The sequence below is a fragment of the Patiria miniata genome, unplaced genomic scaffold (assembly GCF_015706575.1).
Source record: "Patiria miniata isolate m_02_andy unplaced genomic scaffold, ASM1570657v1 HiC_scaffold_28, whole genome shotgun sequence".
NCBI lineage: Eukaryota > Metazoa > Echinodermata > Asteroidea > Valvatida > Asterinidae > Patiria > Patiria miniata.
Window position 1 is genome coordinate 2713980 of NW_024037067.1, and position 144179 is coordinate 2858158.

Consider the following 144179-nt stretch of genomic DNA (forward strand, 5'->3'; position numbering starts at 1 on the left):
AGCTGAACAGTGGTTTCACCACTGAATATTCACCAGGAAACCATGAATATTCATAAGGAGAAATATATAATGAGTATGAAAAAACTGATGATATAGCTGAACAGTGGTTTCACCACTGAATATTCATAAGGAGAAATATATAATGAGTATGAAAAAACTGATGATATAGCTGAACAGTGGTTTCACCACTGAATATTCATAAGGAGAAATATATAATGAGTATGAAAAAAATGATGATATAGCTGAACAGTGGTTTCACCACTGAATATTCATAAGGAGAAATATATAATGAGTATGAAAAAACTGATGATATAGCTGAACAGTGGTTTCACCACTGAATATTCACCAGGAAACCATGAATATTCATAAGGAGAAATATATAATGAGTATGAAAAAACTGATGATATAGCTGAACAGTGGTTTCACCACTGAATATTCATAAGGAGAAATATATAATGAGTATGAAAAAACTGATGATATAGCTGAACAGTGGTTTCACCACTGAATATTCATAAGGAGAAATATATAATGAGTATGAAAAAACTGATGATATAGCTGAACAGTGGTTTCACCACTGAATATTCATAAGGAGAAATATATAATGAGTATGAAAAAACTGATGATATAGCTGAACAGTGGTTTCACCACTGAATATTCATAAGGAGAAATATATAATGAGTATGAAAAAAATGATGATATAGCTGAACAGTGGTTTCACCACTGAATATTCATAAGGAGAAATATATAATGAGTATGAAAAAAATGATGATATAGCTGAACAGTGGTTTCACCACTGAATATTCATAAGGAGAAATATATAATGAGTATGAAAAAAATGATGATATAGCTGAACAGTGGTTTCACCACTGAATATTCACCAGGAAACCATGAATATTCATAAGGAGAAATATATAATGAGTATGAAAAAACTGATGATATAGCTGAACAGTGGTTTCACCACTGAATATTCATAAGGAGAAATATATAATGAGTATGAAAAAACTGATGATATAGCTGAACAGTGGTTTCACCACTGAATATTCATAAGGAGAAATATATAATGAGTATGAAAAAAATGATGATATAGCTGAACAGTGGTTTCACCACTGAATATTCACCAGGAAACCATGAATATTCATAAGGAGAAATATATAATGAGTATGAAAAAAATGATGATATAGCTGAACAGTGGTTTCACCACTGAATATTCATAAGGAGAAATATATAATGAGTATGAAAAAACTGATGATATAGCTGAACAGTGGTTTCACCACTGAATATTCATAAGGAGAAATATATAATGAGTATGAAAAAACTGATGATATAGCTGAACAGTGGTTTCACCACTGAATATTCATAAGGAGAAATATATAATGAGTATGAAAAAACTGATGATATAGCTGAACAGTGGTTTCACCACTGAATATTCATAAGGAGAAATATATAATGAGTATGAAAAAAATGATGATATAGCTGAACAGTGGTTTCACCACTGAATATTCACCAGGAAACCATGAATATTCATAAGGAGAAATATATAATGAGTATGAAAAAAATGATGATATAGCTGAACAGTGGTTTCACCACTGAATATTCACCAGGAAACCATGAATATTCATAAGGAGAAATATATAATGAGTATGAAAAAACTGATGATATAGCTGAACAGTGGTTTCACCACTGAATATTCATAAGGAGAAATATATAATGAGTATGAAAAAACTGATGATATAGCTGAACAGTGGTTTCACCACTGAATATTCATAAGGAGAAATATATAATGAGTATGAAAAAAATGATGATATAGCTGAACAGTGGTTTCACCACTGAATATTCATAAGGAGAAATATATAATGAGTATGAAAAAAATGATGATATAGCTGAACAGTGGTTTCACCACTGAATATTCACCAGGAAACCATGAATATTCATAAGGAGAAATATATAATGAGTATGAAAACTGATGATATAGCTGAACAGTGGTTTCACCACTGAATATTCATAAGGAGAAATATATAATGAGTATGAAAAAAAATGATGATATAGCTGAACAGTGGTTTCACCACTGAATATTCATAAGGAGAAATATATAATGAGTATGGAAAAAATGATGATATAGCTGAACAGTGGTTTCACCACTGAATATTCATAAGGAGAAATATATAATGAGTATGAAAAAAATGATGATATAGCTGAACAGTGGTTTCACCACTGAATATTCACCAGGAAACCATGAATATTCATAAGGAGAAATATATAATGAGTATGAAAAAACTGATGATATAGCTGAACAGTGGTTTCACCACTGAATATTCATAAGGAGAAATATATAATGAGTATGAAAAAAATGATGATATAGCTGAACAGTGGTTTCACCACTGAATATTCATAAGGAGAAATATATAATGAGTATGAAAAAAATGATGATATAGCTGAACAGTGGTTTCACCACTGAATATTCATAAGGAGAAATATATAATGAGTATGAAAAAAATGATGATATAGCTGAACAGTGGTTTCACCACTGAATATTCATCAGGAGAAATGTATAATGAGTATGAAAAAAATGATGATATAGCTGAACAGTGGTTTCACCACTGAATATTCACCAGGAAACCATGAATATTCATAAGGAGAAATATGTAATGAGTATGAAAAAACTGATGATATAGCTGAACAGTGGTTTCACCACTGAATATTCATAAGGAGAAATATATAATGAGTATGAAAAAACTGATGATATAGCTGAACAGTGGTTTCACCACTGAATATTCATAAGGAGAAATATATAATGAGTATGAAAAAAATGATGATATAGCTGAACAGTGGTTTCACCACTGAATATTCACCAGGAAACCATGAATATTCATAAGGAGAAATATATAATGAGTATGAAAAAAATGATGATATAGCTGAACAGTGGTTTCACCACTGAATATTCACCAGGAAACCATGAATATTCATAAGGAGAAATATATAATGAGTATGAAAAAACTGATGATATAGCTGAACAGTGGTTTCACCACTGAATATTCATAAGGAGAAATATATAATGAGTATGAAAAAACTGATGATATAGCTGAACAGTGGTTTCACCACTGAATATTCATAAGGAGAAATATATAATGAGTATGAAAAAAATGATGATATAGCTGAACAGTGGTTTCACCACTGAATATTCATAAGGAGAAATATATAATGAGTATGAAAAAACTGATGATATAGCTGAACAGTGGTTTCACCACTGAATATTCACCAGGAAACCATGAATATTCATAAGGAGAAATATATAATGAGTATGAAAAAACTGATGATATAGCTGAACAGTGGTTTCACCACTGAATATTCATAAGGAGAAATATATAATGAGTATGAAAAAACTGATGATATAGCTGAACAGTGGTTTCACCACTGAATATTCATAAGGAGAAATATATAATGAGTATGAAAAAACTGATGATATAGCTGAACAGTGGTTTCACCACTGAATATTCATAAGGAGAAATATATAATGAGTATGAAAAAACTGATGATATAGCTGAACAGTGGTTTCACCACTGAATATTCATAAGGAGAAATATATAATGAGTATGAAAAAAATGATGATATAGCTGAACAGTGGTTTCACCACTGAATATTCACCAGGAAACCATGAATATTCATAAGGAGAAATATATAATGAGTATGAAAAAAATGATGATATAGCTGAACAGTGGTTTCACCACTGAATATTCACCAGGAAACCATGAATATTCATAAGGAGAAATATATAATGAGTATGAAAAAACTGATGATATAGCTGAACAGTGGTTTCACCACTGAATATTCATAAGGAGAAATATATAATGAGTATGAAAAAACTGATGATATAGCTGAACAGTGGTTTCACCACTGAATATTCATAAGGAGAAATATATAATGAGTATGAAAAAAATGATGATATAGCTGAACAGTGGTTTCACCACTGAATATTCATAAGGAGAAATATATAATGAGTATGAAAAAAATGATGATATAGCTGAACAGTGGTTTCACCACTGAATATTCACCAGGAAACCATGAATATTCATAAGGAGAAATATATAATGAGTATGAAAACTGATGATATAGCTGAACAGTGGTTTCACCACTGAATATTCATAAGGAGAAATATATAATGAGTATGAAAAAAATGATGATATAGCTGAACAGTGGTTTCACCACAGAATATTCACCAGGAAACCCATGAATATTCATAAGTGAGTAAGAAAAAAATGATGATATAGCTGAACAGTGGTTTCACCACTGAATATTCACCAGGAAACCATGAATATTCATAAGGAGAAATATATAATGAGTATGAAAAAAAATGATAATATAGCTGAACAGTGGTTTCACCACTGAATATTCACCAAAAAACCGTGAATATTCATAAGGAGAAATATATAATGAGTAGGAAAAAAATGATGATATAGTTGAACAGTGGTTTCACCACTGAATATTCATCAGGAAATTCATGAATATTCATAAGGAGAAATATATAATGAGTAGGAAAAATTGATGATATAGTTGAAACCACTATATCATCATTTTTTTCCTACTCATTATATATTTCTCCTTATGAATATTCATGATTTTCCTGATGAATATTCAGTGGTGAAACCACTGTTCAGCTATATCATCATTTTTTTCCTACTCATTATATATTTCTCCCTATTTGAAGCAATTTAATTTTTTTTGCCCAAATTGACCCTAAAAACCACAAGGGGTTAACCTTACTTTTTTTTAATGAATATGGCCCCCCCCCCCCAACAAATTGCTTTTCTGTCAAATATCTCTTTTCTGTCAAATACCACAGGGGGCGACCATTATTGTCGCCCCTAGCGGTAAAACGCTTGTACCGCTGGGGGCGCCCTTTGTCGCCTCTAGCGGTATATATTAACGCGCGTACGGCTGGGGGCGACCGTTATTGTCGCCCCAAGCGGTATACCGCTGGGGGCGACCATTATTGTTGCCCCTAGCGGTATATATTAACGCTTGTACCGCTGGGGGCGACCATAACGCTTGTACCGCTGGTGGCGCCCTTTGTCGCCTCTAGCGGTATATATATTAACGCTCGTACCGCTGTGGGCGACCGTTGTTGTCGCCCCTAGCGGTATATATTAACGCGCGTACCGCTGGGGGCGACCATTATTGTCGCCCCTAGTGGTATATATTAACGTTCCTATCGCTGAAGGCATTATTATTGTCGCCCCTAGCGGTATAACGCTTGTACCGCTGGAGGCGACTTACCGCTAGAGGCGACGTCGCCCCTATCTGTACACGGTACCGCTAGGGGCGACGTACCGCTAGAGGCGACGTCGCCCCTAGCGGTATACGGTACCGCTAGGGGCGACGTACCGCTATGGGCGACGTCGCCGATAGCGGTACGTCGCCCCTAGCGGTACCGTATACAGCTAGGGGCGACGTCGCCTCTAGTGGTACGTCGCCTCTAACTGTACCGTGTACCGCTAGGGGCGACGTCGCCCCTAGCGGTACACGGTACCGCTAGGGGCGACGTACCGCTATGGGCGACGTCGCCCATAGCGGTACGTCGCCTCTAGCGGTACCGTGTACCGCTAGGGGCGACGTCGCCTCTAGTGGTACGTCGCCTCTAGCGGTACCGTGTACCGCTAGGGGCGACGTCGCCTCTAGCGGTAAGTCGCCTCCAGCGGTACAAGCGTTATACCGCTAGGGGCGACAATAATAGCGCCTTCAGCGATAGGAACGTTAATATATACCACTAGGGGCGACAATAATGGTCGCCCCCAGCGGTACGCGCGTTAATATATACCGCTAGAGGCGACAAAGGGCGCCCCCAGCGGTACAAATGTTATACCGCTAGGGGCGACAATAATGGTCGCCCCCAGCGGTACGCGCGTTAATATATACCGCTAGGGGCGACAACAACGGTCGCCCACAGCGGTACGAGCGTTAATATATATACCGCTAGAGGCGACAAAGGGCGCCACCAGCGGTACAAGCGCTATGCTCGCCCCCAGCGGTACAAGCGTTAATATATACTGCTAGGGGCAACAATAATGGTCGCCCCCAGCGGTATACCGCTTGGGGCGACAATAACGGTCGCCCCCAGCCGTACGCGCGTTAATATATACCGCTAGAGGCGACAAAGGGCGCCCCCAGCGGTACAAGCGTTTTACCGCTAGGGGCGACAATAATGGTCGCCCCCAGTGGTATTTGACAGAAAAGAGATATTTGACAGAAAAGCAATTTGTTGGGGGGGGGGCCATATTCATTAAAAAAAAAAAGTAAGGTTAACCCCTTGTGGTTTTTAGGGTCAATTTGGGCAAAAAAAATTAAATTGCTTCAAATAGGCAAATATGCGTATGACTTCATCAGTCTTGCAGAGGCACAACTTAACGTGACCTCACTGAGGTCAAATCTCGCATATACCTGTACGTTTACTGTGGGAAAACAGCTTTGAAAACCCTCTATTGTCCAAATCATTTGTTTTTAACTTCTTTATTTCTAAAAGCCAAAACAATTCTTTCTGAATTATATTTTGTAATATGTTGGTTGATTAAATGGCAAAGAAAACAATGAACTGTGAGCTAATGAACTACATTGCTTTGGCAATGAAATAAGTAAAAAATAAGGAAATCTCACACAAACTGAGACTAACCACAAATATTTCTGTTAACATTCAGTAACTTTTTAATGCAAACTGTCTCTCCATGATATAGATATTAACGCTTGAACTGTATTATAAACTTACAAAAAGAAAAACAGCAAGGAATTACGTAACAATAAGCAACCCAATTAAAAAGTGTTAACTTTCAATTACAATGTTTGTTTTCGCCTTTTACAATCCTCAAAACAAATTAAAGCAATTAAAAGCAACTGTTTTTACCAAGCTATTGATAAAGATGTGATTCATTTGCTCAACAAGCTAAATCCTTCTGTTATAGTCACCAAACACTGCATAAAAAATAAAGTCACCAACAATGTTACACATGTTTTCTTTCGATATTTAAAAACCCTTCTTTTTAGGTGATGAAACTGAGGATTTTCACTTTAGTGCATCCATTTTTTTAAATGCACACCTTTCATATAAATTCCAAGTTGATTTCGTTATCAGGATCTTGGAAAATTAACTCTATTGTCGCGTAAAACGTTTCAGTCCACTTTGTGTTAAATGAAAGGTCTCTTAAACAAATACAAGGTTCATTGTAAGAGCTTTGGTCCTAATCCTTACTCAGTTAATAACTAGATAATGCATTGCTTTGTCAAATCCAACTCAACTCAACAAATCTTGAGCATTCTATGCAAAGAACCAGGGAGTAATTCACATCTTACACCCTTCAATCAAACTTTTGTTTCACAGACTTTTAACCAGTTCGCGCTTGAGGACGTATATACACGCAAATGTTTTCAGAAATTCACATCGGCCGGAAAAATCAGGGTGTGCTACCCGCAGATCATGGCCTGGGCCCGTCTGGCATTGAAGTTCGTTAAAATAATACCGCGCCTTGGTCAGATCACTGTCAAAATAAATCCGGCTCGAACTGGTTAAGGAAAAGAAAAAAACTTAAGGCATTTTCTGAAGAGAAGTTCCTACAGAACTTATATCAAGAAACTACCCAACATACCAAATTTGCTATGAAAATCTATACATGTATGTAAAGTAAATCTGCCAAGGACCTATATCACATGTAAAATCACAGTTTGGCTGGTATCCCACTCTTTAGCTCTGTTCACTGGTAACCAAATTCATAGAGAATGTAGATACACAAAGTGGCTTGTTCTACAAGTAAGTCTATGTACAGAATGTAACTCTACATTGTTCTTCGCAAGTACAAATCACTTTCTAATCAAACAAAACACATACCTCACCAACCACACTCATTGTTTACAACAACCGATAATAAACTTTGCATTGTCTATGAACAACTTCTTGCATGAACACAAATCAAAGATAGTATTTATGCACATCAACAAATAATTTCCAAATTGTATACAATAAGGAACAAACTGGAAAAAAGTCTGCTTTCAACAAAAAAACATTCTCCAAGAAAATCTGGAAAGAGACAAAAACAAACTACATATGTGTCTCTACATCTGTCAACCATTCCTCCAATTAAAACTCCATAAATCACGCCCCACAAAACCTCTTCACTGTGAGAAACTTTGAACAGAAAAACCTTGATCATCAACAGCAAACCAGCAAAATAAAAGCAAAAATAAACAAACAAAAATCTGTAACCAACAGGAGGCATACCTGTATCTTGGCAAAACAAATAATGCCTTCCTTTAAAGCATGACAAAGTGATTTTTCCTGAGTGGGAAAATGTCATTTCAGAGGAGTTTACTCTGAGCTCTTGTTGACATCTTAGAAGTTTGAGTGTAATCGTAAGGATGGAGAGGTTTTCCTGCAAAGGTTATTTTATGGCAGACAGCCAGCATTATTGAACTGTTAAACAGAAAGTTTTGCTGAGCTATTCTGTGTTAAGCCAAGAATAATCTGACAATCAGCAACAAAGAACCATTAGATGCAATGTGAAGCAAATTGCATTGGACTGATAATCTGTCTCAACTAAGCAGCAAAATGACTACAGCTCTAGAGAACAGAAAACAACCTGCACTGTGGTATATTATTCATCACTGTTTGTATCACCTAACATCATACTATCTCAAATATGAAACGGGGAAGTCATGAACATGGAAGCCAATGTGGGTAAATTGTGAGTTAACCTGTTAGTCCTACAGAATACCAAAACAATAAATTACAAAATGTTATGACTATGAAATACCCGATTCCCTTTTTTAGTTTTTTTTTTTACGATTGTTAAAAACGTACTTTAAATTTTATGAGAAAGATTTCAAATTATAATACAAATACCGAAATATTAGAGAGAAAAAATATTTCTCCTTATTTCAGAATATAACATGTGCCCCCTATCTTTTGAAATAACCATGCATTCATTGGCAAAATATAACTGACATACAGATCCTTGTCATTTGATTGGTGGAACTCACATCACGTGACATTCATTATTGTTCCCATTCACACCTGGGCTCAAAAAGTCCCATTCGCCCATGGTGAATGAGAAATACTATTCAACAGTAAGGATCATCCTTGTTCCATGGCGCAGTAAGGTGCAAAATTTACTGCAAATGAATGCTGTTGCGCGTTGAGCATTGCACATTGTTCCCAAGAGCCGGCCAGTAGCTACAAAGTTGGGTTCAAACTTTTCGGAAGAGAGAAATATATTTTGGAAAAGTTTGGAAGAGAGAAATACATTTCTAACCAATTTTTTATTGAAAAAGAAGTTAATTTTAACTGTTAATGACAAGGATCTTTATGTCAGTTATATAAACAAGTACTGAGTGGCTTTAAAGGGACACTGCATCCTGGAATACGCTCAATTGGGCCACAAAATGCATTTTGAACGAAATGATGTTAATTGGAAAGAACATTTAAAAATAGAATATAAACATCCACACAACTACATGTATCCTTTAAAAACTGGGCGCTTTAGTAGTATTCGTGCGAGAGTGACTTTTGGGGTCCACTATTGCGACCCCAAAAAGTCGGACTGTTCGTGCTAGTCGTGATTCCAGCCGTAAGGGTTCGCCTTTTGCGGACGTGTAAGAAATCACAGTTTGTGCCTTGTTGATTGGTCACCGTTGTGCTTGAGAACGGTGCTGTGTAGTGTATCGTAAATTGTATGAAAACGACAGGAAACATGTATCATACTCCGTCGTGTCCGATGTAAACAATCAGGTTTTTTTGTTTTTTTCGGGAATGGAAGAAGACATTAGGTTGGTTTCCTTTCAACCAGATGTTTGAAATAGGGTAAGTAAACAATCAAAAACATGAAATTGTCGGGGATTTCAGGACGCAGTGCCCCTTTAAATTGTGAAATGGATTGAATATTATCGCTCGGTAAAATATGGCCTTTCCATAATGTACCGGTAAACTCATTCCATCTTATGAATTGTTAACTCCTTTAACATGTCATCTGAAGTTAGGTTAGGTGCAGACTTCTAGTTTCATTGTGGCTGGCTGAACTACTTTCCATTTGATATGTTAATCAACATGTACATGTAATTTTGTCCATCCAAAAGAAACTGCTGGCCAAAATCATCCACTATAACCTAAAAGACGGCATCTGTATTATACATCAGTGAATTGGTTTCAGTTTGGCATACACAGATAATGAATTTGTGAATGTTGATGTTCCATCACAATATACACATTTAATTACGTCCATTATGTTAAGATATAAACACACTTCTTCAAAAAGGGGATAGCCAGTTTGGATCCAAAATTGGATGTTTAAGCCATGTGTCCACTGGGTATGTCTTGTTTCTACGGTATTACTTTTCTTTGTAATTTCTGATGGGAAGACTTCCAATAATATTTTTACAAAAATGGAAGAGAATGTGGCTATAACCCAAAAACAGGATAACAAAAGGAAAGCTTATTTTATAAGTTTCTTTTATGAGGTGAGTAAAGACAGATTTTTTGTGATAGTAAAAAAAAGACTTCCTTTCTAAATAATGATTATATTTCTTTCTTTTGAATTTTTGAATCAAAAACAGTTTCCAGAACTTCTGAGCCTATTTTTAAAGATTAAAATTACCCCAATGAATTTTCAGACATTCAGCTCTGATTAAAATGGTCCCGCTATTTTCAATGCTTGGTACGAGCTGGCTTTTTATTCTTTGATTTGCAACAAACTCATTCTGCAAATAATCACTCATCACGCACTCAAGCAGAAACAAACTGAGGAATAATAACGGTTCTGTGGTAAAAGTGTCCACAGAATTCAAGCACAGTCAGACACATCTGTGCTAGAACTTGTTCAATGCTACTACATGTATCTCACTCTACCAAATGTGTACTGCAACAAACTAAATACAAAGTAATCACACTTCTATGATCTCCACGAATGAAACATAAATAGTTTTTTTTTATGAAATCACCATTTGTGATTGATAATTTTCTATGGTAGAACAATTATTTTACAAATTGTTTATGAACAAGGCTTTCAAAAATTTTCAAAACAACCAATCCCCAGATTGGTTTCTGCACGAAACGCCTTGAAATCTTCACACAGGTTCACCGGAGCAAAGTAGAACATATACAGCAATGATATTACCATACAATTACGGTAGCTAACTACATATAAAGCATGATGTCACCATACTACCAGTTCAAAGGTCACCTGACGTCAGAGGTCATGCTACCTGGCACTCCATGAAACAGGATGCAGAAACGCTGTGTAAAGATCAAGCTTTGATGCTACTCCTCTGGGTATCATGTCAAATCTTTCATTTTTACAACTTTGTCCTGATGACAAAGAAAAAGAATTTTGATTTCAGAATGTTTCAATGAAATGGAAAGAATTACTGTGAAAAAAATGAATCTTATTAACTGATCACATCAAAGGAAATTTCAGCGTTTGTAGGAGTTGGATTATCATCTATTCTGATGTTCAGCTACATGTAACTAAAAATACTTGAACATAGATTCTAGAACAGAAAATTCAGAAGACTGTCTTGATGTGTTTGTGATGCAACTTTATAATTATTGCACTCATGTCTGGCCAGTTTTTGATTTTCAATTTTTCATTTTCATGTTTCAGGAATTTACCTTCCCTCTCCCAGTGACCATATGGAGACCAATACCCCTATCCGTCAAAATCTATCAGGTGACAGGTTTGAACAGTTCTGTAATTTGGGCTCATATTGGTACAATTGACAGGCTGTGGTATTTTTCCCCAATTTTCACTCGGGAGGTAACACACCGAGTATACAGTGTTTATACGTTGAGGGAACATTAACAGAGTTGTAACGAGTCACTGATTTTTGTGACTCAAGTCGAGTCGAGTCATTTTAAAGAAGTGACTTGAGTCAAGTTGAGTCATTAGGTCAAGAAGGTCGAGTCGAGTCGAGTCGAGTCACAGTGTGTAGTCGAGTCAAGTCGAGTCGAGTCAAGTATTTAGCTCGAGTCAATTCGAGTCACAAATATTTGAACACTATGCAATAAATAAACTCAAGAGAGAAAGTCATTTTTTATTTTTTTAAATTTTACACTCGGCCCACGACATGTGGTGAAACCACATTCGACTCTTAATGAAAATAAAAAGAGGGGTGCCAGCTGATCGCCATTCAACTAATGGGAACACCGATCAAACCGCGTCTGTATATGTATACATTATTCGCTAACATTCTAACGTGACGTGAACAAAAAAACGGCACTGGCGTAAGCCATTTCAAAAAAAAAATTCTGCAAAGTTTTGCTTTTATTTTTGGGACTCGAGTCTTATTAGCCTTCCTCAAGTCGAGTCGAGTCATTCTGATGAGGGACTCGAGTCGAGTAATTTTCCCCTAAGGACTCGAGTCGACTCGAGCAACCAAAAATTGTGACTCGAGTCGGCAAGTCATTGACTCGAGTCATTACAACTCTGGGGAACAAAAATCCATCTTATGAATAGTGTGGTAGTTGTGTCAATTGAGGGTACCATGCCTTGACTGACATTGATAGATGTGATGGGTCAGCAATGGTGAGTGCCTGTCCATGATGGATTTAGTTTAGTAACAGTTAATGCACAGAAGGTTTGCTCATGCATACCCCAGCAAAACAAAGGCATTGCCCTCTAAGATGGCTGCTTCACAAGTGGTAGCAGTATTCAAGGTCTCCCTGTCGACAATCCCCTTCCAACAGGTTTTGACAGTTACGTGGTTTAATTCATAATTCAATGATTATGTTTACCTTGTGTTGAGGGCAGATCATGGAGTAATTGTCCACTTGTAGTTGACACTCTGCAAGGACAGAAGAAACGTTCACATAAAAAAACCAGAAAATCAAACAAATTGTCTCAAACACTTAATAAATACCTACCGTACATGTATGCTTAACCCTATCTTTGAAATTTAATTGATTAGTAGATGTCTACTACTGTTTCGCAACTTTTATGCAACGGACACAAAATTTGCAAGTGACTACTATTGATATCATTCCGAGAATGAGGTAATTACAACAGGTACATTACATGTATATCACAGAAAAAGAAACATTGAGGTATCTGCTCACAAAAATGTACCAGAAAGAGTAATTTACTGATTCTATAATCATTTTCCAAATCTACACGTACCTCAAAAAATTAAACATTTAGGACTGCCATATTAAATTAACTGCCTCATAAGAACACTTGTTAATTACAAATCAGAAGTATAACATAAAAACTCTCTAAAATCATGAATCTTGTGTTTGTTTAAACACAAGACAAAGTGATTAAGGAATTCCAGTTAGTAACAGGAAACAGCAGTGTCCCCTTTCTCTCTCTCTCTAGGAATAACTGTACTACATGTAGTCTACGTCAACTGCAGTCTATAAACAGACCGGCAGCATTACACATGTAACCACACAAGAAATGCGGAGACTAGTCAACACACTGGCAAATGTCTGGCTAATTCTGGCACAGTGTCAAGCTAAGAAAGGCCACATGAACATACATGTAGGGGCATTATACTAGTAGGTTCGGAAAACTGCAAATATTATGCAAAGGGTATTTTTTAGACTGAGTGCACATGAAATCTGTCTCATCACATTTTATATGTTGAGCCATGCATACTAATTATGTTGACTTCAGGGGACCAGGTAAAGACGTCCCACAACGTCCCAAGATGGCAGTATCTGGGTCAACATATTCAGTTTAGATCACTTACACAGGCAAGAGACACACACATGGCAAGGGACACACTGTACATTATGACATCCTGAAGGAATTCAGCAAACCCCCCCCCCCCCCACCTTGTCAGTCAGTTCCTTCCTACCCTACTCTGGACCCTTCTATGACCCCTCGCTTTCCTGCCTGGCATGAAGCCAAAACTATGTCACTCTGTGCAGTCAAATGCAGCGAGCGTTCCACAGGCCACAAAGCAAAACCAAGTAACTCTATCCATTTGGTTTTTACTTTTTTATTTATGCTGGAATTTCCAGTACAAGCAGACATGATCCTGAGTAACATTATACAGTTGTATGCAAGCAAAATGCTTTGGGAAGTCATAGGTTTTGTAAGCTTGGAAAAGAAAAAATGTCATGAACTTGCAAAACAAGTTTATTTAAACCAGTACCTATGCAAGTGAAAACTCTGCACTTCATACGTAGCATTACACTCGACAAATACATGTACGCGTGTATTATGATGAAGTACAAACAGAAGGATTATAACGCTAACATGTGGGTCGTTCCATACATTTGGGGTCCAATTTCTTTTGTGTCCCTGTTCGACAGATATAATTTTATTTTATTTCTGCCCACGTTCTTTAATGCCTTCCATCTCCAAAGGTGATTATGTACATGTAAAGCAAAGTACATGTCAAACAAATAAAAATATAGTTTGAAATCAGTTTGAATGATACTTGCTTGGGAAATTACACAGGTCAGGTTTAACAGGGACACCAACAAATGTCATACTCTTGGACCCCACATTTATTGACTGACCCATTATGCAAGTACTCACCAGCTTGAACAGCACAGACGTAGTGATAAGTCTTCTTGCAACCTTTACTCATACAACCGAGTGAAGCACCTTTATCTTTACACTCAAAGCACGCCTGAGGAGGGAACAATGATGACACGGAGGATACATAAGGCAATGTACATATAAATGTACAATATATATAAAGGAAACACACAATACATAACAAGTGGAAAGAGGGCAGGCAAGATATGGATGAGAATTCAAATGATTACAAGTAGTATACAGTATATTACAGTATCAGATATATTTTGTACATTTACAGGTCATGTACAAATGTATCGCTGCAAGTCATTCCTGGTGGGAAAATCGAAGCACTTATTACATGTACAATACAACAAAAATTGAACATAAGGGGCTATTAAAACAATCCATTTCAATCATCTAGTCAAGAAAACCTGATTTTGAACATGTGTGATATTGGTTTGAAACAGCTGGCAGTTTTGTCAAAAATTTAGCTGTTTTTTTAAATTTAATTCAATAACTTGTTTACAATAATTTGGAAATGTTTCTGATAAGGGGTGAGGTTCCCTGTAAAGGTCTAGATGGTTTTCACTGAACAAAAACAAATGGGAAGATAATGTGTTGCATCATAATTTGTCCTCACTTGACTCTCTAAAGTAGCATCATCATCACTTGCAAATGCAGTGCTTTTGAAATACGCCAAGCAAAAAAACAAACATCTGGTCTTTACTCACCACTGTTTGTGTAGCTTTGATTGATTCAGCTAGTCCATACAGAGTTCCTCCAACAACATATACACCATGGGTCCATATAACACAATCCTCATGAACCCAATACTCATTAGGATCACATGGTCCCCTGTCTTCAACTTCACTTGATTTCCTCCTTCGATTACCCCCACGATGGCTGGTTACCTTGGAGATCTCATAAGTCATTCTCTTTGGTGTCTTGGACACTCGACCTGATGACGTAGTTGCCTCTTCCAAGAACATGAAATATTCTGCCTCATCTGAGTATTTGCGTTGACGCTGTGCTGAGGTTGTTCTTGATGCTTTCCCTTTGGACGACACCTTAGATGTCCTGGCAGCTTTAGGGATGGGTGAGACTTTGGCTTTTAATTTGCCCTTTTGGTTTGTCCTGACATGTTGTTGTTGCTTCTTGCTGGCTGCAGCAGCAACAACACTTTTAGTTTTTTCATGAGTACTTTGTGGACTGAGAATAGGAATCTGGTATCCAGGAGGGTAATATGGACCATACAGATCTCCTAAGGAGTCATAGTTAGCAGGTTTGCCACACAGTGCACATAGCCATGGTCCCGTTGGATTATTAACAGTCAGAGATTGTTTAGTAGCAGGTCCTAGAGGAGCTCGACTCACGCTCTGAATGTTTTTGTTGGAGGTCTTGTCATGCTTTGACCCACGTTTTTTACTTGGTACCGAAGCACTTGTTGCCAATGCATCTGGATTGTTCACAATCTTACTAGAGACAGGATTGTCACGGGTACCAGTTATTCTTAGTATGGGACCACGAGCTCGGGCATGCTGTGGAACCGGAGAATCTGAACTTCTGCCTTTCACAGATGACTTGAGGTGTTTGAATTTTCCAAGTTCATCTTTGACTTCCAAACTCATGTCAAAATTCTTCTTGACGGGTTTCTTTCTGGGTTTTGTGGTGTCACCTTCTTTTCTTGGTTTGTTTTTACTGCCTGGTGGTCTACCTCGCCTTTTAGTAGGAGTAGGGGTTGATGGATCATCAGATATAGCTTGGCCTGTTGGGGTACTGGGAGGAGCCTTTTGTGAATGAGGCGCGACAGGCTTCTCAGGAGTTGTACGTTGGCTTGAAGGAGTGGTCATTGGATTCTGGAAGGTTGGTGTAATGCTTCTAGGTGGTGCAATGGTCTCTGTTGTTGAGGTCTGTGGATTAGCACCTTGATCTTCTTTAACAACATTGGTTGGAGGAAGTTCCTCGGAACTTGTCTGCTTCTCTTCTTTTGGCTTTGGGGGATCGGTCACAGACAAGGGAAGCAGAGGACTGGGTAATACAATGGCATTACCCTGCTTGTCTACACTAGTCCTTTTTTTCTTTCCACTGTAAGTTTTTAGTACTTTGCGGGGATTACCATCAGAGAAATCTTCCTTGGCCTTTCTTGCCGGGGACTTGGAACCTCTTGGACTGTTAGGACCACACTGGTTTATCTCTTTACCGCTGTTAGGTGGGGTGTATGTTAGTGGGTAGGCCGTAACACACTGCCCACCATTTCTAGGATAGCTGTTGAAGGAGTTGTGGTAGACGTCATTTTGCGTCTCAGAGAATTTACGCTTGAGCTGGTTGTTTACATTCATTGAGTTCTTGTCAACCTGGGAGATGTCATTGGCAACTTTGAAGCTCTGTGGTGACTGGGTCCTTCTTGTGTCTGAATCCAATGAACTATTCATGGCTATTTTCTGTGTGATTGCATTTTCAGTGGGACCATTAAGATTATCAAAGGAGGTGTCTTTGTTGCTATTACTTCCTCTTTGTGACTTAGGGGACTTTGTTGGTTGTCTCGGCAATGGACTTCTCTCTCTGACATCACCGTTAGTCTTAGGACCCTTGGGACTGGCATCTATGAAACTTCTGTCAGTTCTTGGTGATTTGCTGTTGGGTCTTGGGCTTCCATTTCCCTGATTACACCTGTTGTTTTCCTGAACAATGATATGTTGCTTAGCACTTGATATATCTGGCTGTCTTTCTGCAGACTTAACGCTCCCTGTATGAATCACACAAGAAGGTGGTTGTTGTTCTCCATTTGTTTTCTTTGTGGTTTCTGAATTGTTGTCAACTTTGGCTACATCCTTGGATTCATTCTCACCATTTTCTTCACTGTTTTCTTTATCGTTTGGTGTTAAAATCCCCTGGGTAGCAGACTCGCCAAGAAATGCAACCATCTCTTCTAGTTTGGGCAAATGTCCACTGCTACACCTGTCTTCTTTCTTCTTTGGGTAAGGGCTCTCTGGTGACTTTGGATTACTCGATGAGTGAGTTTTATTTTGAGTGTCATTCCTCGAGTGAACAAGTTCTACATATGGAGTTCCAGTAGAGTTGTGGTCACCATTGTCAACAGGTCTGACTTTGGGGGACACAAGAGGGTGTCCAGACTGAGTAACAGCGGCTGGGGTCTGAAATGCTGCCACAGGGGATTTGATAGGTCTGGGCACATTGACCGGACTTGGATTGGACGGAGTATTAAATGGACCTGGTGAAGCTGTTGCTAGATTATGTGGGCTGTTCACAACACCAGGTGATCGTAGGCTACTGGGAGAGGGTAAAGGAGATGTGTGCTGGCTTACTGGGGATGTACTAAATGGAAAGTGGGTGTTACCCCGCCCACCTTGAGAGGAACCGGGACTATGAGAGTACATACTCTGTCCTTGCATTCCAACAGGCGAGGGTACTGTGACACCGGTGCCTCTGTTGAAGACTGAGTTCTGGCCAGTCGGACTAACCATATTCATGTGAGGACTCTGGCTTGTTTGTCGGTGATACTGGGAAGGGTTGGCTCCAAACCCACTATCAATAGGTGACATAGCATGGCTACGGACCGGGTAGATCTGAGAGGCACGAGGACTATGTCCAGGACTGAATGGGCTTGGGTATTGTCCTGCACCATATCCTGTACGAGTTCCATCAGGGGAAGTATACCCCATAGGTTGACCGTACGGACCAGCAACGTTCTGCATCGGTGAACGGTACTCAGGAGGTTGTGGCATAAACATATCATCCTCTGTTAATGCTCGCATCATAGGGCCCATTTCAGTCCCTCCTCCTTGGCCATATCCAGGGCTGGTCAACCCAAACTGTGGCCCTCCAATCTTAGGCCCATCTAGTCCTCTAGGGGGATAGTTCTGACTGGGTTCAATCAGGGCAGGCAGGGGTGTTGGGTAGATAGGAGTTGTGGTACCAGTCCGTTGAGAACTATAGTATGGATCACCCATCTTCTGTGGATAGCCACTGAAGTCTTGCTCCCGACCGTAAGGTTGTTGGACGTGTGGGTAAGTCTGGGAGTACGGTTGTGATGAAATGTGGTTGGTGCCTGACGGTGGAGGCTCCATTCTCTCTCTCTCTCTCTCCAGATGACTTCTAGTTCAGCTCTCACATCTCATCATAAGGCTGAATGAACCTGTACAAACAATTATTCAAAAAAAACAATTAGGTACTGGTATGTGTCCTATTAAGAATACCTGTTACAGTAACATTAACATACACAATTCCAAAACTGCATCTCGATTTCCGACACAGATCATGAACTGCTGTCTGTATGAATAAAAAACTCAACACATTCAAGCCAACATTCATGTACAATAATTTACAACTTGTCAGGTAGGAGCAATCTAAGGTATGTGGATAGAGACTGCATTATATCAGGCTAGACAGGTCCTACACATGTCAAAGAACTCTACATACAATATTTCAGCAATCTGATATTCCTAACAATTTGTGTCAGCAAGATCATCCTCTTTGGCAGACAAATGCAATGTGTGTGTACAAGGTACATGTACGGTACATGTAGTCGTATCCTCGTCCCCAGGGCTCACTTTATTTTCAACCTCGTTTCCAATAATAAGCCCTGGATAGGAAACTTTCTTCCTGTATCCTGAAATCGATACCGCAATTAGCAAGTAATGGATTTATATAGTGTACCAGTACTCGGTGTTGTTTTTTCCAACAACTATGTGTTTTCATGTTCATTTTAATTATTACATGTACACGTATACCTTCCCAAAAATAATCATTTCCTTTGGGGAAAAAATTGCATTTACGTAACTCACGTCGTGACATTTTTACCCCAGACAACTCATACAAACAAACGTTAACGGTGAGAGAGCAAGTATAGTGGTGGGCCCACACTGCTCGACACCCTGGGGACTAGATGTTGCAACTATCCAAAGCTTGGGTAGATATTCATGTACCCATGTACACACTGTTTGAAGGTCATGAATACAATGTACAAGAAATAAGGTACATGTACATGTACATGTACATGGACATACACTGTACAAAATGTGTTGCATATGTACAATGTACACATGTACATGTACATTTTTGTATAGTGTACAAAAAAAATGTACGTGTACATGTATGCTACATGTACATCTACTGGTACTGTACCGTATAGTTAGCAACAAAGAGCAAATCCTTAGTCCAGAATTAATTAAATCACCTATCAATCATATCCACAATCCATGTCCAATATGACTAATGACCAACAACCAATGAAATGAATACATTTTTTCTTCTTAAGTCAACACTGTAATATCAAAGTACAGAACACGACAAAAGGTTTCTGCCAACACAAGAGCCCATGGCCATAAGGCCAGTGTGTTTATGAATGAACTGGAAATACACGTATAGCATATCAAAGGTCTTTGTGTGTAAAGTGTAAGTGTGCAGACTAAATAAACCTTTGGTGACATAAACAATTAAAGGTGCAGATTTTCTCTATATATTGTACATATTTCTGAAAAAAATTGGTACATGTAAATCAGCAATTGAAGTACATGTATATGTGTACGTTTGATTGGAAATAACTTTGAATAGGGGTTAACAAAAATTGAAAAAGATGATTAACACAACAGAAACTCAATGCCCTTAAAAATGTAAAAAGTACATGTACCGTACATTGTATCTGAATTTTACTATAAAAATTCCTCAAGTTCTTTTTCTCACCCTGAATATTTTTTTTTTACATTTGTTTACACATGCCTCCCAATTATTCTCTCTTTTCTTCTTCTTTTTTTTTTTTACCAGTAGGTCACAGTGATGCGGTTCACTTTACATAGATCTGACCAAAAAAGGGAGGAAACGGATGCATCTGGTTTCAAGACGATAAAAGAAAGAACCAGAAGGATGACATAGGTACTCCAGTACAAACACACATAAAAAAATGAAGCCTACATGTATGTTTAAAATGACGTTGTTAAAGGCTTGGTTTTTTCAGCTTGAGTATCCACAGTAAACAAATTACAAGACAATTCAATTAACCAATCCTTGGAAGAAACTGTACTTAATTAGTTTACAGCCTCTAGTCAAACAATTGGTCCTCTTTAAGTACAAATGTACATTGTACAGTCTTGTTCATCCCATTTATTGCTTGATCATATTACAAATTACAATTACTCTTGGATCACAAAATACAGCCCTTCACACTAAACAAATCTTGGGCTTGATGCAGGATTGAAAACATGCATTGTTTCACACTTTGGAAATGTTCAACCCTGGGCCAAGCCTGCGTCAATCTTGAGATTGATTTCGCCCCAGTCTGCTCCAGACCAGGGTGGAGAGTTTTGACTCGGGTTGAAAGTCTCGTTAGGGTCCAAAATAGCAGTAAGTGAGCGGAATAAGCCCGGTTTGCACGAAACAAGTTTGAAACGATGAGGGGTTGATATGTAAATCAATCTCTGATTTTATGAAGATGACCTGATATAACCTGACCTGACCAGTGTGCAATAGACATAGAGAGACTGCAGTGCAGACATCATAGGTCCCATCCAATCCCAGCTTAGAGGCAGGCTGGTTTATGGTACTATACAAGTATGTAGGGCAGGAAATCTATTGCCCATGATAGGACTTGACTCATACACGTACAATACAGTCAAGCAATACGTACCTGGTACATGTACATGTACATGGTCTCTTTTCCTAGGCTGAACTATTGAACTTGACAATAAAACAACGTACCGGTACATGTGTGTATGAAGCTGAATAATGAAAAATAAACAGTATACAAATGTAAAACTTGCATTCCATGGAGCCTTTTCACCTGCGCATGTTTGTTTGCTGCGATTTATTTTACAAAATGTAGTTCTGACTGCAAAAGCCATGTAACAGGTATGATGTTGGACGGATCATTCATGGATGTTCCTTGAATTCAAAATTTTGCAAAACATTTTGCAATTTATTTGAAAAAGATGATAACATGCACGCTTAGTTTCTACTTGATAGAAGTGTCAAACAATATCAATCTGGTTTGAAGACGTTCACATACATGTACATCATACATGTTAATAAACGTATTTGTAATTTATGGACAAGTGTCTTTGAGTTTGACTTGTCATACACATGTAACAGTGAATCTCAAGGAAAATCAGTGTTGTAGTACCGTACAGTGTACATGTACACTAAAAGTACAACACATGCACAGCTATCAATAACTACCAGTATACATGTACTCTACACTCTATTACTGTACTACAAAGACAATTTCTTGACATTCGCAATGTGCTAGACGTGCAGCCTTTTATGCAAAACCACATCTGCTACCCAGACTTCTCTCCAGTCTAGTACCTTATCACACTTTGCAATGTCTCACAGTGAAGGTACACAGGCATACACCGACTGTCCTTCAAACTCCCCTTCCCTTAGCATTTCAATAACAGACTGATTATTCGAGTAGTCTCATTTATTATGCGCCTGAGCAATTACTACAGGAAGCACAGAGTAGCAAGGAAACAAGCAGACCTGCTGCAGCAGCAGAAACAGCCCACAATCTCTCTACTAATGCAAGAGACACAGATGGTGAATAAATACCAAACATGTTGACAGGAATCACAAATTACAATGTATGTGACGTTGCAATTACAAAGTGGAAATGGAAAATTATTTTCAAAGTAACATCACATTTTATCAACCCTTTCCCCAACATTTAAATTTCTTTATGAAATTTTAATCCAAAATGTGTATTGGATTCAATAAAATACAATCAAAATATTGTTTTGTGATTACTCCTATAATTGCAATCACAACTTAATGAGTTTAGACAAATTGCAAAACTCTACCGGTAGTTAATAGCATTATAACTGAACCATTTTATTTTCTTGGAATGGCAGTCGTTGAAATGAAATATCTGATTGAAAAAAGGAAAATTTAAGAACAAAGTGTAAGAACTCAATGCAGTCACATAAAGCCAAAAAGTTGTGCGGAACACTCAGATAATATAAATTCAAGTTATCAAGTAAATTTCATTACATTTGATGATGTGAACAAAATGTTCACTATGTGTAATTTTGATTAAAAAGAAATGCACATTTTTTAAACTGTGAATGTTTTGTCTGTACAATATCCGCATGTACCGGTACATATTTCATGGCCTGAAAAAACCCACAGATACATAGGTGTACCGTACTGCATGCATTGTATTGCAGACTATCAAGTGACTGGAATACCAGTATTTTGATAATGGCCGAGTTCTATCAATACTAAAGTCCATGCTCTGTGCACCGTTTTCAACTGTACCTGTATTAATAAATGTGGGACAGCTTTACACTCTGTGTACACAGATTGTAAAGAGGTACAGTGGTACATTGTACATGTACATGTGCACAGTTTTTAATTAAAATCATAAACCATACAATGCATGGGCAGTAACTGAAGGATGAATTTGTTTTTCAACAGAAACACAGGATATACTTACTAGCAAAGCACATTTTACAGTAAAAGAAAAATCAAAATGTGTGTTTCGAGTTTCATAATCATATTTTCAGCCAAATGAACATTATTGGAAAATACCGGTAGTTGCGGATAAGGCAATTACAATAATTTCTACAAAATTGAAAAGACTTGTAGGATTTGTTCTTAACCCTAGACTTAGTTCCACTTTAGTAGAAGACGATGTCCGTCAAAATCCATTACTAGTAATATTTTGTCTGAAATATTGCAACGGAGTGGTTTCAATTTCGATCTTAAAACTAAAAACAAACACCATTTTGCATCATTCTGAATGTTAACTTTCACCATAAATACACGTGCAAGTACATACATGTATGTAGATAGAAATAATAAAAAGTATTAAAATTCACATAAAAATGCTTGGATTTCATACACATGTTGTGTGTAAAGGATCTGGAAAGCATGTGTGTGCCGCAGTTTCCATGATGCATACTTTAAAATGCATATTAATTTAGTATAAGAAGACAGGTTTTACATGTGTGCAAAGTTTTCCAGCATCTTAGAAATGACACAAATTTAGGCAACAAAAGAAGGAAAGTGAACCAAATTCAAGGATACCGGAAATGCACGTTGTCAGGATACAGCTTCCTGGCACTGAATAATACCCAATTTCCTCTCAAGGACTGCTGAGATGACCCCTTAGTGTGTTTTCAAGGAGATCCCTGAATGCATATTTCCTTGGGCCAGTTCAGTGCACGTGTTGTTGTTAGCCAGGCCCGGACCATACTCAGCAAAGGACAATTTACAACACATGCACTTGCTGTTCTCACAGCATGCATGATTTATACTTGCATCCATTCACTCCTAATGCCAATGGGATAACAACAAATATGACTGACTCTCCTCAACCAAAATATCAGATTTTCTCCCTTATTTCAACATCCTGATTTCACTTAAATATGGTAAAACTCAATTTTGTGCATGGAACCAGCAGTAACAATAATCTCAAACATTTAATGTATGTACATACATGTACATGTACAGGTTTGCTGTACATTAAGGAATATGAAATGTATCCTACATGTACATGCACCCGAATAAATTGGGTAAGTTAAACACAAAACATCCATGCATGTATGTAGCGCAAAATATAAACAACAATGCAGTGCATATTATGTACAATATTGTGCAGCGCAGGGATGTACATGTACTTGGCCATTCCGCATAAAGGCCTAGAAGGTCAGGCCATAAGCCATGCATACCAAACTGGCTGCTCCTCAGCACCACATGGTAGACTTCAATAATAACACCTCCGTACCCCCCCCCCTAAAAAAGGACTACATGTAGTATGAAAGGCAGACTGGTGCATTTTGTATGGACTGACTCATCAGCCTTTTGCAATGGATTGAATTCAGACACAGCATCTACGATTGGATCTGTAGATGTCAATGAATGCAAACACTATTTCACGAGTAATTGGGGCGTGTTTGTAGATTTAATATTCCTTACAAACATGAACAAACATCCACATGTGCAAAGTTACCGGTAACTGATAAAGCACACATACTGACATGACATAATTTACTGCACATTACTGCTAGACAACATGTACATGTACATGTATGTCAACATGTGAATGTGCATGTTGAACACTAAACATTTTTAGTTTTACTTTTTCATAACATTTTCAAGAAATGAAGTTGAACACACACATCATCACACTATTCCTTCTACTACTAGTACGGAGTTCTAGTCTTTAAACAAAATTTAACCTCAATACGCAAAATTTTATGTATAAAATAATGCAACAAAACAAACCTTTCTTGAGTATTATCCAAGCACAAACATGCAAAACGAAATAATACTTGTAAAAGGCAAACATTTAAAGGCAAAATAAAATAAGTAAACCAACCATGGCCATAGCATTATACTCCCCTATTCTACTAGGTGTCAAATACCATGCATTGAAGTAATGTCACTTACTCTTATGGGTTGAATTTCCAGCATGTCCCCGGAGTGTGATTATTATTATTTAGGCCAGATCATTTAAGCGTGTAGGGGTGTTTCCAGCTCCAGAGCATGTGAGAGATTATGACAATCTTGTTCTAACTCCCCTCAGATGACTCACAATGGTTGGACCTGTTCTGGCTGGGTTTATCTGGTGATGGAGTCTGGATCTGTGCAGAAGGTGAAAAATCGAAGCAATGGTTATGAAATAAAATACAGTGGCCTTAGAATACTGCCATGGACCAAAATAACATTCACATACCGGTACATGTATACATTGTACCTGACATAAATGGAAACCTAAAATACAACATCACATGTATGTACATGTACATGTACTGTATTACATATTTGACAATAACCTTTGGACGTATTGTGATGGAAACTGATTCCGTTTCATTCCATTTCACGTCTCTCAGCTCCAATTTCTGTACTATGTATTCAAAATGTGGAATTTCAAGGGATATTTTTTCTTCAACATAGGAGTAAAATATCCAGATGGCATTGATGTTTCCCTTTATCAATACAATTTAAACTGAATAATGCACATGTTCCCTTGTAGAAATTACATCAGATCTTGGTGTTTTTAAAAAGGAAACACAAGACATACCCGGTACTGTACCGGACATGTATGCATAGATGTAACCGTCTAGCTACGTACACATAACATCCGATATGATAATAAATTCCATTATACCAGTGAATCACGACACTAGCCCAGTAATCCTATGCTACGTCTCCAAGAATTCATCATAATTTTGTTTCTCTTTTTTTTTGGCCATCTCTGTGTTTCCAGTGCAACCACACTCCATCCCATTCCCGGACCTTCTGCACTGGGATTAGCACACCTTGTTACTATAGCAACTTGGGGAAACCCGAGTCGCGCTTGGCCTCTTCTTAATCAGCGTGTACATGTATGCTGTCCACGGTCCTCCAGCAAGCCTATTCACAAGACTCAAGCTCTGTGCATTATGCGAGTGACATGTAATATTCATAACAAGTCATCAGCTCAAAAAGAAAACGGGTATTGGGCAATTTCTGACCATACATGTATAGGGATGAGATTGTGGTTACATGAATGCCCTGCAGGCACTGCTTCTCCTGCGATGCAATTTGACCCATAAACACTGACTGTATGGCAAAGAAATCTACATAGCACACATGTACACATGCACATCCTGTGCAGGTCATAGTGTAATGGTACATGAACATGTACAGTACATTTCTTTACTTGCACCACAATTTACTTTTCTTGTACTGATTGGGAGATTTTTTTAACATAAAGAAATCACAAAATTGAAAGATGACAGTATACAGTACACTGCCCGTTCGTGCTATGCAGAAATTATCCAGACAGGGTAGCAGGGGGTGATAATGGGGATGAAAACCAACATTTTGGAATATGATTGCGTCCACTTCAGAGGTGATGCATTGGGTCATTTGGGGGATGTAGTTTGCATAGGAAGTGGGTATCTACGGTACATGTAGCATGAAAATACCTCCACCCGGCCCAAAAATCAAAATCTGCACTTGTGCACACAGTGGACGGTCAGTATTATTGTGATATGCCTTTTTTTGCCCATTTTAATCGACTTGGTATAGTTTACATGTATATTGAACACACCACTGAAGTCAGTGATACTTTCATAGATGAGCACATACCGGTAACTGACAATTTATTATTAAGAACATTATTAATGCACTAATATCACTAAATATCACAGACAGTCGGGGGCATAGATACATTATGAGTATAAAATCTTTTATATAAAACTGATATAAGGGTCTTTCCAGACACACAGTAACAAAAGTGCGACATTTAGAGGGAACCACGGGCAGTCGGGCAGAAGTCGATATACATAGTGTATGAAGTAATCTGTCATGTTTTCTCTCTTTCTTTGCCCACCAACAAGTTCGATACATTTCTCAGGTTTCCAGAAATTACAGAGGATTATCTTCAAGAAAACATGGGCAGGCATTTCATTTTAAGTGTTGGGAAGCAGTACATGAAATTATCCCAAATTTCTTCCAAGTAAAGCTATCAATTGAGGGCTTGCAACTGGCCATTCTTACGTCTCTACCTGTAGGTATTTTCAAACTACTGGGTGTACCGCGTACACATCTTCAAGTCTTCATCTTCATAAGAGGTACAGGAATTTGTCACAAATTTGTGTCCTTGTTATAAACATGTATCAAGTCGCATCCTGCTTTCATAAATACTAAACAGGTTGCTTTAGTGTTGAATGATACCGATTCTACATTGAACAAGTAATATGGAACAAGGGCTGGATTAATCATTACAAAAATGTATAGTATGATTCAAGAATGTCGGCCAATGTCCGTCATTTCATCTTACAGATGGCCTAGGAATTTCCTGCATATCCAGTGAATCAGCGTACTTATTTATCAGTAAAATCAAAAATATGACAGGAATGTCTAAAAAAACAAAAAAATGAGCAACAAACATGCTTTGAAAACCACCTCCCATGTCTCACCATTGAAGGGCTTCAATCGCTTCTCAAAAGTGTGGGGGGGGGGGGGCCTACCGGTACCTTGATTTAAGCACTAATGCGAACGCGAAGCCTTAACGGCGTTGGGTCCGGGAACTTTTTGGATTCTAGACGCTCTGTGGTGCGATCTGAGGCAATTTTTGACCACTTAAACCAATTTTGTTAGCAAAAGATCATCTTTTAAACATTATTTGTTCGACTTTGGAGTCACTGAAACAGCTATTCTGAGCTTATGTGTGCTACAACTTTTATTTGGGGACCTTTTTTTTGTACCGGTAATTAATTTCCAACACTGGCATGTATGTCATAGATATTAAAGGGCGGGTTTTTAAAATTTGTTAGGGAAATTTGAGGGTAAAATGACGATGACAACAACAAAACCCAACACCATCAAACTTTGCTTTCAGAATTCACCGACATAAATTATGCAAATAAGCCAACTGGTGAACAGCGCCACTCATTATGTGACGTCACAATCGCGTGGCAGAAACCAATACATCGATAAGGCCAACAAAAAAAAGTCTTCGGTTTCTGGTATGGAGCTTGCCCCAAAAGTGGTGCGGCGATGCGGATTTTTTATATTTTTTTAACTTTTTTCTTCAAATGTCGGCCGAATGGCCAATGACTGCAAATGGTGCCCGACTAAATTTAATGCAAAATATATGGGAGCCCAGAGAGGCCACATAAAGCTTATACTCGATCGTAACCCCATCTAAAAACAAGTTAAAATTGTGCAGCAGCAGGATTCCAGTCAAACCAGTGAGTTGGGTGGTTTTGAGATATCATCTTACATTGAAAAAAAAAAACTTCTTAATTTTGCTGACGCGCATGGCTACGGTGACGCGCGCGTATACCAGAAACCGGAGCCTTTTGGGGGGGGGGGGACCCCTAAGGGATTCCCCCAGATCTGAAGCTTCTCATTGGTTAAAAACAGTCACATGTTAAAAACAGTCACATGATGCACTACGACATCATTTTCCAATTCTCTATAATCAATAGTACGGTTTAATAGTTTACTGCATTGAAATTGGTCACCTCTATACCACGTTATCGGCACTTCATCGCACACTTGTAAGCTTTTCCATGATTCTGTGCCAAAGTGCCGTGTTTTTATAGTGAGTGTTATGTTTGTCTTTCTTCAATTGGTGTACCTTTTAAGAATTTATTCATGAAATGCACTCTTTTTTGTGGGTGAAGTTGAAAGTCTTAGCAAAGATTTGCTGCAAAGGTTGACAACATGCACTTCCATATACACCCCTGCATGACCGATATGCAAGAATATACGGTCGTAAAACCAAAGTGAATGACTGCAAATTCACAGGTACGCGCATGACGTGTGTGCGGGGGCCAACGCTCACGACTTTGACCCAAGCAGTTGACCTCGCCATTGTGCATGCTCACAACACGATCGAAATATGCTACACGCTCAGTAGGCGATGTTTGTTAGTGCTCAACTTGAAAATAAAAATGGCGATCACCGCGCGATGTATAGTGAGCGCACAAGTCGTGCATAGCGCATTGTCGTGGAAAGCAGTCGTAGAAAGCAAGACAATGACTGCCTTCAACGACAACGCACCAGACAAAAACTGAATCCACTAGCGATGCCTGAAAGCGGTATGGTACCCACATACATCGCACAAATTTGTTTCGATAATCATCACGTGATGCATTTCATTTGCATAATTAGCCAAACAAGATGGACGACAGCCCTTTGAACAGGACGCTTTTTATGGACAAGCCGCCAAAATCGTCAAATTTTTTCACATTTTGGTTTTTTTTGTTCTGTTTCAAGTCGATCATTAGCTTCATGAATGACTGCTGAATGGTGTGAGGTATGTATTTGGGGTGGGATAATAGAGGTGAAAAAGGACAATTTTGGAGAGGCCATTCAGGAAGGGTCTCTTAAGACCACACTCCAGCGTTACATGTGAATTCCTGATGAGCATGTGTTAGCTGGAGTTACTCAAGCTACAACCGGCCAATAAACCGCATAGGAAAATCGTAATTTCTACCCCAAGAAATTGTTCAAAATTTCCCAAAAAGGTGTCATTACATTAACCCTTACCCTACTTGACCCTCCAACGCATGCCAATTGTGCCTCAAAAAAATCTCCTATGTTTTTTGCATGGCCCTCCAATATCTGCCATGTCATTTCAAGGGTAACTGGACAGGCACTCCAATACATGCCACAGAGAACAATGAGAGTCCTCTGATAACAAAGTGAGTGCCCCCAGCTGGTCAGTATCAGGCACCCTCCAGGGCCTCCAACTCCTGCCAATTGGAGCCTTCACTGCTACATCAAAGTATCCTCCAATAAACTGCAGCTGGAGGGCATTGGCATAACCAACTGACATGCAGTTAACTACCCTCAGAGAGTAAGGGTTAAGAGAAGTCTGCTTTAGGTTGACAGTGTAATTTTTTATTAATAAAAAAAAGTTTTGGTTAAAATTTGATCGAAACAATACAGGGGCCCTACACTACACAATCGCCCAGTAAATTGGCAACAAACTAGATCTGTGAACGTGGCGTTGTATGTACAATGTATGTACAACGCCACACTCTGGTATCATTTTGAACCCAGCGAAATCGATCCGCATCATTTCGTATGCAGGTTGAGAACTTACCTAGAAATCATTTTGTGCCTTCACGCGTGTTCAGGAAGTGTTATTTCGAAGAAATTGCCAAAAATGAAGACCCATACGAACGGAAATACAATTTTAACATTTACTGGACAAGTACTCAGGGTCAATTGCATGCAAAATTATCGGAGCCCTCCGAGCTACCCGTCTGCTTCTTGTGACGCATACGATTATGGCTGTCGCTTGGACAGATTGACGGCTGTTTTATGTCACATCCCAGATCCTGTGGGGAGGATGGCTACTACATCTTTTTTTTGTCCACAAGAAGACCTCTGGATTGTCTTTGTGCTTATTGTGGCAAACTTAATTGATATCCCATTTCACCAACAAGATCAGCAAGGATCTTTTCCATGCCTGGGCTTTCCATTTGTTTTTCTTCTGATTTTAGTGGCAGGTGTAAGCTACGTAGAGCATGAAGAGCAAGTGTTCAATTTTGCCAATGTATTAAACGGCACAAGCTGGTGAAAGGTGTAATGACTGCATTTTCAACTTAATTATTATAAAATTTGGATAATAAAGTGAAAAAGACAAGAATATTCTTATATGATGAATTCAATTTATATGAAGCCAGATCCACCTGTTTGTGTTATAATATTTTTTTTTATTGCATACATTAGTGACAAGAAGTAAGATGTAAATTTGCTGTGTATTTTTGCTTGTTTGTATGCAGGTCATTGTTATTTGTTCAGAAAATAAAAAATAAGATTTCCTCTTATTTTCGCGTCGCGGCGAGCAGTAGTGCGCCCGCGTGCTGTGAGAGAGGAAAGGACTGGAAACTTGTCTAAAACGATGTCTTTAGCTGCAACAGAAAACAGCCATCGAATCATGATGGTATTTATGATGCGCATGAGTGAGTTGGGGAATGTCCAACCTCGTCTCCAATTCCTGCTTCCTATTGGAAACGAGTAAGCATTAGGAACGAGGTTGGTGTGAGTCCAGTAAATCGCAAGAATCAGGACATGGTTGCGGGACGTTGAGATCTTGCCAATTCTTGAGCCAGATTTTACGTCAAATTTCGTTCAATTACTTCAATGCGCATTCTTATGATAGCGCAAATCAAAAGAAAGCGCACAACATCTCCAGGGCAGGGCTACAACATGTGAATGAATATGACTTACATGTATGAGCATGTCAGCTGGAGTTGTTGTGCGCTTTCTTGTCAAATTGATCCTTGCGCAATCTACAAAAAAAAAAAATCTTCCAGAATGAGCGCACATTCTTAAGAATGTGCAACAAGAGAAGCGATCTTTTCGATGCTGAGAACCAGCTGCACTTGGCGAGTCTAGCTGCATCCTCGTTCACTGATTAATTCTTGGGCCATACTTAAATAATTATACCATGGCAATGCAAATTCACTAGGGAAAAGATATAACAATGTAAAGTAGAGAAGTATTGTGCGTATCGGGGAAATAATAAGGGAATAGTTTGGTGGAAAGAATTCTGATAATAAAAACATATAATAAACGTGTTCCTCAGCATGCGTACATGTATGGTGAGGGACTTGTAACTTGTCTAGACTAAACAAAGCACCTCCCAGACTTGTTCTAGTCCTCAGTTATAATATTACAAACCTTCCCATGGGGGACAATAATCACAGCTTTTACTGAATTCAAATTATCGTAGTTCAACAGGTACAGAAGCATAGATCATTTTCTTTTCTCGTCATATGATTATTTCCCCTTTAGGCCTAATCCTTTAATTCGTTAAATTTAACATAGGCACAAAATGCCGTGCAGTTGTTAAGATTGCGTAAAATTCATAAATTGCACAAGTAGGCCTAATATTCCCACACAATCTTAAGAATGAGCGCTCATTCTTCAGATTGCGTCCTCATTCTTAAGAATGCTCACTCGTTTTTAAGAATGCGCGCTCATTCTTAAGATTGCGCAAATTGCAAGAAAGCGCACAACAGAGTTACTCAAGCTAGACATGCTGGCTGCTGCAGTGCTGGTAGTGCAGTGGTAGTGCTGGAGCAATGGGTTTTGGAATCAATATTAAGAAGTTCAGATGGTTAATTCACTTACCAAAATGTTTCAAGCGTTTGAACACAAACTCCTTGGGGACGATATTACATTGTTGATCAACTGTTCACCACTTCTCACCACAAAACTGCATCCAAACAATGCAAGAATTCTGGTAAAATGTCTTCAAACTACCGTCACAATGGGCAATTTACACGAACTATCCAGCACTATGTTAATTGCGAGGTGTTGTCCGTGTAGTCTGTTGAATGAGCACCAAGCTTTACGTGCGCAAAAATATTGATAGAAGAGGCTGTGACCAGACCACAGAAGACCCAATCTGATAATTTAATGGACCGTCACAAGTACCCCCTCAACGGTCAGAAATAGCACAAGTAAGATCACTTTAATTTGGCTGTAATTGTAAATGCGTATTTTCTCTTTTTGCTTTTTAATGTTAAACAAAGAGATGCATTTTGTTTTCCGTTTTGTATTTTGCTGTAAAAAAAACCCCAGATTTTTGCTTTCCCAAAAGAAACTGAGTTTTGTAGTTTTTGGCGCTTGTTGTCCAAAAGAAAAATGGGTTTCGTTCCTCTTTTCGTTTGGCGGACAAAACTATATAGGGAAACCATTCGCTCGCAGGGCGGGGGGGGGGGGGGGGTACGAGCGAATGGAATGTACAGCGGCGGCGGAATTCCGATTTTCAGACTTGGTGGGGAGATCACTAAAAGGGGCACTTGCACATCCATTCTGAAAGGTCGACACGTTTATTTCCACCGGACACTTGGCCTACATAACATCAAAAGGTTGGGGGGGGGGGGATGGGCTGGTACCATCTTCCAAAATTGGGGCCCTCTTCAAATCCGGCTAATATGCAAACTAGTACGCATTATCCCCTAACTAATCCCCTACCCCCCCCCCCCCCCCCCTCCTTTGTGTTGGTCATTGGTTACCAGAATCCAGGGGTGTGTGTGTTAGGTAACAATAGTCTAGGGTGTATATAGGATAAAGGGAGATGGGGGGGGGGGGGGATACCCCTTCGCCTCATAACGTGCTGGCCTATCATGACCCCCGCAAATACTAGTCTCGGTAGTGGCTGCAGCCACTTCCCATATAGACTGTGCCCTCCCCCCCCCCCCCCCAAAAAAAACCCCACCAAAGTATGGAAATGACATTGGGGATAGGGAACCACACTACTTCCAATAGACTCCCATTGCTAAGATGGCCAATACGCAAAAGGTCTAAGTTTCCGAGAACACCAGTAAATCTCCAAATGACATTCACATATTAAAATTACTTTACAGAGACAATGATTATCAATACAGAGTTATTTATTAAATTTGCAAGGTTTTCAAAGATTAATAGCTTGAATTTTTTTTATGAGCTTGACAATTATTTTATAATAGTATTAATAAGCATACAAGGGATATACAAGTCTACTCATTTGTTTCTTATTAAAAAAAGTCCTACATATCCCAAGTTTTACGCAAGTCTTTCTATCCTAACAGTTTAGAATTTCATTACTTCAAGATTACTGCATTAAAGTTTGGGTTAGTCTTATAATTTGCTGTGTATCTCATAAACACTAAATTTTGGGATGATGCGTTAACATTTGATTGATGCCTGGGTCATCAAACTTGTGTATGAACATTAAACTGCATTTTATAGTTAGCCGCATTTAAACAAGTTTCCAACATAATGGCTGCCAGGCTACCAAGCATCTGAAGTATCAAAAACCACCACCAAGGCACTATATATAACATACAATACACGTCTACGATTGCTGGACTAACTCCAACAGAAGTATAAAATAAACCAAACTGCTGCTGTTAACTTATAAAAGCACATTAATCTAAGAATCAATTCAAAATGTAAATAAGCAAAAATATGCATTTAATCCGTAATCCTGTTTGCTCTAAGTAAAATTACTTATTTCCAAAAGCAAACCTCAGCTTAGCGAGCAACATATTATTAACATACCAGGGAAATAGTACTTCATTAAAATTAATGCATGCCCCAAATATTCTGTGTCCCCTCATGGAATTGGCATCTCCAAGATCACTCATAAGATTGAAATTAAAAGAATAAAACCTACACAACGTAAATGTTAGTCTTGGGTCATTACTGGTTAACCATGTGTACAGCTTTAGAAAGTACACCATGACCTGATATAATAGAAATACACAGGGAAGTGTAAGGACTTTAACAGTTTGTTCTGTTAGCATTTATCCAATTTTCCTAAGCAGAAATCTGGCTTCATTTACAGCAAATCTCATTGCTTAATCCATTTCATTATGTACAAGCAAAAAAAAAAACCCAAAAAGACGATTCTCTACGTCACTTTAAAGTGACAAAATGTAGTTTTGACATACAAAAAAAAGGGAATCAAAACCAAAAAAATCTTCTAGACTATCACCAAAAACCAAAGGTCTTTTATCAGCAAAACTTGGAAATCTACATCTTTTTTTTTTTCTGGAATGCATTAAACGATTTCAATCTTTAATTTGTCAAAGAGCCGAAAGAGAAAATTGTTGAGAGCTATAAACCTCAAATAAACCCCAGTATCCAGAAACATCCCACACGTGAGTTATTTATTCTTTTATCTGGAATTTAGCACAGTAAGTTCCTTATTCTACCCTAATTAAATGCCTTTCCACAAGCAAACACATTCCAATCATTTATACATTGGCTGGAATTTGCAGGTTTAACAGATTAGCTTGTCTGCCCTTATTCAGCACAAAGTAACAAAATACCCATTATCAATCAGTAATGTCATTTTCTTTCATAAAGCTTACAAAACAATTTCAAGCAAATCCAAAATTTTTGCAAACTTTCTGACAGGCAAAACTGCAGAGTAAAGTTGACTTTTCTATGAGGAATAAAATACACACTAAATACCGCTCCATTGTATCTAAATGTCTAAGTATTAGTATAACAACTTATTGGATAACAAAATAGCATAGGGGTTATCTTTTGCATACAGAAAAATAAAGTCAAAAGAAATGGGTTATATTACTATCGCTGATGAAAAACTGTTTTATTCTATCATTAAACTAAATATATAAACTGTCCTTACTTGTTTGGTTCAATATAAAAATCAATGCTTACTTTTTTTAATTAAAGTATCAGAAACGTTTATTGCAAACTTGACCTTGTGGAACATTTTATTTTCAGACCACATGAGGTTTAGTTCTATTCTACAGCACAGAGGTCAATATTAAAGCTCATATTAGCTACAACCTTTTTTTCACTTTTTGGATTAATCTCGTATTATTTTCAGTTGAAATGCCACGGTCACTTCTTCAACTGTTCAAACACATCAATTATGAACCGAATTCTAGTGGAAGCAGACTTTTAATATACAAAATGCAATTGTCTGTTCTTGATAAAGAGAAAAAAGTTGAATTTGTCTAATTTAGCAACATTTTAGCATTTACATTTTTGGGTTTGATTTCATATTTGAGGTTGATAGTTTGAATTCAAATCTAACGATCAGGCAATCATCTACAGTACTCAAATGTCTGAAACATCAAACGTATCCCCAACCCAGCATAACTGTGTGACTGAAAATTGATGAGTGCAGCAGAAATCAATCCTAATTGCCACAAAGAAACTCAGACAAAAAAACCTTTACACCCTGCTAAATGGAAGTGCATGAAATTCTAGTTTGCAAACCATAACTGGTTAATGTAACAAAAAAAATATGATTTGGTTCAAGATCTACTAGTGCCATGAAAATAATCAAAAACCTACAATTAATACTAGAGGGGAAAAACCTGAAATTAAATGAAAACTCACTAAGCTGTGTAAAAGTCTATGCTATACACAAGAATAATTATATCAAGTTAAAAAAAAAAACCAGCTTTTCAAATTACCACTGCCCTTTCCTTAACCTTTGTTGAAACTTGTTTTGTACTCTCAAGATTGGTTTATTTTCTAGGAGCCATCTTATGTTATGCAAAATGCTTGCAGGATATATCATACATGCACCACTGTGCATGGAAAGCGCCCTCTACCTGACAGAAATGGAAGAACAAATTGTGCATGTGTTTGTTGTTCATTTACTCCACACCATCGCCAGCCCCATCAGGCAAATCATCGGCAGAGCTGGTGCTTTCAACTGGAGCGTTTCGTCGCCCCCCATAACGACTTGGACGAGAGGATCCACCACCACCACTCCTTTAAAAGAAACAGACGATTTGCCATAAATGGAAATTCATCAATGGACTGAATCACGTCTTGAGCTACAACTGTTCCTATTAAACATGGCCCATGTTTTTGTTAAATGTAGAGCATGGATTTTCTCATCATCACTGTTCAAATCTGAAGAAGGGTGCTTAACAACCAACCTGATGAATTTGCAGCTTAGTGAATGCTCTATATTCTGAGAAAGCAATATTTTAGAATCTCGATTTTAAATCAAACGTTGCCCAGTAATGTTTTGAATTGCACCAGAAATCAGCATCCGGGACACATTCTCATTCAGCCGATTGCAGCTATGCGATGTCACGCACTGAACCAACGAATTATGGCAACAGCGCACCATTCATACCCATTCATAGCAGAACTAAAAACAAACTACTAGCTGAAATTTCCAAAAATGCGTCTTTAGACCCATCTTTGGAAATGACCTTTTATTGTTTCTTTCAACATGACAGCATGCCAGAAAGAACAATTTCACAGGGACTTTAGTGCCATTATTATCTTGAAATCGTCCAAAAAATGAACTTCTGTTCCTCATGAATTATGAAACTATTTGACATCCCTTTTGGTTAATTTAATTGAAAAGTGCACTTCTTTAAACATTTAAATATTTTCCATGCTTTTTCCGGACAACTGAGGGAACTGTTGCTGTGATGTCATTTCAGGAAGACACTGCTCAGTTTTGGGGTTTTCTGTTCAAATTGTGGACCCACAAATTCGCTCATTGAAAACATCTGTGAGAAAAGTTTACTCATTGACTTACTGCAATGTTCCAACACAAAAACAAGTCAGCAACGAAAAGACAATTTACAACTTTCGTCAATATAGATTGCAGTTGATTGTAACTATTGATTAACATAAACCTAGCCAGGTTAACTCATCTGTACAAGTAACTAGGATGTCCTGGGTTCATGTCCCTCCCAGGCAAGCCTATGATTGTTTGGAATCACAGGATCTCAGTAAACAATGACAACAAAATGCTAATCACTGTTCAAGAGAAGGCAAATCCCTCTTTCAAGATAACCAAACGAAAAAAATGTAAATAAAGGCAATGTCTCAAATAAGCATTTGTTTCTTCAGCTAGGAATATTTATTTTAGTTGTTTTAACTTGTCATGGTTACAAATCAGATTCAGATCTAGCTTAATAAAAACAAATGTATGTGTGCTGCCCTCTAGTGACCACTTCTTCTCACCTCATTCTGCTCTTGAGTGAGTTGACCTCTCTCGTCAGAGCCTCATTGGCTTCATTCATCTCATCCAACTCACGCTGCACCTTGCGTTTCTGACCGTTGATTCGTGTACACTCATCCTCAGCTTCGTCAAGTTGACGCTTCAGGTTCTTATTTTTAAGATTGGCCTTGTCAACCTTTAAACACCAAACAATATGAGTGATGACAACATGAAACTCACAAATCAAAAGTGTTCATTTTGCTCATAAATTGAGACCCAACAGAGTATCAATCCTAACGGTTCAAGATGCAACAAAAATCCAACCCCTGCTATGATTTGCTTTAGTCAGGACTATAGAGATCTGGAGTCAATACTCTACTGGGGCCTGCTACCTTCATGTTTCTAAAAGTTACTTGTTCCATCAACTTTGGAAGGGAAGCACATCAGCTGAGTAGGTTACGGATAGTTGGAGGGAAGGGGTGATCCTCACCTGTTCTTTGTACTGATCAGCATGTCGCCTTTCATCTTCAACTTGCATGGCCAATTCCTTATTTTTCTTGTCAGCACGTCTCGCCATTTTGGCTTGGGTGTTACGGTCCCTACAATGTAATGAGGAAATATTAAAGGTTAAACATTGACATAGAGCACACAGACACACCTATATAAGAGTCACCCTTTGTCCATCAGGCACTCAGTAAGGACCACACATCACTTAACATCTCTGCTGTAGGATTTCATTTACTAGACTGTTCCAAGTGGTCAAACAACTCTTAATCTACGATTTGCTGCTTTTTGAGTTTTCAGTAGACTTGCCTTGTCTCTGCGTCCAATTGTTCTTCCATCTGTGCAATCTTACTCTCCATCTGAGCTATGACTGCTTTACTCTTCTTGCCCACAGACGCCTCCAGCTCCTGCAGTTTGGCTTTCAGCTCCTTGTTCTAATGATGTCAAAGATCGAATAGATACAATCAAACAGGTCCAAAGACAAGAACAAATATTTTATGTCACAGAGGGTATATGTTACCTACAATCTCGGCCAAAATGGTTGGGACACTTCCTGAGCCTGCCACGGTCACCCACTTCCCCGCTCAATGTTGTTCTCTTCAGCTGATGGAGCACACACCACACAATGAGAGACAACATTGAACGGGGGCCCAGCGAGATTTGGTCAGGATTGTTATCTGAAGACCAGCATGTTGTTGGCCTGGATGACCTCTGACATGGGCAACAAAGGAGAGATCGGTATGACACTTACTTGTCGCTCCAACAGCATCTTTGCATTTTCAAGTCGTTGGTTGGATGAGTGCTCAGAGGCCAGCTCGTTGGTGATGGTCTCTAACTGTAGTCATCATCAGAAACAGAAAGACATATGACATATTGCTAAGAATGCTCACTCATATCTCATCAACCTGAAAACAGCATTATGTAATAATAATAGTAACTACAGTTTGTAGAAACAAACACAAGGCGTTGGGCTATGTTCGGTTTGAAAATGAAGACCATGAATTATTCTATCAATTCCACAAAAAGCCAAATCGTATCTCTCATAGTTGATGTTTATGTTGATTTTCAACGATTAAATACATATATAGAGATCTTTGGCTGTTTGTATTCTAATATTTGATGACATCATCCTGACGTCATTAAAAAAAAACAAGAAGACTCAAGAGCTTTGTTTACTGTGCTATTTGAAGCAAAATCTGGATTATATCTCTTGCGGTTGATTTTTCAGTAATTTTTTAAGGTTTAAAGATCTTTTTATTGTCACTTCTGGTCTGGTGACATCATCAATTTGTTCTCGCATACAGGTCTAGTCTGCATAAAGGGAATCATATATATTAATTTTGAAGTGATTACCACAAACGTTGCCTCGGATATCTACTTAAAAATACATTTTTACAGTTTTTCAACCTGCCGCTAGAGGGCGCTTACATTTTATGACGTCACCAGTAATTTTTCTTGTTAAGTTCATCCTAGCCAGAGACTAACATCGTTAACAATAAGTGCACATCTTTTTCCACTTTTACATTATAAGGCACTTCCGGCTTAGACCGGAAAGGATCTGGTGATATTACATATACAAAATAAAATGAAGATTATTCTTTCGATTATTCATCCATTGGTATCTCTCTCTTCATATTAACACCTCACCCTTTGTATCACCAAACTCATCACCCACCTGTTGGGAATTCTTGCGCTCTTTCTCCATTAATGTCTCAACATTTGTCTGTTCTTCTTCTAGCTCATCCTCCAGCTGTGCGATGCGTTGTTCCTGTCGACGTTTATCTTCTAGTAGACTGTTGCCCTTGGTCATGTTGCTATTGATCTCTTCTTGCAGTTCATCCCTATCAGATTCTGCCTTCCGTCGTTGTCGCTCCGATGTAGCTAGATCCTGGCAAAGAACATGGTTTGATTTCAAGATTCAAACATTTCAACTAATATAACATCCCGCTCAATAATAGATTAGTTGAATGCTACTGGATATAGAATGATAAAGTATGTATCAGTGAAAGGGTGCATGGAGTGGTTAAATCATTCTGAGAGAATTGGGATTTTTGGAGAGAATTACCTCCTGCAGCTGCATGGAGTCTGTCTCCATTGTCTTCAGTTTGCGTTCAGCTTCACGAGCTGATGCAGCGAGGTCTTCTCTGGCTTGACGGGCATCATCAAGGTCTTGCTGGAACTCTTTCAGCTGAGCCTGCACAGGTTGGAAGACAAGTAAACAAAAATAGGAATTTTGGAAACTTAAACTTGGATTAGTGAAATCACTGCGAGTGTTTACTATCTTTTCTGGTACCATCATTGTGATGAGGCATGATGGAAAAAGACATATGTAGGAGTCATCTTATGAGTAAAATCTGCATGGCAAAAGCCACAGGTATATAGTGCAGAGGAGTAATATTAATGCCAGACAATGAGGACTGTTCGGCATTAAAAACTGTTCTGGATATTATAAATAAATTGTCAATGATTCAAACATGATCTGAAGATTGGGGACAGGATTTGTTCTTGGAAGTCTGTCAAACATTTACAGATTTGGTCAAAGTGAGGGGGCAGTAGTATAGGGCAATGGGATCTAGTCTTGAGACTTTACCTGTAGTTTACGGACTTGTCGGATGCTGTCTTCCTTTATCTTACTAGCCGCTTCTACCTGACCCTCCAAATCCTTCATATCCATCTCCAGCTTTTTCTTGGCATTGACTGCTCCCCCACGTTGCTTCCGTTCTTCTTCTAGTTCGCCTTCCATCTCACGAAGCTATCACCAAAGAATAAAACAAAATTCCACATCGCTTGAAAGTAATAATGAATGCAGACTTCAAGTACTTACTACTTCCCGAAGCATGGATGTTATTTTCCTAGCTAAGCTGTGAACAAAAACTGGTGCTTGTTCAATTCCAAAGAGCTAACATGTCACTGACAGGTCATATCTGGACAGTTATTGATTATCATGGTAGCATTCAGCAGTTCTCTGACAAACAAACTTTGCTCTCGAACCATTCTCTACTCTGAACTCTTCTGCTTTCCTTATGAAAACCTCCTTAACTCCACCCTAGTCTGCTTGACTCCACCCACCTGTCGGATAAGACCACGCCTCTTTTCTTCCTGAGCCTCCTCCTTGGCTTGTGCCTCCCTCTCAAAGTTGGTCTTCAGGGCCTGCATGTTCACCTCCAGACGCAGTTTAGCATCTTCAGTGGCTTGTAGTTCGTCCTCTAGTTCTTCCATCTGGGTCCTCATTTCCTCGATCTGAGTCTCCAGATTTTTCTTGGATTTTTCCAAACCATGAACCTGATGATCATTGGAGGTGAGGCAAGACAAAGGCGTTAAGAATAACACAAGTCAATTTAGTCATAAGATGGAATTTTGCGCCGGGGTGATGTAAATCAAACTAGGTTTTGCCCTTCACCCTTCACAAATCAATTTAGTCATCGCACATGGTCAAATAGAGCTAAAATGATATTTTCCTTTGTGTTTTGAAGCTTGATGGTTTAACAAAAGGCAGATTTCCCGAGTTATGTTTCTGGTATGAAACCAATTCCAATGTTGACGGTAGTCCAGTCAAGTCAATCTATATAATACTTGCTTGACAAACTCACAGACTTGAATCACTGTAATGGAGCTTCAAAGCAAATTGAATAACCTCAACAAGCTTCGTTGTATTGCTACCTTCTTAATTACCACAAGCAGTTTTCCTACCCTTTACAATTCTTGTGATATATGAGCTTATCTTAAGGTGTCATTTCAGACGAGAACTTACATTCTTGCCAACATCATCCTTGGATGACATAACCTCATCAAGTTCAGCTGCCTGGGATTTCCGGATGCGTTCGCTGTCCGACAGCTGGTCCTGTAACTCCTCCAACTCACGATTGAGTGAAATCAGCTACAAATAGACACAAGAAAAGAGTCTAGTCACAGGGCATGGGTTCTGAACATTATCCTCCATAAGAAGGCAACAATTCAAAGCATCACTAATAATTCTCAGAAGCACAACACAATTGTATAGTAGAAGATTTGTACAGTACCAGACAACAGTGCCATAGTTGGACTATTTCCCTCATCAGCAATCAATAGCTCACCTTAGTCTCCTTCTCTCGGAGTTCCTTGTCAGTCTGGTCTTTCTCTTGCAACAGACGCTCTTTCTCAGCACGCTCATCGGCTAAATGACTGTCAAACTTCTTCTGTTTCTTCTCGAGGTTGTTGACCAAAGCTCGTTCCTTCTCCATGTCAACAACAATGTCATCAAGCTGTAAACAAAATATAAACCAAAAGAAATTACACAGAGGCCTGATCAATTAAAATATTTATCTGCTCCTCATATATGACAGAGAGAACAAATACAGCTGTTGTTTACTTGCCTCAGCTTGCAGGCGTTTCTTGGTCTTCTCCAATTTGTCACTGTTAGCAAGTACTTCTTCTAGTCTGGTCTGCGTTGCCTCAAGTTCACGCTGGGATTTCTTGAGAGACTCTTCAGCATAATCCAAAGACGACTGGTCCTCCTCGTGTCTCTTCTTGGAATCTTGGAGCTGTGACAAACACATAGCAATAGTTAATAGATTCCTTCCCAACTGGAAAACTGTTTCATTTTGAAACATTACGGATCAGTCAGCTATACCCTCTCCTTGGTCATCATCATTGTCCACTTCAACTTGTTTTGTCCAGTTATTCCTCCATGAAACAAGTAATAATTGCCAGGCAACATGTTGTATATTTGCCCTATCCAGCTGTCAATCTATCCCCCACCTGTATAGTCAGACTGCTGACTTGACGCTGCAGGTTATTCTTTGCTTGCTCCTCCTCATCAAGCTGCTCTTGTAGCTGTTCCTTTTCATCCTCACTGGCTCTCAACTTGGAGCTCAGATCCAGCTTTTGACGTGTCTCCTCATTCAGATTTTCCTGAAGTTGGAAAAGGATTTTTAAAAGGATCATGTTGAGTGGTATTTAACATTGAATTTTGGACTTTAAGTGATAGATATCCTTCTTTTGATAGCAATGTTCTCTCTTGTAAAAACTTCCGTTGGTTACAACGTCTGCAGCAATTTATAAACAAATCTGGTCGGAGCCGAATTAAGGGAAATGGTGACTCTGTCCGTGAATGTAGATGTGTTCAGCTCAGTTATACAGTTTATTGACAATCTGTTTTCTGAGATGACATGATACCAGCTTACCTGGACTTCAGCTAGTTGAGCTACGAGGGAGTTAGCAGATTTACCGGACTGTGCGGCCTTAGTGTCAGATTCTTCCAGCTGGATAGTCAGGGACTCCAGCTCACTCTAAGAACAAGGAAGGAAAAGATGGAAGTGGTGATTAAAAAACCCCTAAAGATAACTTAGAAGGCTTGTCCAACATCCACACTACACTTTGTACAACGTTAACTGACTGGTAAATGACAAGGGAAGCGTTACTTAACAAGTTCACAAACTCGGCTGATTCATGATCTCTCCATAATGTTCTAGAATGTGGAAATCAGTCTGAATTGAGAGCCCTTATCACTGGTTGTAATGAATATAATCACATTTTCAAGCTCACATAGTCGTACTTTACATAACTCTTAAGCATTGTTTCCCATTTTTCCTGTAATATAACACTCTCCCATAGACAAAGCACACAAACGCACTATCAAGGACTGTTTTCAACAAAAGATGAACTCTGAAGGACAACAAAGAATCTGTTGTTCTCCCTTTGTCTGTCTGTCCTCAGGGTGCACGTACACTGCTGCAGAACAGTGAAATGTTTGCACATTCGGAAGGTACGTACCCCTTTCAGTTCAACATAATTTACATGTTAGATTCCAGATACTGTACATGCTAACAGCCTAAATATCCTTGATATTCGATCTCAGATTGTCAAATATTTCCCAGGGATGTCAGGACTGACAGCTTCAAGCTTCATCGTACCTGCTGCTTTGTCGCACGATCAGACAGCTCATTACGACTCCTCTCTGTCTCAGTAAGACGGACGGACATCTCAGATAACTGAGCTTCCAGATTCTTCCGCTTGCGCTCAGACTCTTGCTTGGACTGAGTCAATGTCTTGATATCGTTATTCAGCTCAGCATGGCTGGCCTCCAAACTAGACTTGTTCTTCTCCAGGGAAGATTTGCTCTGTTAAAATACATCAAAAAAGAAATCAAACAGTTTTAACAAATTAACTAATCACTTAATCCTTTAACTGTAGGTTTTTTAGGGGGGCTGGTCATATTTTTTTGCCGGCTTATTACAGCTTACTCTTTTGAGATAACCCAATAAAATATACAGTTTGGGAAAGCTCTTTTCTGCTCTATCATTTGGTGCTAAAATTAGCTAAATAGGAGGAGGTTGATAAAAGGTCATGAAACATGAAATCCAGGATTTTTTAATAACATTTTCTAGGTTTCAGTAGCCAGCAGCAGACAACAAGGGTTAATAAGCGCTTAACAATTTCAATGAGCAAGAGTTATCCCTTTTGATTTGTCATTTCCAAAAAGAACAACTGATTGAAGAATCTCTCCAATAATGAACTAAAATTACAATCCCCAAAATGTTACTGTTTTGAAAAGCTCAACAATAGACAGACTTTGGATTTTTCTTCAAGTCTCATCAATTTTCCTTTGGAAACCTCAGCTGACATGAACTGTCTCAAGATACCTACCCTCTTGAAAGTCTCCAGTTGCTCATTCAAACCCTCTACAATGACATTGTTCTTGTGTCGGAGTTCAGTGATAGTTGCTTCATGTGACTTAGTCTCATCCTCAAGAGATTTACGTAGATCTGTCAGTTCTGACTCGCGTTTATTTCTAAGCTCCTGCTGAGCTGCAGTTGAGTCAATGGAATCTTCCAGCTCGGACTTGAGTGCTTCCAATTCCTGATCACATAAAAAAAGGGTTAAAAGTGTAAAGGATGTAGGTCAGAGTCTTGGGATTAGGGGAGGTGGGATGAGAGTACGGAGGGGATGGGGGTTAAGTCTTATATTCATCAAATCTCATCTGATTATGTCTTCACCTCATTCATGTCTTTCTTCTGTTTCTCGGCCTTGTTTCTCGCTGCTCTCTCAGCATCCAGATCTTCTGTCAGCTCTGATACCTGATTCTGCAACTCTCGCAGGTTCTTGAGAGCTGTGTTCTTGGCTGCCATCTCTTCATCAGCCCTGTCAAAATATTAAGATGATGACATTGTCTTTAATGGAAATCAATGCAAGAAACGTGTTGACATGGAAAGCTCCTACGAAGCTGAACACTAGCTAGTAATCTTGTTGCCAAGAACAAGCCAAGGTCGCTTGGCTTGGAAGGACATGAATCCAGGATCAAGTGGCATGAAACCTGTGTCGCAAGAGATGGTTATATGGAAACAAAAATTGCAGTTTGCACCCTAAAGCTATAAAGCCCATCAGACGACTTCCGGGATTCTAACGTTTGGGTTTGGTTTCTTTTACCGGTATCCTGTTACCCGAGGTTTACTTCAATAGGGTAGCTGGTTCAAGTACTACTCGTAAATGCAACCCCTACCACTGCACCAACCTGCCTCCACTAATCAAGAATGAATCAAGAAACAAACAGGTGAAATGATTTACTTTTGCAGAGCTGCCTGCAGGTCTTCTTCTTTCTTGGCCAGTTGAGCTCTCAATTCATCCACCTGGGCACGGAGTTCATTCAACTGTTCTCGTAGGTCATTCAGATCAGTCTCATTCTTACGCTTGACCTTCTCCAGGTCATTGCGTCCCTGTCAATAGAAAACCATAGCAACCATTGTCAACTAGTGTGTAACCAATACAAATGACTTGAACAATGGTTAATATTGTTCCTAATGGTTCATAATCATTTGCATTAATCTCACCTTCTCCTCTCGACGCAATTTGTCCTCCAGTTCACCGATGGTAGATTCATGACGAGACTTCAGCTTCATCAAACCTTTATTCTTCTCCTCCTCTTCAAGCAAGGTGGCCTCCGCATCAGACAAACGTTCATCAATTGATTTCTTCTCCTTGATTAACTAATTTTGAAAAGAAGGTAAACACACCCCATTGTTAGGTAGGGTCCTCTACTGCGCAAATGAGATCCTGAAAAGAAGTCTTCAAAAGCTCCAATCAAGTTAGAAACAATATCTGGTGTTGCCAGGATGTACTTACCTTGGCATGATTATCGTCCAGTATAGCCAAGTCTTCCTCATATTTCTTGACCTTTGCATCCAGGCTGACCTTATCCAATTGAAGCTTCTGTCGCTGAGCTTCTTCCTCTTCCAACCTTGGAGAAAATGCATCAACAATTTGTTTCAGTTTAAGTGATCCTAATTACACAACACAGTTAATGGTTTGAATTTATGTACAGTTTCCTTAGTAAATTGATCACTGGTTCCACCCTGCTTTTACCCATTCATAGCCCAGGGTGAAGTGACGTTGACAACGTCATTCTGACATAGTAGTCAAAGCTAGGAGAAACCACCAAAAAGCAAGATTGAGCAAGAACTAAAGAAGATATTCTTACTGTTCCTCAAGGTCTTGGATGTGACCTCCAAGTCGTTTCTTCTCATTGGCTAAGTTCTGCGAACGTTCTTCTTCCTCTTCAATACGGCTTTCCATGTCATGAAGGATCTCCTCTAGTTCTTGTTTCTTGGCAGCAAGTTTGGCTCGCATCTGGACAAAGCAAGAGAAATCCATCAATCCAATAACTGAAATTTCTCTGCAATTTGGATTAAATAGGTGCAATATTGTACAATGAAATGTTCTTTTATACAATTGTTTGCGTAAATCAATCAGTAATGTACATTTAATTCAGTCAAGGTTTAGACTGTATTGAAGTCGAGTGTTCTAACCTACCTCTTCAGCTTCAGCGCTAATCTCCGCCTCGGCCTGTAGTTGGTCAGCTAAGATACTCTTCTCTTCCACAATCTGTTGGAATTTCCTCTCCAGGTCTGAGTAATCGCCCTCAAACTTGCCCAGCTTGTCCTTGACCTTACGTAGTTCAGTATCCTTGGCTTCCATTTCATCTTCTTGACGAGTCACGTTAAGCAATGGCTTGACCTGTGAGTTAAGGTCAGGAGAAATATGAACCACTGATACGTGGGTTTGGGACAGCAATGACAGAACTGCTATAGATTGGAGTCACTTCACTTCATCGTGGGAATTGAAATACAAAGACAGATGCAACAATCTCAAGACACGGTGCGATGGTGGGATTGACTGCTTGAGGGACCAATAACCTAGTATGTACCTTGGTGAAGAGACGCCACCATGGCCAGTTACGTAGCTTGAGATACGACAGACAGTTGCGTTGGATAATACGAATAGCACTCAGCTGCTGCACACGTTTCTGGTAAAATCTGCAAATCAAAGATAAGCAAGACAACTTAGAAGCAGCAAGAAGTCTGCTTCTATTCACAGAGGTTCTCCAAGTTCTGAGAATCACATCACAATCACAAGTTCAATTTTTGGTAATCTTATGTTTGCTCACCCTAAGACTCAGTGCACTGTCTAACAACAGACAGAGAGTTTAGGGATTCCCAACCACGAATTTTAAGTGAACTGTTATTTTCTTAAAGGTGTGCATCAGGACCAGGTTCCCGAGTACCTGACTGCTGATGTCAGAAACCGCTTCAACATTATGGGATCGGGTACCCTAACTAACTTTACAAAGTACTTAGTTACTTCTCAGACAATGAAAATAAAAAAGGTTTTGAATGCCATTTGTGGGGAATTTTCAAAATAAAAACCAGGCTTAACATGGAAAACCAAAACAGATTTCACATTGTTATGCAATTTAACACACAACAGATGACAATTGTGAAAGCTGAAGTTGACACCGTATAAAAGCTCCTACTTCAGACAACTGCCGTGATTTGAATCTTGGGTTGTGTTTCTTTTATGGGTACCAGTGTTACGTCAATGGAGTACCCGGTCCCCGTACTACCCGTAAATGCACACCACTATATTTTCTACATTTCAAAAGATTTGCCTTAACGTCTTCATAATACTACTTCATAAATACTACAAACTTCTTCCCTACCGGGATGTAGTGGAGACTTTTGATAACTAGAAGATAACTGTGATAAACAAAATGTGCCAAAGGACCAAAGATTTTTGAATTCCTACCTGCGAGACAACATGCCTCGGCAGTGAGCTTGGAATTGGATGATGATGTCAGTCAGTTTCAGATCACGTTCCTCCTCCAAATGAGCCAACACACCAGCACGGAAGAAAATCTTGCTCTGTCCAATACGGTACAAGTTGGGCTCCAGATCCAGGGCTTCGATCTGAATGAGAAAAGCAGCCAGACAACATCTCAGTGAGTACTAAACACATAAATACTGATTTTTTACGTTTACAATGGTACAGTTGTCTGACTTATAGCCATGTTATGAATATTCATCTTCAGTGTGGCTTGTGATTGGATCACTTATCATCTTTAGCCATGTTATGAATACTCATCTTCAGTGTGGCTTGTGATTGGATAACTTATCATCTTTAGCCATGTTATGAATATTCATCTTCAGTGTGGCTTGTGATTGCCTAGCTTACCATCTTCCTGACTGCAATCTTGCCATCCATGAAGCCTTTAGGAATAACATTGGGAGTCAGTAGCTCATATCGCTGCTTGAACTCCATGAAGATGATACGGTTAGGGAAACCCTGACGACAGATGCGGATTCCTTCCAAGACACCGTTGCAACGAAGCTGTTCCAAGACAAGCTGAGAATCAATCTTACCAGCCTGGGAGGTACAAGATGAAAAAGATAAGGGATTAAATAGACAAAAGGCATCACTAATGTCACTAACATTAAACTACACTACACAGTCATGATGGGTATGGAGTCACTAGCAGCATTGTTACCCCTGCTCAGCATGCCTATAGAGCATTAACTAGGACGATCAAAGGAACTCCTTAACAACAGTGTAACAGTCTGATATAGGTAAGTTCAAATGACATTCACCATTCTTGAGACTGGCTGAGTCTCCTCGGAGATTACAACTGAATTGCTGGCATCTGAAACTGAAGGCAGATTGCAACAACAAACTCTACTCTAACCCCCAAAACTCTCAAGCAACTGTACTCGACTTTACCTTCTTCTCATGGTTGGGAATGATGCAACGCACAAAGTTGGGGTTAGTGTTGCGTAGTGTGACCATCAATCGTGACAGCTGATCCTTGTAAAGTTGACCCACGGTACGGAACATACCCTTGCGAGTACGTGAGGAGCCAAAGACAGATGGAGAATCTCCACCAGCAAGTGCACTCATGCTGACAATGGTAGCTGTATTAGAAAAGACAAGTATCATCAATTACGCAGATATAGCCATGATAACTTCATTGAAGCTACAGGGAAAGCTAACATTCAAAGGCTTTCAAGCAGACCCAGAAGGATCAAAGATTCAGCAACAACAAAAATAACAGGACAAAAGCAGGACTTGTGAGGACAAAATCAAGACAAAAGTAGGACTTTTGCAGGCTTTCAGGAGTAGTTTTTGTTGACGCTCACCCATGTCCACAGCATCATAAGCCTCATTTGGCATGTTCTGTACTGACAACACTTGTGTTCCATCCTCAATTAAGCTCTTGGAAGTACAGTTGCAGTACTCCTGCGCCCAAGCCCTTCATCGTGTGATTTGCATATGACAGTGTGTAACACTTATGAAAAAAATATTCAATGAAATTTAAATTTTATGTGTGGGACAAAAAAGTAGGAAAAAGTAGGAATTTGAAGAAAAAAAAGTAGGAGCAAGGTTAAAAACGAGGAAAAAGTAGGAATACTTAAAAGCCTTCATTCAAGTAAAATAATACCATTTAACAATCCCCATCCAGTCAAACTCCAACATCAGGGTTTGTTGGAATCTGTTGGAGTGAGTACTGCACTAGTAAACTGATTATACTTTACATGTGGTCAGGCATGCCGCAATAATCAGAGTCCAACAGTTTGGGTGTTGAGTTTACCATATGGTGTTGGAATTCGCAGGAGTGAGGAAGGTTCCTAGAACATGTAAATCACTGTAGGGGGTTAAGGGTTAAGGAAGGTTTGTATTTAGTTCTAGGCTCGCATTCAAAAGAAAGATCCTCACTTTCGGAATTGTTTTGATTGAAATAAGCTACGCCTTGTTAGGAGACTGATGTGAGATTTGTTGATTGATTTCTTACCATCCTTCCAGATATTACAGATGAAGGGGTCGTTGGAGTTCTGGAGTAGTGAAACAACGTTATCATTGAGAGGATCCATGTTCTTCATCAGCCATGCAGCAGCGGAATAGTTCACCTGATACAAGCCACAAGATGATCCAAAAATACATGATCACCGCACAGAATCTGGGTTCATAGACTTCAATGGGAACATCAGGTGTTTTCAAACATCATTGAAGAATTACAATTCTTACATACTGCCCTTTAATCCTTTCAATACAACTTGGCTTTATGACATGAATACTTCTCTACTCGTTAATTATATATTTTTATTTTTAAGTCTATGCAATATCAGTGTGTCAATACAAAACTTTTTTTTAAATAAACTTTAAAATTGAAACAAGGGACAATATTACCCACCAAAATTTCAATGTATCGGGGGGAAAAAGGTCAATGTTGTCCTTAAGAGCCTAAGGTATCCCAATAGCCAATGAATGGAGTTTGTGATTTACCTTTCCAGCGTAGTGGTGGACGGCAAAGTCACTGTCTGAACGGAAGTCAGGTTTCTGGAACTTAGGCTGATTGATGTGAGTCTTGCAAAGTTTCTCAGTAAAACTCTTGTCGGTAGCTTTAGGGAACCAACACTCTTCATCAAGGAGAGCCAGAATGCCCATGGGCTGGGGAGAAGAAACATAGGATCTGGTGTAAGATGCTGGCTTGTACAAGCACACTCGGATAAATAATACACACTGAACCAAGGCCCAGGCCCAATTTCATAACGCTGCTTAACAGTTAACAGAAATATTGTGCTTACTGTAGCAGAAAATCATGCTGCTGCTTGAGCACTTTTCATGGTGTGGATGTAACAACGGTTGCACATGCATGAAGACTTCTATTCTTACGTCATTGATTTAAGCAACCTTTTTTTCTCTGGGGTTAAGCATGTTTTTTTTCTGGGCTTACTGCTTACTGATCTCTATGAAATGGACAGAGGATTTTTTAGCACATAATCAGCTGTTAAGGAACACTATGAATTTGGGTCCAGACTCTGGCCCAAATGGCAACAAATGGAGTGCTTGGAAGATTCTTTTCAGAACCAACACACAATCACAAAAAAGATTTGAGAACACGGTGCACCCACAGAGCTTACATCTTTAGACCAGATTTTAACAAGATTTATTGAAAATGGCAAGGTAACGTTTTCTCAAGTTTTTGATCCTGTAAAAGGTTGACATCATACAATAGACAAATCAAGTACACAATGTATATGGGGCCTTCAATAGTTGACAAGAAGGAAAGAGAAAAGCCAGGATGACTTACCTTCTCAATGAGATCAATGCACGGTTGAAGATCCAGACCAAAATCAATGAACTTCCATTCAATGCCTTCACGCTGATACTCTTCCTACAAATACAATAAACACAAAGCTTAAGTTCACTTCTAAAAGTTAGGGGGGAAATGTGATAGTTTGGCTAATGACCTGTCTTCACATCAATTGATTCTGTTGGCTTGGGAAATTTGATATACATTGTAGACAGATCTTTTGACCAGATTAAAGGCATCAACTTCAGTTTTGCCACTTGACATAATGGAAGCATTGTGCGGTACAGTACTATTTGCTCAGTAAATCTACTTCGCTAAGCATTCTTGTTACCTGTTCCATGATGAACATAGTGTGGTTCTATTTGCTCAGTAAATCTATTCTGCTAAGCATTCTTGTTACCTGTTCCATGATGAACATAGTGTGGTTCTATTTGCTCAGTAAATCTATTCTGCTAAGCATTCTTGTTACCTGTTCCATGATGAACATAGTGTGGTTCTATTTGCTCAGTAAATCTATTCTGCTAAGCATTCTTGTTACCTGTTCCATGATGAACATAGTGTGGTTCTATTTGCTCAGTAAATCTATTCTGTTAAGCATTCTTGTTACCTGTTCCATGATGAACATAGTGTGGTTCTATTTGCTCAGTAAATCTATCGGTACTTCGCTAAGCATTCTTGTTACCTGTTCCATGATGAACATAGTGTGGTTGAACAGTTGCTGCAGCTTCTCGTTGGTGTAGTTGATGCACAGCTGCTCAAAAGAATTCATCTGTGAAGAGAGGAAAACACAAACAAACAAATGTCATTCACTCAAGTCAATAACCTAATAAAGCGAAAAGTGAAAAATGAGGTAAGGCTTTGGTTTCCAGAGCCGATCAGATGAAGTGTGATACATCACACTGGACAGGAGGCAGTGCATTACTCGACTAAGTGATGTTATTTAATAGACACTGTGAATTAATTTAATAATCCAAATGTTCACTGACCCTGAAGATCTCAAATCCAGCAATATCCAGATTCCAATGAAGGAAGCGCCAGTGCGTGTGGTGCGATCCAGCGACTTGTTGATGCGACTCACAATCCACTTGAACAGACGTTCATAGATAGCCTTGGCAAGGGCTTGCGACGAAAACTCAACCTACAATCAGGCAAACAAAATAGTCACACTTACAAAATAAAACCGTACTTTCAGAGAAGCACCCTAACTGTAAGGCTGATTGGCAATGCCATGGAATAAAATTGGACCAGCATTTCAGCAAGTTGTGACATTTTCCCAACTTACCTGTGCGACTGTCTGAGCTTTATGGACAAAGTCACGACCCACTTTCAGTTTGGGCTTCAGCAAAGCTTTAGTCATATCTGTCACATTCAGGCCGAGAAGGGCACACAGCTTCTGAGCAACTGCAATCAAAACAAGAGAAAACCATACATCAGAAACTTGTAAGCCAATAAGTAGAGCCCCTGCACCTGTAAACACCCGATGATACTTGAAGCAGAGTTGAACATGCTGACTTACTGAAATGATGTGTGGTCCTTTGCCAGCGCAGTGTCACCATGGTAACAAGACAGACACTGCCGAAATTAGGACATTTTTCTTGCTGTCACTAAAAAATCCCAAAGGTCTGACGAATCACAAACTGGGATGGTGGAAACAGCTTCATGCATTATAAATGTAATATGTTGTACAGTCCAGAAACCATTATAATCTAAATCTAGCCAATCAAACGATAGATTTTAGAGGAGATTGTTTGCGATGGATTTATCATTCATTTTTAATATCTTTAGCAGTTGTTATTACTTCTTACACACGTAGGCAATAAAGTCCGCTTGGAAATCCCTCAAAACTGTCTCGCAACATACTTTATTTCATTTTGGACTCACTTGTAGTTTCTGGAAGGATGGCTTGGTCGTTGTTCCTCTCCGACTTGAACGTCAAGTTTCCAAACAACAACACTGCAGACACAACTTTGAACACGGCTATAGGTGCAAAATAATCATTAAAAAAACAAAGAAATAAGAAACTGGGGATGAAAACATAACTTTTTTAAACCTCCTACTGTCTGACCAGTCACAGACAGTGAAAAATTCCATTCACTTCCCCGACCATGCCTTTTACACAGGCTGTCACCAACAGTCGGATCATATTTCAAGAAAGCACTTTGACGAGCCACATTCAGCCAACAGACAAAATTGTGCGCATTACTTGAGATCTTTGATAAACTGAGAAGACTTACACATGCTATCTTCAGTCATACTCATGATGTCAAACGCTTCTTGAGTCGCATCAAACTCATCCAAGTCACTAACTCCTGCCACTGGGACATGGCCATTGCTCAGGAATTTGTAATTGTTGATGTCATCCAACAGCAGTTCCTCTGTACAAAAAAAATAACACGATAAGAACTCTAGAGGGGCTGTTTGAGCTTAAGAGCAGAGCGAGGGTACAGTGATGGTGCCATGTGGACCAGTTATAGCACATGTAGCTGACCAATTAAATATGCACCCAATCAAAGACGTGTTTGCAACTGGGCAATTCCGTAAATTCAGACGTACACGTCAGATGCTTTAATGATCTGCTGTTGGGAAAGTGAATGTGATACATCACTAATACTATGATATGTGATGAGAAGAAAACAATTACAGATCAAACTACTGTACCACCACCTTAATGACCTTGTACGTGTACATCATGTGGCTGGATGTATGTTGGATTTCACGGAATTGCCCAAATAAAGACTTGTAAAAATTAGGCCACTTGATCTGTGTTGGCTGCATTTTCAAGAATCTAATAAGTCACACTTATTCATTAACACTGCCCCCCCCCCCCCACCCCCAAAACCCAAAAATGACTGACTTAACTCTAAGGTGCTACAGAATTGTCACAAATTAATCACATGTGGCATAGTTGTGCAAGCCAAAATAAACTGAGGACTGGAGTGACATGTTGAACTCTTTCATTCATTGATCAGTCAGCAGGTGTCAAAACCAACACGTTCCTGTCATGATTAATTCAAGGCATCCAAACAATCTAAAATGAGGCTACTGAATGTGTAGCAAGCCATATTATTAGCAACAGTCAGTAACCTTCTCTAGAGGCAAACAAACCCCCATCTATCACATTCCTATTGGAAGACAGGAACCCCCCCCCATGAACAAACAAACAGGGGCAGGGATCAGCAATGAATCAACATACCAACCAGGACAAGACTTCACTCAACTAACCTATGATCTTTACTGTCCAGGGTCTTAATACTAAACTCAAATATACATCAATGACACTGGCTTGCATTGGAGTGACCAGTCAATAGGTGCAGTTTATTATTAAATGTCATGATTTTATGGAATAGGGCATTTTGATTTTCTTCTTTTGCTTTCAACCATTGCTGCAGTTATAAATCTCTATCTGTAATACAGATAAGAGGCATTGTGAATGATGTAAACTGGTGCATCAATGGTATACAACTCTTTGAAATGTCACTAAGACATAGTTCATGTTCATCAATTTATCATGCAACCTAACCCACACATCAGACCTTTGCACCGTGATAGAGTACAGTTAATCATTTGGGGGCATGTTTACATTTCCTGTTTTGGAGTTGAGAGGCAAGGGTTAGTCACACCATGCCAACTTAGGGAGCCGCAAATATCAAAGTGATCATTCTCAAAAGGCCTTTTCACACAGTGTAAAATCTCAGAGTTGGAACCGGATCGAACCCCAAAATTTTTTCAACCATTTTCCCACTTCTAAAATTTCAACCCAGTTCCGACCTGGGTAGCATGCTCTAGCTGGATCAAAATCAACCCTGGCAGGAACCAAGGAAGAAAATCTCAATTCAACTTTTCGGCGTGAACCGTGTCAAAAATGATTGTGTGAACCGCCCCGAGTTGAGTTCACTTGCTGCCGATCAGTGTTGAGTTGAGGTGCTACCAAAATCTGACACACCGTACGTATTATTTCCAGCGACCATGACCATTATTGCCATCACAAATATCAGTCGATCACGAGACAATCGCTCCCTAAATCGCTCCCCGACTATGGAGCATCCTTTGTCGTGTCTGGGCTTGTATTACGCAAGCCTTTTTTTCTCCACAAAATGTACAAAACATGTACATTTCTAACGCTAAATAAAATGAATTGTGACACAAAATAAAATGGGCGAAGCCATTTTTAAAATAAGTCGCTTAGCCGGTGTCATATGAAAATCGAACACCTATAAATGTCGGACTCCTTTACGCTATTCTTGGTTAAACACTCTCACATGACCGATCTTTCTCGAAAGGCCCAAAAAACAAAAAAAAAGTTTGCGTTTCAGCTTGACGGCATCAAATCCCCCAATCTGATAGACAACTCACTCTTCTGTGCATCAGTTGCTCCAGCAAAGAGCTGATAGAAGATATGGAAAGCACGCTCAGTCGCAGCTTGACGAGTCACACGAGCCTTCTCAAGAAGGTCTGGAAATAAGGCATGTTCAGGAAAAATGTCTGATGGAGGTGGGCAGGGGGAGAACAGTTATTGTGGTACATGTATGCTCTATTTTTGTCAATAGATAATTTTAGCAGTAACTGCAATTGTGCATCTTTTGAGTCCAATAATGTTAGATACACATATCTTGTGTTAGGCCATAAAATAATGCACAACATGAACTGGGTTTTGGTGCATTATGAGTAGGTACAGCAGTATTGTTCTGCTCATGTATTAAGTAACTCGGGTCTAAGCTACTTAAGTTGATGATAAAGCAATAATATCTTACACAGGACTAAAAAAAAATCTCACCAACTGAATGACAGTAAAACATTAAAGGAAAGTAAGTTGGTTAACCAGTCAATGCCGAAGGACATGTAAGCACGATCTGGCAATGCATATTCGCAGGGCGAGTGATGGGTCAAATAGTCAAGTTTTCCCCCAAAATACTTTTTTTTTCGGCCAAAAATAATCCCAGCGGCAATTTGTTCAAAGGATACAAGTCTCAATGCTGGCTCCGGAGATGTAGCCTGAAGTATCAAAGTTGATACGGATAAACTTCCCCTGCAATCAAAAAACAGCGATAGAAATGAAATGTTACAATTGGGAAATCATGTCCAAGCCACAATTGATTTGTTATACGATTGGAAGCATAAAGTGGTGCGCTATGGTCCTAAGGTTACAGTGTTCAAATCATGTGCTTTGGTTTGTGGGTTCGAACCCTGACAGGGAACATGGAGGTGTTTTTGGGCAAGACACTTTGCTTCAATTGCCTCTCTCCACCCAGGAGTATAAATGGGTACCTGTGAAGGTAAAGACTAGAGTGCACTGATCTCAAGCTGCTGCAAAACTGGTCTCATGGCCTGATGAACAGGGGGAATAATTGTGAAGCACTTTGAAATATTTGGAGTAGAGCGCTGTACATGTATGTGCATCACATTATTATTATTATAATACACAAACATGGCTTTAGAAGTGAAGAGTTTTATAAGACAAGTTCTTTTCGAATTGTCAGAACTTACAAATCTGGAGGAGTTGTCGTTCTTGACTGTCTTGGCATTGCCAAAGGATTCCAGGATAGGATTGGCTTGAAGAAGCTGAGCCTCCAACTCTCCCTGACAGAGACAGGGGAAAAAACCAAAGCAATCAATCAGTAAAGCTGCTTTTTGTTGAAACAAAATGTAACACACAAAACATCCAAAGTTCAAACAGAGAAAAAACAGTTTAGTTTGTCTTCAATGCTTGTCATGCAAGTCAGTTTTGTGTAACTGGATACATATTGCAACTTCACAAAAACATTTGTAATGAAGTGAAAGCATTTAAAATGTATTCCTGTATAAACCTGTAGGAAGGATGCATAAATGACTTCAGCTTTTTCACATTCCAGATTGCAAAAAAAAAAAACTCATGCTAAAGCATTTTGAACATGTTGAAGTTTTCTTTCTTTTTTCTGTCATCATGCATTTTTGGACATTAAAAAATGTCAATTGTGGAGCAAAAAAAAATTCACCCCACATTTTCCCCCGAAATTGAGTCAAGTTGATACTGAACGTAACAGGAAAATCCAATATAATTAAAACTTCTTTTTCATTGTTTTTTTTCCAGCTTAGCAAACAAGCAATTAGCTGGTATGAACTGTGATAACTAATTTGGTAAGCAACATGAACTGCCAATAACACAATCAATTATTCAGTGACTGCAAGCTATAAATGCTGTGCCATTTAACCCCAGGTTGGGGATGAGTGGTGTTTATGTCTTTATGATGACAAACACAAACAACTTAATGCACTGAACATTTACTGTAATGTTAAAGAATAAAGGCAGGAGCAAAGAATTCAGATTTCTGACTGAAAATGGAATTTTGTAAAAACCTTTCTGGGGGCTTAAGAATGAAGATCCGTATAATTTTTTTCAGAAAACATGACAAATTCACACAAATGTCAAACATACACTAACAAAGCAATGAAAAGCAGAAATACAAACACTATTTGAACACAATGTGAAGCACAAGATGGCTTGCAAAAAATGGAGAAAAATACACGTAATCTCAAAAAGATGACACAGGAAACAACAGCGGTTACAAATGTGAAGCTAGAGTACACACACAAATACAGCCTAAGCCATGATTTCAACATTTTACGCTCTTGAACAAAAAGCAACTTCAGAAGATGCTCAATAAGACATAAACACAAACATGACTGAAAAGCCTCATGTCAACTGCAGACATGAAAGATGAATGTCTTTAAGGAAAGTAACAGTGAAGCATGATCCTCATGCAGAAGGAAAAACGAGACAGTTGTTGGAAATCACTATCCTCATTTTCCATTTTCAGCCATTCTAAAAAGCAAGTTTGAATTTCTTTGCATTTTTATGTTTTTGAAAATGTCAAAAGTCTTCAAAGTTGGGGACACTGATCAGTATTTTGAATTTCATCCATGTATCAAAACAAAACAAGTAACCTCTTCGTTCTAAATGATGGGTGATGAAAGAACACTTCATTTCATCATAACATCCCGTGTGGGTACGATGTGCACAAACAATTGCAGAAATTGGTTCGGGGCATTTCCAACTGCCAACTGCTAATCTATTTATCTGATCCCACAGTAATCTGTTTATGACATATGCTTCGTAAAAGTGTCTCTAATAAAAGATTGTAAAAATACCCAAACAGGACCAAGACTTCCCGTGGGCAATAATGATCCGCTCAAGAGATTCTTATCTTATCATAAATTGAATTTAGTCTCTTGGCTGATTTTGTTCTCTCGCTTTTCTTGGTATGATGCAAATGAAAGGATATGCCTTATGTGTCTGAGGCAGAGGACCAAATTACAGCATAAACAAGACAGATGATTTACAAACATTTACTTAAATTTCTTGAATTTGAACTTACTGAACAAAGTGCCCCACAATGCTTTAATATGCTTTACACTTTATGCTTTAAACTGAAGATAAAACGAATAACCAATAAACAATAAGTAGCTGCAGCTACTAAGATCTAAACAAACAATTAAAACTGAACAACAAAATTGTTTCCAAACATGGGAATATTGACCAATTCCTCATTCCGAAATCCGAATTAAACAAGCATGCAAATAAGTTTGAATTTAAACTGGATTGCAACTGCTCTCTGTTGAGTTTGTGGTTTTAATAACTAATTTAAAAAAAACGCTGGTGAAAGATTCCCAGTTTGTGAACAAAACCAAGAAAATAATTTGGAGAAATATATCTTTGGATAACTTTCAAAACAAAAACTCTTTATACAAAATGAAGCATTTATCAATTGAAGAAAAAAAAGCGATTCCGCCGGAAATGAAAACCACAGATAATCACAGAAGGAAAGATGGAAAATTACAGCAAAAATGCTGAAATACAAATGCAAAGAAGGATGAGCGATTTGAAATGACACCAATATTCACAGGAAACGGATGTTTTCTGAAATGACTTACTGTAAATGTCTGGTAAAAAAAACATGAAGGAAAACAAAGTGGAATATATAAATTATGTTGAATATTTTTATATGAGAATACAATTCATCAAATTGTAAGTGCAAATCAGGGGAAAAGTCACTCAGCCCAGCACCCCCCCCCCCCCCTGTTTCCCCCTCATTTCAAGTGGGTGGATCAACACAAACTACAAAACAGTTTTTGGCTGAGCATGATTTTTTTTTAACCAGCTGAACACCTGCATGTAGTTGGGCCGAAGCTGAGGCAATGTACATGTACATACAGTATACATGTAATATCATATGGATATATGGAGCTGAAAATGTTACAGGCATACAATATTTGCATCCAATCCGAGTCCTACAGCTGAGTGCGTTTGGGATGACAGCCAGGATTCAGTAAATAACGATTCATAATTACAACACTGCTTTGCCTTTTGGACAGAAGCCATGTAATAAACATGGCAACAACCTGCAGTCAAACTATTCAACTTTTCTTCATGGCACCAGGAATGGTTGGGAATGATGCCATCTCCCATTCACACCCAGCTGTAAGCCACTAGAGACAATTCAATATTAGTGTGCACTGAAGAAGCAAACCAAGATAACACAAGTGTCTCTGATGCATACTTACGACAATGTGTTTGGAGAGACTGTCAAAACTCTGTTGACACAGTCAAAGGAAAGGAGGAAGGATCCAAGGGGCGGGGATATCAGGAATGGGAGGAGGGGGTTAACGTAATATTACAGGGTAAATGAGATGGAAAGAGACATGAAAAGGGTTAGAAACAACAGAAACCACTACATGACATGACTGTCTGTTAGCCATGATTGGGTAACAGACGATCACTTTAATCTACATACATGTACAACATAAAACAATGAATCCATTCTAAAGCTATTGCTTGAAACCATGGCAACCCTCATGAAAATTGAACAATGGTGATTCTGATAATTCAGATCAATATTGCCATTCTTTTCAATTTTCATCCAAGGTGGATGGATGAACACATTCTGATCTACAGCTAGTCAATAAATGACATCTGAGTGCACATGGCTCAAACAATGGCAGGGAAAAACAAAAATAAACAAAAGAAATGTGTTTCAGACGTGTGATTCAACCAAATGGCACATCTACATTTGAACATGCAAAAGAAATAAATATCAACTAAAGAATCTGTATTATGTAAAATGTGGGAGTGTAAACGGGTATGATTGTGAGGTGTACAGATACATGTATGTCTGTTTATTACGTGTTGTATGAAAGGAGACTGTGCTTAGAGTGTGTTCACGTAAACTAGACAGAAGTCGTCTCCATTCACACTGAGTTTAAACTGTTCTGTGTGAACATTAATTCAATAATAATCTTGGTCAGCTTGTAGGAAGTTGAAGTAAATACCGGTTTTGAATAAATTTTTAACAGCTAACAGGCAAAATGAGATTAAAATCTCGCTCTTCAGCAGCAAACTTCCCAATTTTGATTTTTTGTTTGTCCACTACATATTTTGAGGGTTTTAAGGAATGCTTGAGAGTAAATATAGAATGTTGGATATTCAACTAGATACTGTGTATACTGAATACTCAATTTCATATTCAAAAAATTCTCTGGAGACAGTTTCATGCCATGAAGACTACTTCCTACAAGCTAACCACATGTTCAATAAAGAAGTCAATGTCCAGTGAGCTAAGATGATTCTGGAGATGTTGAATAAACATTTACTAAATGTTTGCATGGACTGACCTTTTGTAAATCAGATTGCTGGTTCCTGTTACCTTGCTGGAGTTCAAATGAATATTCATATTGACTGTTTTGCATGTTTTTAATTATTCAGCAAGATGTGACTGAATTTGGAAACATATAACTGTTCAATGTAAATTTGAAATTGAAAAAAAAATTACAGTTAATAGACAACAGAATCATTTGCTGATAATTGAAGGATGTTTGTCCATTTTGAAAATAGAAATACCTTTAAAAAGAAAAGGCACTTTGATTATTGTGATCCAATGCATTTAGGATGTAATTAAGCACTCAATATCTTTAATGTTTTAGAACTTCAATCTTTTATCAGCGCATCAATATTTTGGAGCACAGACGGAAGACTATTAGTCAGGTAAATGGCATACTGGTCTACAACATTGCTGCAGGCAGAAACTATGCATAGTATAGGTGCACTGGGTACAAGACCAGGATCGCAAGGAAAATTGAAGTCAAAGTTGAAGGATCTTAGATAAGGAAGGAAGACAAAACAAACTTTGTTGTGTTTTGTTATTTGTGTGTTGCACTGTCCTTCATTGCCAGTGTGGCAGTACTTGGTGGGAGAAACTTTTGTGACAAAAAAAAAACACGACTGTACAATTCAAACAACAAAACAATAAAGGATACAAATTTTACAGTTAGTATTTGAAAATTAACAACATGGAGTTATTCTTGAGACAATATTTCTGGACTACTCAAACCACACTGGCTACTTCCACACGTGATGTTCAGACAACGTGTCCATGTACTCACCCTATTTAAATCTTTCTTTACAGGGGAAGGCTTTTTTTCCAAGAAATTTGTTAAAAGAATGGGAGGAATCTGGGTTGTCATGTAAGTTTAATTTAGGTTACCATTTGGAAACTGAAAAAGTAATATTAGCACAGAATTTAGAGATTAATATTTGTTTTGCTAACATGTTTCAGCACCCAACAGGCAGTTAAAAAAGTACATGTACCGATATATCAAGAAAAAATGACGCTCTCCGTATCATCTAAAAAATGTAGGTCAATTTGTGTGAGGATTTGTGGGTACTGGACGCCCTTGAAATGTGTTGTTCAGGAAAGGCAAAGTTGATTGAAGCCTTCTCTTCCTTTTTCTTTTCCCAAGGGAAATCAAAAAGTGGTAAATGCCCACTGACAGTCAAATTAAGATCAAGCGAAAAACACATCATTGTATAGAAAGCTTTTGATGAGTGAATTACATGTACACTGTTTCAGAGTTTTGTCAAAGGTGAGAGTCATGAGTGTGGCAAATCAGATCAGCAAAAATACAAATGTCCCCAAGGGATGATTCTCATAGGTTCCTCTAGCTATAATCACAAACCTGGATCTACCGGTACTTGGTTTATCATACCGGTACATGTACTACAATAAAGCAGTTTCTGTGTTGGTTGACAAACTAAGAATTGACGGAAGCTGCTGTAGTGTCCCTTCAGCTTTGATTTGATTAAAGTTGAAAAAAGCAGCTGATTAAATTTCAAACATCTCATCAAACTGGTTGACAAGATTTGAGAGGCAAGATATTGTTAATCTGCTGCACTTTAAGAAGCTTAGTCTCTAAATTGCTTTAAGTTTTTTAACAGAAAAGCCTACTTCATGCTACTGAACTAAGATTTCAGCTCAACCATGTTTTGTTGTGATGGCTTCTTTACACTGCTATTTACAGACAATTCAAAAGGTTTAAAGTTAGGTTTGGTCTAATGATAACAAAGTGCCTTTTCTATAACTGGAGAAGAATCTTGGAACAAATTGCATGAGTTGCCAAGCAGACACATAGGCCTATTGCCTGGAAAATAACACAGCAAATGTATCTGATATGCCTTAAAGAACAAACCCAGTAAGTTGATACCCAGTTATGTCTAGTGTGAAGCACATTAGAGTAGTCCATAATAATTATCAAGTGTGATTTTGTATCAGGACCATGCACTGTGTGAGTGTGTACAATGTACCTGTAACTGAGAGGCAGTAGTCCCTTTGCCTCCCTTACTAGCAGCAATGTAGGCCAGGTACTGAATGACTTTCTTGGTGTTCTCTGTCTTGCCTGCACCAGACTCCCCACTGCAAGAAAATAAAAGATGGAGCATTGGGAGGGGGGGGGGAGAAAACATGAACAATTAGGCCTATATTAACAAACAGATCAATGGCAGAACTGACATGATCCTCTTGCATAAACATTCCAATGCTTTTCAGAAAATTTGGTTTCTAACTTTGTGTTGGAAACATCTGCGCACTATTTTTTTTTTTAAAGGGAGGGGGGGGGGGGGCGGTTGAAGCAGGTCCGGGCAAATTTTCCTTAAATTATTTCTTAAAAATATATTCTATTCAAGAAGAGTAAACATTTCAAAACGTCTTAAAGCAATCACGAATCATGCCCCAGTCTTGTCAAAAAGTAGCATGTACATGTACATGTAATACTCTTAACTAGTCCAGAAAACTTATAAAGTCTAATTTTCCAAAATTGCACCACATGGTTTCATCATCAGGAATATCACAGCAGCAAGTAGCAGTAATTGAGATATATACATGTAGCTCCACATTTCTTTTCGTAATCAGCATCTTCAACGTTGCACTCTTTCATTTTGGGCAGTAAGGAGCAAGGTCATTGCTGGTCATTGCTAAGGTGTGTTTTCCTATACTCAATATTACTCATGGTGAGCAGTTTAGACTAGGGCTATGCTACATCTCCAGCAGTAGTGCTCTGCTCCACACCGGACGGTCAAATTTCCAGGTCAATTCCAATCCAACACTTCATTAAAACTAAAAACATTCTGATCAATGATCTTGTCTCCCCCCCCCCCCCCATTTTTAAAGAGGGTTGGTAGTGGGATGATCGTTTTACTTGTAAAGATTAGTGGCTCTATGAGAAACATTTTCAGCAAGGAGAATAAGGTTACAAGTTCTAAGTTTGTCTTCTGAAAGCATGTGGCAAATGATCTGTACTTTTCCATCCTAAATACAAATGGGCATTTCAACATTTTGTTGACGCACATCTTCTGTCTTCCATTTACATGTAACCTTACACAAGTAGGTTTCAAATCTGGGGTATTGTTCTGTGCAATAACAACAATCCCAAGCAGATCATACATGTTGGTCTAACATTGCTTTCATTTGAAACAAGTTGTAGCACATCAAAAGTTTCTAAAACAAGTACCTTTGGAGTAAATCCTCCTCTCCCCACCTTGATATATATACAATTAAATTATCGCGGTAGAATCACTGCTGCGTGTGAAATATTGTCCAATTACATGATATACAAATGGATGCGGAACGCGCAAAATCTGAGACAAGCAAAACATATTGTACAAAAATTCCATAGGGTTGTCTAAGGGGCGTGGCTAACTCGCAAACGGCGATAGGTCAATTCGTTTATGTGAGAAAGACAGGACAGTGTTGCTCAGAATGTGTTTACTCCATTCCGGGACATGTTGGGGATGTCTTGACATGAAACTACCCTTGGAGTAGTAATCCACAGTAATCCTAAGATTCTACCATGGGAAAACTCACTAGGAATCCATTCCCATGGAAGAGATAAGCCTACAAGATCCTTGATGGGTAATCAATACAGGAATTGTGTTAATTGTCGCAAGAAACAAATTGTAAACAGAAGGAAAACTAGAGGGCTGAACATTAAATCTCAAATGTTCAATCAAGAATACCATCTTGATCAGTAAATTGCTGGTGACACTGCCTGTATTGGAGCAATACTAGATTTGTTTGGCAATGAACAAAATGATAACACTGAGCCATGAAGGGTAATCTCCAGTGGTTAGCCGTGAACTTGCTTAGGAAATCTTCCATTTCTTGTCAAGTGTAGAAATCAGTGAACATGATGACTCATAAATGGAACTCACGTGCACAGGATGGACTGGTCTTCACGGTCTGTAGAGAAATAAAAAGAGAAGAGAAAAGACAAGACAGATTTAATCGTGAGGATCAGTCATTTTTGAAACCGAGGACAATCAAATGCTGTGACAGTCTTCTTTTACAGCTTGCTGGTTTGCAGGATTTGATGATTTGGTATTTTTAATTCACCGACATGTACGTTGTTCTTCTTTTTCCATGGTTCAGATAATTACCGAAACAAACATAATGGACACATTGCAAAAGTACTTATGAGCATGAATGCATCTGCTTCACTCAAGCAAAGCTGTTATCAACGAGTCTAAATTGCTGGTGACTCCTCAGCTTATTGAGTATTGCGATGGATCACTTCATTCATCTATCATCAATTTATTTATATCCTCGTCTGATAGGAGATATCTGTTCTTAAATCAAATAAGCTGCAAGTGGATCTAAGTTTAAGCTGTGGATATTTTGGCTTAAAATGGGTAAAAGTGAAACTTGGAAATGGCCCAAAACCAAAGAGGAACTAATTGTAACATGCATGTCAGTTTGTATAAATGTGCACATTGAAATGAATTAGGGATTACCTGAACGATAACATTGCTGAATCTAACAGCATAATACAACAGCAGGGAATAGATTCTGTTGTATTCAGGACATTAGATGCTCAATTATTTGTGACTGACATACTGTACAGTCAGTTAGAGGTGACCTCAATAATCTAGCAAGTTGCCTTTTGGGGACATGATGGAATTGCTCTTGTGGCTGATATTTGGCTGACCATGGACTGATTGACTTGGGGCAGTGTTGACTCAAGGTTCATAACTCTTGTCACTTGTCAAGTTTTTTGACAAACGACCCCACACTCGCCTAGCTTTCAAGAACCTTTTTAACAATTGTTCATTAGTTGTGTGCCCTTCCATTTCCTGGGGTATGTGCTGTGAATTGTTCAAATTCTGTTTTGCCGGGCATGGGTTAGGCAGCCAGCCGTCCCCAAGTTATTTTGGCTCGCTGGAATACATGTAGGTCTGGTTTGGTACCGGTAGAATGGTTACCAATTCAGTGCTGTAGAACCCAGATCTACTACTTTTCAACTTCATGAGGCTTGGTACCGGTACTTCCCTTTACTATTTAGAATAATCAGGAATTTGAGAATCTTTCAAGCCATTTAGTTAAAGTTGCATTTGAGCAATACAAAAAAAGAAATATTCCAACTTTATCATACTTGTCTCAATTTTCAATGGCTACCAATAGAAACTAACGAAGCAAGACGAGCAACTCTTTTTTGCAGTGTGCATACATGTAGGTCACAATTCTCATATTTGTATAACAATTGTACAAATTTGGCATTGGGATCAGAGAGTTTGGGTCTATTTAATTTCCTGTGTGCAACTGTACACGCCCTACTGTCAGTGTCAGACTATGGAACTTGGAAGTGGTTTAGCATGGCTGTCCTTCACAACAGCTTGAATAGGGCTCAGCTTCCAGACAATTTGCATACACGCAAGGTCCTTACTAAACAATCCACAATGTCCTTTGTGGGCTAACAATCCACACAATATGTATGGTACTCAATGGAATGCTTGTATAACCTAAGGTGTGTAGGCAATGTCATACCACTGCTAGGATGTGGGCGTGTACGGACTGTGCAGTATGCCTGCATACTGAAACTACTGGTACTTGTGTGGTAGTTTCAGCTTTATGGGTAAAGCTCCTCTATGGCGACTACCTCAAATGCCTACTGAAAAAAAACATGTACTGTAACAATATGTACATTGCACTTCATGTATGAACTCATTCAGCTGTGTGCATAACATACGTGTACATGTTCAATATGAGTCCTAACTTCATGTACACGACATGACATTAGTGGGTGTAACCACTTGGCACATTGTTTCACCTCTGATGTTTTGGGAATGTTGCTATATGTTTTGCCCCGTGTTCTGATTAACAAATTGAGTCATTTATAAAACAAGTTAAAAAAGAGTAAAGGTTGGAAAAAATCTTCAAACCAAATGTCAAGCACACTGGACATTGATGCATTCCTGCTTTAAATCCATAACCTAAGTTCCATTTTGTCCCATCATAAGCAAGCTATGAAAATTCAAGACAGGAATTCTCAGAACAAATAATCCAAACCTTTCACAAAGCTGGAAGTTATTTACCATAAATAAACACCAGACCAAGGGCAACAACCTAGCCAGAGAATTGAACCACCACCATACGATCTTGACATGTCAAACTTAATAGAAACACTGTAAATGAAAAAAAACAGAAACAGCATGCCAAATGCCCTCCACTGTACAAACGGGTTCGTACAAACAATGTATTGCATTTATCAAGAGATGTTATGCTTTATGGTGCCAACTACAGTTGTGCACATACAATGTACATGTACATGTAGTTGTCAACTCACAGCTCATACATGTAATGCCCAACCCTGCTCCATCCACTGGATCCATCTACATTGTATTTTACATTTCAATTGGATCCTGTTGGATTAAGCAGTAACTTTGACCTTGTTCCTGTTGAAATCTGTTGGATTCAGCAGGCAACTGAACACATTCAGAGTCAGATACTGTTGGGTACTGGTAAATAACAGCAATTTGGATTCTGTTGGATCCAGCAGGAAAGTAAGGCACAGTTGGATTCTGTTGGATTGACCTTCCCAATCATTATACATACATGTACGTTCAGGTACCCAACAACTTGGCAAGTTGGGTTGTGTTAGACCGTGTTGGATTGAGCAGGAAACTCATACTTGAGACAAGAGTAACAGTCAGACTCTGTTGGAACTGGCAGGGTAGTACTGGGGAACTGTTAAGAATCAGCACAATGAGTGCATGTAATTCAAATATATGTGTTTGTAACAGACATCACCATTCGAGTGGAACCATTATTACTACCGGTAGATGTCATTTTTTGGACCCTTTCATCTGCAACCACTTCTCATCCATCACATAACAACATGAACAAAGTATGGTATAATCCTACCCTACCACTGACCACCAAGTTCCTCTGTCTGATGAGGGGGGCTTCCAGATTGGCTCCAATGCCAGGAAATCATAGCAATTTCCTTTCCACAATTACAGGTCAACACTTTTAGGTTTGCGTGCCATCAGATCATATTTTAAAGTACTTTTCCAAAACAACATAATATGCGTAGAGGGTAAAGATGAGAGGACGAAATGGACCAAATGTGGATCTGTTTTTCAGTTCATGTAAATAGTGTTTTGACGTGACATATTACAGGTAGATGTCACAACTCACTTTGTTGTTCTTGTGGCAATTATTTTTTAAATTTTTAATTTTTATTATTGTTGAATTATAACTTTGATCATCTTTTTCTCAAGCAGTCAAAGTGTCTGAATAATTTTTCTGATTTATTTATTAATTACTTTTGTTTGGTTGTTTGGCAATTCTCCCCTCAAGTTAAGTACTCTCACAATATTCTCAAGATACATGTACATTATGTACATGTAAATAACATCAACTTTAACACTGAAATATCTGGTTGTATTTATTACAGCCTGAAAAATACAGATGTCTATTAATCATTCTGCCTTTTTCTTTTGCAATGTTAGTCCGAAATTCAAGACCAGGCATACAGAAGCATCCACTACTGCAGACCCTAGTACCTATCCACACCAAGCAGGAATCCTGAATATGAAGAGATATTCTTATCAATCCCTTATGTCAATGTTGACAGATTTATGAAAGCTTAAAGCTCAGGAATTTCTCGAAAATGATCCCTTGAGATAGTAAATCAAAGTCGCTTCTGAGATGGGTGTCTTGATCCAAAGAGTACATTTGTTCATGTTATCTTGGACCAATGACATTTGGGAAAAGACTGGCACACGTTGGTCTCAGAGGAAACCAACATTTATATTATTCCGATGGACTACAAAGTGAAGGGACAGCAGAGAAAATGTGAGTTAAATGAGCAACATTCTTGGCTGGGTAAAAAGCAAAAATACCGTACTGTCAATTAAAAAAGGTTAGTAATTAAAAGTACTTTATTAACCAAATTCCCAATTCATACCCAAGACACGATCATGAGAATGACTGCATGAATGTTGCCTAGCTACAACGATTAGTTTGAATACCAGACAAACAATTATTCATGTGTAATCTCATTTTGAAGGTAGAGGGGAAATATTGCATTTGTGGTGATTAACTGGAGGTGTAAGTCAGTTTCAGCTTTAATTAATTTCACTTGGCCGAGTAACTCTGGACTTACCATACCGTACCTCAAGGTGTAATGCAATTATGTATTCATGTTCATGTAGGTAAGGATGGTGGTAAATGTGAGCTTGTGTAGTCCACGTTTATCTAATCATGACATTATATGATAAACTTGGAATATTTAATCAGCTTAGGAGAGCTCAGCTTTTATACAGAACTGTCCGCGAATATGCATTTCAAATGAAGTATACCCAGTTTTGTACATGTACTAACCTAACGATATGAAAAAGGAGATAGTTCAAAAGACTTCTATTTCTATTTATTGGTAAATGGAACTTTTAAGTTGTCATCAATTAGCTCACTTACTCTATGAGTATGAATTGTTTTTAAAATATCTTTATCACTTCATGCCTTATCTACATACTTGTAATAAGTAAAACTCTTAAAGGACAATTTTATGACCAGACTTGAACGTCAAAATACAATGTACAATGTGATGTCAACTATTCTGGGAAGGTATTCCTCCATGGTTAACCACAAAATGAAACATCATACATCTTACTACTCCTATCCAATATGTGGTTGACCCACAGCAGCATTCCACTCTTGATACCCAATACCAACCACTGACATGCCAGAAACTGGCACCCTAGTGATAACAGCCATAGGTCAAACCAGAGCCCAGCAAAACAATGTCTACATTTCTCAATAAAATTATTGACCAGATACTGCACCACGGGCAACCTTCTTCTAGTTGATGGGATCTGAACCCACATTGTGCATGCATATATTCACTAAAACCACTGTCTCGATTAGTAATATCAATCAATGTATATTTTCATTACATTATGATTTCCTGAAGTTCAAATTGAAATCGATTATATTTCTTTGATATAACACATAAATGAAACATTAGGCCCTCTCCCCCCCCCCCCCAAAAAATAAATAAATATGGCTTCATGCTGTTTGGTTGAACACCAGCTGGTCAATTGATGCAACGGGTGTTTAAAGGTGCTGTACAACTATCCTTTATATTTCTGAACATGTTGGTGAGTATCTATTTAAGTAATCTCACTGCACCTTTAACACCTACATGTACAACCCACACTTCCTTCCTGCCGAGATTCTGTTCTCTTATCTCTCCACCTACGCCCAGGATGCAACACAAGTCAGCATGGTCCAAAAAACCAACGTTTCAAATGAAGAATACATGCAGCCTTTAAATTGTGTGCCCAGAGAAATATTCTTTTTATAAAGTGACTTGTTAAAGTAAGAGGTCATGTCATTACAGTGTTCTGCAGCTCATTTGAATATGATAATTGCATGCTAATTTATCATGCTGACCTAACAAACTATTCCACCAGTCAATGAGTTAACATTAACAGAACAAGAAGACATAACTTCTTATTAGTTCTAAAGTCCCTTCATTTTGAAAGCTTGAAAGCAGAACGTCAACAGTCATTAGTTGTAACATGCATCAACATTTTTCAAGTGTGACATGTCAAAACCCTTATGTGAACACAGGTGGAAAACTCATTCCTCTGAAATATAATAACAATTGCAAACTAATGTTGTCTGTCCAATGTAAGAATCATATTGGTTGTACTAAATGCATATGTACATGTACCATTTTAAAGGGTATCTTTGATACATTCCCCTTTCTCCATCATAGAATGATATAACCGCAACCTTTTTTGTGCCACGCCCTTTTCACATTTGCAAGATTCTGCTAAATAATTCACAGTAAACCTATCACCAGACACAATTTGTGTTGTAGCTCGACAGGACAAGAAAATACATGACTGGACAAACTTCTCTGCCTTTGTAACATATGGTAGCATGGCAGTTGCCTGTCCAGGTATCATACAATGTCCAAACACGATGGTACCTACGCACTACCTACCACCATGGTACCTACCACTGAGTGAGATTCTAATGAGGTCATTATTCTACTCCATTCACTGTCAGGAAACCAACCCCTCAGCTGGATACCAGTTAACTAAAGAAGGGAGGGAAACCGCTCAAAGAGAGGAAATCCTGCTTAAGATTACCACAATGTGGTGGAAAAGAAACAGCTAAACAAAATCAACGTTGGTGCTTCTTCTTTGGGTCCTTGCTTTATGATTGGGCAGAGTTAAGGGTGGGTTTAACTCCAATAAAATACACAAAGTAAATGTAATTTAACACAACATAGGTACGGAAAGCATCCGACTTCTGTGCTATTTGGCACACAACCTGAAAAAGAAGGGGTGATGATACAATTTTAACAAAGTATGTTTTGTCAGAAGTCTTCTGGACACAAGTAACAAGACGTGAAAATGTTTGAAGTCATTACATGTCATAAAGAGTAGTTCAGGCTTATGAAATTTAGATGGAGCATTTAACAAAAGCTAGCTGACTTCAAGAATGTTTGAGCCCAAGCTTACAATTTCAAAAGCCTGCCATCAAAAAGGTGTTGTCCGAGTGAAATACATGTATGACCTACGATTCTTGAAATTGATACCTCTGCTATTCAGGCTCTCAAATGGATCTTTAAACTAAGAACCTGCATAACTGGCTGTTTTAATTTACACATTATTCATTGCCACAGAAAAGGCAAACTTTAGCTTATGAATTCTGGTTACTACATAATGTCGTCTCGGCTTTGGAATTCCTGGATCCATAAACCCAGCCCACACAACCCCTGGTTTTTGTTTATAAATTCCTGGCTTTTCTCTGGCCAAACAACTCCAACAGGTATAATGAACCATGTGACCCGAGGTTGACCTCTCAGTAAATCTGAGTGAATTGTTTGGAAAGGCGGGACTCTAAGAAAGTTGAGCTGGTAACCCTAGCATCGCCTGGTGTCATGTGACTTGGCTTGATATGCAAATTTGTATACCCATGAATCTGGCTTATCAGGATAACAATCAGGATTAACCCTTACTCCCTGCAGGACCAAGTCCCTCCAAAATCCAAAAGTCATCAAATCTTGTCGTGCACATGCTCAGTTGGAATCCTGAACTGGCTTATTCTTTGGAGGGATTAAATCAAATGGAAAGTGTTTGCAGCGAAACCTACCGATAGCTGTACATAAGGTTATTCTCAAAAGCTTAAATGCAATCCCCAATTGAATGCGTTGGCCCAGTTGGAGTTATTGTGATCGTTTGCATCCGTGACTTTGCCGCTGGGGAACAAGCATGGACAAAACTATCCTGGAACAGAATGAGCATAATACTGTAGGGTCTACAAGCGACAATTGAAACTGTTTCTATTGCTAGGGGGTATGGCTTTATTGTCTAGTAATAACTCATGTCAAAGTTTTGGCCTTTTTATTGCACTTGTTAGCATATTTGCACAGAATGTACAGGTGTTGTACATGTACCATACACTTCATGTACATGGACAGTACTTCCTCAAACCAAACATACATCTACCGGTCTACCAACACACCTGAAACCTAGAAAAGACCTTCACACAGACTGTATAGACTACACGTACAGCCACCATCTACCGTTTTTCTAACTTCCTGTTCATGAACAATAGGTCCTCTGCTGGGTGGGGCTTCTTGTAGGCCTATCTCAAAAAGAGGCGTGGCTGCATGCATGTTCCTAAAAAAAAAGAGGCGTGGTTGCATACATTTACCAGAAGCATGGTTGCATACACATGTACATGTATGTATGTACACACGCACAGTGCAGTTTTGTGGCTTTGCAATTGTCAGGGTTGTTATTTAAGTACAACAACACAAGTCTATTTAAGCAAAACCTTGATGACTGTAGACATAACCTCAATACAACTGAATTCATTATTGCCAAGTTAAATGTGTACTATACATGTACATGTACCGGTACCAGCACAAGTAGTGGGCAGTCAATTCCAACTGAAACCAGTCAAATGTAAACAGTAAATTGGCACGTATGGCGCAGACATGAATCCATATACATGCATACCGTACATGTGTGTGTGATGAATGTCTGTGTATGCTTTCAGTTTCAACTCAACTCTGACGGATGACAATTTGGTTATTTACATGTATCAATGTATGCAACTTTGCATGGTGGTGGTATGAACTAGTAAAGGTTTGCAGTAACACCATCTAGAAATCTCTTTTGGGAAGATGTGTGGTTCTGAAGAAAAAAAACACCAAAAAGAACCACACATCTTCCCAAAAGAGATGTCTACATGGTGTTACCGCAAACCTTCATGAGTATTTATCAATGGGTTGTTCTTTAGAAATATCTATTTTGACCTTAACGTCAACAGCTCTGGAGCTACATGTAAACAATAAACATGTATGTCATTAACACAAAAGAGCTTGCTTGAGTAGCAACACTTAGCTTGTAGCTTGGAAGTAGATCAGAACTCTCTAATCAATACTACCAGAGTTTTATCCTCTTTAGGTCATCAATGTCAGAGTTGGCAGGAGCCTTGCCTTAAACACATGCAAGTTATTTAATATGTCAAGCAATAACTGCTTACCACATGATCATGGGTAAGGCTTTTCCTTTATGTTTAGTATGTATACTGACAGATAAGCAATGCTTGTGGGTAACTCCAGCATGAACTCTAGATGTCAAACAATCAACAATGGTGATTGACTTGAATTGACTATGGTAACCACTATTGGGCACTGAACTGGGAAGGAATCAGTTCCAAAAGATGTGAAAATCACAAACGAGTGCTCAAGACTCATTGGAGTCTGGCCTTCGACTCTACTAACTGAGAAGCCGAGTATGAGTGTTCAACTCTTAAGACTCGGTAATGTCTTCTCTCAGACTCTAAGCATGAAGAAGTCTAGAATGGGCACTCAAGACTTGAGACACTGTCTAGTCTCGGACTCACCTTGCAGCATGCTATGATATGCAGTATCTGTGATAGCATAGACGTGAGGAGGCACCTCATGACGCTTCTTGCCCTTGTAGAGCTCAATGACCTTCTCTGAGTAAATGGGTAGCTTCTTGTAAGGGTTGACCACAACACAGAACAAGCCGGAATATGTCTGCACAAGAGAGAGAAAAAGAACATTTTATAGCAATATATTCCTTTGAAGTTAATGTATGGAGGTATACAATGGACAAAGACTGCATACAGAATAGCTTCAAGCTTTGGTAATTATAATTAAATCATTGATCTCATTAATTAACCCTGCGATAACTCCCTAGGCATTTTTGCTGGGATGTACTGTAACCTCAATGCTGCAAAACCCTTTAACTGCCTCCATGTACAAATAGCATACAGCATCAATCCTCCAAAATGTACGTTCTTTCTTGAATGTGTTTCTTGGAGGGGAGACCACTGCCTCAATCCTGCAAAATCCTCCGACAATCACTGTCAATATGTTGAGGCAGAGCCAGTGATATCCTGGAGCAGTGCGGAAGATTTCAAGTATAATCTAGGCCTAATGTATGCACGACTGAGCAAAGCTGAGCAAAGATGATTTTGATTTGGGAAGGTTAGGGTTAAAAATGTAGCATATCATGGATAAACATGTGATTTGGTGAACAATTTTGAAGTTCAAAAGCATTCTAGGAGTTTAACGAAAATACGAAAAGAATTAAGTACACAGAAGTAGCTTTTTTTTCTGCTAAGATTCCTGGTACGTCGATAGCACTGAAGTGTAAAAAGTATTAAGGAACACGTACATATAGCTATAGGTATGGGAGAAATCAAATGTGCTATTACAATCAATATGAAGAAGCAAATTTGCAAGAATCTGTCACATAATCCATTCAATTATTTGGATGTCAAGCCATGCTTGTTACATTTCTCCATTCGCCCAAATTATGTCATTGCATTAACTTTCCCCAGAATGACGTCTACAAAAACACACTCAAGTCCATACATGTACATCATATGCTTTATTATGTCAGTCATGCGTGTTAAGATTGCTTTCGTCAACCCATCTTGGTGGACGTCTCCTGCGCTAGATTGAAGGTGGACTGCACTTTAAGAGACCAACTAGCATTCCTAATCAATGGAGTTGTGCAGCACTGCATGCAATTCAAGTCTGGTGGGCCCATTACTTTGCCTTTTCATTGGATCATCTGCTGGTATTCACTCCAGCCTCTAGGCTTCCCTGCAATGACCACACTACACTCATGAAAGAACCGCCCAAGGAAATTTAAAAAAAAAAACAAGCACACAAACAGACAGACAACAGAGTTAAAAGACCCCTGGAATGGATTTCTCTCTGTGTAGACTTGTTTTGTGTCAAATACACAACAATGTTGGTTGGTTTTTAGCGAGTGAAAAGCAATTATAGTGAGGCTTTTACTGTTGGCGTCACAAGGGCATTTGCATTGTGTTTTTAACCAAATTCTTCCAAGTAAGGACAGGGCCTGTGTTTTCCCGCATCAAGTAAGCAAAATAACAGTGGGTCTTAGTATTAGTAATAGAGAGTGTTTATTACTACCAAATGCATGTGATTTAAGTGACCAATTCTGACAACCAGCGACAAATTTAAGGAACTGATGAAGCAGACAATCATTTAGTAGACACTTCAATGTATGTACATGTACCGTATATGGTTTGACATTGTTCTCCTGTATTTTAATGTTTGCTTCCAACCCCATACCCAAAGTTACCACTGGCCCAACACAAATATTTTGTCTCAAAAAAACCCTTTCTTTTATGAACTACAAAATGTAAGTTTAAGACAAAGTTGTTTTAATTATGAACACTGATTTTAGTTACACAAATAATTTTGCTGCTAAACGCAATGCCATCAACAGTGAAAACACAGTGACAAATCAATGCTTCTAAACTTGTAAACATTTGAAGACCACCACAAATATCTACCATGTACTCTTTAAAATTCTAGATATATGCAAGCAGACAGACACAACTACAATATTGTGAATAGAATTTGACCTTGCAGTGTCCTCAGTTGCCACTCCTTACCGATTCCAGCTGTGACAGCCAGGTTACACTGAAGAGTGGCTTTATGAGTTGAACAATGCAATGTATGATATCAAGAAGTGTTGGTTAAATTATCTGGTTACTGACACACTGACAAGAGCGACGACCATTATGATTTTATCTGATGGGTAAATGGGTCATTGAGGAGTTACAGTCTACTTTAGCGCTCAGTTTTGCTGGCTGTATTCAGGCACTGTTCATAACCCTTCCCATGCCCATTCCTAACTAATAATGTTTAGAGCTATAAGTTATTTGGTCTGAATGCTGTATTTGTGTGACATCATTGTTTGGAGTCACATGCGCTGACTAGTCTTGATATATGTTGGTCACTAACGTTTGAGGAAATTATTTCACTTAAATGTGGCTTTAAGAAATTTTGATATGATTTGATAGATTTAAATTACACACAGTAAGGGCAATGACAATGTACACGTATGTAACATGCAAAAAAAGGTAAAAATGTACCTGTATGACTTTATCAACCTCACAATTACAAAATGTATTATGATTTGAAAACAGTTGACACACTTGACAAGAATGCACAATTGTACCCCTGCAATGAATCAGTATTTAGCCATATCACTTCCGGGGCAGAGTACTCCGAAATGCTTTGCGTGGTTGACATGTGACCTTCACATATTTGAGGTAAACACCCCCATAAGGGAACCACAGGTGTGAAAGCCAAATTTGCAGTAAAACAGATTTTTTAAAGTTAGTTTTGGAAATGTGAAGTAATAAATAGACTAATCCAGCGACTACAAGCAGAAGCCATTACTGGCATGGTACCGGGGTACATTGTATCAACCAGAGTGCACCTGTAAAGGAAGCCTGGGGTTTGCCCCTTTAATAATACAATAAGTAAATTCCTTCCGGACATTCTTGTGGTATTTGGTGTTTAGTCTGTTCGCAGTCTGGTAAACTCAATGCAATTACAAGGTAGGATCATTCAATGTCATTGTTTTCACTTCCTGAGGTCATGATCCAACACTGACTACACTTGTCAGTATGTTTTGTTTTAAATATTCATAAGACACTTACTGCTATTGCTTGAGGTGGGGTTTCAAGTCCCAAATCTGTTAACCCTTACTCTCTGAGGGTAGTTTACTGCATGTCAGTTGGTTATGCCAATGCCCTCCAGCTGCAGTTATTTGGCAGATAACAAGTCTTAACAGTGAAGGCTCCAATTGGCAGGAGTTGGAGGCCCTGGAGGGTGCCTGATACTGACCAGCTGGGGGCACTCACTTTGTTATCAGAGGACTCTCATTGTTCTCTGTGGCATGTATTGGAGTGCCTGTCCAGTTACCCTTGAAATGACATGGCAGATATTGGAGGGCCATGCAAAAAACATAGGAGATTTTCTTGAGGCACAATTGGCATGCATTGGAGGGTCAAGTAGGGTAAGGGTTAAAGTACATAGAATGGCTGATTGGCTTTGATTGCACTGTAATGATTTAGGTGGATTTGGATAAGTTCCTAATACAATAACTGTAACATCTTTTCGATCAGAAATATGGACTAAGCTGTTGATTGGTCGATTTGGCTGCCATGCTTTTGTGCTGAAGACCTGAAGATGCTTGCTGAATGGTCAGAATCTGGATATGTCAAGATGCAGTCTTATTTTGCAATTAATCATCAAATCTGCTCGCATATCATGGACCCTTGCAGTGCAAAGGGATATATCGTAGACTACGACTTGACATGACATGTATTGACAGAAACTTCAAGGTGATCATGACTTCACTGCCAATTGTTGACGACTGTTACTGACAGCTACAATAAGTAATTTCTTAGTCATAACACAAAGCTTGATGCAGACACTCTGTCTACGACACCAGACACTTACAATGGTAAGCTAGCTATAGGAATCATCCTGTCATACTGCATCACAGTAATCAATACTAAGTCAAGTACATATACCGGTACATGCTTATGTACATGAAAAATAGTCTGGTTTTTGAACCACTATCCCCCAATTTTTTTTTTATAATTGCAGACAAGTTCTCTTAGGAATCAGCATGGCAATCCAAACCACAGACTACATACATGTAACTATGACTCACCAGTTAACAATTTCGTTCTTTTTTTTCAGCTATGATTTATCAATGTTAGCTGGTTTCACAGCATCCAACACTGCGCACATTCTATTGGACTTTAGGATCTTTAGTGAACACAAGATCTTGTTTAGCTGATCTTGTTGCATGGAGCCAGATTTATTTTGACAGCTGAATGTAATTGGATTCAAAAGGGGAAGTTACTATAGTTTGAAGCAGGCCAAGACCCAAAGTTTCAACTCAATCTACCCAGATGCCCTTCAGAAACACCAAGCTCTCCCTAAACCATCCAAGGGGTCCCACTAACAGGTCTCCTTGCATTCCTACACGCTCAGATTATTCCTCAAGGCTTTCTACTAAAGCACATGTATAAGCCCAGACTGACTGGCATTTATCAAAAGTGGCTTAGTCTAGAGGTCAGTGACCTCATCTGACCTCTGACATACATGTATAGGGATGTCATGACCCATTGAAGTTTTCTAACTTAAATGCGGTTAGTTCATTCAATGATGGAATGAGTAAATTGTATGCAAGTACCATTTGAGATGGCAGGCTCTGCAGAATTTAAAGCCCATTGAATGTCAAATATTTTCAAAGGCAATTTAAAATTTTGTCACATAAATTCAATCAAAATTTGAGAGGGAATTTAGTTCAAAAGGCTGAAACCAACAAGAACAGTGACAAAAAGAACATCAAAATATTCCTAAATTTTATAATTGAATTAGTTTTCTTCTATTAACCTAACAACGTCTAAAAATGTAAATAAAAAAAGAGTGCTCATGCATAGGAGTACAATAATAGGGGAAATGAAAATATTGATTCTCTTTTTCTTTTTCAAGTTGCTCAATAAAAACCTGCCACTTCAGTGCAGTAAGTATCTGTATAGCTGTATCTGTATCATTATAGTCAGTAAAGCATCCCAGGGCAAATGTCACACCAACTTAGAGAGAAGACAATGAGAAGAAATTACAGTTTTAGAGATGGGAGGAAAGCCCAGAAGATATTCTGGGGAAAACCCACTGAATCAGGTAGGGACTGAAAACCCAATCCACATATTGACATATAAATAATTAACATAATTACATATCACACCACGAATGAGAGATACAGGATTGAGTTGATGGGTAACTATAGTCTGTCAGCAGTGTCAGGTAAAATAATATTATAAATTCGGGGTGTGTAAGTGACTTTTTTAAAATTTTAATCTGCCTGATCACTGAGCAAACAGTGGCCCAGTTTGGCTCAGGATTCAAGCTGTGGTAGCCTATTGTCCTCTGGTATGCGGACACTATGGGCTTCTTTTATCGCAAGATTCCTGGCAGCCATGAAGTGCGGAAGCATTCATGCATGAGAAATCTGTCTGACAAACCAAAATTCTGTCAGAAGTTCACATTATGCCAGGATTGTTATTCTATTTTAATCCTCATGGACCTCTGGAAAGTTTGCATTTGCATACAACTGTTTCAATGCGCAACACTCTCAATACTACTTACTAGGCCAAAAAAACAAAACTGCCTCTGATTAAATGGCATTTGAAAATAGGGTTGGTAGGCAGAGATTTTTTTTTTTCAGAATTTTTTTGAGTGTTGACCATAATGTGTCTGCTGTAGTCAAGGGTAAACTTAATTGATGGATTTGGTTGTCAAAATAGGGCAGATACATGTACGGTAACTGGAAGCAGAACTGTTATTTGTTTGTCCTTGATAAGGCCAAAAAAAAATTGTTCTGCTTCCGGTTACCCTACCTCCGGTTACCCTACCTACCCTATTCGGACAGCCCCTACCCTAATTTTTTTTATGGGCAAAAAGAGGGGGAAAAAACGAAAAACATCAATTTCTAACTTTTACCTTTGACAACACACGGACGCCTCCATATGATTAAAAAAAAATTCCCTGACAGAATTTTGGTTAGTCAGACAGTCTCATACTGGTTTGTGCACAGGGTGACAAGTGATGGCCAGATATGGTAATCTTTTCCTGTTTTATTAAAACCAAAAGTAAAAGTGGCATTAAATTATTGTTGTCTTAATTATTGTTGTCTTAATTATTGTTGTCTTTTGATTTACATTTCTCTGCCTGCAGTGTCACTAGTGCCTGCTGTGTTAGTGTTAAATCTTAAATTTGGGGAACTTCGGAATAAAATCATAGCCTGGCTATAGGCCTAACGGGTATAAAAAAAAATGTGACTTACATAAATAAGGCCAGAGTAGTATCTGTCTTTGAGATTGTAGAGAACTGATGCTTCATTCAGACAGGTCAACTCGGCCATATCCTCCACTTTGTTGAACTTGGGAGGGTTCATCTTCTGAATGTCATCCTTGTTCACAACGCGAGACTTGTTATTGTCGGCGATTTCTACCGTGATGTTGTCGCCTTTCTCGCTTTTGATGCTTGCTGCCACGAAGCCATGGACCTCGTCCGGTACCCAGACAAGTCTCTTGGACGTCCATTCTGCCTGAGATGCTGGATCACTCACCAAATCCTTGTCTACAATCAAATATTTCAACTCCGCTGCCGCCATTTTGATTCCTGACTACTTCCGCACTCAATAGCAACGCGATATGCACAAGCCACGTTTTACCATACGAACTTCCAACTGAAGTTCACAACTGTCTCTGAACCAAAATTGGAGCCAATATCGTCAAAATGTTTGCTTGTGAGCTCTCAGACTTCTCATGCTCGTGAAAAGAAATTCAGAGTGTGGAAGCGTTTGCTGGTTTCGTTTTTGCGGTAAATGTTTCGGTAGAAGAGTTTTAGCGTGACTCACCTACCGGATCCCGGCGAGCCGAATCGCTATCGATATCAGAATAAAAATGGCATGGCATCCACCAACGAGGCTTGATTCTGATTGGTTGATTTGTCACGTGATGCTTTAGCTCGTACGCGTACGCGCTACGCGCTGTGTACATGTTAGGGGACACGCCCACAAACCCACAATTCACCAATTTGGCATTTTTATTGTATTTGTCATAGAATTCTGTTTTTTTGTTTTTTATAACACATGTCATTGTGAAAAGTATAAATAGACTTTTTCCTATATTTAAAAAAAAAAACTTCTTCCGGTATTTCGATCTTTTAATGAGGATTTTGTTCATGAACCTTCGAATTCGACTAGACTACAGATAAATAAAAACAGGTCACCCTGGCCCTGGTCATACTTTTCACGGTTAAACTTTACAGCGCCCTCTATTGAATGTCTAGTTTTTAAACAGCTGATGTGACTGATGATGATGATCAATATGAAAAAAAAGGACAGAAATTATCTGTATTAAATTTTGGACTTTTCCCTTGCATAAAAGTGTTTTGATAGCTTTATTCATTTATTTAAAAAAATTTAATTAGGACACAGTGATTCACACCAAAAGTGGGGACTAAAGACGAGATATTTGTATCAATAAAATGCATTTATTTGATTCCATGATTGTATAGATAACAATAAATTCTTACAACCGAGCAGATCAGAACTGTCAACAAGGGTCCAAGTAGCTACTTGTGCACACTTCAAACTTAAGCACAAACCCATGATATGAACAAGTAAACATAAGCAAATTAGTTGGTCATCTATCAATAATACAAACATCAGTACAAATGTTATAATTCTGGTTTGAAAAGTACTATTAAAAAAAGAAATACTGGAGAGACAAATGAAGTACTACATGTATGTAAATTAGAAGATTGACAATGAGTTCCTGTAAGCAGTACATGTATTTCTAGGGCAAATATTTCATTTAGCCACAGGCGACTTTAGAAAGATGGCAAATCCAAACAATGCACACCTAAGTTTACCAATGTGACAGCAGTCACCCACTTTGTACAACTTTTGTTGTTTGAGTTGATTATATTTTTTTTATGGTTAAGTTTTGGTTTAGATTGTTTACAGAATTGTGACATTACAAAATGCCTTTAAAAAGTTAACCCTGTGAAAGAGAGACAAAAAAAATCCACACAAAGATGGGGTTTAAGGAATACAACTTTAAAATACAGTACGCAATTTAGATTAGAAAATAAAAAAACATAAAAAACCAGGACTGAGGATGTGACTTTGCATTTAATTTTGTAAACGTTTAGCAAATATTTTAAGAACCGTTTTTTAATTGTTAAGCCACCCCCAAAGGCTGACGTATGCTCATTATGTCTGCAGACCAGTGTAATTGACATAATAAATCAACAATGGCAGTCATTGAAAAAGCAAAAACATAAACACCTGTGCCCCGAATGAAATCAAGTATTGAAGTGCTTCAAAGGTTTTGTAATTGAAATAGGTTTGAAAACATTGTTAATTATTTGTGCTATGTAAGTTTAAATCAAAGTAAGACTACATGAACGATGAACGTAGGTCCCTATTTTATAATTCGGGTTTCGTTAAAACGTTTTTGGAAAATTTGTATAACGGATTAGAATTTTTGTGTTTAAACGTTTAAGAGTGTAATTGTCACATCCCTCCCCCAGACAGTACATCAACCTGAACAGTCATTAAGAAATCCTTGTTATCTACACAATATTTTTACGGGATATAAACGTGACAATTTGGATATTAAATTATGTCCTGTAATAAAGTACTCTGCCAAATTTGTCCAAGATATGACCAAGCAACTGGCTTTGAAATAACGTAATGCATACCACTAAGAGATAGCATGCATAGCAGCACATATCTGTGGCTATTAACGAAACAAACATATTCACAAATATCTATCGAATATTCATTCGTAGATACAAGTTTCCATAAAAAATATCTCTCAAAACAGCACAGTACACTTCCATGTATGTAAAACTCTATAAAATCTCATTATTTATACAAAGACTATTTACAATATCCTGTGTTTGTTTAAAAACCACATGTTGAGGACCTGCAACCTTGGAATTAATAGTAATACACAGTAGTACCTCCATCAAGAATTAATTTCTGCCCATTTTTTTTTTTAAATATGGAACAAGAAATGTTCAGTTTTAAAAACAAAAAATTCTTCATTAGAAATGAATGCACCTTTCAGGCAGCTAGTGTGAAACCTTTTTGCTTATTTACAGATCACTTAATCTCAAGGGACGTCATTTGATATACGTACAATACCTAATAAAAACCTAATCTGAACCCGAAACAGATAAACATAATGGAGAGCCCACAACTTCTCACGAAAGCCCTCTTGTGACAAAAGAAACAATTACAAATTTTACTTCTAAATAAAATGACGCCTTGCCATTTCTGTCACTTAAGGATTTACCATATTTATTAATTTACATTCCTGAGTTTTTTGTAATGGGATTGAGTGTTCCTGTGAGGGTATACAATGTAATTATACAGTTACAGGTGTCATTTTCGGAAATGGTCAAGTAAATAGCTGGACTAAGCTTGTACTGAATAATGATCGCATACTGAAGTACTGTTCTGATAAAAAAAAAAAAAAACTGGCTCGTTTTCTGGATGATGTACTTTATTTTTTTTAAAGTATTGAATGTAGTCAAAGGTTTTTTTTTTTTTTGGGAGGGCAGATTTTGCTCCACATAATAAGTCGCCGGGAAATCCTAACCATAGATTTGACTAGAGTGTCATCATTCGTATATTTCAGTATCCATTCCAATGAAGATATCAAAAGTAAAAATATACAGCTAGTTAAAAACCAATTTGGTAGGCAGCAGGTGGCCATACTGGACAAACTTGGACGAATTCATGTAATGGCTACAATTGGCATCTGGCTGTGGCTACAATTGACACGTGGCCATGGATAAGACAGCGATCGCGTAGTTACGGGCCTCGATTTAGTTTCGATCAAATTAGAGTCAAAGGTGTTTATTATCTTGAAAAAAGACTTTTTCTACCTAAAGCAGACTTCTCTCAATTTTAATGACACCTTTTTTGTGATTTGGAACAGTTTCTTTGGGTAGAAATTATGATGCGGCTTTACGGTTGGTGTGTAATTCAGCGCGCCTTGGGCGTAAATGGTACATCGCAGCAGTGATTGCCATCTTTATTTTCGTGTTGCGTTTTTCTATTGTCATTGCAAATTTAACTTCAACATTTCCATCTAAAATTAAAAACGCTGCCCTCTATCTATACCTGGATGCTCTTAATGTGGCAAACTAGTTTGTTAAGTCAAATAAATTAAAAGTGGATTTTGTTCTCTTATAGGGAACCGGGCCCAAAACTGCATGATCGCTGATAAGACACTACAAAATGAGCCACTACCTGTCCAATGCCTTGATGGGACTCATCATCAATCCAAGGGGCCAGTCTATCAGCTCCTATTATACACCTGATTACATTTCTTAGCAATTGTCTTAAGATTCAGATCACACAATGCAGCATACAACCTGCCCTTGGTGCATATATCAGGGCATTTATCCCTCCATTGTAGCAGCATCTGTACAGCTTGTTCCTCAGGCCCTGTATAGTTCTCTCTGATGGCTTTCAGATCTGCTTCAAGGGTTTCATCATCACGGACGAAGCGAGCCACCTTGAGCCAGTGGGGTTGGATGAGAGGTGCAATGCGATACAACTGTGATTGAGTGATCTCTTCAGTGTTCTCTCTCATCAGATGTTCATCTGTACGCATGTGCATCATGGGCATTGACTGCGGAGGAGGAAGGCCAAAATAAAGACCAAAGTTAAATTCTTTTTCTTTATGTGACTAAATTAACCCATTATTTATCAAAGTACTTCTCAAACTGCACAAAAAGCACCTTGGTTCGGGTCAACAAAATGTAACAGCTGTTTCTTTACAATGAAATGGAATTTTAAAAAAATTATTCAAAATGCATTGTTGAAAAACCACTCTGATTATTGGTGATCAAGTTTCAATGAACGAAGCATTTTGATACCCAGCTCTCAATCTTCATTTGTAACTCAGTTAAGAGTGATGGATTTCTGTTTATGGTTGTAACTCAGCAGTGTGCGTTGTGTCTACCACGACTTCAGCACTGAAACCCTGGCCCACCACATGCAGGCACTGTAGATATCAGTGTAAAGATCACGGGCCAGCCATTCATGATACGAGCTGGATCGATCAGACCCCTGCACAACATGTCATCATTGTACAGCATCCTTGACTGACTCAACCAAAGCATAAACTCAACTAGCAAGCTCACCTGATTGGAAGTTGAAGGTATAGACCCGTATCTTGTCTCTGTGAGTGGTGTGTTGTAGAATCGGTTAGGTACACTGGTTGATAGTCCACATGACATAGCACTACCTGTATGGCTCTGTACCACTGATACATGGGAAGGTCTGTTAGTCATTGTTCCCAATGGTGGTGAGTGTCTGGAGAATGTAGGTAGCGTTGGTAGCAGTGATGTACTGGGTGACCGTGGCGGTGTAGGCAACTTGGGTTCAGGACTGATTCTTAGTGATTCTAGAAGAGTGTCTTCAGGAGTGGAAAGAGTGGAGGTGGCAACAGTCGCTGAGGTTGCTTCACGTCGTAATCGTTTGGCAGATTGAGGTAGGGTTGGAGTTTGGGATTCACAGGTTGGGCAAACACGCTTCCGTTTGGGACTGCTTAAATGCAATCCACTAGGACCAGCTGCAATACAGATAGCAATATGATAAAGATGGGTAATTGTTCACATTCACAAACTCATCATACTTGACATTGAATGAAGATTCACTCCCTTTTTTTAAGACTGACCAGAAAGCCCAAATGCATCACAATCTCCTGGATAAGAGCAGAATTTATGGCTAGTACGAGTTTTAAAAACAATTTTAAAATACTTTTCTTGATACAGAATTTCAAACCATGAGGAGTCAGCTTGGCACAGAGGTACCTTCTTAAGCGTCCAGCTCTGATACCCAGATATGAATCCCACCATGGCCAATCATGGCTTTTGTTATAAGCCTCTAATTCCATAAATTGAAACTGGACTAATTCTGGGAAATACTTCAGGTCTCTAAAACTGATAATATCTTCACTGTCTTCTAATATGGGTTGCTGTATGGTAATATGCTTGTAAATTATTGAACATTTTTTAATAAAACAAACTACTCAAATAAGGCCTCACGTTGGTTTTCTGTGTTCCCTTCAGCAGTGGATGTCGCTGTAGTCATAGTTGGTGTTGAAGGCCTGCCTCCACCACCAAACCAACTGAATGACAGCATCTCTAACCAACTTGCTGGCTGCTGCTGTTGTTCTTGTTCTTCTGTGTCGCCGACCCGCAGCGCACGTCCCACCTCATTCAGTGTCTGTAAGAAGTCATTATGGGTGCCGCCTTGCCGTCGGTACTCAGCAATGATGGTGGCAAACTTGTCTGGGCTACGACCAAACTTGGTGCGTAGGTCTTGAAGACTGAAGCCAAGAGCACGGGCAAACTGCTTCCAGTTATCTCCATCTGTGATTCCATGCACCTCTGAAAACAACCCAGAAGGAAACTTTGCTAGATGCCACTTTTTTGTCAATGGTACCTTTCTTGTCGACATCTACATGTATTGATTGGTCCCATTCTTTTAGCCGGGTAAAGTCCCTGTACTTACTACAAAACGCTCCAGCGGCACATAATATCCATCGCTACATGCATATTTTGATGAGTGAGAAAGGCAGCAGCAGCTGGCGTGTGTAAAACTTGATGGAGAGTTTTGAATATTTGGTCAAGTGCAGTTTCGAATAATCAAATACTAAATTATTAGAAATGTACAGCCTCGAGTACTACTGTTCTTATGACAAATAAATGTAATATGTGGCTGTACGACAGTTAAGTGTCATTACCTGCCAGTTGTTTGAGTGGCGCAGATGTCCATGGGTCCTCTGGAGACGATGCAGGCTCGTCCATTTTCTGGAACAGAAAAAAGAAAATGATGATCAATAAATATATGTTTTATTACATTCTAAAAGCATCTCTTGTCTCAGAAATCTAAAGGCTCTTCTTCTAGAGAGTTTTGAACATATCCACCAATAAAAGAAAGCATGAAATGTTTTGGTGTGTGTCTTACTGCACAGTGGTCAAGCATGATCTTTGGACAAAGGCATTTGTTGTGGCCTTTCAAAAGTTTTTTTTCCCTAATAAAACCATTTCCACTTGTTTGTTGATGATTGTTGTTTAAAGTCATATCTAGAATTGTGAAATTGTAATTTTTTAGATCTAAGCTTGTGTAATCATTTTCTAGGAGAGTTGTCCAAGTCTTTACACTTCATATAAAGTACATCAATAAAATGCAATTATACTTCAACAAATTGATAAAGTATGTTGGGCTTTTGGGTCAGCATTTCTATGTTTCCACAATTCAAGATTAAAATGCTCTAACCTTGATGAGGTTGAATTCAAACAGTCTCTCTTCTGTGCCATTCTCCCATCGACGCCGCACAAAGACCTTGCCAAAGATGTCCTTGTTGGATGGTTGACCTTTGAACTTACAGGCAAACTGTTTCTCAAACTCTCCACCTTTGTAGTTCTCCTCCACCTGTTCCAACGATTCATCTTCACCTGCAGCTGTGTCAGCCTCAAAGTAGTCAGATTTGCCAAGCTTGACGATGATAGACCCTCCTGCAACAACAAAAAGGCATCACAAATCAGAAACTTAAATACCCCAAAACAAGAACAGTTTATTATTTTACAACCAGTATATGTCAGCATGAGCATTCATCTGATCAGGTATTGTTAATTCAACACTTGGTGCTTAAAAGTATATCAGCAATTAACAACATAAAGTTCATGTGCATGGTACACCTCCTTTTTTAAGACAGCAACATTTATTTTGTAATTATCTGTCTACCTTTATATCCAACAAAATTCAGTAAGATGGTTTCATTCACACAAGGTTGTAATCTATGGATGTACTGACCTGGTCCTATGCTTACAGGTTTCAAGCTACCGCCAACATTCTTGGCGTAGTTCCCCACGTCCTGCATGGGATTATCACTATGATGACAGATGACTACCAGACCAAACTTTCCTGTGTCAGGATTCTCTAGCATCCATGCCTGGCATTTCATGTTGACAGCGCCACCAGAGTAAGCAAAACCCACCCCTAGTCTGGCATTCTGCATCTTACCCCTGATACTAGCCCACAGTGCAGTCAACCAGGAGAAATGCACCACAGGAATGTCAATGAAATAGTTGCCATTCTCGTCACAGTCAATCTTGAAGTTTGTATTTAGTGCTTCCCAAGCTACAGGTTGGTCCTCTGTCGTTGGACTCTGCCAAACCGACAGTTGCGCTTCAAATCCGAAATTCTGAATGATTGCACTGTAGTCTGGGACAGGCAATCTTACAGTGACTGGATTGTCTGAGAAGTTGTTGAAGATGTAACCATGGGGCTGTAGAATTACTACTGGTGTTGCCAATGCATCAGACGGATTGAGGTTAGTCCGTACATCTGCTGGAAGCTCAGAACATATGACTCTGATGCTAGCATTGACATCTCCATGCACACATCCACGAGGAAACTGAACAACCAGTCCAGGTACTTCATTCACTTCAAGTACTCCGCCTTCTTCTGCACTTATCGTTCTACTCACTGAGAACGGTGTCTTACTTAAGACGGCAGTAAACAAGGAGAAATGACTAGTCCTAAGAAGGATGTATCCATCTCTCACTCTGAAGTCACTGGACGGGATGCGTTCCCAGGCTGGTCTTTCTAAGTCATCTGTGTTGCTTCGCAGACAATGAACTTGACTTGGGAAGGGTACTTTGACCATAAGAGGGAGTCTTATGACTGCTGGACGATCTTCATAGAACACAGCCCCATGGGGTCCAAGAAGCACTACAGGACTTGCCGGCACCACAATGGTAGGATCTTCATCTGGTATAAACCTGTGGTCTTTCAAGATGTCTAGTGTGAACTCACTCCTCATGTAATTCATCTTGTTGTGCTCTGGTATCACTACTGTTACATTTAATACCTTTAGAAGTCTAGATCTATTTGGTAAAATGCAGTCATAAGGGCTGGAGTCACTAAGGTTGATGTCACTGTACAGAGGTCTTAGGCAGATTTCACAACGATCCTCAGCAACACTTATGTCGCATCCAATATCCTCATTGTCACTTCCATAATCTCCATGGCAACTCAGGTCGTCATTGTCAATATCCCTACGAAGCCAGTCACTTTCAATGTTGGAACCAGAACAAGAGCCATAATCACTGGTGGAGATCCTTCGTTCATAGAGCAGTATGTCCGCCACTTGTTTATGCCTTGAATTCACTGCTGTACTACTGTTAATAACAGCCACCTCTTCATCATTCTCATCAGGAGGTTCTGGTTTAATATCTGGTCTGTGGCATGAAGTATCATCAGTACAACAAGGTGTTTGCCGTAACTGATACGTTCTGATTTGATCTTGAAGAGATATATCTTCTAGTACTGGCTTGGTTGGAAGAGGAACAGGTCTCTCAAGTTTTATCCCAAAATGTTGACGGATTGCCCGCAATCCGTGTACATAAATATCTCTGGGAACATTCCTGATAGGGTTCCGAGTAACCATAAACTTTTGCAAATTGGGCAACTGGAATACTGTCTCATCTAGTAACTTCACATGGTTTCCAGAAAAGTTAACCACCTGTAGGTTCTCTAAATTGGACAAGCATGAGGGAATGATTCCGATCCTGTTGTGTGAAACATCGAGAGTCTTCAGTCCTTTTAAGCACACCATCTCGACAGGTAGCTTTCGCAGTGTATTGTGGTGAACGTACAAGTGTTGGAGGTTGGTCAGCGTGTTGATACATGGCGGCAGGTCCCGTATATTATTGAAGCTCAAATCCAAGGTTTCTAAGCTGACAAGCAGTCGGCAGTGTTGGAACAGTGCTTCTGGAAATGAGTTCAGGTATTGACCACGTAGATCGAGAGCTTTCCTGTAATGACGCCCACTTCGTGCAATCTCTACATCCTTAGTTGGAAGAGTGTGCAATCTGCTTCGTAAGGACATGAGTCTATTAAAATAAGTAAAAATAAAGGAGGCAAATATTAAAAACAGTAAAAACAGTCAGAAAGAATGCAGTAATGTATAATGCGCCTATCATATGCCCCACCCAGGGGCTGCCCAACCCAAGACGTGGTCGTGGGGATTGTCACTTTTGAAGCAACAAAATCCCCAACCCCCAACCATGCCCCGACATACTTGTCACTTCAAAAGTGACAATCACCACGTCTTGGGTGGGGCAGCCTAGCATGGAGCTATACAACGGACCCGACGCGACTGAGTGAGGAATGTTAACTTCATAGTTCAAGCTTCGCGCAATGAACGGGCTCGTCCATTTAATTTATCCAAGTCGTCGTCAACGTGTAGGCCTAGGCCCAAGTCAGACATGTCAGAAGTTACCTTGTCTTAAATTCCAACAACACGATTGTTGTTATTCAGTTAAGATGACATGAAACACGGACAAGCATTCAACACATAATCTAATAATAACTGTTGAGATACCCATCAATTGTCACGACTTTCCGGTTGGAAATTTATATTCGCCGCATAGCGCTTCGCGCACAACGCTTTTGTTTGTGCCGTACGTGCCATAAAAACTAGCCAGATTCTCCCCCAAGTTTGACGGCATGTCATTCAAAAAATCTCTTCAGTTTACACTAATTTCTGTCAACTGAAAATCGAGGAAAAATTTGACTTACCTTTAAGTTGGTTTCAATTCCAAATATCAGTAACATTTCCGATAATTGCAGGAAAATATTTTGGTCGCCGAAAACAATTCCACGCTGGAAGCCATCTTGAATTGTCGTAGTAGCTCGCGTAGTAGTATTCTGCGCATGGTGTTTATTCATTACCTGGGATTTACGCTTGAGTTAGTAACCAATGGAAAAAGAGGAGAAAATTGCGTGGGCGTGTATTGACCAATGGAAACTCACAAATGAAGAGCGACGCTCACCTGAATTTGCATATTAAAGTGTATACAATTCTTTTACGATACATGCACTATAGTGTATGGTTGTATACATTTTGACACCACTGGCACTGCACTGCGGTTGTGTACAAAGTCTATGAAGAGTAATAGTCCGAGTAACTTGGACCCAACTTTCCGCTTTTTTAACTTTCGGACATGTATGGTCTGGCGACTATCGCCAGACCATGTCCGAATGTACTTAAAAAGGCGATAAGTTGGGTCCAAGTTTCTCGAAGTTGAATATGAAGAGTCAAGAAATTGTCAAAGTATTTGTTCCTAACAAAATTGGAAATGTTTCTCAGTCCAAGATTCATGTCTTATCATCATTTTTGTAATGACGGACCTTCATTGAGATGATATACGATTATGAAGAAATTTTAAAAGCAGCGTCAGGTTGCAACATTCTTTCCAGCAGTCGCAGCGCCGCAGCGTTAATATCACTGCGGGCATGTGCACTGCCCTGCAGGCACTGTGTCTAATAAAGCCCTCCGCACGCGCTCACGTGCTGTATATATAATGATGAGCACAGAGTTATTTGAGTTGTCTGCTAGGATGCGCGGTCAATTTTTGCTGCATTTTTTGCCTGCATGTAAAATTTAGAGTTAGGTATTTCCACCAACAACATGCTTGTTATAAGGCTTTTGTACGAAAGCCCTGTAGTGCCATCAAGTATATATTTCGCCAAGTTCGTTTTTATGAGTTATATATTTCGCCAAGTTCGTTTTTATGAGTTATATATTTCGCCAAGTTCGTTTTTATGAGTTATATATTTCGCCAAGTTCGTTTTTATGAGTTATATATTTCGCAAGGTTCGTTTTTATGAGTTATATATTTCGCCAGGTTCGTTTTTATGAGTTATATATTTCGCCAAGTTCGTTTTTATGAGTTATATATTTCGACAGGTTCGTTTTTATGAGTTATATATTTCGCCAAGTTCGTTTTTATGAGTTATATATTTCGCAAGGTTCGTTTTTATGAGTTATATATTTCGCCAAGTTCGTTTTTATGAGTTATATATTTCGCCAAGTTCGTTTTTATGAGTTATATATTTCGCAAGGTTCGTTTTTATGAGTTATATATTTCGCCAGGTTCGTTTTTATGAGTTATATATTTCGCCAAGTTCGTTTTTATGAGTTATATATTTCGCCAGGTTCGTTTTTATGAGTTATTTATTTCGCCAAGTTCGTTTTTATGAGTTATATATTTCGCCAAGTTCGTTTTTATGAGTTATATATTTCGCAAGGTTCGTTTTTATGAGTTATATATTTCGCCAGGTTCGTTTTTATGAGTTATATATTTCCCAAGGTTCGTTTTTATGAGTTATATATTTCGCCAAGTTCGTTTTTATGAGTTATATTTTACGGAATTACGGAGTTTAATGAAGTTACGGAGCCCCTAAAGGGACATCCAAAATTATTTTTTTATCTCGTGCGCACGACATAATATCTCGTGCGCACGAGATAATTATCACTGGCGCACGACATATATCACGTGCGCACGACATATATCTCGTGCGCACGACATATATCTCGTGCGCACGACATATATCTCGTGCGCACGAGATAATTATAAGCATTAACGGAGCTTGCGCATGTCGTGTGCACGAGATATATGTCATGCGCACGAGATAGTATGTCGTGCGCACGAGATAATAATATAATTTTGGATGTTCCTTTAGGGGCAGCGTACCAGACACGCTGCTTTCGTTACACACAAACTCGTCCGCTGCAAGTGCAGCAAGCTCCGTTAATACTTATAATTATCTCGTGCGCACGAGATATATGTCGTGCGCACGTGATAATTATCTCGTGCGCACGAGATATTATGTCGTGCGCACGAGATATTATGTCGTGCGCACGTCATATATGTCGTGCGCCTGTGATAATTATCTCGTGCGCACGAGATATTATGTCGTGCGCACGAGATAAGAAAATAATTTTGGATGTCCCTTTAGGGGCTCCGTAACTTCATAAAACTCCGTAACTCCGTAAAATATATCTCATAAAAACGAACTTCGACAAAATGTATCTCATAAAAACGAACTTCGAGAAAATGTAACTCATAAAAAGGAACTTCGAGAAAATGTAACTCATAAAAACGAACTTCAACAAAATGTATCTCATAAAAACGAACTTCGACAAAATGTATCTCATAAAAACGAACTTGGCGAAATATATAACTCATAAAAACGAACTTGGCGAAATATATAACTCATAAAAACGAACTTGGCGAAATATATAACTCATAAAAACGAACTTGGCGAAATATATACTTGATGGCACTACAGGGCTTTCGTACTTTTGCAAATTTCCCGCTTGTGTAAACTTCGTGTAAAATAAAAAGGTTTGCCTGCGTATTATCTCGACGAGAGTTTCCTACCTCCATGATAAAGTACAGTAGTTCATTGAGGGCGCTCTTGATCTTAGTAGATGGGAAATTGAGTAGGTGGGCGTGACTGTGGTTTGTGCGGGAAAAACCCTTCCACATAGCAGCCATCTTTGAAGGCAACGTCTTTATTTTGCTGGGAAATGCACGAGTGATTCTTTATGCATTTACTGTTACTGAATTAAACTAACAAAAGATGACGTCCAAGATGGCCGCTGTTTCCGATCAGAGCATAATTACTAATCTCCAACTATATTGACATTCACACATTCAAATTACTACACAGAGACAACGATGATCAACACAGTTATTTCTCAAATGGGCTAAGTTTTCAAAGAATAGCTTTGAATTATTGTTTTATAATGAGCCTGAAAATAACTGTATGATTAAACATGTAAACTATATTTTTTAATAATTTTATTTATGGATTTTTTTTTCATAAAGTCTTACATATGATATCCCAAGTTTACCACAAGCCTTTTTCCCCTAACAGTTTAGAATTTCATTACATCAAGATTGCTACATGTTTGGGTTAATCTTATATTTTGCCGTGTATAAACACTAAATTATGGGATGATGCGTAACTCTTGACTGATGCCAACGGTCATTAAACTTTTGTATGAACATACCCAACGGCGCTACTAACAAGTTTCTAACATAATGGTTGCCAGACTACCAAACATCTGAAGTATCAAAACCACCACCAAGGCACTATATCTAACTTACAATATTCTCTGTGATTGCTGGACTAATTTGCACACAAGTATAAAATAGACCAAACTGCTGCTCTTAGCTCACAATCCGAAATGCAAATCAAAAGTCTTCATTAGGCCTAATCCTTTTTGCTTCGTCTAAGTTCCATATGTTACGAAGTTACTTCAAATCCAAGCAGACAACATAACAGACAAAATTAAATTAAAGGGAAAGGAACACTCAAATGAATGAGGATCGGAATCAAGGAGTTTTTGGAAATGAAATTAGAATTGTTTTAATTATTTACAATCCACAAATTAACACACATAAACAAGATTAAATAAGCAGATGGGAAGCAATTAATTATACTTTACAAATCAAGTAACTCATATCACATGGTTGGTCATTGGTGAGAGGGGAGGTACCTCCAGAGGGTGGAATCCTGGACTGCAGTCTGCCGGAAAAGTTCGGAAGTCGCGAGAGAGAGTTCTTGTCATAACGACTTGCGTCTTGATCGGCGACCTCCGAAACCGGGCCCTTGGTGTGATATGATGGACGGTACGGGTGTAGACCGGATCAGGGGAACGATTGGGCTAGCTGACCAGTCGACGAAGTGCCATAGCAGAGGGGCGTGGCACCGGCGGGAACGGCACCAAGACACTGGCCCAAGCCAAGGAGAGCCAAGTCAGCGGTCAATCTGGCCGTCGTGGTGGTAGGGACCGTGCCCCGTGCAGACGGCAACGGGCAAGGCACGGCCAAGTCAGCGTCCTCAGCAAGCCAGTCGGGTAGCATGGCATCGCCGGAGAGCGAGTCCCTTGACCACACCTCAGCAAACTGCAGTTCATAATCCGAAGAACGGCGAAATTCCAGAGCTTTTAAGTCCGGCAGGGAATTCCACTGGTAAGGAATGTGGGTTGGACTCCAGCGCGAAGTCCCAGTGCGGGAACAAAAGTTCGTTGCAACAAAAGGGGACTATGCCGGACGATCGCGGGCCATTGGCCTAATTTACATGAAGTTAATTTGCTTAAACCTTAAACAATTTACGAATTCTTAACACATACAACAAATAATTAATAACATATAACAGTAGTAATACTTGACCCAGACCCTGAAATCTCTAGGCTGTGTAAACTATATAGACCTACAGAAATTACTAGATAAAGCCTAGATTTCAAATAACCACTGCCCCTAAACTAAGTTGTTGAAAAAGTTGTGTTTTACTCTCATGATTGGTTAAGAGCCATCTTATGTTATGCAAGATGGTTGCAGGACACATCAGGCACATGGAAAGCGCACATGAATATATCTTATTATAGAGTTTGCGCAAACGATATACTTGTACCTAATTAACTCATTACTTAGAATCATTGAAGTTGAACAAAGTGTCAGTATACGAAGGAAATTGTGGCTCCTCGGTCGCCCCCCCCCCCCCTACACTCTGCTTCTGTTTCGTATACTGCAACAATCTCCTCTCAGGTATAAGTTGCAAGCGCAATAGTGGTGGCTGGCAGACAAAGAATTAGTATGCCCCTTAATAATGATGAAGATACATAGTACATGAAAGACCGAGTCTTTTGTATTGTAGGCAGGCTACATTACATCTCGTTTCCAGTGGCGTATCCACTGGAAGAGGCAGAGGGGGCAACTTGCCCCCCCCCCCCTTTTCGTGAAAGAAATTTGTTTAAGTAAGTATTTTCATAAAGTTCTGAGATCAACCCTAACAAAGAAAACCAGCTCAAAAACTATTACATTGCTTCGTGAGAATCTGCATATATTTCCAGTATGCACAATAACGGTCAGTTTTGAAGAGTGCCCCCATTTGTAAGATAGGTACCAGCAAACCCTCATAGGACCTCTGCCCAGTTCTGTCTCATTTTTCCAGAACGCCTCACATAGTTGTTCAGCACAAGGTCTGGTTTTCAACTGGTTTTCTTTCTTGCAGCATAGTTTTAAGGATTCGCATGCATTATGACATCTTGGTATCGAAAGCAAACACAATTATCTTCGCTCATTTGGTTTCATCCGTCGGGCGGGGTGTGCAATAGCCTTGCGCCTGTTTACCGCCGATCTTCACAGGTATAGTAGCCCGTGGGCTCGTAAGTGCAAACCAAACATCATATCAAAGCAAGAGGCAACTCTCCTTTCCTTGAAAGTTTTCATAAGATTTCCTCTTGAAATGAGCGAAATTCCAGTCCATTTGTAGGGAAAGGGGGGATATTTTGGCAGGGAGTTGGAGTGAGTTCGAATTATAAATGTGATTAAAAGTGTCTTGCAAGGTACTTTTGCCATGCACCGGTGGCCCAAGCCATCAAGTTAAACATCCATAGTTTATTTGGCAATAAGATCTTCTCCTCATGACAAGGATAAACACAATTTACATGTAACTGCTTACCACCTTTGAGTAGATGGGAGAGTTATTGGCATTTTTAACAATTAGGTCACAAAGCCTCTTCGGAACGAGACAGTAGTTGTCACAACTAATGGAAAGAGAAAACGGGCGCCGATCGCTTTGTTGGTGAGATGTAAAATCGTTTGCCCTGAGGCGACAGTGCAGGAAGGATAAAGACGAGAGAAATAACTCGTCATCCCTGAGAGTATCTGCAAATAGTAACTGTGTTTGGATTGGTGGTAAGTTCTAGGGTTTCGTGTGGCGTGTTATTCTTATTATCCAATGTGTACCGTGTAACCAAGAGAGATGGCAATGCTGAGCTCCTTTTGTGAGAGTAAATTGACCACGGCTTCGAGGGCTGGTGACTCGGCGTTAATCTCAGCTTTGAGGTCTATGCATAAGCCTCTTCCATTGGGGAAGCGCCAGGATTGTATCCGGTCTGTCCATCTTGCACTGCGCCCATTGAATGGTAAGAATTTATTTAGTCAAAAATCGATCACTTCAATGATTCATTAAATGCATATGTTTTCCAAGATGCATTCCCTGTGCTATTTCGATTTATTGAATTATTATAGTTTTTTTTCGCCCGCAAAATTCGAATTATTTGAGGCCCGAATTTCGCAGGGCGGGTTCCTTTCTGCTCCAAATAGAAGCCCCGGCCTTTATAGAAGTTTGCAAACGTAAAAAATGGCTGTTTCCTCCTGTTAAATCAAACATACAAATTATCTTACACAATTATGGTTTTTCCTCATCCTTTCATTTTGTTCCCTTCTAGCGCCTTGCATCCTTTGGTAATTTGGCGCTTTATAAATCCAGTTATTATTATTATTATTATTATTATTATTATTATTAATGAGATGGCATGTTGGCTTTGACCAATACATGGAACATTAATTGCTGAATTAATTAATGGTCTACTATACTTCAATAACATTGGTGTTTCACACAAGGGCGGATCCAGAACACAATTGTTTTGGGGGGCCAAAAAAATAATTGGTCCCCCCAAAAAGTGGGTCAAAAAAATTACGGCGTAGGGTTCGGGGCCCGCTTAAGGGCCCCGAATTTGTTTGGATTCTAGATGCTCTGTGGCGCGATCTGAGGCAATTTCTGACCACTTTAACCAATGTTTATTTGAGAAAAAGATGGTGGTGTACTCATTGCCTGCCTTTATTGCGATGTCACATAAAAAATTAAAAAATGGTTTCGTTTTTTTGGGGGGGGCATGGCCCCATTTGCCCCCCCCCCTGGATCCGCCCTTGGTTTCACATGTTCTCATAACGTGGTCACTGGATTTTCACCAACGTTTATGAAATCTATTAATGGTCAACTATGATTTCAAGAAAATTGGTCAGGCTTATTTTCACATTGTGCAACAAGACATATTTTTCATACATCACTGCAAAGCGTTGGGCAAAATGGGTTGATATGTAGACCAGCATGCTGGTCAACATATCAACAGGTTAAACTTTTGGGAAAATTCTTTCCAATAGTTGGAAAGTTTTTACCCAAATCAACCCACAATGAGGTAACTTCAATGTTGGGAGAAATTACGTACATTGCCAAACAGTGTTTTACCCCACATTTTTTATAGTGATATAGTTGTCAAGACACGCATGTAAATTTACAGTTACCACTTGCGCTCACGTTCTACATCACATATGTGAAAATGAGCATCACTAATAAATTTATCAAAGTATTATTCAGCACATTACGCCCAGTTTATGACCTCTGTGCCATAAGGTTAAATATAAACTGATCCGCTTCTAAATTTGCACTTATTGACAGTCATGTTGTTACCAACTATATGACATCAATAAATATGCCTGTGACATGTCCATGTGAGAGGACAACATACCCAACTAAAGAAAGCCTAGTTACGGAACATCTGGTCAAGTTTTCTAGAGTGTTTGTCCGTAATGCCTTTCACCAAATTAGTTGGAGCATCTGGTATTGGGTAAATATTATGGAAAATGATCAACATCTTTACTAAAAATGACCAACTTCTGGATAATTTAGGTTTACCCAACGTTTGAATGCCCAACGGTTTTACAGTGTAGACCACGGGGCGCGTATTAAAAGTATGCAACATATCAGTTATCTTAAAGATGTATTGAGTATTCAACTGATGCTTTGTACCATTTACTTTGTATTCAATTTGTCGTATTTTTTTCATTTACTCGTCAATTTTAGACCCTACTTCAGCTACTTGACATGAAATTATGTAAAATACGAGAGTTAACAACGAATGATATTTTATCTGGGCTGTTCATCTCGAACTTTTGTCTCCCGAATCTGAAGTGTGAAACCTTTTTAAATAAATCGTCGGCGTTTTCACGAAGTGGCCAATCCGTCCAAAATCACAAACGTTTTCTTGTTGGTGGCTATTTGGACTTAACTCTGTGTCCTTAACATTTTTTGCCCAGTTCTAAGACTAGAAAACGTTTACTTAATTAATTACGCGGTGACAAAAGAGGTAAATCTGTTCTACGAGCTCTTTAATACCAACGGCCGAAATATGTATCTAGTCATGTCATTTAACTAATGATCTGTCGCATCAATGGAAAATATTTTGAACTTTAGATAAAAAGAGGGGCGAAATTACAGATTCGAAAAGTGACCAACTTCAAAAGCGATTTTCTCAAAACGCAGTGATCGCGCTGCGATGCGTGGGTCGATTCGTCACTTCGTGAAAACGTCGAAGAAACGCAGGTCTTGTGCGCAACATCTGCAATAAATTCTGCATCGGTTGTCTCTGATTTCGACAATCTTTTAAAAATATTTTCACCTGTATTGTATTTGCAGGTTTCACTTCTATCTGAAGCCTACCAGGAGAAGGAATGGCCGGGAACATGGTGCGCGTCATCGGCGTGGCATACACGTTGATCGCTGTGCTGGCTTCCCCGTATAAAGCATCTGCTAGCACTGGTGAGTTAGATTAAAAGCCTAAAACTGTTTTTCTTTATAGGGGACATTTACCAATAAACATTCTTTAGATTCCCTCAAAAAAACATATCTTAAAGTAAAGAAAATACCGAATGATGAGGGGATGCTTGCCTGAAAGTCACAGGTTTATTTTTCGAATATAGATATGCATGTCTGAATGAAGTTGTTTTCGGAGTAAACAAGAGTATCCAGTACTGAGCATTATTATTGAAAGCTGAAAAAAAGATTTTAGGGATTTTAGACCGGAATTAATAATGTACTACGTCGATATATTGTTTTTAGATGGCACAAGTACCATTCAGCCAAGTACTGCAGCTGGGAATGACGTATCGTCAAATGGTGCGGTGTCCAGTCCACTATACAACTCCAGTCCGCAACCGTCGTCTAACTCCACCAATGTCATGATGTCCAGCGATCCTTATAATTCCAGTCCACCTCCATCGGGTCCTACTGACAACACGGTGCTCATGTCTGACTCCACCAATGTCATGATGTCCAGCGATCCTTATAATTCCAGTCCACCTCCATCGGGTCCTACTGACAACACGGTGCTCATGTCTGACTCCACCAATGCCATGATGTCCAGCGATCCTTATAATTCCAGTCCACCACCATCAGGTCCTACTGACAACACAGTGCTCATGTCTGACTCCACCAATGTCATGATGTCCAGCGATCCTTATAATTCCAGTCCACCTCCATCGGGTCCCACTGACAACACGGTGCTCATGTCTGACTCCACCAATGTCATGATGTCCAGCGATCCTTATAATTCCAGTCCACCTCCATCGGGTCCTACTGACAACACGGTGCTCATGTCTGACTCCACCAATGTCATGATGTCCAGCGATCCTTATAATTCCAGTCCACCTCCATCGGGTCCTACTGACAACACGGTGCTCATGTCTGACTCCACCAATGTCATGATGTCCAGCGATCCTTATAATTCCAGTCCACCTCCATCGGGTCCCACTGACAACACGGTGCTCATGTCTGACTCCACCAATGTCATGATGTCCAGCGATCCTTATAATTCCAGTCCACCTCCATCGGGTCCCACTGACAACACGGTGCTCATGTCTGACTCCACCAATGTCATGATGTCCAGCGATCCTTATAATTCCAGTCCACCACCATCCGGTCCTACTGACAACACGGTGCTCATGTCTGACTCCACCAATGTCATGATGTCCAGCGATCCTTATAATTCCAGTCCACCTCCATCGGGTCCCACTGACAACACGGTGCTCATGTCTGACTCCACCAATGTCATGATGTCCAGCGATCCTTATAATTCCAGTCCACCACCATCCGGTCCTACTGACAACACGGTGCTCATGACTGACTCAACCAATGTCATGATGTCCAGCGATCCTTATAATTCCAGTCCACCTCCATCGGGTCCTACTGACAACACGGTGCTCATGTCTGACTCCACCAATGTCATGATGTCCAGCGATCCTTATAATTCCAGTCCACCACCATCCGGTCCTACTGACAACACGGTGCTCATGACTGACTCAACCAATGTCATGATGTCCAGCGATCCTTATAATTCCAGTCCACCTCCATCGGGTCCTACTGACAACACGGTGCTCATGTCTGACTCCACCAATGTCATGATGTCCAGCGATCCTTATAATTCCAGTCCACCACCATCCGGTCCTACTGACAACACGGTGCTCATGTCTGACTCCACCAATGTCATGATGTCCAGCGATCCTTATAATTCCAGTCCACCTCCATCGGGTCCTACTGACAACACAGTGCTCATGTCTGACTCCACCGATGTCATGATGTCCAGCGATCCTTATAATTCCAGTCCACCACCATCGGGTCCCACTGACAACACGGTGCTCATGTCTGACTCCACCAATGTCATGATGTCCAGCGATCCTTATAATTCCAGTCCACTTCCATCGGGTCCTACGGACAACACAGTGCTCATGTCTGACTCCACCAATGTCATGATGTCCAGCGATCCTTATAATTCCAGTCCACCTCCATCGGGTCCTACTGACAACACGGTGCTCATGTCTGACTCCACCAATGTCATGATGTCCAGCGATCCTTATAATTCCAGTCCACTTCCATTGGGTCCTACGGACAACACAGTGCTCATGTCTGACTCCACCAATGTCATGATGTCCAGCGATCCTTATAATTCCAGTCCACCACCATCAGGTCCCACTGACAACACAGTGCTCATGTCTGACTCCACCAATGTCATGATGTCCAGCGATCCTTATAATTCCAGTCCACCACCATCAGGTCCCACTGACAACACAGTGCTCATGTCTGACTCCACCAATGTCATGATGTCCAGCGATCCTTATAATTCCAGTCCATCACCATCAGGTCCTACTGACAACACGGTGTTCATGTCAGACTCCACCAATGTCATGATGTCCAGCGATCCTTATTATTCCAGTCAACCTCTATCATCTGGTACCGATGTAATGATTCAAAACATTGCCGATTCCAACACTGCCAGTCTAATTCCTTCAACGGGATTATCAGCTTCGCCGACTGCTTCCAGTGCCCCAATGTCGAGCCAGTCTTCCAGTGTTACCCCATCTACATCAACAGGATCAGCAGCTGCCTCGACTGCTTCCAGTGACTCAATGTCGAGCCAGTCTTCAAGTGCTTCCCCATCTGCATCAGCGGGATCATCAGCTGGGCTGACTGCTTCCAGTGCCCCAATGTCGAGCCAGTCTTCAAGTGCTACCCCATCTGCATCGGCGGGATCATCAGACGGGCCGACTGCTTCCAGTGCCCCAATGTCGAGCCAGTCTTCCAGTGCTACCCCATCTGCATCGGTGGGTTCATCAGCCGGGCCGACTGCGTCCAGTGCCCCAATGTCGAGCCAGTCTTCCAGTGCTACCCCTTCTGCGTCAGCGGGATCATCAGCTGGGCTGACTGCTCCCAGTGCCCCAATGTCGAGTCAGTCTTCCAGTGCTACCCCATCTGAATCAGCAGGATCATCAGCCGGGCCGACTGCTTCCAGTGCCCCAATGTCGAGCCAGTCTTCCAGTGCTACACCATCTGCATCGGTGGGATCATCAGCTGGGCCGACTGCTTCCAGTGCCCCAATGTCGAGTCAGTCTTCCAGTGCTACACCATCTGCATCGGCGGGATCATCAGCTGGGCCGACTGCTTCCAGTGCCCCAATGTTGAGCCAGTCTTCCAGTGCTACACCATCTGCATCAGCGGGATCATCAGCTGGGCCGACTGCTTTCAGTGCCCAAATGTCAAGCCAGTCTTCCAGTGCTACCCCATCTGCATCGGTGGGATCATCAGCTGGGCCGACTGCTTCCAGTGCCCCAATGTCGAGTCAGTCTTCCAGTGCTACACCATCTGCATCGGCGGGATTATCAGCTTTGCCGACTGCTTCCAGTGCCCCAATGTCGAGCCAGTCTTCCAGTGTTACCCCATCTACATCAACAGGATCAGCAGCTGCCTCGACTGCTTCCAGTGACTCAATGTCGAGCCAGTCTTCAAGTGCTACCCCATCTGCATCAGCGGGATCATCAGCTGGGCTGACTGCTTCCAGTGCCCCAATGTCGAGCCAGTCTTCCAGTGCTACACCATCTGCATCGGCGGGTTCATCAGACGGGCCGACTGCTTCCAGTGCCCTTATGTCGAGTCAGTCTTCCAGTGCTACACCATCTGCATCGGTGGGATCATCAGCTGGGCCGACTGCTTCCAGTGCCCCAATGTCGAGCCAATTTTCCAGTGCTACACCATCTGCATCAGCGGGATCATCAGCTGGGCCGACTGCTTCCAGTGCCCCAATGTCGAGCGAGTCTTCCAGTGCTACCCCATCTGCATCGGTGGGATCATCAGCTGGGCCGACTGCTTCCAGTGCCCCAATGTCGAGTCAGTCTTCCAGCGCTACACCATCTGCATCAGCGGGATCATCAGCTGCTTCGTCTGCTTCTAGTGCCCCAATGTCGAGCCAGTCTTCCAGCGCAACCCCATCTGCATCAGAGGGATCATCAGCTGGGCCGACTGCTTCCAGTGCCCCAATGTCGAGCCAGTCTTCCAGTGCTACCCCATCTGCATCGGCGGGATCATCAGCCGGGCCGACTGCTTCCAGTGCCCCAATGTCGAGCCAGTCTTCCAGCGCTACCCCAACTGCATCAGTGGGATCATCAGCTGGGCCGACTGCTTCCGGTGCCCCAATGTCGAGCCAATCCTCCAGTGCTACACCGTCTGCATCAGCGGGATCATCAGCCGGGCCAACTGCTTCCAGTGCCCCCATGTCGAGCCAGTCTTCCAGCGCTACCCCATCTGCATCGGCGGGATCATCAGCCGGGCCGACTGCTTCCAGTGCCCCAATGTCGAGCGGGTCTTCCAGTGCTACACCATCTGCATCGGTGGGATCATCAGCTGGGCCAACTGCTTCCAGTGCGCCAATGTCGAGTCAGTCTTCCAGCGCAACCCCATCTGCATCAGAGGGATCATCAGCTGGGCCGACTGCTTCCAGTGCCCCAATGTCGAGTCAGTCTGCCAGTGCTACCCCATCTGCATCGGCGGGATCATCAGCCGGGCCGACTGCTTCCAGTGCCCCAATGTCGAGCCAGTCTTCCAGCGCTACCCCAACTGCATCGGTGGGATCATCAGCTGGGCCGACTGCTTCCGGTGCCCCAATGTCGAGCGAGTCTTCCAGTGCTTCCGGTGCCCCAATGTCGAGTCAGTCTTCCAGTGCTACACCATCTGCATCGGTGGGATCATCAGCTGGGCCGACTGCTTCCAGTGCCCCAATGTCGAGTCAGTCTTCCAATGCTACACCATCTGCATCGGTGGGATCATCAGCTGGGCCGACTGCTTCCAGTGCCCCAATGTCGAGCCAGTCTTCCAGTGCTACACCATCTGCATCAGAGGGATCATCAGCTGGGCCGACTGCTTCCAGTGCCCCAATGTCGAGCCAGTCTGCCAGTGCTACCCCATCTGCATCAGCGGGATCATCAGCCGGGCCGACTGCTTCCAGTGCCCCAATGTCGAGCCAGTCTGCCAGTGCTACCCCATCTGCATCAGAGGGATCATCAGCTGGGCCGACTGCTTCCAGTGCCCCAATGTCGAGCCAGTCTTCTAGTGCTACACCATCTGCATCAGCGGGATCATCAGCTGCTTCGTCTGCCTCAAGTGCCCCAATGTCGAGCCAGTCTGCCAGTGCTACCCCATCTGCATCAGCGGGATCATCAGCCGGGCCGACTGCTTCCAGTGCCCCAATGTCGAGCCAGTCTTCCAGTGCTACCCCATCTGCATCAGAGGGATCATCAGCTGGGCCGACTGCTTCCAGTGCCCCAATGTCGAGCCAGTCTGCCAGCGCTACCCCATCTACATCAGCGGGATCATCAGCCGGGCCGACTGCTTCCAGTGCCCCAATGTCGAGCCAGTCTTCCAGCGCTACCCCATCTGCATCGTTGGGATCATCAGCTGGGCCGACTGCTTCCAGTGCCCCAATGTCGAGCCAGTCTTCCAGTGCTACCCCAACTGCATCGGTGGGATCATCAGCTGGGCCGACTGCTTCCAGTGCCCCAATGTCGAGCCAGTCTTCCAGTGCTACACCATCTGCATCGGTGGGATCATCAGCTGGGCCGACTGCTTCCAGTGCCCCAATGTCGAGTCAGTCTTCCAGTGCTACCCCATCTGCATCGGCGGGATCATCAGCTGGGCCGACTTCTTCCAGTGCCCCAATGTCGAGCCAGTCTTCCAGTGCTACCCCATCTGCATCGGCGGGATCATCAGCTGGGCCGACTTCTTCCAGTGCCCCAATGTCGAGCCAGTCTTCCAGTGCTACCCCATCTGCATCGGCGGGATCATCAGCTGGGCCCACTGCTTCCAGTGCCCCAATGTCGAGCCAGTCTTCCAGTGCTACCCCATCTGCATCGGCGGGATCATCAGCAGGGCCGACTGCTTCCAGTGCCCCAATGTCGAGCCAGTCTGCCAGTGCTACACCATCTGCATCGGCGGGATCATCAGCTGGGCCGACTGCTTCCAGTGCCCCAATGTCGAGCCAGTCTTCCAGTGCTACCCCATCTGCATCGGCGGGATCATCAGCAGGGCCGACTGCTTCCAGTGCCCCAATGTCGAGCCAGTCTGCCAGTGCTACACCATCTACATCAGCGGGATCATCAGCCGGGCCGACTGCTTCCAGTGCCCCAATGTCGAGCCAGTCTTCCAGCGCTACCCCAACTGCATCGGTGGGATCATCAGCTGGGCCGACTGCTTCCAGTGCCCCAATGTCGAGCCAGTCTGCCAGTGCTACCCCATCTGCATCGGCGGGATCATCTGCTGGGCCGACTGCTTCCAGTGCCCCAATGTCGAGCCAGTCTTCCAGTGCTACACCATCTACATCAGCGGGATCATCAGCCGGGCCGACTGCTTCCAGTGCCCCAATGACGAGCCAGTCTTCCAGCGCTACCCCAACTGCATCGGTGGGATCATCAGCTGGGCCGACTGCTTCCAGTGCCCCAATGTCGAGCCAGTCTTCCAGTGCTACCCCATCTGCATCGGTGGGATCATCAGCTGGGCCGACTGCGTCCAGTGCCCCAATGTTGAGCCAGTCTTCTAGTGCTACACCATCTGCATCAGCGGGATCATCAGCTGCTTCGTCTGCTTCTAGTGCCCCAATGTCGAGCCAGTCTTCCAGCGCAACCCCATCTGCATCAGAGGGATCATCAGCTGGGCCGACTGCTTCCAGTGCCCCAATGTCGAGCCAATCCTCCAGTGCTACACCGTCTTCATCGGCGGGATCATCAGCCGGGCCAACTGCTTCCAGTGCCCCAATGTCGAGCCAGTCTTCCAGTGCTACCCCATCTGCATCGGCGGGATCATCAGCTGGGCCGACTTCTTCCAGTGCCCCAATGTCGAGCCAGTCTTCCAGTGCTACCCCATCTGCATCGGCGGGATCATCAGCTGGGCCGACTGCTTCAAGTGCCCCAATGTCGAGCCAGACTTTCAGTGCTACCCCGTCTGCATCGGCGGGATCATCAGCCGGGCCGACTGCTTCCAGTGCCCCAATGTCGAGCCAGTCTTCCAGCGCTACCCCATCTGCATCGTTGGGATCATCAGCTGGGCCAACTGCTTCCAGTGCCCCAATGTCGAGCCAGTCTTCCAGTGCTACCCCAACTGCATCGGTGGGATCATCAGCTGGGCCGACTGCTTCCAGTGCCCCAATGTCGAGCCAGTCTTCCAGTGCTACACCATCTGCATCGGCGGGATCATCAGCTGGGCCGACTGCTTCCAGTGCCCCAATGTCGAGCCAGTCTTCCAGTGCTACACCATCTACATCAGTGGGATCATCAGCCGGGCCGACTGCTTCCAGTGCCCCAATGTCGAGCCAATCCTCCAGTGCTACACCGTCTTCATCGGCGGGATCATCAGCCGGGCCAACTGCTTCCAGTGCCCCAATGTCGAGCCAGTCTTCCAGTGCTACCCCATCTGCATCGGCGGGATCATCAGCTGGGCCGACTTCTTCCAGTGCCCCAATGTCGAGCCAGTCTTCCAGTGCTACCCCATCTGCATCGGCGGGATCATCAGCTGGGCCGACTGCTTCAAGTGCCCCAATGTCGAGCCAGTCTTCCAGTGCTACCCCGTCTGCATCGGCGGGATCATCAGCCGGGCCGACTGCTTCAAGTGCCCCAATGTCGAGCCAGTCTTCCAGTGCTACCCCGTCTGCATCGGCGGGATCATCAGCCGGGCCGACTGCTTCCAGTGCCCCAATGTCGAGCCAGTCTTCCAGCGCTACCCCATCTGCATCGGTGGGATCGTCAACTGCTTCCAGTGTTTCATCAAGTCATTCTCCTCTGACCACATCATCAGCGCCAGCAGGTACATCAATTGGCCCAACTCAAGTTCCTATCGAGTCTTCAACTGGATCTGATAATTCCAGTGCAATCTCTCCCACACTGAATACCGAGGTTTTATCCACTTTGTCCTGCGACTCAGCCGAAAGAGATGGTTGCTTGACCGGAAGCACGGATGCTACAACCAGAAAGCCGAGTTCAGAGTTCGAACCAGGTCCACCGCAATACAAGACTAATCTCGTACGGTTGTTTAATGAGAGAATAGGGAAGTTTATCAGGCCATTACGCTGGATGGTTTACCGGTATGGCAAAATATAAACAAATATTCTTGAAACCTATTTTCAGCAAAGGCAATCATTAGTCGGCAGAAAAAAGGTGTGTGCCTTGAAGAATATTATCCTGAGTGAATTCATTTTTATTCTTCTGTGACCTCTGTAGTACGTAGGCGACGTGAATCGATGGCACAAAACACATTTAAACCATTTTTCGTTAGTTAACCATACATTTTCAGTTTACGGGGCTGGGCATTGATTTCATTGATGCTCATTGGTTACTTTTTGTTTGATTCCTCTTGTAAATTCTTGTCCAATTTTAACATCGTTTAAAATTTAATTTAGTTTTTATTTGTTTAATTAGATTGTCTAGATGGTTTGACACTAACTCATAGCATTTACAGTTTGTGTGCATTTTTTGTTTTAATTCAGAGTGACTTTGCGTTCTCATGATGACAATTTTTACCATTTTATCTACATGTATAGACTCGACTGCGCATGCGTATAGGTATATAACCCCCAACATTTTAATTAGTCACTGGCACACGCTCTGTGTTCTTCGGCCAACCAACTGTTACAGTACCCTCACACTGCTACAATGTAACCAAAGCAATTAATATAAAATACAATAATAGATAATGTACAAAACCTGATGAGATCGCCACATCTTCAGGGTGTGGTTTTTTTTTTAGCCGTGTGATTTTCTTGTCTGATTTAATTAAAAGGAATAAAGCTAACATCCTCAGCAAAACATACCTAGGCAAATAGTGGGGAATTCAATAACGGAATTTCAGAAGCGATTTTCAGGCTCTTGAATTTGGTTTTGGATTGCATTATAATCATGGTTGAACCTTTTCGTTCCAGGGACTTCTTAACCTTAATAGTACATATAATGTAAAATGACGAATTAGGAGCAACTGCCTTTCCTCCTTTATTGCAGTCAAAATTGAAGGCGACTTTTTCCCATTCTGGTTACATCGGGTTTACATCTAATTGCAGTCTTCTAATTGGTCCATTACATGCATATCTAATATCGTTTTATTAAAACCCGGTCCACAAATCAGTGCTTGCATTGGTGATTTTGTATTTCCATACCTGTTGACTCATTTACTAATAATCCAAAGCCATCCACATTGGACGTTATGAATATTCATGATGGTTTAAAGGGCGCCCTCTGATGTCCTGTCAGAACCGCACCGGGAAAACAATCGCAAGAGAGTGGGTAGGAAAATTAAACTAATCTCAAACTGTTGGCTTTACTTTGAACACAAAAAAGAGTACAAAACACATGACTTCCCTCCCACCATATGTGATTTGAATTCCTAATTTTGTAGACTTTTGTTTAATTAAAAAGCAAGATATTTTGAAAACAAAATCATGTTTACATTTTCTTGTTTATTTCCACTTTAAAGGAACATTTTAAGGGATTTTCACCAACAATTTGAGTCAATGTACATTTGGTAAGTATCACGAACCAAGGTTAAAATGTCTACTGAAAACAGTCATTGAGCCTTGAATTCAAACATGAAAGAGCCGTTGACATAATTTATGCAGCTACAACTACATGATCAATTGAGGCTGTGACTGGTTTTCTTGGCTATGGCTGAAATTAACACATGGGTGAATGGGAAGTGGCTGTAGCCGCTGTCAGCCGCTTCCATAGACATGTGCGTCATTCCCAGCCGTGGCCAGGTAATTCAGGACCCGCCTAACTTATGATTAGACTTTATTCATGAGTTGGCAATCTTAAAAGGAAAGCGAGGTAAAGTCTTTATTTTTGGAACTTGCGAGTAGAAATGAAGACAATGAAATGATCAATACCAGTCTGCTCTGATGAATAATTAAACATACCCTCATGTTTTAAACCACATTCACAAAAATAGAAAGTGAAGCTTGAAATGCACTCCAATCATAAAACAGACTGGCACCATCCCATTCAACAGTCTACAATTTATAAAATGGATTCAGGGAACACGGTCAAAAATGGCTTCCTCATGAAGAAGGTCTCTTGGCAATGTTTGTATGTACAGCATCATGTACATTAGAAATTCTCGCTACAGTACTAGTAAACAAATTGAGCCAACTGAAAAGTACTTAAACTTGAAGACATTTTAACATTCATATATAACTTTATAATTATTTTGATCATACGTATACAGATATTCACTTTTTTCAGCATAATTAAGAATTCTCATGGCCAGCACATGAACGAGAATGGGAAAGATCTAGAATATGTCATGTAAGGTATGAGAATGACAAATTAAACAGTGAAAGGTGTTTATACACAGGCAGCATTTTACAATGGCGGTACCACCCATGTGACAGGCTCTACACAAGTGGAAATCCTGAACTTTTAAGACAAAAGATTCCTCGACTGACCAAACACAAAAATTCCATTTGAACAGAAACTTCCATATTCCACATTTCAAGGAGCGTCCATGCACATAAAAAAATTGGATAGAAAATATTGGTGCTTATACCGAAAATGAAGAACAATCTACAAGACATAAACAAAGATAACTTGAAGCTTAAAAGTTTCATCTTATTAGTGAATCAAGCTTGTTTTGGCTATGTCATGCCAAGTTTTGAATATTTATGTTTTATGCAAGGTCTATTTCAATGACTCTCAAGGTGAAAAAGACTATCAATACCTAAAGAAACGGTTGTGTTTTATGGAAACAAATAACTAAAGTATGTTCAAAAAAATTCTGATAGGCTACTCACAAAATATACATTCCATACAGAATTTCATTGGACATTTAAAAAATATATTGTGATTTAGTAAAATCATTTGTTTGGCAATAATGGGACTGCATGACTATTACTCCCTGTTTTGATTTGTCATTTAAATGCATAATTTGAATCACTATTGATTTCAATATTTTGTGGTAATTCATGGATGTTTGCTCCATTATTGGTTTAAATAACTTTTTATATAACAAGAGCTTTATTACTTTCAATGCAAAATGTACAAAAGAGTAAGCCTTCCAACGGGTCCCACTGTGAATCTTAAGAGCTTAGTAAATTGAGCCAAATTAGTAAGCATACTCTATCACTGCTTTCTGCTTACGATCAAATGCTTCATAACAAGAGCATCATAACACTGAGCCAAATTAGTAAGCACACTCCATCACTGCTTACTGCATACGATCAAACGCTTAGCAGTCTACAATTTATCAGATGTCAACATATTATGTCACTGCTTGATAAGCTCATGCTATCAGTGATCATTATGACAATCTCACACTAAGACTATTCCACTAGTTTATCAGGATGATCACATTGGATGATACCACGTTTACACTAGATCCCGTAAGGGGGATCTGAGGGGGATCCAGCCACATCCTGTCAGCGTAGAAAAGTCCGCGAAATATATTTTGTTATGTAAGTGAGTTGCCGGTGAGACCTGTGTGAATGAGGCGATGGTTCCCAACGCGGTTCTGAGCACAGTACATATGTGCGGTTGGTACTCGGCCAGAATCAATTGGTGCTTCCTCCACATACATGAAATTGGAGACTGTGTAGTCATGTCTTCTGTTTTAGTCCTTAAATAGTGTTTTTCTTTCCAAAATCATTTCTGCATTAAGCAGTCTGGTTTATATTCTTTGAAATCCATTTTTTGTGTGGAAGTTTGAACATTATCCTTGGGTTGAAAATGTGATTTTCTCACGCATTTTCAGTTGATACCAACGCGGTTCAGCATTGCCGCAGTGCCCGGCCATCAACGATTTTTTTCGGGTTGTGTTTTGAAATCATCGTCTTCATTGCTAGTTTACCCCCCAAGACTCCCTAATAACTTCAAAGCCCGGTTGGTGTTACATATTAATTAGTAGTTGGGTGACTCCTGAATCACCAGGTTACGTTCTCTATATTTGGAACAGGGCCCTTTAGCTACACAATCGCCATGAAATAGCTACCTACACACACACGACATGTCCCCAAATCTGATCATTTGTGTAGTCCTATTTATGCTGATATTATGTTGTATTATATTCGTTGACTAGTGTTAACAATGCGTGGAGGATGAAGCTAAATTATATTACGACAAAAATCGGGGGACCAGCGTGAGTAAAATATTAAGTAAATCAATATGATAGCAATTTCTGCAGTGATTAGCACGCAAAATTGGCCATCTTCTGCGCACACTCAATGACCTTCCTTCCGTTGTAAATTGGGGATTGGAGGGGGATCAGGATAGGGTATAAACACGGCACAGTTCTCTTGCGGTTAGCTTCCCTGTAGTTTTATTGCAACCGCAGAATGCGATCGCCCTCTGCAGGATCGAGTGTAAACGCGGTGTAAGTGACATAGAACACAAATAGTGTTCGGTTTCAGCTGTCTTAAAACAAGACAATTAAAACTTAATGTACATTTATTTACAGAGAATTAATGGTACAGCTGATAAAATGACGTCCATTTTTTGACATTTTATGACGGATGTCTGTATTAGTACACAAATAAAACATGGTTCAGTTCGGGTGGATAGTCGATATTAGCTCTCCGAGGTGTTGGAAGTTGACAGACTAGTTAGAACTAGTTTGTCAACTTCCATACCTAATGGCTAATATCGACTACCCACCAGAACTAAATCATATTTTACTTGTTTTGCTATACCTCAATCACATTCACGAACATGTCATGATGTTACGCATACGTTTTCTCGGCAAAATGTTGTTGTGCCCCATCTTTTCATGTAGTTGCTGCATGCTGCTAGGGTGATTCGCGTACGCACTACCACCTGCGCCAGTTCCACGATTGCTTTGTGAAGTGCATGCGTAATAGACTAGCAAACTGGTAACCACTGCGATAGTCTACCATGCATAACTATTTAAGCTGTGTATGAATACTTGCATGCCCGCTTGCTAAATTGCAAAACTAGCGGCTGACACGTGATGGTGAATAGACCAGTGAGAACTCGGCTCTTGATCATGAATATGCATGAGGTGTAGTAATATGGACGTTCCCACTGAGAACACGTCATTATAGTTAGCTTTTGAATGGTTGAATGATGGGTGGGGCTCACATCTTTTCATCAGTCATTTCAAGGAAGTTCTCATAGACCTCTCGACTGCATTCTCCTTTCTGATTGAAGACAAATTTGAAGTAGCTGCCATCTGCGCAGATTGCTGTTAAAAAAACAAAGTTGGAAAAGCATTCAATTCAAAGTACATGTTTATGCATTAACTGGTTTGCTTTCCCCACACAATTCACGATACAGAAGAGGTGCACTGTTTATTGGTTTCATGGAGTAATTGTTAAAACACACAAATAACTGAACTTCTATGGTGAAATTGAATTTCAGCTTACAAGACAACTTTCAGCTAATTGTCCAATTATCACACTGTACAAGGAGACCCAAAAAAGACCTTGATGACATTACTATAAACTCAGTGGCATAATTAGTGTGAAACTTTCTGGGGGCACCCAGGGTGCATATTTCTTTTCAACATATTTTTGTTCAATTCAAGATTTTAAACCGGGGGCAATGGGGTAGGCAGGTGGGGAGAGGCACAGACATTTGTTAGGGATCATGTGCCCCCTCCCGCCCCCCTCTCGCCCCCAAGATTACATCACGGTATAAACATCTCACCTATGACTGAGTTGCTGTCAGCACCAAATGCACAGATGCACTGCGCATTGCCTGGAACTTGGAACTTGGAAAAACTCCACTTGGAACTAAAATATTTGGGCAGGAAACTGGCAGATGCAAGGCTGTGGGCAAATAGAAAGGTCCGAGAGTATTCAATGGCACATGACCATGTGTGGCAATGGCATTCCAGCTAAACGAATGTGACCAATAAACAGGCATCTGACAGTAACAAAGTGCAACTTTACGAGTAAAAAATACAACACAGTCATGTGCATGTGCATAGTTTCTTCTTTTCGAATATTCAAACCCACAAAAAGATATTCGAATATTCGTTTGATGAGCGACTATTAAATACTTGGTCTATTCAGGACTTATTAGGGTGATGGGTATGAGGTCAATGTTTTTTCTTCACCTTGACTGCTTGTTTTTCCGTGGTTCCTCCGCTCCAAACACATGCACCGTGCCATGGTCACTTGAAACACACAGTAGCGAGGAGTCTTGGTTGAAGTTGATGCTGTAACAAAATAACATCATGAGTTTCAATGTGTGACACTCAACAAGCAAACATGAAGCCCGTTCCTTTTTATGATGACAGACTTTAACTCTTTGCATCTAGCAGCTTTTCGCTGAATCCATCAAAGGAAAGCCACCTACAACTCAATCAACAGATGTAACATATGTTGCAAATTCTCCACAACATCAAGTGAGCACAATTTTTGAAGTCAAATCTGCTTGCCAATCCTATTCTTAAGCACAGATCAGCCTTTAATATAAAATAGATTCTGTTACAAAAAAAAATGGTCTACATGATACTGTATTTTACTATACCCCGTTGCAAACTACAAATCAACCATGTGGGTTATTATCTAAGTTACTCACCAGTAGATGTTAGCACTACCTGAGCCCCGTCTTAGTTCTTGTAACTGGGTTCCGTTGCTTGTGTCAAATATCCTTATGAGAGTTCCCTGGAAAATAAAATCAGTTTCAATTAAGACTTTTATCATCTCTGAAGTAAAAGTTTCTACATCATTGTAATCACATTCTTTGTCATCTGTTGTCCGAACTGTAGTCATGCATTAAGTCATTGTCTTCAATACTGTCAATGACACTGGCAAATATCATCTCAATATTGTCATCCATGTCACTGTCACTATCCTTGTCAACACTGTAATTAATGTCTAGGGATGTGACTTTGCATTTTATTTTGTAAATGTTCAGCAATATTTTAAAGAACCGTTTAAGCGTTTAGCCATTTCATAAAGGTTGATGCCTGCCCATATGTCTACAGTCGCAAACCGGCGTGATTACCACAATGAATGAACAATGATTGACATAATAAATAGCAGGGTGTCATCGAAAACATAAAAACTTAAATACATATCATCATGTCCATGCAACAACGCCATATCTCCTAAAATGAGCCGTACATGAAACGCGAGTTTCATAATGTCGAAAGGTTGTATCTCACTTACAATAACCCAGATGTACACACAAAGTCAATAAACGTTGAGATACGACCTTGTTGTATGGAACGTATTTGCGCGAGATATGATTTTGTTGCAGAATGGAGTTACGACCTTGTTGCACTGACGCGACGATATACCCCAAATGTAATCAAGTACTGCAGTGCTTCAAAGGTTTTGTAAATTACATAGGCAAAACATCAAAGATGTTTGCTGTGTTTGTTTAACTCATACTGTCTCTTTTCTATAATTCGGGTTTGTGTCAACAATTAGGAATTATTGTTAACAGATTTGTTGTAAACGTTGTAAGTGTAAACGTCACATCCTTATTAATGTCACTATCATACATCATCATTACTTTTGATGATTGTCATTGTTGCTTCATCTTCCTTCACACTGCCTGTCATTTTCATTTAAAACAGCTCCACAAAATCTGCAGCACACTTTGACTTACCTTTTCAGATGCTGACGCTATTCTTGTACCTTGATGGTTGAACGTTAAGCAACTCAAGGCATTATCGTGAGCTGCAATGTCCACTGGGTCCTTCTCTGTGCTGGCTAGGTCAATGATTTGTATGTGACCTGTCCTACGACCAGGGAACGCTAACAAAGAATTGTTACTGTTGGGGCACAGCACACACAGACCTGCCAAAATGATTACGGGTCGCGGTTAATTGATGTCATAAACATCAAACTAAGGAAAGAAACAAAAATGGAGAGAGGCAAAAAGAGGTAAAGTGACTTGCCCAAGGACACACTTGGCAAGTAACTGGATTCTAACCATTGACCCTTTGATTGTGAGTCACAAACACTAACCACTAGGCCTGGGCCCAATTTCATGGCTCGGCTTACCGTTTGCGAAAAATCCCTGCTTAGGTGTAAGCGTATTTCATGGGTTAGCAAGGAATTTTGGCTACTGCGCATGCATACATCCCGTAACTAAGGATTTAGAATTGTTGTTCTAGCGCGGTTAGCACAAAATGGTGATCGTCGGCATGGAATTCTGTGGTTAGCAGAGCCATGAAATTGGGCCCTGCTCAAGAAAGTCAGTTACAGCTTACATCTCTAATGTTCGACGTTACCTTTTGGGTTTGTCCACGTTTGGAAGACATGTAGCTGTTGAGGGTTCTGGGTGAATGTGTACACTTTGATCATGGTTTCTAAGACAACCACGATCCTGTCTCGTCTGAGTCGGACTGATCGAACCTCACCAGAGAACTCTAGTTCGATGACTGGCTTCTTCTTGACGTCATCCCATATCATCACTGAATGGACAGAAAAGAAAATGATTGCATGGCATAATGCATCGAAGCATGAGAAACAGTAGTCTGAAACTCTGGGGCTCGCAATACTGTGTATGAAAGTCACAAAATTAAGATAGTAAAAACATGCAATACAAGAAAAATAGACTGGCACCTGAAACAACCAGTCCAACACCCTTTTAGTACTGTATCAGTTAACTGTGTAAAAAGAAACATCCGGTACCCAGTCTCTATTTCTACACATTTCCATAGTCATGCCACCAGACTACTGAAGGTCCATCTCCTCAAAAACTTGGATACTGAGGACCTTGTCTCTGCCTCATGAAATTTTTGAGAATTTTGGCAATTCCAGGCATAAATTGTGGACAAAAGCAACTCAAAATATAGAAGTCTCCATCTCGGCTGGAGAGGTTGGTATGGTTTGAATTGCATAGCACAACATTCCAGCTTTCACACACAGCACCAGGCAATGGCTCCTAATATGACGCTTTCTACAATGAAATATCTAGGCTGGTACCCTCATCTCTAACCCAAGAATGCCAAGCATATACACAGACAAGACCTGCAACAAAGACGGATCTAAGGGTCACAATTCCTACCTTTATTTGGCGGATAGTTGGGTGTTTTACCTCCACCAACTAGTGCTAAATAGTTACATCTAAACAGCATTTCCACATGTGCCACCCCTCCATCAGTGAAATCTGAAACAAAATCAAGAAACTCTCATTTTAAATTTATCACTGAAAGACAGCTGATGTGTGCAAATTTCAAATATTTGCGGCGTTCTGGCAGAAGGAGACGGAAGCAGGCTCGTGTAATCAAATACTAAATTATTTCAAAACAGACAGCCCTATATCTGATGCATCCATCAACATAAACACTCTGTTCATTTCCACAGCTCTTGAAAAGTAGCCACATTTCCCTCCATCTACAAGACTTACCTTGCCTCTCTTTTTCTTTCAATGGGTCAGTGTTATAGACACGGAAACCAGTCTCCATACCACAGGCAAAACATCCTGCGGAAACAAGTAGATAAAAGACATTAGTACTAGGCCAGACTGGGACCTTGAGTGCAGAAAAAAACATGCAAATCAAGTTCTGAAGCACAAACGGGAGATTTCTTTTGATGATTATCTCACAAATTTTCAATATTTTCGAGATAATTCCTCAATATCGAAATTTTCAATGTTTTGATATAATTCAGAAACTGCTACTGGTGATATCAATATAATTCAGTAATCAATTACATCAATATATCGACGGTGCTCAGTGAACGGTCCCTACCCTAGTACATTAATTAAGAAGGGGAGTGTGCGTCCAAAGCGAAAATAATGTTGCAACAGAACAAATTGAAAGTCTTGTCTACTGTTTTACTTACTGGTCTAGGCCTGTGAAAAAACACCTGTTTCAACGGAACGTTTTCAACTCGTCACTTTGCTATCTATGCTTGCTGATTCGAAAATTTGGGACTCTTTTAGTGTGAATGCCTATGTGCTACTGCTAGGGGGCCCAATACACGGAGGTAGTCCAAAATTTGGGTCCATTTATGAGGTTATTATTGCACGCGCGCAGAATGATCGCAGTCATTTTCGGTTCGATCGCTCGGAGCGCGCCGTGGGGGGTACGTACTTGCACTTGAACGCATGCACATATCATCGTTCCGCTCCTACCGTACCCCCCGCGGCGCGCTCCGAGCGATCGAACCGAAAATGACTGCGATCATTTTGCGGGCGTCAGGTTGGCTCAGTGCGGAAAGGGCATATTTTTCATCATTTTTGCCGAAAAACCGACAGAATCCACCGATGTTTGTTTGGTGCACATAGCGTGAGTATGTCATCATGGTCATGAGGTATTGTACGGAGTTTAGGGGCAAACTGTGCAGCGGTTCTGTGGGAAAAAGCTTGGTTGGGATGGACGTTTTTATACTTAGTTGGTGTTTTGTATAGCAAACAGTTTAGCGGGGTAATCTGCCTATGTTTTTGTAGTGGAGCCTCATAGTTCTAGGAGTAGGAGTCCCTTTGAATATGCTTGAGAACGAAGCAACACAAAATGAATGGGAGTTGCTGAAAAAATGCTAAGTCCAAACCAACTACCCTGTTGGCGGCTACGCGGATACGGAGTGGGAGTGCAGTGGAGCATGACGCATAGTACATGCAAGTAGCGCTGAGAGTGAGAAGCTCTATGTTAATAATAGGCAGTGTATATTTTGCCGGAGACGGCAAACCTTTTAGTAAACGTTAGTTTGCCGGATATGCACTGAACATGCGCAGTTAATATTTTTTTGTACTTGCACATTTTCCGGTGAAAAGTTTGAGTCTGGCTCCATGCCAAAATTATCGTTGTTACCTCGTATTCACAAGATGGGATTCAGACCATTTTATAATTTCGGACTTTATTTTCCTTTTAAAAAAAATCCTCCAGAGCCACAAATCTGAAGTGAAAAAGAAAATGTAATACTCTGCAAAAAATGTTTGAGACATGTTAAAATACTAAAAGAAGAATATTCTTATTTATTTGGGGATGAGAAAAATAAACTTAAAAATGTGAAAAAAAATTTGAAAAATGTTCAATTTTGTCCCCGTTACACACTAATTGCAACTGCAACTCACCCCAAACTTGCCTGGAATAACCATTACACAGGTCCTTGAAGTAAAAAATGATCCACGATGAAGATTCAGCCTACAATTGCAGTGAAAACAGGAGGAATAACCGCTAACTTGACAACCTTGCTGGATTGGCCAGGACCGCTATTGGTTTGTGCACAAAAAAATTGTGTACAATGAATGGCGGTCGATTAACAGGCACAGAGAGCGATCGCTGTCAACTACTCGTTTTGCCGGCTGCGCTGGCTGTTGGCGCATGACGTCACGCGGAAGCGTAACACCCGATGACTGTTTTATGCACTATTGGTTGCGGTTCCACTACCAAAGCTGTGATGCGAGTGGTAAACCTTATACTAGTGCATGAAACAGTCATCGGGTATTACGCTTCCGCGTGACGTCATGCGCCAACAGCCAGCGCAGCCGGCAAAAACAAGCAGTTGACAGCGATCGCTCTCTGTGCCTGTTAATCGACCGCCATTCATTGTACACAATTTTTTTTGTGCACAAACCAATAGCGGTCCTGGCCAATCCAGCAAGGTTGTCAAGTTAGCGGTTATTCCTCCTGTTTTCACTGCAATTGTAGGCTGAATCTTCATCGTGGATCGTTTTTTACTTCAAGGACCTGTGTAATGGTTATTCCAGGCAAGTTTAGGGTGAGTTGCAGTTGCAATTAGTGTGTAACGGGGACAAAATTGAACATTTTTCAATTTTTTTTTGCAAATACTACAAGTTTTGAGAAAAATGCGCTCCAGCCCTAGATGACAACCCAATGATAAAACTCAGGGCTGGGTAACTCCAGCTAACACCAAACGTGCTACACAACTTTTGGTGGGAATTTAATACATCTTATAATTCGGCCCTATTTTAAAGAGTACAGCGCCCTCTGTTGATATGGATTGCCCCCGGCAAACCTTTAGTAATCGTTAGTTTGCCGTCATTACCTCCGGCAAAATATCCACTATCTTAATAATATGTAATTTAACTAGTAAAGTTGGGACACTGCAAAATAAAAAAGATTGGAGTGGCCCAACTATAGATGGGCCCCCTTGATGACTCTGAACTATAGTTGGGCCAGCCCAACTGTGGAACTACAGTTGGGACTGTCCTAACTATAGTTGGGACGATCCCAACTATAGTTGGGACCGATACCATAGTTGGGGCGCAACACAAACACAATTGAACATGCATTGACAATGTCAATGTTACTAAAAATACTGTATCTGAAAAGACTGACTGACTGAAACAAGTTCTCACCATGATCTTGGTTAAAGCCGGCATACAATAACTTGTTACCCGAAGGGTTCTCTGGAGTCAAGTTCATGTTGTCATGGACAAATTTATGATCCAACGATCACCGATTTCGAATTGATGACAATTTTGCTTCAGACACAAATGAGTGAATGTTGAAGATTACAGGCTTCCTGTTATATGCATGGGGTGATTGGGGTCGTCCCCCTTGGACGGTTTCACTTCATAAAGGTAAAATAATATCCACTTGATAAAACAATAATTAATTTATTCCACCATTTTATGCTTAAATACATCAATTTTAACACACAAAAACAATAATGTGTAATTATGTAGACAAAAATTATCAAATTTGGGTTTGTTTTTTGATATGGATGATATGTTTATATAATTAATAAAGAGCATCCCTATATTTTAGTGGTATGCCCAATCATCATTCATTTCACGTAGAATCTCACGAGAATTAACGTTACAGGTCAATTTGAACTCTCGTTGACCTTTGCACATCAAGTGTAGTTCCCAGAATCAGCTTTCAAAACGCTATGGGGAAACATTTCAACAGACTACTACTTACTTGCACGACTAGCTGTGTTACTTGTCCCCCGGGGTACGTACTTTGGACTTGTAAAAACTTCCCGAATAATAGAAATATAAATCACACAATGGCCTCTTTGTACAAATGTGCCTCTGCCCTTGGTAGGACTTTTGTGTCAAGGACAGTGGTTAGTTTATCGACGCGCTCAAAGTACTTCCCGTCATCAGCTGGACATTTTCGATGTTTGTCGTCTGCAGGTACGGTATGGAATCGAATACGGGTCGCAGTCGCGGTAGGGTCCTACTAAAGCGCGTCAACAACCGTCAACAAGCGTCAACAAGTTTTAGTAGTCGTTAAGTGCGCGTCAACAAATTTTGTAAAGGCCTTTGAACAATAAAAACAGCTTTATATGGTAGAAAAAGTAATAATGAACATCTTCTGCATATCAATTAAAGTTAAAATTATTTTAAAACTTGGTTGTTTGAACGCGAAATGTACGACGAATTTGTCGATAAAAGTAGGCCGCCATCTTGTTTGGATGGCGCTGTAGACTTCGCGCATGCGTAGTATGGCTCTTTACACTTCACGCATGCGTAGTACGGCTAGCTACACATAAACAAGATGGCGGCCAACTTTTATCGACAAATTCGTCGTACATTTCTCGTTCAAAAAACCAAGTTTTAAAATAATTTTAACTTTAATTGATATGCAGGAGATGTTCATTATTGCTTTTTCTACCATATAAAGCTGTTTTTATTGTTCAAAAGCCTATACAAAATTTGTTGACGCGCACTTAACGACTACTAAAACTTGTTGACGCTTGTTGACCCTTGTTGACGCTTGTTGACGCGCTTTAGTAGGACCGGTCGCGGTACGCACATACATGTACGTGTACATCATACTTTATGTACACAGTACATGCAGTATGCTGTGCCATGCCGTGCATTGCACAGCTGATTATGATATTACTACATACATGATGTAGTGCTGATCAAAGTCCATATTAAGCTTAATCCTCTTACTACTTAATGGCAGCAATGGTTGAACATGAATGATGAACATGTGGATTTATAAAATTAATTTTATAAATCCACATGTTTATATAATTAATATATAAATGAGGGAATATTCGTTTTTGCTGCCATTTGGCTAGCCCCAAATGTGGTTAAAATACTGGACTTCCTCTGTATGTTCAGCCACAAGTAGTTCATTGCTATATAAACCCTGCTATGCATGGACATCCCCGTTGACGCGTTGCTAAGGGAACAGAAAATCCAATCAAGACACTTAGAATTTTTCAGTCCAATCTCATAGGGTTTGTACACAGGGTGTTGAGTGAACTTCGTATATGGAAATCTTTCCAAAAAAAACACCAAACAAACAAACACTGAATTCATTATCTTCAGAGGTCTACTTATCTTGTAATTTCAGGTTGTAATTTACTGAGCTTGGCGAAGTGCATCAGTAAGGCTGTTGCCTGTCTTTCAGTATTGGTCTGAAGTACGCCCACATGCATGCACTTTTGACCAACTGTTGTGTGCAAAATCTATGGAGAGTCAAAAAAAATGTTGTATTCGAACAAAATTAGAAATGTTTCTCAGCCCCAGATTCATGGCTTTTAAACATTTTTGCAATGACTGACCTTTTTTGAGATGATATATGAAAAAAAAACAGCGTCAGGTTGCAACGTTCTTTCAAAAATTTGCAGTGGTATTTTCATTCACTTACACTTACAAACTTATAGTCAAGTAAGGTTTTTTTTTATAGCATGGAGGATTTTTTTATTCATCCATGTTTATAGTAAATATGTTTTTTTAAATGTGTCATATTTGAAATTCAATTTACAATTACAGTTCCTGCATAAGTACACATCGACTGCACCCCATGCATAATCTACAATAATATGAGTGTGTAATTTGTGTTGCTTCAAGAGTTGGTTTGTGTTTAATTCCTTTATGCAAACTCAGCCAATTATGAGAATATCATCGTTGAGAAGAAAGGAGAGAATCAGAATGTTGGCTTGATCCAGTTGAATCGGCCCAAGGCCTTGAACGCTCTGTGTGATGCATTGATGACCGAAGTGTCGGATGCTCTCAAGACATTTGAAGCAGACAAGGATATTGCGTGTATCATCTTGACAGGATCACCTAAGGCATTCGCTGGTAGGTGCTTGGAAGATCTATTGACCAGTGTAACATTTGAGAATAGACAATGGCACTCCGCAGTCATCTTTGACGTGTTTATTTGTATTTTGAACCCTAACCCCCAATCCTCCAAAATCAACTAGCCCATTTTGGAGTATAGAGGCTGATTGGCAAAAAAAAAGGTTGATTTTGGAGGATGCATTGTGTGGAGTTCATGGGCTGTTCCCAGCATTGTTTTTGTTCATCCATGCATAATTGAGCCCTGCATTATGCTCGGTATCATTGGCACTGCTTCTGAAGGTCACCGGCATTGCCTCAGCCTTTTAATAGTGCTTGTTGGAGGATTTTGAATGATTGAGGCAATAGTCACCCCTCCACTGAACAAAGTCAAGAAATAATAGATGAATTTGGAGGACTGAAGGCTGTATCCAATTTCACATGGTAGCAACGAGAGGATATTGCAGGATTGAGGATGGTTCCTAGCCAATAGGGCCTAGGGGTTAGGGTTAAAGTTATCCCAGTGAAACAAAGATATGCATCCAAGAAGGATTATTCTGCCAAGTGAAGTTATTGACCCAAACGGTTTGATTGTGATTCCCCCCAACCTGAAAAAAAAATAATAAAGTAAATAAATGTTTAAAGTGTCATGTATGAAAATATACATTGGTTAATACCAATCTGTAATAATTTGTTAGTAAATATATCTTTCTTTTCGAAAAAAAACTTAGTTACTTTTAAGTAAGAAATCCACTGTTCCAATTGTTTTATATTATTTATTTATTATTTTTTCATTGTGCTATCAGCTGGAGCAGACATTAAAGAGATGCAGGGATTGTCATTCCAGAAAGTTTACAGCGGCAACTTCCTTGGAGACTGGGACCATGTGAGCAGGACCAGAAAGCCTGTCATTGCAGTTGTGAATGGCTACGCTGTAAGTATCTGGGAGAATGACCTGCCTGCCATCAACTGCTGGCATTTGTTTTATTTGACCTAAAAGAAGCAGATGACGTAATATGTGTCTTCCATTGTAGGGCTGTGTGTTGAAACCAATACCCGAGTACCCAACCACTGATGTCAGAAACCGGTTCCAGATTACGGACTCGAGTACCCATAATAAACTTGACATATTACTTAGTAACTTCTCAGACAATGAAAGAGAAGGATTTGAATGTCATTCATGGGGTATTTCTAAAATGAAAACCAGGCTACATGGAAAAACAAAACAGATTCGCATTTATGAGGCTTGTGAAAATGCGATTTACATTGTAAAAAGCTCACTGTACGCACTTGTATTTTTCTGTATTGACACACCGATGTGGCACCCGTTGCTACTCGTAAATGCACCCATTTACTCTATTGCAAGGCAGAAACTACTAAGTTTTAATAAAAAAACTTAATTATTGGAAGAAGACTAAAATAAAATCACAATTGCGGAAGAACAGGGTTGAGGTTAAGGTTTGAGATAAGATCATGAGATGAAAGATAGCAGTGGACTGAACTTTGAAATAAACACACTGTCTTCTTTATTTCACAGCTTGGTGGGGGCTGTGAGCTGGCCATGATGTGTGATATTATCTATGCTGGAGAAAAAGCCCGATTTGGTCAACCAGAAATCTTGCTAGGAACAATCCCAGGTACAGCAAGTGTCATTATTTGTTTTTGCAGAGCCTTTCCTGTTAAGGCCCTTGAATATTTACCCAATAACTCCCATTATTTGGTCAGCCAGGAATCTTGCTCAGAACAGCCTTCTTAAGTAGGGTTAGAGGCGTCTGTCTCGGGAAAAGTCAAGACATTACCAATGTCAGGATGGGCTGTAGATTTAAGTATATAAATCCCCTGGGGACGGGATACACGTTTCCCCGTACTGCAGTTTGGCACTGGGGCAGTGACCTGATTTTATCTCAAAGTTTGTGTCTTGTCTTTTTCTTCTCTGTCATAACTTTTTGAAATTGGGTTTGAAATTAGTTCTTTGTTATTCGCCTTTGATCATTGGAATGGAAAGGGCACATTTTATAAATATTTTTTTTTTTTGGTCAACAGGTGCAGGAGGTACTCAGAGACTTACCAAAGCTATCGGTAAATCCAAGGCAATGGAGATGGTTCTCACTGGAGACCCTATCACCGGTCAAGAAGCCAAAGAAATGGGTAAAAATATCTTTGGAGTTTCTTGGAACACCTATCAGGAACATTTGTGATCCACAAAAAGTGCCCATGAAGCCTGATGATTAAGAGTTGTGGAACACTGCTTGAAATTTCAAATTCAACTCAAATTCAAGAATAATCTTGCAGGATCCAGAAAGAGACACCCAGTCACATGTAGGGTTTAATGCATCTCTAAAACTTCAAGAGAAAAGTATATGCCATTGGATTCTTGCAAAGGAAAAATTTCCAGGATTGAGAAAGGATTTTTGGGCTTTGATTATTTTCTTTATTGCAACTTTTTGTTGTGTTACCTTTAAAATCAGAACACTCTATTGGTTACTAATACGCTGTAGAAGTGGTTACGTCATACACTGCCTGGGTCACGCATTGTCCAGGGTGATATGTCCAAACACACATGTGATGCGATCAAGCTAAATGAGTCGTTTGTCAGGAATTTTCATTTGGAGATTCAGGTCAAAATAGGGCCACTTCATCTCATTACTTCATCACATCTCTTGGTGTTCCGACTTCCATAATTTTTAAACTAAAGATGGTATCAGCATGCGGTTTTCACAGCGGTAATGCTGAGATTGTGCTCTTTTCAAATCTGTAAAAAAAATTGACCAGGGTAGACAAACAACTCATTTAGCTTGATCGCATCACATATGCGTAACTTTAATAGCAATAGGCACGGTGCCCAATTCAACAGTTTTGCATCTGTTGAAAAATAAAACAGCATTCTTTATGTTCAGATTTCATTGATGACTCCAGTCAGCTTCAAAGTATAGTCCCATATTCCAGCCTTATTCATTCTTAATTTCTGTGAAATATCAACTAGAAAATGTTCATCTAAATCACCTGTGCAATTTGTACGGTAAAATGGCGGATGAGACATTGTTTGGACCCATCACTATTGGAGATGACCCCGCATGGCGTCACACTTCTGTGGCGTATTGCTTGCATCTCATTTGCATATAATTTATATCTCATTTGCATGTTATTTGCAGGACTTGTGAGCAAGGTGTATCCTGCCGAGGAGGTTCTTGACAAGGCCATCGAGTTGGCCGAGAAAATTGGCAGAAACTCCAAACTGACGGTTGCCATGGGGAAGGAAGCAGTCAACTCTGCATATGAACTCTCCCTGCATGAAGGCCTCAAAAACGAGAAGAAAATCTTCTACTCCACTTTTGCAACTGTAAGTTTGTAGTTTTTCTTACCTTATAAATTGTTTATTTAGTTTAATGGAAGATTGGTTCATACTTGGCTCAAACTTGAACACATAGAAACAAATTTTTAATGTCAAATATATTGTGCTGCAAATTTGGAAAAAAAGTTGGTGTGCCTAAAGCTAGGTCACCAGTATGGCTTTTTCATCGTTGGGGAGACCGCAACGGTGAATGTTAACCCGTTAACCCGCATGCATGCCCGATTCTGTTTTATAATCTGTCACATGATGATCAGTCACATGATGACCAGTCACATGATGACAAAATGACAGCCGTCAGTTTTGAATCATGTGACTTCCTTCTTGAATCTGATTGCTTAACATAAATCCTGTGTCATTTGAAATCGAAGTGCTGTCCACACACCTTTCTAGTGACATCGGATATGGTGAAATTGGATGCGAAACAAGCAAGTATGAAACATGTTTGATTTCATCCAGTCGCTTGGTGTACAGTCAGATGGGTCCCAATTTTCAGCACACACCCCTGTATGATTGCCAGATGAACCGGTAAACCGGTTAAATCAGAAAGGTGAGGGGTGAGCTTAAGATTAATGAGAGTTGATTCTTTAACAATGAAATCTTCTGTTGTGTGTTACATTTCAGGATGATCGCAAGGAGGGCATGTCAGCATTTGTTGAGAAGAGGAAAGCAAACTTCACAGACAGCTAAGTGATGCGTAGCTATACAGGGTATTTTATAAATAATCACTATCTTGAAATTTGTTGGAAACTGTTGAAATTGTAATGATTTTGATAATGATCTTATATCTTTTAGAATTTTGTAAATTTATGGCAGAGACAGTGTGTGGCATAGCCCATTTGGAATAACGTACAAAAGTTATTTTGAATAGTAAAAGCTACATCTTTGTTTTTTCAATCCTTTGAGGATTTTGTGTTTTCTATTGTGCCAAACTTGTATTCAATCAAAATCTGGATTTTTTTCTGCATGAAGAATTAATTTTAAATCACATGTGTCTTTTCCATGTAAAGTAAACATCTTTTTGTTTCTAGTGATTTCATATGAATTTAACACTTCTCAATTGATACAAATTATGCTTTGAGAAATGATTTATTCATGTAACTGACACTAACTACAGGTTCTTTATACAGTAAGATTACATTAACTGAACTGATTTACTTATTTCACAATTATTGTATTCTTAAATACAATAAAAGCTACTAGAAAGAACAGTGCTATATTAATCATTTTGCTTAAACTCAACACTGACTATTTTTCATGATTCTGCAATCAACTGGTCTCACCAGAGTCTACTTGTCATTTTTTCGTCATATTTGGCATGGATCTTATATTCTGTTCATTGCCATGTATAATTTATAAATACTTTGCAAGCTTTACAAAATGTGCTACATTAGATGTTCAACAACCTGTACATAAACTGCTAGACACAGGCACTATATTTACAAAGTGGTTCATCATTCCGTCTTAAAATATGTCCTTCAAATTGTTTTGTCTAAAGTGTGCTGGTTAAGGTAACCAACAAAATGCCCTAAATCTGCACAAATAAACACCAGGATTTACTTGATTCAAAGGGATTCAGTACTCTAGCCCAGACCATTAATTGACATCATGTTTGTGCAAGTACAAAGATTGTATGACACCTGTTGACTTCACAGTGATTTCACGGGAAAACAATTCATTTAAATATGAAGTAAAACAATTCTGTTCTTACTGAAAAATACTTTGTCAATGGGAGAAGCTAATTTACACAACACATAAAATACATGTATTTAGTATGTTGGAAACACATAATAACTACATTCATTTACAAAACTTGTTGAGATATTCCTTTCCAACAATATGCACATTATTAGTGATTTTGAAAATCATGTGACAGAGTTTTTATTTGGAATGAATAAATTAGATCTAACCGCTACATTCTTTTCAAAATACAATCAATAATGTTTTGAAAATAAAAAAAATAGAGTTTATCTTAACTGCAAATGTCCACTTTCCAATTATTACAATTGAATCTTTATTACCTTTCAATCTATTTAAAACATTTCCTTGGCCCTTTCTACTCTAGGCTAGGTTTAGAGTTGATAAATCTGGATTATAATAAACACCTCAAATACTTTAAAACTAACCTGGCCATATAATGATGTCACATTCGGTGATATGTTTATTAAGCATATTGCTTTAGATATTTACAATAGATGATACATAATGTTAAAAGAAAACACTTTGTACAAGCTGTTAAACTATGACAAAGAAAAAACTGCTTGTAGTAATTCCACAATAGTCATTCATTAAAGTTAAAAGAAATCAGTCAATATAATTTCAGTCAAAATAGGTTAGTTTTATCACAAATGTTCATGCCAGTAAAATGACCCGATTGCGTGGTTTCTTGGCTGATTTGCTGCCGCCATCAGATGACCTTGTCGCAGAGTGTAGTGAGATGCGACTCAGACTTCTCGCTGGTGACGTTGTAGCCTCATTCTGATTGGTGGATATTTCAAGTTTCCCGTAGTTGGTCTCTACAAACTTGACGATCTTGTCAACTCGCTTCTCAAGCAAGTTCGTTGTGTCTTCGTAGGTCACATTGGCTGATTAAACAAAACGAGAAAAGTTCCCCAAAATAATTATTTGTGAAAGGAAGGTGAGTGAAATTCAAAAATTAAAACTATATCTGCTTGTAAGGTTCCTAAAGTACCTTAGAAGTTATTTTAAGCAAAAGTATAAATTAAAGTTCAATTAAGTAACTTGATTATAATTTATCTAATAAGTTTTAAGTTACTTGAATATGAGGAAAACAAAGTACAGTTTAATTGCAAACATTTCTAAAGTGTGGTGTTTGTGTACAGATATATAAGTTAGTCATTGACAGGAGTAGAACTAACCTTTGATTGGTGGTACATCAGTAGTTCCTCTATGTAAGGGACGTAAGAAGAATGCCTTGAACCTTTCTACGATGTATTCAATCATCTCGGGGTCCACTGCATCATCTAACTCTCTCTTGTGTCTCATATGGTTGAAAGCCTCCACCACAATTGTAATAAACATGTTGGTTAGGATCATATACACAGTCACAATATAGATAACGAAGACAGCCCCGCCTAGCATCCGATTTGCTTCCACCAAGGCGTGAAAGTCAAACTTGCCAAGCAGCATGGAGAAGAGCGTCTCGAGAGTGGAGACAAACGAGGAGAATGTTTCAACCATGCTGTGGAAGAGGATGTACGACAACTGACCAAAAGCGAAGAAGACAAGATTCCACATGATGACAAAGTAGAAGATGTCCTTGGATGCGTGGCTAAGAGTCATCCCAAGGAGAGACATGCGAGCATTGAGACGGAGTAGACGCATGTAGCGGATGAGAGACAGGAACGCAATACAAGCCAGTAGGTATCCAAAGACTTCATCCCATTTGGCGATGTGACTAAAGTTGACAAATTCACCTGTTGGATATTGCAATCAAATCAAATCAAACTTGGGTCAAAGCATAAGGATTCAAATTTTTTGAAAATGTTTCAACTCAAAGTACAACTTGTGGAATCATTGTAAAAACTGCTTAAAGTTTGATTTCAGGAAAACCTTACAAACCTTGGTTTTTATTCTTGACTTCTTGTAGTGCCAGCTCAATGAAGACTTGTCGCAAGGCAAACATGACAATGGCGCTGATGGCTACCAATATCAGGACCAGCTCAATAGCTGTCCAGAAATTCTTCAGCTCCTTCAAACCATCTTTCTTGAGAGATACAAGCAACTTGATGATGAAGAAAAGAAGGTAAGCCACAAACATAACCTGGAAGAGTAAAGAATGTGCCATTAATTGATAAACTAATTGACATATTGTAATAACCTGCTTCTACCCAAAAGTGTGTTTTGATGTGTGTCATTGTTTGGCTGAATAAATGACTTCAAACGTGGGTAATGAATTTCAATAACGGCTTTCATACCTGGAAGATGATGGTGAATATTGCAACAGTTCCCTCGTAATGATACAGTCTCAGGGTGTGGATGTATGATGTCACCAAAGCGCCCCCTGTTGTCGATGTTTCAGCCAGTAGAGTTGCGACACTGAATAAATTGATGTTTGCGTTGTACACTGAGAACTCTACAAAGATTGCACGAGTTAGTTCATCGTACCAGCTGGTATCTTTGAGGAATTGAGCAGTTTCTAATGCCTTGGCAGATGTGGTGCCAAATTCAGCCACATAACCACTTCCTGAATACACAGCGAGGATTCCGAAATGTGGAGCTCCGTTCAGCTCAAGAAAATCATGATATATCCAGGGGGCATTTTCCTCGTCAGAGTAAAGCTTTGAGTTATGTTCAGTCGTTGGTTGCCAGGCAACGGTGAAATTGTTCTCATCTTGGTTGCTCCAAGAGTAGTCCAGATGACAGTTTGGATGTAAGACACTGATGTCTGGAGGAATGGCACATGGTTCTAAAAGAGATGCATTTAAAAATAGAATATTCAGTGAGCTCAATCTGATATCTTATAATCATTGAATCTAATATCACAGGACAAAGGACACATTCCGTCTGTTTTTAAAAATATTTTTTGCTTACCGTTCTTGACTCTAAGTTGCCTGAGTCGCACCGGTCCCACCCGGTACCCTTGCCAGTCACCAATGAACCTTGTATGTCTCCAGTGCATCGGTACACCATTATAATAAGCGTTACCATAGAGACCAGGAATGAGGGCGGTCTCCACCCATGTCCAGAAGAGATCGGGTGTGCTCTTCTCTAAACTGTGGAATGTTAGCTTATCACTCTGTATTACAGTGAAGAAACAGCAATAAAAGTAACACAGTCAGTAGTTAGTTAGCACAATTGCAATTATAAGCTGAATCATTTGGAAATAAACCCAAAAATTGCAGCATCTTTGTCATGTTATTCGGTCTACATTAAATAAGATATTTCAAGATTTTTAAACCATTTACATTTTAAGAAATCAATATGCAGTGCAGAAGAGAACTGTTTTGCTGAAAGTTGCCACACGTGTCCACAATATCCAATTTGGTAAACAAAAGATGGACTTTCTTTCTGGGATATTTTGATGTCGAACAAATACTAAAATGGTGAAGTAATGATTTAAACATCAACATTGTTTTCTTGAATGTTCCTGGAATCTCAATCAGATCTGATGTAACTCACTGAGTTCTCGGCCCCGTTGTTCTCAATGAAAACATCTCTGAGTGACTGAGACATGTAGAATGACATGTCATCTCGATTGGTGTAACACAAGAAGAGGACAATGATGACAAAGATGGTATAGATCCCTGTCTCCTTCAGCATCCGATTCATCTTAATCTCCTTGAGACGCTTCTTACGTGCCTCCTCAAGTGCTTCTTTGCTCGGTGGAAGTCGTACTTTGTACTTATGACAGCTCACTGTCAAGAAAGATGTCATCATATGAGATTTACCAGTCAGAAGTTGATTTTGAATTGGTTGAGAAAAAGAAAAATTAAGCAAATTTAATTCAATACATGTGCTTAACAGTCCCATGAAATTGATTCTATTGCAGTTTGCAGCAGTGCTAGACTGTTAGTAGTCTGAGTATCACCCATTGTCCAATGGAACCCTTTCAGTAGTCAACGTCTGATAGAAATTGTGATGTCATTTTGATCTGAAATGTGGAGTAAGCTGTTGATCTGTCCATTTGGCTGCTATGTTCTTGTAATACAATGGGTTATGGAAGACCTGATAGTAGGCGCTCGCTGAATGGTCAGAATCTCAAGGTCAAGACACAGTCTTGTTTAGCATAATTAATTGCCGAATCTGCTCATATATCACAGACCCTTGCTGTTTCCATGGACTGGGCTGTTTAGTGATAGTAGAAGAAACCGTTTCTTTTTGTGTTCTTGATTAACAGATTAAGAGTAGAATTTTGATCGTATGGGAAATTCCTACTTTGTTTTGTGGACTGTGAATCATGTAAGAGCTCCTCATCATTCTGAAGTTGATTCTGATAACGGCAGAAATCAGAATCTATCTCAACATCCATCTTGGTGGGTTTCTTAAAGATGAGTGAGAGGACTATTGCCACGGCAACGACCTGTAGAAAGGAAGTCATTTCAGTTAGGGATATAAAGGGAAGATAATTATAATAAATATGATGGAATACAAATGATTGCTCATATTACATGGTAACAAATCATTTGGGAGGAGATTATATTCGTGTTCTCTGAGTTCAGACTTGCACAGAAATGAAGCAATACTGGCATGGAAATTGAAACGTTGAGAAAACCTGCCTTGAATGGTTGTATTACGAGCACAGAGTTGAACAGTGATATCAGCATTGACGTCAACCATTCGCAGGACTTTTCCTGTCCCCATTCTAAGCTGTATAATACAGTGAAGAACGCTGCGGTAAATGATGACAGAATCATGATCAGCCATGCCATGTAGACACACCAGTGGGGTAGTAAGTATGGCCTGCCTTTTGTTCTCTGATCCTTTACTTTGTGTTTTGTTGATGTCTTCATTGGGACCAGTTCCACTTTGTCTGATTTGATGTCTACGACTGAGTTCTGTGGCGTTGAGTCCTCTGATGGTGAACTGTCTTTCAGATTGTCTAGCTTCTCTTGCAGATGTTTAGGGAGTTGACTTGTCAGCTGGGATTTGCTGGGTTTGGATTTTCTGAAGATCTGGACAATGAGGATGTTAACTGGTACTACAATCAAGGCACTGATGAATCCAATGTAGACTTGTTGAAGTGTGAAGATGAACGGCCCAAGACGTAAAGCAGTGGGATTCTCAACAGTCTCTTCAGTGCGGTAGAACATAGCGCTAGTGATCATACTCAGGTAGAGCAGACACAGACAGCAAGACAGACGTTGGACTCTGGTGAATGGGCTCCGTGTTGGTCGACTGAATAGGGAGAACCAGATGTGATCATCAAAGAGGTTGCGCCGGCTACTTGAGATGAAAAGCTTACTGAACTGAGTCAGATCAGAGCGAGTTGCGACGGGAAGAACACGTTCTATTGCTCCGTCGTCCTTCTCTACAGCAAGCCACCGGTCACAGACAAAGAAGTATCTAAAGGAACAAACACAAAATGATCACATTTGTCCATTGCTTTGCTGAAACAACAAACTATTGTATTTTATTGTTACACTGCACAATTTTGCATCAGTGGGATTTAGCTTTTAGTTCTCCTTGTGTCCTATACTCTTTTTCTCTTGTTTACTTACTGTTTTCCATTTTGCAGATCAAGGATGGAGACTTGTGACAGATACCAGCTAGCGAGTTGACCAGGGCCAGTGTTGTCATGCCATAGTTTGATGTAGGAGAGGGGGCCCAGAGGACTAGCCACGCCCATCAAGAAGTGACAGATGCTACCACTCTCAAACACCTGTAAGAATTGTATGGGTAAACCTTCATGTAACACTCATGAGCAACTCTGCTTGCCAGAACATTAATGTTCACAAGATGTCATAGAATCTAAACAACAGTGACATGAAATATTTTACTTACCTTTCGTTTGTCATCGTCCAGTAAGCGCACACCACTATCCCCACTCTCTCCAGTCAGGATGATACTGACCTTTGACCTTGTGCCACAGCCTGGCCCCATGCCAGTCTGCACTGTGATTTGATAGAAGTACATATCGCTGGGATGGTTATCTGCTAAGGGACTCACTCCCCACTGAAAAACAAAAACATTAATGAATAAAATAAACATATGTAAGTGCTCTCTACTGTTACTGAACAACGGTTAAAGTTAATCCGTCTTAATACTTTAAGGTGCCAGCAGCCTATTTCACAAAACAGTGCGTTTAAACTTACACCATTGGTAGGACTAACACAACAAATTTATTGCCCAGCATTAAACTTGAAATCGATTTCACAAAACTTAGCATAGCTGCACAAGGTTTTAAATAATTATATCAGCTTGGACGAGGATAATAACAGCATTTATGAAGGCTGTTTGTGTATGAATTTGTTCGTTCATAAAACAGTCATTGAATCACCCACACCCGCTATTTTGAAAATAGTTTTGTCCAACTTTCTTTGTAATCCTGCGACCACTCTTAAAACTTTGTTACAAGTAAAATAGTGATTCTTTTACTTCAAACTCAAAGCTGTGAGTGTCTTGTATCAAACCTGATCATGATTTGCTGGTCAAATAGGTCATTTTCAGTAGCTACGCCACAACTTATGCCACCTAAAATGATTGCGCAAGTAACGCCATAATTTGTTGTGTAACTCGCTGACTTGCGCACTATAAAACTTTTGAGAAATTGTCATAACTAAAATGTTGCGCAGCATGAAATGTTGCGCAAATTGCGTAATAAATTGTTGCGAGAGTGGACTTACCCTTGCATGAAGTTTCTTGAAATCGGCTGCAAACAGACTACAGAGGTCCTGAAAGATCTAAATTTTTGATTTTCTTAACACTGAGAGTTACCTTGATGATGTCCTGTTTATCTTTCCTTCTAAGCCAGACTAGAAGGAGCAGATACAAGCCCAAGAATCCAAGCACCGTGGCAAACACAGCCGCATTGTCTCCAAGATTCAGAAACTTGCTGAAGACGGTGGAGAAGTCGATGGTGTTTGGGGGAACGAAGAATGATGACGCAAAGGAGGAGAGATGGTTACACAGACAGTGGATGGAATGAGTCGTGGTGTGTTGCCCAACCTGAGAACAAACAGAGTTTGGTAATAAGGTGAAGCTGTGGATTAAAATAGGTTTGTCCTGTCGTTATGATTTTTTGTCACTGATGAGACCATATGCAGTGCTGACTGGGCATACCTGGCAACCGTGACTACTCCATGCTGTGATGTTGCTATCCCAGTATCGGCAACCAGCTGCATATATCACCATGGTTACGTTCACATCATATAATTCATCTGTCTTATTCATCATGTCGTCCACTTTATCAGATGATTCTTGGGATGAATCTACAAATTAAATTAAAAGGAAAAAAATGACATTTGAAAAATTTAATGTCTGTCTTATATTTTGCAGAATAGCTTAGGAAAACTGAAAGAAAGAAATTCATTTTTGAAATTCAGAAATTAAAAACATAAGAATGACCTGCTAGGCTAATGCCCAAGTAGTAGTCTCCCACACCAGTCAGTAACTCTTCAGCAAATACTGCAGTGTGTCTAGCCTCTGTTTCCAGTCTCTCATCACTCCATGTTTCATCGTTGCCAAGACATCTGGGTATTTCTGTGAGCGCATCGTATGTTAAGGTGTCAGGATGACCTCCCTTCCTCAGATAGACATGAAAGTTGGTCCTGTTGTCAGATATTTCCTTGAAGATGACTCTCAGTTGGATATCTTTCTCTTGTATTTCCACCTGTCAACGATTTATAACTCAGTATCTATTAATTTTTGTCATATATATTAGATAACTATAACCAGAACAACAGGTGCAGGATTGGTCATCAAAAATATGGGTTGAACAGTCGTAAACGTAACAGCTGTTTTGTTCAGAAACTTGATTGGTTCAAAGTTTTGTTCCATTTTGATTCCCATTCAGCCTCCTTGTAATAATACTTTTAACCAAATTGGCCTTGCTGTGTTGAAAGGACTTACAAATAGACTTAAATATTCACATTTGTTAAATTTTGGAACTTTCAAAAAATGGACAAATAGTATTACATTTAGTTTATAAATTAAGGTAACTGACTCAAATTGTGCCATGGCTAGGCCAGTGCTTTACAATATTTGTTTTCTTTTCTTTTTTTAATTTAGGATCAAGTCGGAGGATATTTGTCACCTTGTGATACTGCATTGTGGATACATTCGTAAACCTCATCTGGACTGTCTCAGCACTCGTTACTTTGCTGTCATCAACGTCTAAGGTGATACTGATCAGATCTGTCAGGTTCTGCACCGAGAGTGGCTCCCCTTGTCCCGTCTTAAACTCTAGGGTGAGTACCCCCTTGGAACCTATACTGTCTGAGCTCTTGGAAAAGCTGTAGGGGTTTGCGTTGAAGGAATAGATCTGTAAAAAGTGAAGGAAAAAATCCAACAATTACTCTTACAAGCATCTAGTATCAAATGTTAAGACATTCTTTGACAACTGACAGAATTTTGCATCGGTGCAAGTGAACCTATAAAACGGTTTGCCTTCAGGAACTTTTGTTAAAAACTCCAGAAGCTGACTCATGTGGGACTCGAACCCACAACCTGTTGCTTTCTAATGCAGTTGTCTTAACAACTTGTTTACTCAGTTTGCCAGGGTTGCTTGACTGATTCGAATCCACTGTAGCAGGTGATGATAAACGACGTTTCATAGAAGTTTGTTTTGGGATGGTGTGATCGTAAATCACCCTTCACCTGAGTCAAGTTCTGAGAAATAGTTACTCAAACTCACTATTTGTTCGACGTGTTTTGTTCCACTTGTTCCAAATAGTGAGCTGGCATTAGGTAGATGGAAGGATCCAGCGTCTGCAGTGATGACTCTGTCAGCCACGGAGTTGGGTTCATCTTTGTAGACTTCTAGAGTGAGTTCATCTGTGACTAGCGTGACTGGAGGTTGACCTGTCACACGTTGACCTATGACCACGCCAGACACCAGGTCAAGTGTTTCCTGTGCTAGCATGCTGATAGTCAAGGCCTGTTTGATTTCAGAAGACAATGTGAAATCAGTAAGCTTGTCATTGGAATCATGCAGTCCTTGGCGTGACTGGCATCCTCATCACTATTATTTAATCAATGTCAACATTAGTTCTTGTCAATGTTATGAAATATCACCACCATCACCACCTCAAATATCACCACCATAATCATCACTATCATCCTCAGTGCATCGTTATAGTTATCTCATCATCACAGTCACCATCATCCTCATGCACCATCATCTCAACATCACCACCACCATCATCTACATTTGCTTTCATCTTCTCCCAACTACCCCAAAGTCTGCTTTACCTCTTCTAATATCTCCACCCTTACCCCCATCTCTCTTCCTACCCTGCTCCTACCCCAATCCCCTACCCACATAATATGTATGATAACCGCCAGATGGAGGTGATTGCACAGTATTAAGCAGAAGCACCCCTACCCACCACTGTGCCCCACCTCCTACCTGATCCCCTACCCTCACCCTACCCACCACTGTGCGTGCATTCTCCTCATTTCTCTCGCTTTCCTCCTTTTCACTTGCAGCTTGTTCAGCAATCTCCTCAGGTGAAAGGTCATCGCCATAGACATCAAAGATGACTGGTTCCCTGGTCCCTAGTGATGAAGGCGTAGTGGTGTACATGGAAGCTTCACTGGTTCCCATAGCATTTTGAACGATTCCATCTGATTGGGCAATGAGACTTCCTAGTCCTCCAGTGAGTCCTAGTCAAGCAACAGGTAAACATATTTTTGAGTTTTCACAACTGCATGTGAGTTTTTCTTGAAATCTAAACCTTTCCCATCAAACTGTGACTCAATTATATCACAGTATTTCTGTAATTTTTGGAAATGGAAAATTCCCATGATAAAGGAACTCCCTTGATAATTAATGTACATAATGGTTTTGTTTGTATTCAACTTAAATGAAGAGATAGTCCTATAAAACTAAACATCTTCATCATTGTTAAGCAACTCATGACTTCCCTAAATGCCCCAACAGGTGTGTCAGCTGAAATTGTTAAAATAAACCTGATCGAGCAGTTGAAATTGCTCCTTGACGGTGAGAGTATGCAATAACGTGGAACACATGTGAAAAACTAAAACAATAAAGCCTGATTCTGATAAGTACGTACCTTCGGCTGTTTCTATGACAATTTCCGGGTTATCTGTGTCTACGCTTTCCAAACTCATTGCCATCCTGACCATTGTAGCTGCAGCGTCAATCTGATCAGAAAAAAAACACAAATTTCTTCCCCTCAACAGATCCTAGAATATTTATGTTTGTGTGTCAGTCCATAAAAACACTGAAGCATGCAGTATTTCGGTGGAATTGAAAAATACAAGAACAACAATGCTGTGTCTCTACTAATTCCTGTATGCATTTTTGACAAAACTTTACTCACCAAAGCATTATCATTGACACCTCCAGTAAGACTCTGAGACATGACAGAAGATGCTTGAAGCAAAGCCTCGGCTGTCTTGGCCCACAAGGAAATCTTCCCTAATTCAAGCACCAGATTGGAGCGTATCTGGAAGAACAGAAGTATATAGAAAACTGAAGTGCCTCAGTGAAACCCGACGCCATTTCATATTTGACTTTCTTGGTTTCAAATGAAAAGGGAAAGGCGTCAATTAAGATAAGATGAGTGCAATCACATTTCCTCCTCCTACCTCTGTTACGTCTTCAGGTGTCATTGTGGTGTTGTCATCCTGAAAAAAAAACATGAAGAAAAATCATGTGATACAAAAATATCTAACTAAGATAAGAGTTGTATGACACAGCTATGAATTTTTAAAGGAAATACATTTATCCAAAACAGACAAAATCACCCCATGCAAATGTGACTTTGGTAAAATGATCAGAAGAATTTTACTCGCTTTGCTGACAAGCAGTTTGAGTAGTTTGTTTAAATCACATTCTGATCACAAGTGCACATGAGTTCACATGTAACAGGTGTTGATCTAAGTAATTGAATGTTGAACGATAAAGCTTATCAAAACTGGAGTAGCTTGTGACTGAACTTGTGACCAGTGCCCAGTTTCATGGCTCTGCTTATCGGTAGCAAAATCCTTGCTTACTGTAACAGAAAATCCCCTGTTTACGGTAAGCATATTTCATGGGTTATCAAGGAAATTTTGCTTTAGTGTGTGTACATCCCGTAACTAATGATTCTGTGCTTACAGGGTTAGCGCAGACTTCAGTTACCACTGCTAGCACAAAATGGTGATTGTTATGAAATTGGGCCCTGATCTTTTGACTTTCAGTGACTGTTTACAACTTTTGCTTGTATTATTTGATTGATACTTGACCTGTAGAATTGTCAGGACAGCCGATATCAGTTGAGTAGCGCCCTCTACGTTACCAGAAGATATCAGAAGAGACAGCTTACTACCATTGGAACTGACTAGAGATGTGATGTCATCAGCTGACAAGTCTGGTTTCCTGACCTGTTACAAATAAGGTAGGATATGAGAAAATACAATACACACTGACACCATACTAATTTTGGATCCTTCAAAATATTGATAGATCATGTATCTGGCCAGCATTACAAAATAACTATATTCAGTGTATAATGGTTATTTTGCATTATTCAGTCAGTCATATGAAACAATACATGTACATTCCCCCAGTTGGAACATTTAAGGAGTACCTCCTGTGGGAATAAGATCCTAACCCTGGCTATGTTACCGCGCTTCATGATAATGGCAATCCCACATGCATATTAGTTTTTGGCACCGGCATGCCCAACCTTTTCATCTTTCGCAATGAAAACAATCTTCGTACCGTGATCGTCATCTCAACGTAGGCAGCTGCTCCGTACACGTCCACTACTTCAACTCGCACCACGTTTTGGAAGCTAAATTCCTCAGGACCAACCCCAAAGAGAATACCCGAGATGGAGCTGTCCGTGGTCGATGTCTTGAGTGAGAAACTTGTCTGTCCCATGGGTCTGCTCAAGACGTGGTACTGGAGGACTTGCGTAGCAGCAAGATCTTGGGAGATAGAGGCACGATCAACGGCATAGCCTTCTTCTAGCCAACCAGTGCAGTTCACACTAAACTCTGTGGTGACGGCATACCCTGTAGTGATGTGATGAGAATTGGACGACTTGTGTTGTTTTTGTCATTTTATTTATTGTTGTCAGTACAAGAACTGAATGACTTTTGCCAAGCTCCTGGACAAACACACCTCAAAGAAAAACATCTCAGAATTCAAAGGCTGACTTCAAATGGTTGTTAATATAATAAAAAGTTCAATATGAATCTTACCTTCTGATGGAGTGATTTGGCATGAGCCATTATATGGAGGAAGGTTGGTAAGGAAAGAGTGCTGTAGGAAACCGTTGCCTAGCAACGCATCCTTCACATCAAGACGAAGATTGTATTCGTTCCCCGCATCCAGTTGGTTTGGATTGAAGGCAATACCTTGCTTTGATACACCTTTAACATTCAAAATAAAACAATTTTTATTTAGTCCTTGTATTATTTTTTGGTTAATGTGTTGAATGACCCAGATTAACTTTTTATGATTTATGAAGTTTGAATTAGTGAGCAAAGTGTACTACAAAGTAAACATGGAAAACGTCAGATTATAACATAAGATAATCAGGTTAATCTGAGAGTGAAAAAATAACCATTAATTTTAAATTAAATTTTGTGTACAAAATACTACAAATTGAAATTGATCAATTGATCAAATAGTTTAAATTCTCAATAGTTATGAAAATTATTTTATGAGTTGCATTTGAAAATCTAATGGTTGATATGCAACTGCAATATATAAGATGGAGACGTACCAGTTGATGTCATATCGCCAAGGTTACTGACTTCCTGATACTCCTGAGTTCCTTTCTGCTTGATGTAGAGTGACCATGTAAACATTGACTCGCTGTGAGTGTCACAATTGTCACAACTCCCTTGCAGTGTGAAGGAAGATGTCGGGTTGGTTTTATCGCGACAGTTGGAGACGCACCTGTATTGTGCAAGAAAGACATCAAATTACCAAAAACTGTACTTTGGCGGAAAAAAGACGATGAGCTGTCACATGGCCATGCTTTAGTGTTTACATTTCACATGAAGCTGAGGCTGTACGCATCACACTTGAAAGTCTGTGCATTACACATGCCTTGTGAACCAATGCGTGAAAGTGACATGTGCATCCTTAGCTCTCCTCTGCAGGACACATGGCACAATTTGTAGCCCATGGACAAAGTATACAAATATAGTGCATTTGAGAGTTGAATAAAACAGGACCTCGTAGAATTTGGAATTTAATAAACTTACACCAAAAATGCCAAAATGCCCAAATACAATAGAGACTAGATATTTATTTTATTTTTTTTGGATTGAAGACTTGTAATTAAAACTGAATGAAATGTGTACTTGCCTTATAGATACAACCGGGGGTTCCCCTTGCATGACCTGGATGGTTTGCTGGTAGGATGCAAGTCTGGATCCAACGGCTGTGTCAACCTTGAATGCATACAGAGCACCCACCCTGAGTTGCAACGGATTCAGATGAAGTACACCAGATGTGAAGTTGAGTCTTTCCCAAGAGCTGTTCTCACACAGGTAATCAGTGCTAGCAAAGGGTAGATTTGTGGTCATGGAATTATTCTCGCTACGTTCAGAAAGTTTTTTGCATGTCCACTCAAAGGACCAATCAGATGAGTTTCCTGCTACGTTGTCAGGGTCGTATGATGATGTCATCGCATCAAGGACCAATGGTTGGACATTACCCACTGATCTACTGCTTCCACCTTCCAGAACCAACACAAGTGGAGAGTGATTGATCCTGATGTAGACTTTGTCCATACCAGTTGCATTGTCAAAACCTTCAACTGTGACAGTTAGAGTGATTTCATACAGGCCAACGTCAAGCGAACCTGGCATTAGCTGCAATTGTGGGCCATTCACAGACGGCACATCGTACATCACTCTCTGCGTTATGTTCTGAACGTCATCGAGGATGAGTTTATAGACTTCCCAGGTGAAGGTTGTTAAGCCAACACCAATACAATCAACTGTGGTGACTGAGTCGATGAGGATAGTTTCTGACGTCCTGTGAGACTGCGGTGCATCTATCGTCTCCCCCGGACCCTTGATGGACACATCAGGTGGATTCCAGCATCCCATGACGGTGATTTCACTTGACATGGATGCAGTAGTGAAGAAGTTAGATACAGACACATTGACAGTATAATAACCCGGAGATGTGTAGGTGTGTGAGACCTGTAGACCATCGTCTTGATTTGATTGGACAAAGATGATGTCATTGTGCAGTGTCATTCCACAAGACTCTGGCCCATAGACAGTTTGTTGAGTCTGATCCCCAACATCCCATGATATGCACATTGGACCTTCTAAACCATTCCCATTCAATATGAAATCCACCTGTTGGCCTGACTTCAAAACTGACAGTCCTGATTCATCCATGGCCTGAATTGACGTCAGTTCAAATGGCTGGACAATGTAAAAAATGAAGTGCAATGCTACAGGCTCATCTGTGTGGCCTTCAACTTTTAGTGTGATGTTGTACACACCGGGGGTTTCATATCGACGGAATACAATGTCAAGTGGAGCTGTTTCCCCGTTACCAAAATCCCAGATGATAGTCGCATCCTTAGAAGTTACGTTAGCACTCATTCTGATTACTGAATCACTAGCAAACCAATTAAAGTCATGTCCTAAACCAGCTGTCCAAATGCCATCTGTGTTTTGGTATTCAAATCTGACTTGTATAGGTGCAGCTTCTTCGTTGATAATGACACTTGTCTCAAACATGTGAGAGTCAAGATTGTTGGTGACAGTTACCTCAGCGTGGTAAGTTCCTGAATTGTTATAAGAGTGAGTATGATTGATGCCTTGGGTCATATTGAACTGTACTGTCTCATAGTGAACACTTCCATCTCCAAAGTTCCACGCAAGGTTGACTGTAGTTGGAGGGGTGGTACCTTGCATCGTGACCAGTTGAAATGTCACCATAAGATCGGGAAATGTCCTTGGGCTATTGGACAATAACTGAAATCCACGAGTGCTGTGCAGTACCTCAATACTGGCATTGGAAGTGGCATGAGACTCTCCCAAGATATTCCCAGCAGTTACAGAAGGAGTAAACAGTCCAGGTTGAGTGTATGCATGCTGGAATTCTTGGATCTTTGTGCTTGTTGACATTACAACATATCTTGTTTCTGTCGTACCATCACCGTATTGTACAGCATAATTCAGCAGTGAGCCCTGAGAGGCAGTGACAGTAATCAACACTTGAGATCCAACCTCAGCAACCAAACTATCCAGGAAGATCTTCAAATGTGCAACATCCTCATAAATGGTAATCAATTTCTCCAGGGTAAGACCGCCCAGAATATTCTTGCACTGCAAGCTGACGACAAACTGACCACCAGGGAAATAATGAGTCACATTCAGACTCTCACCAGAATCAAGGCTTACATTCTTCTCTCTCCACAGTACATCAGGGCCAAGGCCTGGTGTAGTGGGTTTTTTCCGCCAAACACATTCCATGACAGTGGGTGGCGGTACCTCCTGATCGATGGTCAAACTGAACGTGATGTTTCCAGGACTGTAGATCACCTCACTAGTGGTTTCAAAGTTCAGGCCCTGGACAGGATACACCACGCGGATCTTTGTATGGTTAAGCACAATCCCACCTAGTCCATTCTCCACTCTTACTGTCAGGACGTATTTTCCAACTTGTTCATAGGAGTGCGCAAATTCTAGAATTTCTGGCTTGTCTTGAAACGATGTGACCACAGTTCCATCTCCAAAGTCAATATTGTATGACAGAGAAGTCCCTGATGAAGCTAGAATGGAGAGAGTCAGATTGTCACCAACTGCAGCTGCAGTACTGATGTTATAGTCGACATCATCAATCCATTCAAGAACCACCACTGTGTCATTCAAGTCCAATTCACTGACCATATTGGAAAGATGCACTGAAACCTCATACTCCCCAGTTTCTTCAAAAATGTGTGAAACATTCAATTTTCTACCCAACAGGAGTATTTGTGAGGATGAATTTCCATCCCCAAAAGTCCAAGATGCTGTAACGTTTGTTGGTAATGGCATTTCATCCATCAAAGTAATGGCAAATACTGTCGTTTGGTTTGCAACATCGATTATACTTGGGATGATCGTGAGATTGTAGCTGTCTGTAAGGATTGGAGCCTGGATGATTACGGGACCGCCAGATGCTTCGCAGTCACTGATAGGATTAGAAGCTTTCAGGTGAGCTGTGTAAGAGCCTGCATGATGGTAGACATGCTCAAATACCATGAATCCCACTGTGTCAATGTGAGTGGACATGTTTGTCCCATCACCAAACTGGATCAGCAAATTGATGTCAGATCCATCACCAACTGTAGTGAGATACTGCACTGTTGCATTGGTTGCAGCAACCACTGTACTGACATTGACAAAGCATCCAGCAGTATGGGTGTAGAGAGTGACATTGACTGTTAGGTCAACCTGGCTAACCTCATTTGAACAGTTTGCCTGGACTTGATGAGACCCAGGGGTAACATATGTATGCTCAGTGGTGATGTTACCGTCTGATAGAACACTATCCCAAGAATCAATATCGCTACCATCATCGTAATCTACAGAACAGTGAACTGTTTGCGGTATCACTGCTCCCTTCTCTAGGTAGAATACAAACTGAACTGGTTCCCCAGTTACCATGTCAGTGCCACTGGTGTCCATCCTCAATCCATTAATTGGATTGATGATTCTCGCAGACAACTGCCTGACTTGATCCCCAAAGTCATTGTGAGCTCTAACAGTAATGATGTAGTTGCCAGAACTGTTATAACGGTGATGAATAGTGACTGATGAATTTAGTATGTGAATCTCCTGGCTGCCATCTCCAAAATCCAGTTCAAAAACAATGTCGCTTCCGGCTGTGAAGCCAAATTCCAACTCCACATTTTCACCTGTTGCATGCATTGAAGACAGGAGTTGAGCATAGAATCCTTGGATTTCCTGCCCTATCTGAATCGGGACATGTACCATCATGAAATTCACTGCATTGGAGACATTGACAGCTACATCAAAAATACCGTACACTGGAAGTGTGAGGAAGAATATGCCAATAGCATCTACGGGGGATGACGGCACAAAATGTTGCTCAATTTGATTTTGAAAACCAGTGACGGAGAA

General features: G+C 39.9%; 7 protein-coding genes across 8 annotated transcripts in view; 2 read left to right on the forward strand and 5 right to left on the reverse strand.

The window, feature by feature from the left end:
* Positions 1 to 9889: 9889 nt before the first annotated feature.
* Positions 9890 to 32319, reverse strand: LOC119734709 (histone-lysine N-methyltransferase 2C-like). Its single transcript, XM_038208249.1, has 6 exons — positions 32100 to 32319; positions 24903 to 25096; positions 15230 to 18654; positions 14514 to 14607; positions 12761 to 12810; positions 9890 to 11335 (listed from the first exon to the last, which is right to left on the reverse strand). The coding sequence occupies exons 3-6, from the start codon at positions 18584 to 18586 to the stop codon at positions 11303 to 11305; spliced, it is 3534 nt and encodes a 1177-aa protein (XP_038064177.1). The 5' UTR covers positions 18587 to 18654; positions 24903 to 25096; positions 32100 to 32319; the 3' UTR covers positions 9890 to 11302.
* A 1030-nt stretch (positions 32320 to 33349) lies between these two features.
* On the reverse strand, positions 33350 to 80771 carry LOC119734749 (myosin-10-like). Its single transcript, XM_038208294.1, is given in 43 exon segments — positions 33350 to 36215; positions 37434 to 37606; positions 37901 to 38009; positions 38224 to 38348; positions 38666 to 38749; positions 39590 to 39802; positions 39980 to 40108; positions 40505 to 40666; positions 40984 to 41196; positions 41666 to 41791; positions 41988 to 42155; positions 42267 to 42434; positions 42652 to 42804; positions 43077 to 43181; positions 43806 to 44012; positions 44539 to 44751; positions 44889 to 45033; positions 45457 to 45605; positions 45720 to 45875; positions 46012 to 46126; positions 46367 to 46515; positions 46699 to 46902; positions 47093 to 47201; positions 47971 to 48131; positions 48397 to 48588; positions 48940 to 49130; positions 50009 to 50123; positions 50500 to 50664; positions 51308 to 51391; positions 51993 to 52079; positions 52297 to 52328; positions 52331 to 52448; positions 52593 to 52711; positions 53192 to 53287; positions 53545 to 53685; positions 55664 to 55762; positions 56273 to 56336; positions 56795 to 56887; positions 60956 to 60991; positions 62922 to 63030; positions 64824 to 64851; positions 73825 to 73981; positions 80142 to 80771. Coding segments are annotated over 43 exon segments (5910 nt in total). The 5' UTR covers positions 80472 to 80771; the 3' UTR covers positions 33350 to 36097.
* Positions 80772 to 81335: 564 nt separating this feature from the next.
* Positions 81336 to 90659, reverse strand: LOC119734748. 2 transcript variants are annotated; one of them, XM_038208292.1, is made up of 7 exons: positions 90483 to 90659; positions 87711 to 89794; positions 87174 to 87412; positions 86638 to 86704; positions 85937 to 86281; positions 85031 to 85461; positions 81336 to 84516 (listed from the first exon to the last, which is right to left on the reverse strand). In XM_038208292.1, the coding sequence occupies exons 2-7, from the start codon at positions 89788 to 89790 to the stop codon at positions 84181 to 84183; spliced, it is 3498 nt and encodes a 1165-aa protein (XP_038064220.1). In that variant the 5' UTR covers positions 89791 to 89794; positions 90483 to 90659; the 3' UTR covers positions 81336 to 84180. The 2 variants fall into 2 exon arrangements, with proteins under 2 accessions (XP_038064220.1, XP_038064221.1); XM_038208293.1 differs by lacking the exon at positions 90483 to 90659 and adding an exon at positions 90286 to 90337.
* Positions 90660 to 96582: 5923 nt separating this feature from the next.
* On the forward strand, positions 96583 to 110071 carry LOC119735052 (mucin-19-like). The gene is made up of 5 exons (XM_038208744.1): positions 96583 to 96687; positions 99021 to 99143; positions 99444 to 104854; positions 105083 to 106633; positions 106682 to 110071. Exons 2-5 carry the CDS (start codon positions 99068 to 99070, stop codon positions 107291 to 107293), a joined length of 7650 nt encoding a protein of 2549 aa, XP_038064672.1. The 5' UTR covers positions 96583 to 96687; positions 99021 to 99067; the 3' UTR covers positions 107294 to 110071.
* On the reverse strand, positions 108623 to 119621 carry LOC119734928 (WD repeat domain phosphoinositide-interacting protein 3-like). The gene is made up of 9 exons (XM_038208569.1): positions 119420 to 119621; positions 116504 to 116578; positions 116162 to 116263; positions 115383 to 115565; positions 114755 to 114945; positions 113717 to 113802; positions 113250 to 113351; positions 112838 to 112959; positions 108623 to 112373 (listed from the first exon to the last, which is right to left on the reverse strand). Exons 1-9 carry the CDS (start codon positions 119484 to 119486, stop codon positions 112267 to 112269), a joined length of 1035 nt encoding a protein of 344 aa, XP_038064497.1. The 5' UTR covers positions 119487 to 119621; the 3' UTR covers positions 108623 to 112266.
* Positions 119622 to 119971: 350 nt separating this feature from the next.
* Positions 119972 to 127009, forward strand: LOC119734929 (enoyl-CoA hydratase, mitochondrial-like). Its single transcript, XM_038208570.1, has 7 exons — positions 119972 to 120205; positions 121916 to 122110; positions 122896 to 123023; positions 123627 to 123726; positions 124133 to 124237; positions 125242 to 125429; positions 126063 to 127009. Exons 1-7 carry the CDS (start codon positions 120076 to 120078, stop codon positions 126126 to 126128), a joined length of 912 nt encoding a protein of 303 aa, XP_038064498.1. The 5' UTR covers positions 119972 to 120075; the 3' UTR covers positions 126129 to 127009.
* Positions 127010 to 127759: 750 nt separating this feature from the next.
* The window catches only part of LOC119734930 (polycystin-1-like), a 17832-nt gene continuing 1412 nt past the window's right edge, over positions 127760 to 144179 (reverse strand). The window contains exons 1-24 of the mRNA XM_038208571.1: positions 140392 to 144179; positions 139802 to 139977; positions 139275 to 139445; positions 138790 to 139085; positions 138312 to 138449; positions 137673 to 137711; positions 137405 to 137530; positions 137135 to 137225; positions 136495 to 136724; positions 135754 to 135996; positions 135154 to 135381; positions 134466 to 134730; positions 134181 to 134329; positions 133836 to 134066; positions 132903 to 133073; positions 132620 to 132780; positions 131678 to 132464; positions 131337 to 131481; positions 130581 to 130816; positions 129993 to 130197; positions 129377 to 129867; positions 129021 to 129222; positions 128318 to 128875; positions 127760 to 128023 (exon numbers count right to left, since the gene is read on the reverse strand). The exon at positions 140392 to 144179 is cut by the window's right edge and continues 1412 nt beyond it. Of these exons, the coding sequence (XP_038064499.1) occupies positions 127791 to 128023; positions 128318 to 128875; positions 129021 to 129222; positions 129377 to 129867; positions 129993 to 130197; positions 130581 to 130816; positions 131337 to 131481; positions 131678 to 132464; positions 132620 to 132780; positions 132903 to 133073; positions 133836 to 134066; positions 134181 to 134329; positions 134466 to 134730; positions 135154 to 135381; positions 135754 to 135996; positions 136495 to 136724; positions 137135 to 137225; positions 137405 to 137530; positions 137673 to 137711; positions 138312 to 138449; positions 138790 to 139085; positions 139275 to 139445; positions 139802 to 139977; positions 140392 to 144179 (9360 nt within the window). The 3' untranslated portion in view covers positions 127760 to 127790. The remainder of the gene's footprint in view (positions 128024 to 128317; positions 128876 to 129020; positions 129223 to 129376; positions 129868 to 129992; positions 130198 to 130580; positions 130817 to 131336; positions 131482 to 131677; positions 132465 to 132619; positions 132781 to 132902; positions 133074 to 133835; positions 134067 to 134180; positions 134330 to 134465; positions 134731 to 135153; positions 135382 to 135753; positions 135997 to 136494; positions 136725 to 137134; positions 137226 to 137404; positions 137531 to 137672; positions 137712 to 138311; positions 138450 to 138789; positions 139086 to 139274; positions 139446 to 139801; positions 139978 to 140391) is intronic.

Excerpts from the sequence above, each read along its gene's own strand:
- LOC119734709 (XM_038208249.1), bottom strand. The coding sequence starts at position 18,586 with ATGGAGCCTCCACCGTCAGGCACCAACCACATTTCATCACAACCGTAC. Across the intron at positions 14,608-15,229 it reads TCAAAGCTACACAAACAGTG|GCGTGCTTTGAGTGTAAAGA; the intron begins GTGAGTAAAGAC and ends TTCCCTCCTCAG. Across the intron at positions 12,811-14,513 it reads CGTCTGTGCTGTTCAAGCTG|AGTGTCAACTACAAGTGGAC; the intron begins GTGAGTACTTGC and ends CTGTCCTTGCAG.
- LOC119734748 (XM_038208292.1), bottom strand. The coding sequence starts at position 89,790 with ATGTCCTTACGAAGCAGATTGCACACTCTTCCAACTAAGGATGTAGAG. Across the intron at positions 87,413-87,710 it reads ACCTGTAAGCATAGGACCAG|GAGGGTCTATCATCGTCAAG; the intron begins GTCAGTACATCC and ends TTGTTGTTGCAG. Across the intron at positions 86,705-87,173 it reads TTGAATTCAACCTCATCAAG|AAAATGGACGAGCCTGCATC; the intron begins GTTAGAGCATTT and ends TTTCTGTTCCAG.
- LOC119735052 (XM_038208744.1), top strand. The coding sequence starts at position 99,068 with ATGGTGCGCGTCATCGGCGTGGCATACACGTTGATCGCTGTGCTGGCT. Across the intron at positions 99,144-99,443 it reads TAAAGCATCTGCTAGCACTG|ATGGCACAAGTACCATTCAG; the intron begins GTGAGTTAGATT and ends TATTGTTTTTAG. Across the intron at positions 106,634-106,681 it reads CATCGGCGGGATCATCAGCT|ACCCCATCTGCATCGGCGGG; the intron begins GGGCCGACTTCT and ends TCTTCCAGTGCT.
- LOC119734928 (XM_038208569.1), bottom strand. The coding sequence starts at position 119,486 with ATGAACTTGACTCCAGAGAACCCTTCGGGTAACAAGTTATTGTATGCC. Across the intron at positions 112,960-113,249 it reads CGGAAAAACAAGCAGTCAAG|CCTTGCATCTGCCAGTTTCC; the intron begins GTGAAGAAAAAA and ends ATTTGCCCACAG. Across the intron at positions 112,374-112,837 it reads TGACAGCAACTCAGTCATAG|CAATCTGCGCAGATGGCAGC; the intron begins GTGAGATGTTTA and ends TTTTTTTAACAG.
- LOC119734929 (XM_038208570.1), top strand. The coding sequence starts at position 120,076 with ATGGCCTCTTTGTACAAATGTGCCTCTGCCCTTGGTAGGACTTTTGTG. Across the intron at positions 120,206-121,915 it reads TCGATGTTTGTCGTCTGCAG|CCAATTATGAGAATATCATC; the intron begins GTACGGTATGGA and ends ATGCAAACTCAG. Across the intron at positions 125,430-126,062 it reads TCTACTCCACTTTTGCAACT|GATGATCGCAAGGAGGGCAT; the intron begins GTAAGTTTGTAG and ends GTTACATTTCAG.